Source organism: Nomascus leucogenys, chromosome 22a (assembly GCF_006542625.1).
Source record: "Nomascus leucogenys isolate Asia chromosome 22a, Asia_NLE_v1, whole genome shotgun sequence".
NCBI lineage: Eukaryota > Metazoa > Chordata > Mammalia > Primates > Hylobatidae > Nomascus > Nomascus leucogenys.
Window position 1 is genome coordinate 127,874,362 of NC_044402.1, and position 144,179 is coordinate 128,018,540.

General features: G+C 39.5%; 3 protein-coding genes across 15 annotated transcripts in view; 2 read left to right on the plus strand and 1 right to left on the minus strand.

Annotated features, from left to right (window-relative positions):
- The first annotated feature begins 2,690 nt into the window (after nt 1-2,690).
- COL4A3 (collagen type IV alpha 3 chain) lies at nt 2,691-93,533 on the plus strand. Its single transcript, XM_030802314.1, has 52 exons — nt 2,691-2,729; nt 16,430-16,486; nt 18,590-18,679; nt 23,135-23,179; nt 23,785-23,829; nt 24,787-24,849; nt 25,516-25,569; nt 26,389-26,415; nt 27,275-27,352; nt 29,943-30,005; nt 30,139-30,174; nt 32,078-32,119; nt 32,343-32,420; nt 32,881-32,943; nt 33,422-33,481; nt 34,789-34,833; nt 35,107-35,160; nt 36,342-36,383; nt 38,555-38,639; nt 39,842-39,877; nt 42,532-42,696; nt 45,175-45,267; nt 45,750-45,845; nt 48,666-48,736; nt 49,550-49,732; nt 51,726-51,894; nt 55,154-55,246; nt 56,223-56,327; nt 58,586-58,683; nt 59,236-59,386; nt 59,739-59,852; nt 61,225-61,392; nt 62,631-62,720; nt 63,077-63,211; nt 68,154-68,252; nt 69,001-69,090; nt 69,748-69,887; nt 71,846-71,972; nt 73,144-73,224; nt 73,628-73,726; nt 73,933-73,980; nt 76,337-76,522; nt 77,349-77,479; nt 81,711-81,783; nt 82,544-82,615; nt 82,701-82,826; nt 83,657-83,755; nt 86,420-86,629; nt 87,611-87,788; nt 87,916-88,030; nt 89,530-89,702; nt 90,540-93,533. The coding sequence occupies exons 1-52, from the start codon at nt 2,691-2,693 to the stop codon at nt 90,622-90,624; spliced, it is 4,965 nt and encodes a 1,654-aa protein (XP_030658174.1). The 3' UTR covers nt 90,625-93,533.
- Nucleotides 93,534-104,043: 10,510 nt separating this feature from the next.
- MFF (mitochondrial fission factor) lies at nt 104,044-137,072 on the plus strand. 13 transcript variants are annotated; one of them, XM_030804065.1, is made up of 11 exons: nt 104,044-104,319; nt 107,716-107,827; nt 109,674-109,894; nt 111,149-111,318; nt 119,008-119,096; nt 121,468-121,542; nt 125,984-126,142; nt 129,992-130,024; nt 131,577-131,636; nt 134,875-134,959; nt 136,190-137,072. In XM_030804065.1, the coding sequence occupies exons 3-11, from the start codon at nt 109,714-109,716 to the stop codon at nt 136,319-136,321; spliced, it is 984 nt and encodes a 327-aa protein (XP_030659925.1). In that variant the 5' UTR covers nt 104,044-104,319; nt 107,716-107,827; nt 109,674-109,713; the 3' UTR covers nt 136,322-137,072. The 13 variants fall into 13 exon arrangements, with proteins under 13 accessions (XP_030659925.1, XP_030659929.1, XP_030659928.1 ...); XM_030804069.1 differs by lacking the exon at nt 121,468-121,542; XM_030804068.1 differs by lacking the exon at nt 129,992-130,024 and having other exon boundaries at nt 136,190-137,069.
- Nucleotides 137,073-141,713: 4,641 nt separating this feature from the next.
- The window catches only part of TM4SF20 (transmembrane 4 L six family member 20), an 18,127-nt gene continuing 15,661 nt past the window's right edge, over nt 141,714-144,179 (minus strand). The window contains exon 4 of the mRNA XM_030804077.1: nt 141,714-143,564. Coding sequence (XP_030659937.1) covers nt 143,276-143,564 — 289 coding nt within the window. The 3' untranslated portion in view covers nt 141,714-143,275. The remainder of the gene's footprint in view (nt 143,565-144,179) is intronic.

The window sequence follows — 144,179 nt, forward strand, 5'->3', positions numbered from 1 at the left end:
CTGCAGCCCAGTCGCTGCCTCCCCTCCTTCCTTCAAGTCTTTATTCCAAAAGTCACCTCCTCAGGTGAGCCCTTTCGTGGCCACATTATCTAAACGTTTACAACCCACCCCTGACATTTCATTTCTTTCTTTCCTGTATTCATTTTTCTTGGCAATTATAATTAGTTAACATGTGTGTATTATACATATATTATATATTTATCTTATCTATTGTTTTCTTCCCCCTGTTAGAACATAAGCTACTGTGTCCCCTGTATCTAGAATAGTGCCTGGTGCAACAGTACATAATAAATGGTTTTTGAATGAATGAATAGATGATACCACTTCTAGATTTGAATATAAATTTGAAGTTGGACATTAGGAAAAAAAAGTGACTGAGGGAAAATGGCTTTGAGGGTGAGAAAACCTCCCATCCTGTCACTGAGCACAGCAGATCATTTAACTCAGCATCCTTGTGTTTAAAAGGCTCCTTAAGCCAGGTGCAATGGTGCACCTAAGTAGCTTGTAGTCCCACCTACTTAGGAGGCTGAGGTGGGAGGATTGCTCGAGCCCAGGAGTTTGAGACCAGCCTGGGCAACATAAGGTGACACTGTCTCAAATAATAATAATAATAATAATAATAATAATAATAATAATAATAATAATAATAGTCTCCTTAAGCACCTTTGACACACACTGCCCAATCTTGCTCCTGCAGTCCTTCAGCCCCCTGCACCTGAGCTTGCTATCTTTCAAGCTTCCTTGCACATTTTCCTTTTCTGGTACTGTTTCTGTTCTGCCTGATTCATGTTCATTTTATACATAGTGAAAGTTATACATTTCCTGGCCTGTTCTCAGGTCAACACCCACCTGCACGCTTTGTCCAGAGGGTGTCCTGTTATCATCAAATGGGCCCATGAAGTCACGGGAGGCAGCTAAGAGGACACTTTCCTCTCCCCAACACTGTGAACTAGTCCCCGCTCCTAGCAATGTAGAGATGAGTAAGATGTGGCTTCCCATGAGAAACTTCGTGGGGTGGTGGAGAAGGCATGTAAACAAATAATTACAGTGCAATTAGGTATGTGTTATAAGTCAGTTATGCACAAAACAAATGAGGGAGCAACTAACCACCTTGCGGGTTGAGGGAGGTAGTCTTCCAAGAGAGGTAACCTTTGAACTGCTCTGGAATCAGCAAAACTCAGCCAAGCAAGGTCAGAGGCAGTGAGAAGTGGGCATGTCATGCCAAACAACCATGTGGAAAAGCACAGGAATCTGAAAGAAAGCAGAGGGTCTCAGTGGGCAGGAATCACACCAGCAGCCCCATGGGGGCCAGTGACCTCTCTGCTAGGGATATAGGGGACACAGAATACAGAGAGCCTCCTACACCATGCCCAGGAGTTCAGACTCAGCACTGACGTCCAGGTCTAAATACTTGTAATGAACCAAGTGACATCATTGCGGAATTTATTTAGGATTGATCATTAATCTCAACTATCCTATATTTTTACAAATAACTTCTGTTTTATTTCATAAATATCAAAGAGATTGGTATAAAAGTTCTGGGGATGAATCTTAGTTCCTTTTTAGCACTTGATATGCTAAGGAAGTTCTGAGTGTGGTCTGGGGAACCCCTGAAACTGAGCCCCCCGGGCTGCTTGTTTTAAGTACTGATTCTAGGCCTCAGACCTGCTCACTGAGGATGGGATCTCGAGGGAAAAAGTAAGGTTACTAAAGACTTCAAATAATCATATACACGAAAAGTTGAGAACCACCGTCCTAAGGTTCTGTTGGAATATCATGAAACGATACGGAGATAGTTTTCTTAATCACAATTTGATGTGAACTGATACTATCAAGGAAGTGTGTTACTCATAACAAATGGGGAAAAAATATCCCAAACATTTACATCATATACTTTAGAGGGCAAATTCAGACCAGGCACAGTGGCTCATGCCTATAATCCCAGCACTTCGGGAGGCCAAGGTGGGTGAATCACCTGAGGTCAGGAGTTCGAGACCAGCCTGGCCAACATGGTGAGACCCCCCCCCGACTCTATTAAAAATACGAAAGAAAAATTAGCCGGGCGTGGTTGTAATCCCAGCTACTTGGGAAACTGTGGCAGGAGAATCTCTTGAACCTGGAAGGTGGAGGTTCCAGTGAGCCGAGATCATGCCACTGCACGCCAACCTGGGTGACAGAATGAGACTCTGTCTCAAATAAATAAACAAACAAATAAATAAAGCAAGCACATTCTGGTATCAGATTTTCTCCTTATCCTTTACAGAGAGTTATAGTCATAATTTATCTCACTTATATCCAGCCCCAATCAAAGTATTAATTAGATAGTGTCTATTGTCCTCCACTTGTAGGGAGAAGATGTTTTGCATAGCAGCGAGCAACTAAGCCAGGAATGAATTCAGCCCTAAGGAGTTACTCTTCTCCATAGCAAGCTCCTCCAAGACAAAGCCCTTAGGTGTGGGCTCTGATACTCCAAGCAGGCCAGACTGCCGGGCAGAAAAGTCAACATGCAGCAGAGCCTCTGTGCTTTGAAGTTTGCACACAATCGCCCCAAAAGCAGTCAGCTCATCTGTCCAAGGGAAAATTAGAAGTTCCAGATTCCAAATAAGATCTGGACTGACCTTGGAGTAATGAGTATGAGACAGATGAGCTTTAAGGCGTTTTATGATCTTAATATTCTATTACTTATAACAATGGAGAGTGTAGCTCTCCCACCATCAGCCAGTGGAAGCGTAGGTGACCTCTGGGTTTTCCCTGTGTCTGCAGATAACTGTCAGCTCTAAGCTTTCTTCATCAAATGTCTCAACCATTGTTCTTTAAAATTTTCCTATGTTTATTCTGACTTTGCTTTTTTCTACCAGGAAGTAAAAACTAAGCTAGTAGTTTCCCAAACTGAAAAAACAAACAAAACATTACTTAAAATGAATGCTGCTGGGCATGATGGCTTATGCCTGTAATCCCAGTACTTTGGGAGGCCAAGGCAGGTGGATCACCTGAGGTCAGGAGTTCAAGACCAGCTTGTCCAACATGGTGAAACCCTGTCTCTACTAAAAATGTAAAAAATTAGCCAGGTGTGGTGGCGGGTGCCTATAATCCCAGCTAGTCAGGAGGCTGAAGCAGGAGAATCACTTGAACCCGGGAGACGGAGGTTGCAGTGACCCGAGGTCATGCCATTGCACTCCAGCCTGGGCAACAAAAGTGGAAACTCCATCTCAAAGAAAAAAAAAATGATTATAGTTTGAGAAAACAGTAAATTATAGGACTTTAAATTTCTATTTTTGAGATGAACTGTCTTTGTATTGCTCTGAATGAATTTTCTTTTTCGTTGTTAATTTTTATTTTTAGAAAAAGTAATCTAGTTTTATTTTGTTTTTGTTTTTGTTTTTGACAGGGTTTCACTCTGTCACCCAGGCTGGAGTGCTGTGGCGCAATTACGGCCCACTGTGGCCTCAACCTCCTGGGCTCCAGCGATCCTCCCGCCTCAGCGTCCCAAGTAGCTGGAACTACAGGCTTGTGCCACCACGCCCAGCTAATTTCTTTACAGAGACAGGGTCCCACTATGTTGCCCTGGCTGGTCTCCAACTCCTGGGCTCAAGTAATCCTCCCACCTTGGCCTCCCAAAATGCTAGGATAACAGGTGTGAGCCACCTGGCCTAAACTTTGGTTTTGTAAATAACATTTTCAAAGATTTTTTTTAAGGGTCCTACGAATAGACAAACCAGGCACATGACCTAAGAAGTCCCATCCGCCCTAACGTGCGTCCCCACCTGCCAGCCTGCAGCTCGAATTTTCCATCACTTGTGGCACTGGTGGCAGCTTTCTGTCTTTTTTATTTGTTTGTTTTAAGAGGTAATGTTTTCTGAAAAATGTGTCAGTTCCCAGGCGGATTTTAAAAAATTAACCCATTAGCATCATGTCTCTCGATAAGATTAGCCTACTTTCACCTCTCAGACGGAAGACCCTGCAGCAGCAGGTGACAAAGCAAAGAGTGACCAACAAGAGAGAGTGGAGGTGGTTGTGGCTAATTTAGTGCTTCCCAGGGCAGGGTTGCACTAGGCCAAAGCAAATGAGAAAAATAAGAACAAGGTAGAGATTTTTTTTTTTTTTATCAAGTAAAACGGGAGCTTTTTATCAAGTTCTCATTTTAAGGGAACGTAAGGAAACATCTTTTTTTTTTTTTTTTTGAGACAGACCTCACCCTGTCTCCCAGACTGGAGTGCAGTGGTGTAATCTCTGCTCACTGCAACCTCCACCTCCCAGGTTGAAGCGATTCTCTTACCTTAGCCACCCGAGTAGCTGGGACTATAAGCACACTCCACCACGCCCGGCTAACTTTTGTATTTTTAGTAGAGACGGGGTTTCACCATGTTGGCCAGGATGGTCTTGAACTCCTGACTTCAAGTAATCCACCCCCCTCGGCTTCCCAAAGTACTGGGATTACAGGCGTGAGCCACCATGCCCAGCCAGGAACATCTTTTATTCTGTGGGCATTTTACTTGCTTTATGGTATCTTAATTTTTCTCTGGAATATGAGGAGAGTAGATGAGAGGTCTGCTGTGGTTTGGGGGGTGGGAGATTGTGTTGGTTTGTGTTTGGAGGTGGCCATTGCTCTTATATTGAAAAATATAACTAAGACAGTCCTCTGTTTGTCCTCCTTTTAAGACATATTTATTTTACTGCCCTGTGAAGTTCAAAATATGAAGAACTTTTGGACTAGAGGATCTGCTGGGTTCTTCCAGTCCCCAAATTGTATTATCTGTGTCCCCCACGCTCTGGACAGAAGCACAGTGGGAGAAGGGGAGGCACATGGGGGTGGGGGGACAGAAAGAAGAGAGAGGTCCCAGTCTGCCATTCCAAGGTAGAAGACCATCTCTCACTGGAACTCACAGCTGATCTCTTCTTTAAGTTCCTATCTTAATGTTTGTGGGGTTTTTTTGTTTGTTTTTTGTGTTTTTTTTAGATAGAGTCTTGCTCTGTTGCCCAGGCTGGAGTACAGTGGTGCAATCTCTGCTTACTGCAGTCTTCGCCTACTAGGTTCAAGCAATTCTCCTGCCTCAGCCACCCAGGTAGCTGGGATTACAGGCACTCAACAACATGCCAAACTAATTTTTGTATTTTTAGTAAAGACGGGGTTTCCCCCAGTTGGCCAGGCTGGCCTTGAACTCCTGACCTCAGGTGATCTACCTGCCTCGGCCTCCCAAAGTGCTGAGATTATAGGCATGAGCCACCGCGCCTGGCCTCTATCTTAATTTTTAATGCAATTTTTATATTGCCATGAAAAAATATAATGATAATTTGCACCAGGAATCACCAAGCTTTTCCCATAAAGAGCCAGGTAGTAAATATTTTAGGCTTTGCAAGCCAAGAGGCAAAATGAAGGCTACTATGCAGATACCTATATAACAAGAGAGAAAATAAATATCCGCAAAATTTGTATTGATGAAATGCAAATTTATGGACATTGAGACTTCAAGTTTATATAATTTTCACATTACAAAATGTTATTTCTCTCTAGATTTTGTTTCAACCATGAAAAATATAAAAACCAGTCTTAGCTCATAGGCCAGATGGAAACAGGCAGAGGGCTGGATTTGGCCTGCAAGCTGCTGTCTGCCAACTCCTGCATTATACAGCTAATTTCATGAGCTACTATGTTATGTTTATCACTGGGATTTTACATCCCATCATGAGGGGCACAGTGATAGGGTGAGAGGGGGAGAAACATACCCCTCCTCCCCCAGTGCCTTGTGGCCAGCAGAGCCCGTCAATAATGAAATACAGGCCGGGCACGGTGGCTCACGCCTGTAATCCCAGCACTTTGGGAGGCCGAGGCAGGTGGACCACTTGAGCTCAGGAGTTCGAGACCAGCCTGGCCAACATGATGAAACCCCATCTCTACTGGAGAATCGTTTGAACCTGGGAGGCGGAGGTTGCAGTCAGCCAATATTACATCACTGCACTCCAGCCTGGGCGACACAGCGAGACTCCATCTCAAAAAAAAAAAGAAGAAGAAGAAGAAATGCAACACTGCACCTGAGAATATGACCGACCCTGGGTCAGACTGTCTCACCTGAATTCAGATCCCCATTCCCAGTGTTCCTTACTATCCTTAGCCTCTCAAAATCTTAGTTTTCTCATCTATCAGATGGAGCTTATACTAGTACCTCCCTTACAGAATTGTTGTAAGATATAATGAGATAATACAAGACAGCCAACATTGAAAGTGCTCAAAATATACTGAGATCATCACAGTGCTGATGGAAGTTCATTTCCTCTCCCACCATCCTGATCAAGGGATCCTGTGGAGCCTATTTTTCTTACATGAATAGCGAAGGTTTCTCAGTCTTTCTGCATTCAAAACTTTTTAGGGGGAAAAAGAAAAGAAAAAAAAAAGGAACCTGGAGTTAATGATTATAGGTATACCTAACATTCTCTGCATTGCATTAAGATGGGCAAAATTTTCTTACCATATTATTTATTCTCAAATGTACCAGAGAGCTCTCATTGCACCTTCTTTGTCAGAGTTAGTAATCTGTATGCTTGCTGTCATCCAGAAAATCAAAAACGGGTGGCTGGCTTAAATGTCTAGACTAGTGATGTGTCTCTGGACAGGAGTTGAGGGATAGGAAGTGGCAGCTGCAGTGAGATTTCTGTGATGTCCAAGGGTGGTGACAGCAGCTTTAGGGCGGGGCAGGTGGGGGCACCTCGCAAAGCAGTCCATGGGTGTCATTCTCCTTCACTGGAGGGCATGGTGCCAGGGCACATGGTTGGTTGCTTAAGGCAGACACGGGCAGAGGCGGCCCTGCAGAGGACAGCTCGTGGCGTCTGTCTGGCACGGTTTGGCTATACTTGGTCAGCTCTTCTTTTCACACACAAAAACCTTCCCCTCAGGCTATTGGCTGGGCAGAGGGACTGGCAGGGTCAGTAATCATAATGCAAAATCAACAGACCTGCTCAGTAGGGTGTTAACCAGCTGTGAACGGTGCCAACTCCCCCTGCTATTAAACCAGGCTGAGCTGGGCTGGGCTGCAGGAGAGAGATTGGAGAAAGGCAGGGCAGGCCACGTCTGTTTCACCAGCATGCACAGGAACGAGCATGCTGGCTATTGACAGTAGAGAGAGAAATAGTCAAGATTATTTGGAAATTATGTTCTGGTCTATTAATAAAAATGCATGTGCATATTTCCTGGTTCTTTTAATGAACAATAAAAATGGATGTGTTTAATGAGATCCTTCATGCGTTTTAAGGGTAAAAAGATAATTGTTTACAGTGCTAGGGGAATATAAAGAATTGTGAGACACAGTTCCCACCTGCAGTTTAGGGAAAGTCATAAACCCTCAACTCAGGAGCACCTAATGATCCGTATCAAGTCAATGAGTTAGTAGCAGCCACAGTAACAGCTCTCAGTGCATCCCATGAACCCTTCTAAGGGCTTACCTGTGCTAGCCAATCTGACCCCATTTCACAGATATGGAAACCAAGACACCTGAGAGTGCCTAGACTCACAGAGGTGAGGTGGCAGAGCTGGGATTTAGACCCAGGAAGTCTGTCTCTGGAACTGGTGCCCTTCACCCTGTACCACTTTGCCTCGTAAGAGAATGTGATGTGCAGGTGAGACATGGGTGGCACACGGGCATTGCGAGAATTAGGATCAAGAGAGGAGTGTGAGACCCAATTGATCCGCACTCCTGGAAGGCTTGCTGCCTTTGTGTAATATATTTGATCCGGCACTTTCTTGGATAAGCATCAAATACCACTGGGGTCTCTAACCAATATTTTGTTAAATAAAACATTGTAATGTGTCTGTGCTCTTAGGCAAATGATATTTGGTTAATCAACCAATATAGTCAGTGTACTCTAATAAATACTATTAACAAATACGAGTTAATTCATTGGTTGTTTGTTAGAGATAGATAACAGCAGTCTCTCACCCTTGCTCTTAGATTCAACACCAGTTCTTTGGCACTGGACAAGGGACTTCAAGAGGAAATGTCAGGGAGGAAGGTGGCTAGTGCAGACTGATGGAAGAAAGGATCAAACAATAGTTGTGGATGTCCTTTGGCTTGGGATCTTGTAGCCAAAAAGGAGAGAGGGGAGGCCCCCAGTGACCTTATTGAGTGCAGGGTACCAGGCATGCTAGTGACAGCATCTCGACTCCTTACAAAAACACTGCAAGGTACATCCTAATATCTCCCTTGACAGATGGGGGAACTTGGAAGAATTAAGAAATTTCCCGGCTGGGCGCGGTGGCTCACGCCTGTAATCCCAGCACTGTGGGAGGCCGAGGTGGGTGGATCACGAGGTCAGGAGATCGAGACCATCCTGGCTAACATGGTGACACCCCGTCTCTACTAAAAAAAATACAAAAAGTTAGATGGGCGTGGTGGCGGGCGCCTGTAGTCCCAGCTACTCAGGAGACTGAGGCAGGAGAATTGCGTGAACTCAGGAGGTAGAGCTTGCAGTGAGCCAAGACCGCACCACTGCACTCCAGCCTGGGCGACAGAGTGAGACTCCATCAAAAAAAAGAAAGAAAAAGAAATTTCCCAAAGCTCCAGTTTGTAGCTACAATGCTGGGAGTAGACTCTACATAGATGAGTCCGTATATATCCAGTAGGTCCATACATACGTGGCCTGTGATTTCTGGAATTCCAAACCTTTTTGGATTCTCTACAATTAAAGGTTATTTTGCATTTTAAGTAAGGCCGTAAAACATAAATGCAACTGTGAAAAAGAATGATTTCCACAAGTTTAACTACTTAATATTCAAAAGTGCTAAAACATCATGTAATCTCGGGTCATTTCCTGATGGTGGGAGGGGGTTTAAAAGCCATAATATTATTATTAAGAGCTTTCTGTTCATGACAAATGATTTTGTATTCCATTAAGATATGAGGAAACTATGGGGTAATTTATTGTTGGAAGGAGAAAAATCATAAAAATGTTGCTTAAGAAATATCCATTAGTTATGCTTCCTTAATAGTTAGCCTTTGGCCATCCTGGTTTTTTAAGTGATTTAATGGTTGAATAGTAATGAATGGGTTATTACTATTAAAGTAACCATAGTGTTTCAAAAAAACAGGTCCAACAATGTAGGTGGATTAAAATCAGTAAGAATAAAAATATGGACTCTGTATCTTTTTAATTAAATAATCCATTTGAATTTTTGAATTATTGAAACATTTGCTAATTGAAAATGTATTTAAGAAAACACAGCATTAGTGAGAGACATTAATATCTTGAGTCTTGAGCTACTGTCATCACCATCCAAAAGTATTCAAGTGCCCCTGTGCTGGGGTCTCTGCAATATCACACAGGCAGGGCTTGTTTCTAGAGCAGCAGCTGAACAGCAACCAGAGAGCAGCCCTGACTATAATTTTGAGTTCTTCACACAATCAGGTGCAGCATCTACATGTCAGCAACATTGTCACATACTCTGAAGTCCTAGTCAGCTTAATTATGCAGCTGCACAGGCAAGCCACGCCTTGCCAATTTAACTGAGAATTAAACCTGGAATGATTTTGGAGCAGTTCCACTAACTGGGGCACAGAAACACAGCTCTAGACCTGGCTCTGGAGCCTCATCTGCAAGGCAGACCTCATGCACATAGATTATATGGCAGACACGTATAACTGGAGAGTACAGTCAACCCTCTCACAATGGCTCTTCATTTATCTGACTGCTGGATGGACCAGAATTCTCCATACCTCTGTGCAATAGCAGCTCAGAGCTGGAGGTGTCCCCCTAGTATACCAGCACATGTCGGCTACACCAATCAGTTTTCTTTTATTTTTTATATTATTTAAACTTTTTTTGTGGCCACATAGTAGGTATATCTATTTATGGGGTACATGAGATGTTTTGATACAGGCATGCAATGTGAAATAAGCACATCATGGAGAATGGGGCATCCATCCCCTCAAGCATTTATCCCTTGAGTTACAAAGAATCCAATTTCTTTTCTTTTTTTTTTTTTTCCTGAGACAGGGTCTCACTCTGTTGCCCAGGCTGGAGTGCAATGGCATGATCTTGGCTCACTGCAATCTCTGCCTCCTGGGTTCAAGCAATCCTCCCATCTCAGCCCTCTGAGTAGCTGAGACTACACGTGTGCACCACCATGTCCAGCTAAATTTTGTTTTTGTTTTTGTTTCTTTGTAGAGATGGAGTTTCTCCATGTTGCCCAGGCTGGTCTCGAACTCCTGATCTCAAGCGATCTGCCTGCCTTGGCCTCCAAACATGCTGGGATTACAGGCATGAACCCTCGTGCCTGGCTGCATTCTTTATTTTAAAATACACAATTAAGTTATTATTGACTGTAATCACCCTACTGTGCTACCAAATAGTCTTACTCATTCTATTTTTTTTTTGTACCCATTAATCATTCCACCTCCCATCCAACCCTTCATTACCCCTCTTGGCCTCTGGTAACCATTCTTCTACTCTCTATGTCCATGAGTTCAGTTGATTTGATTTTTAGATCCCACACATAAGTGAGAATATACAATATTTGTCTTCCTGTGCTGGCTTATTTCGTTTAACATAGTGATCTCCAGTTCCATCCATGTTGCAAATGACTTGATCTCCTTCTTTTTTGTGGCTGCATAGTACTCCATTGTGTATATGTACCACATTTCCTTTATCCATTCGTCTGTTGATGGACATGTAGATTGCTTCCAAATCTTAGCTATAGTATACTCTGGTTTCTCTTCAGATTGCATAAATCTTTCACTTTTTACCAAATCTTAGCTATTGTAAACAGTGTTACAACAAACATGGGAGTGCAGATATCTCTTCGATACACTGATTTCCTTTCCTTTGGATAGATACCCAATAGTGGGATTGCTGGATCGTATGGTAGTGCAATTTTTAGTTTTTTGAGGAACCTCCACACTGTTCTCCATGGTGGTTGTACTAATTTACATCCCCACAAACAGTGTACAAAGTTTCCCTTTTCTCTACTTCCTTTCCAGCATTTGTTATTGACTGTCATTTGGATATAAGCCATTTTAACTGAGGTGAGAGGATATCTCAGTGTAGTTTTGATTTGCTTTTCTCTGATGATCAATGATGTTTAGCACCTTTTCATTAGCCTGTTTGCTATCTGTATGTCTTCTATTGAGAAATGTCTATTCAAACCTTTTGCCCATTTTTTGACCATATGGTTTTACGATTAGCTATTTCACTCTAATTCCTGATGGTTGAACTTATTCTTTTAATGAAGTAATTTAATTAAATATTAAATAACTAAGTGATTAAATATGAATTCATAAAAAGACATTTGTTTATGTAAAAATAAGGTTGAAAGATTTGATAAAATGAAATTGAGAGAAAAACTATTATTCAATTACATGTGGCTGAGCTAGCACTTAAAGAGTGAGAGAAAAATATGGATTAATATCCAGAAGGACTCTATGGTCAGATTGCTCCACGAGCATCTTTTTTATTTTTTATTTTATTTATTTACTTTTTATTTTTTTGAGACAGAGTCTAGCTCTGTCACCCAGGCTGGAGTGCAGTGGCACAATCTCAGCTAACTGCAACCTCAGCCTCCTGGGTTCAAGCAGTTCTCATGCCTCAGCCTCTTGAGTAGCTAAGGTTACAGGCATGCACCACCAAACCCTGCTAATTTTTGTATTTTTAGTAGAGACAGGGTTTCACATTGTTGGCCAGGCTGGTCTCAAACTCCTGACCTCCAGTGATCCACCGGCCACTGCCTCCCAAAGTGCTGGGATTACAGGAGTGAGCCACCATGCCCAGCCCCTACAAGCAATTGGCCTGTAAAAAAAAAAAAAAAAAAAAAAAAAAAAATTATAAAACCAGAATGTGTTGATGGTGCACTATGGGTGTGATTTAGCAAGAATGATGCCATTGAACTCTAAACAGCAGACCCATTCCCATAGGAACAACCTGGACCCTATCTCACTAGATTACAGAATTCGTGAGCATTTATATATTTTAAGTTAACCAGTGTTCATGTTTCTATTTGTTTGTTTTTGACTCTTCACTTTAACTTTTTCAATTAACTAATAAGCTGGTACTCAACGATCAAATAGAAATTCTACCTTAATGTGCAAACAAACCAAATACAACAAAAACTAAATATTTTACCACCAAAAGTTCAAGACCCAAACTGAGGGACAATATCAAAAAGAAAAAAATCAAGAACTGTGATTTTGATGACAATAAAGGGGGCAACTCATGGCGGCAGGTGGTGATGGGAAGGCAGACACCAGGCAGGGAGGACTCATGGGAACAGCACGCTCACATCAGAGCCTCACACCTGACTGCTAAGCACCCGGGTGGGTCCTACGGATTCTTGCAACAGTGAGAGCCACTTGTTGGCATCAGGCCTCAGGTGTTGATTGCAGGTGAAAGCACTGACAAGATCTCTGGCATAAAATGATGGATTTGCTAAAAATCAAACAGTTTTTCATTTTCTATGGTCATTGAGGACCTTGTATAAGGCTGAAGATCTAATTTAAAAACTGGTATCCTGAAGTTACTCTATCAACATTGATTTCTTAGTTTTGGGGATAAGGGTTGTAATTGGATCGGGGAGAGGCATACAGAAGTATTTGGGGTACAGTGTCATGTTTCCTGCAGTCTACTTTTGAATGATTTGGGGGGAAAGTGGTGTATGTGTGTGTGGAGAAAGAGAGAGAGAGGAGAGACAGACAGAGAGATGGAGCAGGTGGGACAACTTAACAGTTGGTGAACTTAGATGGGAGGAGATACCAGTGTTCCCAGTACTGTTTGTCAGCTCTTCTGAGGGTTGGGTTTAAACTTTTTCCAAAAGAATTTCTTTTAATCCAAGCAGCTAACAAATAATTAGCCTTGTGTTAATTTTAACATGTGTTAAAATAGCCAAAGCCTCTGGTTCCATTTTTTGCCATTTTGATCATAGTTGTTCATAATTCATACATACAGAAAATATCTGCATCACGGCATCCGTCAAATAGCCATGCAATTCATATGCCTTCAAATTGGATGAAAATAAACCAGCTGTCCATCCATTGATTCATCCAGTCAATCCATAAACACTTGTTTAGGACATCTTATATGCCAAAGATACCAGTGTGAATATGACTGCACAATTCCTTCTCTCCTGCGACAGTCATCAGAAAAAAATAGGCATTGAATACCTAACTGCAGAGGCTCAATGGGAGTGTATAGGCAAAGGGGGCCAGTCTAGTTTGGAGAAGATCAACAAATACTTGCTTAAGCTAAGACCGAAAGATTTCCAGTAGCATATGGTGAATGTGACTGTTACTCCAAGAAATAAAATTAAGCCTGTCTCAAGGCCCCCACACCTTCTCACAGGCTAGAGAATTGCCAATCTGCTCTTCTTCCCTCTAGCCCTAGAGGCTCAGAATCCAGGTGTTGTGTGGCATCTGGGAGGCAGAAGAATCAGAGGTGATCACTGCCCATTTGAAAACAGTGACCAGCTTCCCCCGTGCACACTTGAGCCCACGGTCCATGCCCAGGTTGAGCTTCCTTACCCAGTATCTTGTACCCTTGGGTGTAGGACTCAGGCTTTCCTTTCAGAGGCCCTGCTGCCTCTTCCAGATGCTGTGAGGGAGTAGCATGCTCGGGGGTGGGAGGGGGCACTGAAGACTTGCATTTCTGAGGACTTGCATTTCTGAGGACTTGCATTTCTGACAAGTCTCCAGGAGATGCTGCTGTCTGGGAATCCACACTTTGAGTTTTAGTAGAGAATACTTAAAAGATGTAATTGAAATGAGCATTAAAGTTTAAAAACCCAGAAAGACAAGATTAAAATAATTTAGTCAAGACATGACTTCATGATCCCAAATATCTGGGAGGAAAATTGCAATGAGTTAGTCTTCTAGAAATACCAAATATGCAACTTTGAGGAGACTATAGAATTTCCTTCTCAGTCAGTTACTTTCTCTTTTTTTATTTCAGTAGGTTACTGGGGAACAAGTGGTGTTTGGTTACATGGATAAGTTCTTTAGTGGTGATTTCTGAGATTTTGATGCACCCATCACCCGAGCAGTGTACCCTGTACCCAATGTGTGGTCTTTAATCCCTCACCCCCTTTTACACTTCCCCCTAAGTCCATTGTATCATTCTTATGCCTTTGCGTACTCATAGCTTAGCTCCCACTTCTAAGTGAGAATATGCAACGTTTGATTTTCTATTCCTGAGTTACTTCACTTAGAATAATGGTCTCCAGTTCCATCCAGGTTGCCGCTAATGCCATTATTTCACTCCTTTTTTTTTTTTTTTTTTAACGGAGTTTTGCTCTTGTTACCCAGGCTTGAGTGCAATGGCGCGATCTCAGCTCACTACAATCTCTGCCTCCCAGGTTCAAGCGATTCTCCTGCCTCAGCTTCCCGAGTAGCTGAGATTACAGATGCCCGCCACCACACCTGGCTAATTTTTGTATTTTTAGTAGGGACGGGGTTTTGCCATGTTGGCCAGGCCAGTCTCGAACTCCTGACCTCAGGTGATCCGCCCACCTGGGCCTCCCAAAGTGCTGGGATTGCAGGCGTGAGCCCCCAGGCCCAGCCTATTTCATTCCTTTTTATGGCCGAGTAGTATTCCATGGTATATATACCACATTGTCTTTATCCACTCATTGATTGATGGGCATCTGGGCTGATTCCAGATTTTCGCAATTGCGAATAGTCCTGTTATAAATATGAGTGTGCAAGTGTATTTTTCGTATAATGACTTATTTTCCTGTGGGTAGCTACCCAGTAGTTACTTTCCATTCCTGTAAATTACAATGTATATAAACATGATGAGTGTCAAATGATGAATGTCTCAAAATTACTGTGTGCTCCCTTCCTGGAATGACAGCAAGGACCTACTGCCCCAGGCTAAGAAAAGATATTCAGTTAAAGATACTCTTGTTTGTGTGGGTTTTCTTGTTTTGGTTGTGTAAGTAGAATTCTCCACCTTAGGAATATCTAACATTTCTTTTTTTATTTTCCCTACTAACCATCCAGTATATCTCCTAGATGTGCCTGGCCTCTGCTATCAACATATTTTCTGGAGAAAGCAAATTAATTTTCAGTTAATATTAACCTGAATAAAAAATTATAAAGCAAAGGATTAATGTACAACCATATAATAATATGTAGCATATACGTCAAAACACTTTTTTTTTTTTTGAGACAGAGTCTCGCTCTGTCACCCTGGCTGGAGTGCAGTGGCATGATCTCAGCTCACTGCAACCTCCACCTCCTGGGTTCAAGCCATTCTCCTGCCTCAGCCTCCCGAGTAGCTGGAATTACAGGAGCCCACCACCACACCCAGCTAATTTTTATATTTTTTAGTTGAGATGGGGTTTCACCAGGTTGGCCAGTTTGGTCTCAAACTCCTGACCTCAAGTTACCTGCCTGCCTCGGCCTCCCAAAGTGCTGGGATTACAGGCATGAGCCACTGTGCCCAGCTAAAATACATTTTAAGTCTATTATTTGAAACTATTTCTTTATTTGTTCCTCTGCTGGCAGAGAAAAGTTTTAAAAATTTGATGTCCATTGGAGCTGGAATGTGCATAGGTGTGAGGGCTGGGGGGTAAGTGTGTCACAGTGACTAGTTAGGTAGGATAAGGTATGTCTAACTCACAGCTGAATTTTTTGTTTTGGTTTTGGCTTTATAAGAAAGAACATTCTGTTGTTCAAAACATTGGAGAATAACAAAAAGAAAGAACATTCTGATACTAGCATTAATAAGTTTGTTCTCTTTAAAGATGTGTAATGGGTATTGATCCTTTTCCCAGTCTAAACATTATTTAAGTCAAAGAAAACCTCAATATCACCTATGGAATATATTGCATATTAATCTACACAAATATATATAAGGTTGGTGCAAAAGTTATTGTGGCTTTTGCCATTGAAAGGAATGGCAAAAAAAATCGTCCAAGTAATGGCACTAACCAAACACATTGTGTTCTACATAAGAGGTACATATAGATGTATACATTATACACATATACACATATACATACATGAACATTATGTAGAACCTACGAATTTGCCAGTATTTGACCACTTTCTACTTATGACGGCAGCAATTTCTTATGATTCAATTATATAGTATCTTGAAAAAAAGGATAGCTTTGTCGTTTCCATATATAAATTATTAGGTTGGTAGAAAGGTAATTAAAAGTAATGGCAAAAACTGCCATTACTTTAATACTTAAAATTCCCAAGTACAATACAAATGATGTATTCTTATCTGACATTTCTCCCCTATGCAACATGTTCTCAGTTTTCTGCTTTATTTCTATTGATATACTGATATATTTCTATTGATATATTGATATATTGCTACAAGGTCACCTGGCTCCTAACGGATAGTGTCCAATACTCAAAGAACAGAGAAATGCATTTGCTTTTACCCTGCCCGTTGGGATTTATTCAGCTGTTTCTAAACAAAACCCTTTCTCTTTCCCTCTTCCTAGGGCTGTGTCTGTAAAGACAAAGGCCAGTGCTTCTGTGACGGGGCCAAAGGGGAGAAGGTAAAAACAAAACCTAATACTGCTTGTTGACACTGTAAAGCTCTAGAAGGTAAAACTCACCTTCTTCTTTCATCGGTAGCAGAAAGATCAGCAGTATGTTGTTCCATTTCCCAAATCCAATGTTAAAGTAATTGTATATAAACATTAACCTAAAAAAAAAAAGAAAAAAGTCATCTAGGAAGCTTCAGATACCTTATATATACAATGGCAATTAAATTACAACTCTCTTGGTCTGTAAAGAATAAGTAGCAAATGAGAAAAAGAAAAAGAAAGTTTATGACAAGCCTCCATATGTATACACTATTTACAATGTTGCTAAACACAAGAGAAGAACTGAAAACGATTTGATTCATTCACTTTGACAGAAAATAAACATTGAAATTCACAGATTTTTGTCCTGCAGCATTGGTTCAAGTTCGCCCCCTGGTGGAGAAATCCCGCAGCAGCACACTGGTTGAGGCAAAACTTAGAGGGAAGTAGCTCCATTGCAGAATTCAAGAAAAAAAGGAATGCCGTGAAATCTCATTAATTCGCTCCATTAACTTGCAATTTGTGATAATTAAGATAGAGGCAGAACTAAAGTTTTTTTCTTTGTTTACCAAACCCTTTCCTCAGAGACACTAATTAATTGTTTAACAATATTGAAGGATGACTATTTTAAAATATTTTAAGAACATATTTAAGCTCTTTATCTAATTTCTATATAATGTGTATGCTAATTATAATAATTGTACTTATTTTAAATTGTTTCATAATTCGCATGTAGTTGGATTTAGGTTTTTTCTTGAATCTGTGAATGTATTAAAATTCAGGTTCCCATTGAGAAGCACTTTCTCTGTGATTCTCCTTGCATTCAAGAAGCATTTATTGAGTTTCTACTATTTGCAAGATGCTATTCTAGGGTGTATAAAAGTAACTGAGTAGCGAGAGGGGTCTAGTACATTCTTTTATTTCTCTTCTTATTGAGTGTGTGTGCACACACACAATGTAAAATAGCTGACTTGTTCTTTTTTGTTTTAATTTGCCAATTGTGTAACTAAATTGACCCAATTAACCAAATCAGCTGGTGGCCTTTACTGTTGAAGAGTACAGTCGGCCCTCCTTATCCACAGTTTCTGAATCCTCAGAATCAACCAATGGCATACTGAAAATACTTGGCGGGGGGGGGCAATAATAAAAAATAACAATACAACAATAAAAGATAATACAAATAAAAAATGCAGTATAACAACTATTTGCAAAGCATTTGCATTGTATTAGGTATTATAAGTCACCTAGAGATTTAAAGTATATGGAAGGATGTTCTAGGTTATATGCAAATAGTATGCCATTTTGTATAAGGGACTTAAGAATCCACAGGTTTTCGTGTGGGGGGGAAGGTCCTGGAAGCAATCCCCCAGCGACACTGAGGGACAAACGTAATTCCAAGATACATATCCATGGGAAAATTATTTGTTGGTAGAACCGTGTCAAGCCTTGGGCTTAAAGTACTTTCACTCACTTTTACTAGGTACTTTCCCTTAATATTATCCGACTCCTTCTAAAACATTACTGAGCTCACACCTTTTTGGTTATGCCACCCTTGCTGCCTCTCCTGTGTCTCCTACACAAATAGCAGATTCAATTACTAACTCCTGTGTATTAAAGAAAGGGCTAAGACTCATAACCTGCCTGGTGGCGTTCTTTCAAGCTACATAGTAATTATAAACTCCCCAGACACCTTCTTGCACCTGACCCTCACTGTCTCTCCATCCCACAACAAACACTCCACTAACCTTGATGCTTCTACCTGGGCGTTCCCTTTTATTTTTTATTCCTTCTCCCTTCAGCTCTGCTCTACATAGCCCTACCATCTGGGGGAAAGTCAAGTTTCTACAAGACCAAGAGCCACCACTTTCAAGCCTATAGACAAATACTAACAACTAGTAGCTTTCTGGTTACCTATGTAGTCACTCCTGAGTGCTAATTATGATTTTTTTAATCCAAGGAAAAAATATGCAGTCATCATGAAGTCATAAACAAGAGAACATAATGTTTATTGGTGTGTTTATTGTTGGATAGTTGCTGCTCTGTGTGTTTCTCACCTCGTTTTGGTTTTAACAGGGGGAAAAAGGCTTTCCTGGACCCCCCGGTTCTCCTGGCCAGAAAGGATTCACGGGTCCTGAAGGCTTGCCTGGACCGCAGGGACCCAAGGTATGTCATCTTGCAAGCTTGGAAAATCCCCAACCCACCTAACCCTCTTCCTGCCTACCCCCTGGGCTGCTGCAAACCTGGAGAGAATTCCGCATCTTAGTCAACTACTAGGTGCATGGTGAACTCCTGGGCCCCAGTATTAGCGGGCCACATAGAACCACAACCTGTTCCAAGACTATTGCAAATGATCATCATTAGCTTCAAGTCTGTGGCTCCAATTCATCTCCCTCCCTAACCTACAGTGTCTACATCTGCATCTGTTCCTAGCTCTATTCCTCCTACAATGAAAAATCAGAGCTCTTTTCGCTTCTATTCAAGACCTGTCCAACCACCTGTGCCCCATCCTTGGGATTCCTTGTTCCACAAGGTGCCTCCCCTCTCTCCGGACATTCCAGCTTTTCTTTTGTTACTGGCTTTTCTCTTTCAGTTCTTAAACATGCAAATATTTTCCCATGATAATACAAAACTTCCTCTCCATCTGTTATGTCCTGTGACCAAAGGATTGCCATCCTTTCCCTGACTTTCCTTTCTCTGTCAAACTTCTTAAAAGAATAGTCAAACATGCTGCCTGTAGTTCATCTACTATTCAATCCTTAGCAATAATTTGCCTCCTACCACCTCTCCTCTGAAAACACTCCAGCAAAGATCACCAATGACCTTCAAGTGGCCAATGCCAATACATACTTTTGTGTCTTAATCTGACCTGAACCCCTCTGCTTAGTTTCAAATTATGTGGATCGCTCTCCTCTCCTTGAAACATTTGTCTGTCTTTGTTTCTGTATTTCTCCTGTCTATCCTTCCCTTCCTCCGTGGGTTTCTCTTTTCCTTCTGGTCCCTTAAACATCCAGAGTCTACGACCCTTCACACTCATCACACATTCTTATCCTAAAGTATGTGATACAGCAAAGGGCTTTGTTTAAATAAATACCCTAGAGGATTTACTAAATAACTGAATAACCACTGGATTTGCTGAGTACTCTTTCCTGCTGTGGACATTAGCTAGACTTAAGCCTGGCTTCTCACGCACCCACACATTCATTCCCCTGACTACTGAACTCCAGCAAGCTATAAACCAACTAATGAGCTATGAAAAATAATAATAATTGATCTATACAGGGTCTTTTACAAATTTCATAATATATTAGAATATGTATTAGAGGCCAGACACAGTGGTTCATGCCTGTAGTCCCATTGCTCTGGGAGGCTGAGGCAGGAGGATCACTTGAGCCCACGAGTTTGAGGTCAACCTGGGCAACATAAGGAGACCTAGTTTCTACCAAAAATACAAAAATTAGCCAGTTGTGGTGGCATATGTCTGTGGTCTCAGCTACTCAGGAGGCTGAGGTGGGAGGATTGCTTGAGCCCTGGAGGCAGAGGCTGCAGTGAGCCATGATCATGCTATTGCACTCCAGCCTGGGTAACAGAGCGAGACCCTGTCAAAAAAAAAATACATATATATGTATTAGAATAATGTATGGAATATGTAAATGATAATCAAAGCCAAAGCCAACCTACTGCATATGTAACTCTGTGCCAGGCATTGCGCCATCTATTTCTCCCTGGATCTCATTTGATCCTCACATCAGTCCCACAAGTCATGACTGTGGTGATTTACAACGTAGTTCCCATCATTACCTCCACTACATGGATGAGAAAACGGACACAGAGCCCTTGAGGAATTTGTCCTGGGTCACGCAGCTCACAGGAAGCAAAATCAGAGTTCAAACCTGGTTTGACACTGTGTGTGGGATTTTCCTCAAACCAAACAATTCTCCAACTCCCTGGATGCCAACTGGGTACCCAACAATTCAGTTATGACATTAAATACCTGGGGTTAGTGCAGACCCCGTAGGGTAAGGGTTCAGTCCCACAAGACTGTTCCCACTTCAGGACTAGTCATAAGTAGTGGGTCCTCAGTTTCCCATAATTCCGTCCAACTTGGCTACAAATAAATTAGGCATCCCCATGACCTCCTCCTCCGCTTTGATAATTTGCTAAAGAGCCTCACAGAACTCATGGGAACATTTACCAGGTTGTTATAAGGGATATGAACAAGAGATGAAGAGATACACAGGAGAAGGTCCAGAAGGGTCCCAAGTGCAGGAGCTTCTGTCGCCATGGAGTTAAGGTGCATTACTGTCCCGGAACATGAATGTTCACCCACCCAGAAGCTCTCTGAACACCATGCTTCAGGGATTCTCATGGAGGTGTCATCACGTGGGCAGGATCAATTATAAACTCAATTTCCAGTTCCGCTTTCCTCACTGAAGGGTGCAGCTGGAGCTGAAAGTTTCAAGCTTCTAATCATGGCTTGGTCTTTCTGATGACCAGCCCCCATCTGGCAGCCCATCAAGAGTTGCCTCCTGGCCGGGCACGGTGGCTCACGCTTGTAATCCCAGCACTTTGGGAGGCCGAGGCGGGCAGATCACGAGGCAGGAGATCGAGACCACGGTGAAACCCCGTCTCTACTAAAAATACAAAAAAATTAGCCGGGCGAAGTGGCGGGCGCCTGTAGTCCCAGCTACTCGGGAGGCTGAGGCAGGAGAATGGCGTGAACCTGGGAGGCGGAGCCTGCAGTGAGCCGAGATCGCGCCACTGCACTCCAGCCTGGGCGACAGAGCGAGACTCCGTCTCAAAAAAAAAAAAAAAAAAAGAGTTGCCTCCTTAGAACAAAAGACACTTCTATCACCCAGGATATTCCAAGTGAGGTCAAACACCAAATATTAGAACAAAAGATGGTCTTAATTCCCCTATCACTCAGAATATTAGAAGGGTTTTAGGAGCTCTGTGTCAGGAACCAAAGGCACAGAACAAACATGTCTTTCTCATGTCACATATATGATGCCAGAATCAAACTCTTGAAACCACACCCACAGCTTACATGTAAAATGCAAAATCTTGCTGTTTTCCAGCAATTCTGCCATTTCCCTGTCTACCATATTCATGTGTGTGTTCTTTTTGTCCATTTCTCCTTCTTCTGATCCTAATTTTGAAAAAGTCATTCAGATTCTGGGCAGAAACTGAACACTGACTTCCTCTACGGCATGGACCCAGGTTTTCTTCCATTTCTATTGGTAGAACGAGTTTTCAACCCTGGACTTAGATCAGCCCAATGCCGATTCCTTTTTTTAAAAAAATTGTTATCTGTAGCCCACTCTGTTTCATTCTCTTCAGCATTTCTTTAGAGGTGCTGAAATTCATTAAAATAGTCACAAACACATGGCACTTAGTATGGGTTACATGCATGCAGGCATTCCAGAAAATTAATCCAGGAAACCTGAGTCCCATGTTGTCATAGATTCATATTTTAAAGCATATAAGGCTTACAGATATATATGAATAGCTACGAAAGATAATATAATCAAAGGCAGACAATTAGAGAATATTAAAACCTGACCAAAAAGATGTTTTAGATTTACAAGATTTCTATTTTAATTTTAAATATTTTCTGCAATGAGAAAGTAAAACCTTCTGCTTTCGGCATCACATGAATAGAATTCTGTAGGGAAGGGGAATGGCCTTGAACACAGCCATGCACCCCAGAATTCCACCGTAGATGGGAGAGACTGACTTTGGCCTTGACAGTGCAATCTCAGAAGATTCTGTAACAACCCTTTTCTCAAATAATAACAATAAAATTAAAAATCAAAACATACTGAAACTCTCTGGAATGATGAAAATGGCTTTTGGACAATGAAACTTTCACACCACGTGGCCTAGCTGAAATAGTCACCATTTAAGGTTATTCTCCAAGAAATGGGACGTCGAAACGGAATGCATTACATGCCCAAAGCAAGTTTATCTCTGGTTCAGGCAGTCCTTACTTGGCTATATATTTCCTTGTGCATGTCAGGCACATTTTGTTAATAGTGTTTCTTGTGCTCAGAAATACTGGCTGCCATTCTCATCCACAATTGTAGTTGTGTCATTCATTTTTATCAGACCTCAGCAGCTGTGAGGCTAATTAGGACTTTTTTTTTATTATTATACTTTAGGTTTTAGGGTACATGTGCACAATGTGCAGGTTTGTTACATATGTATCCATGTGCCATAAGCCATAATTAGGACTTTTGCACAGACTTTAATGTGCACAAGAATCACTAAAGAACCATGTTAAAAATGCAGACTCTGGGTCAATAGTCTGGGAGGTGAGGCAGATCTAAGATTCTACATTTCTAATAAGCTTCCAGGTAATGCTAATGCTGCAGGCCCCAAACCCCACTTTGAGTAGCAAGGGTTTGAATGAATTTTTGTCTTTTCTGATAAACAATTATCAAGTTCCAATGAAATAAGCAAGCAATTGAATCTTATTAACAATGAAATAATCAGAAGGGCAAAACAGCTTGGCATGTGACTAAGACTGGGTTTGATGTATGGGTTTCTTAGTGCCAAATAATTTTCAGAGTGTTTACTTTTTTCAGACTGTTTACTTTTTCTTTTTTCACTTGATTCTAGGGCTCTCCAGGACTTCCAGGACTCATGGGTTCCAAAGGTGCAAGGGTTAGTAGTCTAATCAGTCCATCCTGATCATCCAACCAGTCCATCCTGATCGTTAAAAGATCAGCTTTTCACCGTAAGAGTTATACAGATGTCAGAAAGGAGTACACTCTGTATGGTTCCATAGATGAAGTTCAAGAACAGGTAAAACTAATCTGTAATGGTAGATGTCAAAGGAGTGGTTACCACATTAGGGGCAAGTGTTAAACCGACCAAGAAAGGCCATGAAGGAACCTCTGGAGTGATAGAGATGCTCTGTGTCTGATGAGATGATGGTATATAAAACTACACGTAGGTCAACATTCGTTAAGCTATTCAGTTAAGCTGTTCTCAAAAGATTGGAGCACCTCATTGCATGCAAATTGTACCTTAGGAATCTATCCAAAAAAGCTGAAAATAATCTCAATGATATCTTTTTAAGAGTTACATAAATGTGAGATTTACAAAAGTTTGTTAAACGTTTAGTGTTTGTTTTCCCAATCATTTTGAGCTATTCCCAGTTATAGTGGAGGAAAAAGATTATTGCAATGGTAAATAAATTTATGTTTATAGATTGAACATTTTTAAAGTTTTTTTTTGCCACCCCCTCCTTTTTTCTATGTCTTCAGGGAATAACTGGATTGCCAGGATTTTCCGGTTCTCCTGGACTTCCAGTAAGTAATAGGAAAAATCTGTAGCTAGAAAATTTAAAAGTAAGCTCATTTTAATAAAGATGTTAAAACAGTCGTGCAAGAAAATGTGTTCTGATGCATTTGTTACATGAAGAAAATAGCACCATAGGATGGCATATTATATTAGTGTGTGGATTTTTACGACATATGAGTCAAACTGTACTTCCTGAAATACAAGCAGAACAGGATAGGATAGGGTAGGATAATTAGTAAAGTATATGGTAAGTCGGCCCTCCATATCCATTGATTCCACATCCATGGATTCAACCAACCAACTGTAGATCAAAAATATTTTAAAAAAACAATAAAAATTGTACAAACTTAAAAACCATTACAGTATAACAACTATTTACATAGAATTCACATCGTATTAGGTATTATAAGTAATCTAGAGATGACTTTAAGCATACAGGCGGATATGTATAGGTTATGTGCAAATATTATATCATTTTATATAACAGACTTGAGTATCTGTGGATTTTGGTATTCATAGGGGTCCTGGGACTAACCCCCACAGGTGCTGAAGGAAACTATATGTTACAAGCTGATAGAATAGGATAGGATAGGGTAGAATGAAATGATTGTATTTAATAGCACAGAATAATAAAATAGTTTCATTTGTGCACACTTTCCTCTTCTGTTTCCCTTCCTTTCTCCCCAGCTTAAAACAGCATGTTAAGGGACTCTTTTATTTTATGGATAAAAGGCTTTTGCTTTATCTGAAATATCCACATCTCACTTGATGAGTCTTCATTTTAGTCAGCCTGTTCGGTTTTTTATTACTGGAATTATATGTAAAATCACAATGTACATTTACTACTTAACCATTTAAACAATCATTTATATTTCAAGAGCTATTTAAATCAGTCCATCTTTTCTCTTGGGTTCAGTGCTGTTTCTTGGGATGACCCTCCTCATTGAGACTTGTTCTTCTTCCAGGGCACCCCAGGCAATACTGGGCCTTATGGACTTGTCGGTGTACCAGGATGCAATGGTTCTAAGGTAAGTACTTTTCACACAGAAGATGATTAATAAATGCTTTGCAGAATGACTAAATCAAGGTGAAGTTGCAATGAAAGGCAGACAGGCTTCCCTTGAAACATTCCTTTAGGCCAGAACCAACAGTATAATTTGGAGCCAGGAAACTTCCCATTTTCTTTCTTCACATTCCTTGCTTTCTAATTGTCTTTTAAGGAAGTTCTCCCACAGAAAGAAAACTTGGAGCTCAACTGGTTGTTTTCATCTGAGGCTGTGTATATCAATCAGAAACCAAAGCTTTGAGCGCAGAATTAGTTTTGGGGAAGGAATGACTGAGCTTTTCAGTGTTCACTCACCTCCTTTTGTTTTCTAACTGAGCTCTCCTTTTCTCCAGAATGGTGGCCATGAATGAACTAATTACTCAAGTTTGAAGGAAACAGCAATTAAAAAGTTCTTGGCGCAATTAGACTTTGCCATTTATGCACAATTTGAGAAACAGTATTCTAATCCTGTTTTTAATTAAGATAATGGTTTTTTGGTCTTCAGCCTCATGACCCAGTAGCCATAAGGAATTCGGGTTACTTTGTCTAGATTTACCATTGCAAGGTTGGAAGCGAGAAACAGGAAAAATATCTGAATAGGCTCTTCTAGAACAACTAAGAATAATAACAAACTTTGTATGTCTTTTAGGGTGAGCAGGGGTTTCCAGGACTCCCAGGGACACCGGGCTACCCAGGGATCCCGGTAGGTTTGCATGTCTAATCCCCCACCAAAGACATAAAGCATAAATAAAAGTGGTCTACTCCATATGGCCATATACACAAATCTGTCATGACTTTAGGGAAGTCTGGGGTAGCCATAGTAGACATTCAACTAATAGTTAGGGAATGGATGAATACATGCCTTATGAGTGTAGGGTTAGAGGTTGAGACTTTGTTTTGCTTTTGAGACATCCAAGTGGAGATGCATGAGAGGTACTTGGATTCACTCAGAGAAGAGGTCCTAGCTGGTGGTGAATCAAGGAGTCAGAGTGAGGAGAAAAGGGGCTTAGAACTAAGACTTAGCTCCAGCAGTGATGTTGAGATCATGGAGAATGATCCTGTAAAGGAGGAGCGGCCCTGGTGGGAGAAAGAAAACCAGCAGGAGTGCATTATGGAGGCCCAGGAAAGACCTATTGTAGTAGAAGGGAGTGGCAGACAGCTGCTGGATGCTGTTGCAAAGTCCAGTCAGAGGAGTACTGACATGTTGGCATTGGTTTTAGCAACATCAATATCATGTCTGACCTTAGCAAGGGACAATTCCATGGCAGGATGGAGCAGGGGGCAGATTTGGAACTGAAGGATGGGTGGGAAATGAGCAAAATGGGAAGTTCACAGGTGAGACAAAGGAGAGACAGGACAGTATGGTGGGAGGTAAAAGATTAAGGGAAGACTTTGCTTTGTAAGCCTGTGGGAGGTGTATGGTGCGGAGAGGATGCACAATAGCAGAGAGGGCAGAGCAGACCGAGTAGGAGTGTGTGCGTTTGATTTTCCTCTAGTTGTTCATAGGTTGCTTTTTTCCTAGGGTGCTGCTGGTTTGAAAGGACAAAAGGTAAGTCATTGGTGGAATGCTGTCACTGAGAATCTCTAACTGTACATATGAAAAGGACTTCTATGAAATAATGAGACTTAAGTCATTACAAATAAGATTTCGTAATCCAGACCTTAATCATTCAGAAACAATAAGAATTGGGACATGATATTTATTCCTATTAAATAGCTCCTTCTGGCTCTTGTCATAAAGAGTCTTAAGGATACAGGGTTTGTATCATTGTTTAAAGAAATAGGGTCTTGGAGAAGAAAACTGACCTCATGCTCAGGGCCCCAAATTCTAGGGCAGGGATTATCACTATTTTTGGTATCTTGGGAAATGATTTATTACCCCTGCGTCTTTCTTCTTTCCACTGTAAATTTTTGTTTTTTTTTGAGATGGAATCTTGCTCTGTTGCCCAGGCTGGAGTGCAGTGGCGCAATCTCAGCTCACTGCAACCTCCACCTCCTGGGCTCAAGCGTTTCTTCTGTCTCAGTCTCCCAAGTAACTGGGATTACAGGTCCATGCCACCACACCCAGCTAATTCTTGTATTTTTAGTAGACATGGGGTTTCGCCATGTTGGCCAGGCTGGTCTTGAACTCCTGACCTCAGGTGATCTGCTCGTTTTGATCTCCCAAAGTGCTGGGATTACAGGCATGCGCCACTGTACTGGGTCCACTGTAAATTTTTGATTTTAGAAAATATGAAAATGCTTTGAATTCTTCATAATGGAATAATTACAAAATCATAAATCATTTCTCTGAGTATATATCTTGAAAAGCACTTTTATCTTTGAAGAAGTATAGCTTTGAATAAGCACTTGAAGGGGTTTTGAAAATATAACATTGATGATGTTTGATGAACTTCTTCATTTTCAAGGGTGCTCCTGCTAAAGGAGAAGATATAGAACTTGATGCAAAAGGCGACCCCGGGTTGCCAGGGGCTCCAGGACCCCAGGTACAGCACTTCAGAGAAGGTCCCTATTATTCCCAGTTTTTCACTCTGTCTCTCTCTTTTCGCCTCTCTTTCCTCCATCTCTCTTTTCCCCCATAGGTCCCTGTCACTCTCTTAAGAAGATTTTAAATAGAAATTCCTATTTATTCTATTTACATGTCTGGCCTCATTTCATTCTAAAGCTTTCACCCTATTCTGGAAAACTACATGATGCTGATATGCAAAGATGATTTGAGTATGTTTTTCGTCCTCTTCTTCACTCTCAGTCACCAAGCTTGCCTGAATCTAACAGGAATAGTTATGTTCCACTTAATTTGTATTTGTTGAAAATAAGGGTAGGTTTGTATCACACATCGAATATCATTTAAATCTGTAATTTTAAATAACAGCCCTATTTTAAAATTTGCATAATGATAAATAAAAGGTTTTTATTTAAATGCAACTCTCTCCAGTTGAAGTGTTTGCTTTTCTGATTTATATGTATGTAGCCTGAGTATGATCCAAAAGGGATACAAAGAGACACAACTGCCTTTGGGGCTGTGTGTGCTTTACTTTGTGATTCAAAAAGACCCTTTCATAGACCTAAACCACAAGTGCCAACTTTCAGGTTATAATTATACATAACCAAAATTAACTAGTTTTATACACACACACACACACACACACACACACACACACACATATACGTATATATATATATATATTTTTTTTTTGATTTTTGAGAAGGAGTCTGGCTCTGTCGCCCAGGCTGGAGTCCAGTGGTGCAATCTTGGGTCACTGCAACCTCCACCTCCCAGATTCAAGCAATTCTCCTGCCTCAGCCTCCTGAGTAGCTGGGACTACAGGCGCGGGCCACCATGCCCTGCTAATTTTTGTATTTTTAGTAGAGATGGGGTTTCACCATGTTGGCCGGGCTGGTCTAGAGCTCCTGACCTCAGGTGATCCACTAACTTCAGCCTCCCAAAGTGCTGGGATTACGGGCATGAGCCAACATGCCCAGCCAATTAACCAGAATTATTTTAACTTAGTTCAGAATTGTATGTAGAAATTCCTGGGTAGACATGGGATATTTGCATAAGTGAGTTTGAGTTGAGGCTCTTGAAATCCTATGTGGTGAGCCATCCCAACTGAGGATGTGAAGTTAGATTAGAAGCTGCAGAAAACGCAGAATGATGCAATTAGGAGCTATTATAGCTTCTGAGAAGAGATGCAGGATATGGTGGCTCTTGCTTTTTTGCTTAAAAAACATTGAAGAGTCCAGATGCTGAAGGCAGGGGATCCAGGAAGAAGAGATAACAGTAATCCGAGATATTGATACATTCTTTAAATGTGTATTGATTATTGTCTATGTATTAGTCATTGTGATGATGCTGAAGATATAATGATGGTACATTTGATTATACAAGAAATATTTTTTACCTGCCAATTACATGCTAGGGGCTATTTCTAGGCTCTAGGAATACAGTAGGGCACAAATCAGCCAAAATATAGATTTAAGGCTGGGCGCAGTGCTCATACCTGTAATCCCAGCACTTTGGGAGGCCAAGGCAGGAGGATCACTTGAGGTCAGGAGTTTGAGACCAGCCTGGCCAACATGGTGAAACTCCATCTCTACTAAAGACACAAAAATTAGCCAGGTGTGGTGGCGTGTGCCTGTAGTCCCAGCTACTTGGGAGGCTGAGGCAGGAGAATCACTTGAACCCGGGAGGCAGAGGCTGCAGTGAGCAGAGATCATACCACTGCACTCCAGCCTGAGGACAGAATGAGACTCTATCTCAAAAAAATAGGTAGATAGAAGATAAAAGATGATAGATAGATAGATAGATAGATAGACAGATAGATATTTAAAAATTGTACGAACCAGGCATAGTGGCATGTGCCTGTAGTCCCAGCTACTTGGGAAAGCTGAGATGAGAATGTCTCTTGAGCCTAGGAGTTAATAGGCCAGCCTGGGCAACATAGCGAGACCCAGTCTCTTAAAATATATATATACAGCCTTCATAGAGCTTACATTCTCATGGAGGAAACAAAAAAAGTATAAATGAGTAACTATGGCATGTGAGTAATAAATGCTAAAGATAAAAATAATGCATGAAAGCAGGATAGGAAGTGTCTGGGTTGGAAGGTGGGTTTCAACTTTGGATAAGCCGGAAGGCTTTATGGAAAGGACAACAATTGCATAAAGACAAGAAAAGGAAAAGGGAGTGAATCATACAGATACCTGGGAAAAGGGGATTATAGGCAGAGGGAGAGCAGGTGGCAGGCCCTAATGTAGGAGTATGCTTGGCCAAAACAAGAGAGAGAAAGGAAAAGGGAGAAGAAAAGAGGTGGGAAGAAAGAGAAAAGCAAAATTTTGAAACGTCTGAAGTAAAGCAACTACTTTGGTCATTTTAGAAACGTTATCGTCCAGATGGTCCTGCCAGCCTGTTACACATGGCAACACTTTTTGATGTTTGTTATCATTAGCTGCAGCCACTGAAAAGGGAGGTGTTATGCTCTTCTGATTTTATTAAAATATTTTAATGCATTTAATTAATGGACATTGTTATTAAGTGAGAAGTAAATTTAAACTTATTCTTCTCTCAATTTCAAGGGTTTGCCAGGCCCTCCAGGTTTCCCTGGGCCCGTTGGCCCACCTGGTCCTCCGGGATTCTTTGTGAGTATCAAGTCATCCTTGCTACAGACTCTGTCAACTAATAGATTCATTATTTATTATTAAAAAGTTATTAAAAGAATTTTTCTGCTTGGATGCATTTCTTGCCGTCATTTTCATTTGTGGATTTTTCTAGGGCTTTCCAGGAGCCATGGGACCTAGAGGACCTAAGGTAGACTACAGTTCATATGATGTAACAACTAGCATATGCTACTCAATCTCAAAGCCAAACCTGGTCTGCTTCTTCATGTGGGTCACTGTTAGGCACCTCTCTGGAACTCACAAGGATTCCTAGCAGGGAAGAGCAAGGCTAGCTGCTCTCACCTCGCTTCTCCTTGCATTTCAGTAACTTGATCCCTGATACCAAGAGTCTTAATTCAATTTATAAGAAGCTACTTATCAGGAAAAAGGCAAGGATTCTTAATCCACAGGTTTTCCATTTCTGATCATCTCACACTGCACATTATCCTCTGAGTTTTTGTAGTGTGCTGCTTCACAAAGCCAACCTGGTCTCATGCTAGTAAGTAAAAGATGACTATTTGTGTGTTCATTACACAGGGTCTTGCATGCATTTCTGTTAAGACCAGGCCAGGCGCATTGGCTCACACCTGTAACCCCAGCACTTTGGAAGGCCGAGGCAGGTGGATCACTTGAGGTCAGGAGTTCGAGGCCAGCCTGGCCAAACGTGATGAAACCCCATCTCTGCTAAAAATACAAAAATTAGCTGGGCATGGTGGCGCATGCCTGTAATCCCAGCTACTCAGGGGCTGAGGAAGGAAAATCGCTTGAACCCGGGAGTCGGAGTTTGCAGTGAGCCAAGATAGCACCACTGCACTCCAGCCTGGGTGACAGAAAGAGGCTCCATCACAAACAAAAAAAAACAGAAGTGCAATTGTTAGTTTAATTATAAAAATGTTGAGTAAGGTTGAGCCCCAACAGGAAGTTAGTCCTAAACACAGTATCTCTTACTACCAGGTAGCCTTTTATTTTATTTCTTTCCTTTTTTTTTTTTTTTTTTTTTTTTTTTGAGATGGAGTCTCACTCTGTTGCCCAAGCTAGTGTACAGTGGTGCGATCTTGGCTCACTGCAACCTCCACCTCCTGGGTTCAAGCAATTCTCCTGCCTCAGCCTCCCGACTAAGTGGAATTACAGGCATGCATCACCACTCCCAGCTAATGTTTTTGTATTTTTAGTAGAGACAGGGTCTTACCATGTTGGCCAGGCTGGTCTCAAACTCCCGACCTCAGGTGATCCACCTGCCTCAGCCTCCCAAAGTGCTGGAATTACAGGCGTGAGCCACTGCGCCCGGCTCAGGTAGCCTTTTATATGAAGTATTTTCCAAGATACTTTCATATTTATTATCTCATTGATACACACAAATGCGTGCACGCGCACACACACACACACACGCACGCATGCACGCATGCACCCTGAGAGATGGATAGGTTCTGGTTAAGTGAATTGTCCAATAGACAGTACATGGCAGAGCTGAGGTTTAAAGAGTTTTGATCTAGCTTTGGTCTAACAAGGGGAAGATCTGCGTACTCAGTGGTGAAAAAGCAAGCAGATAGTAGTTGAAATGATGGATCAGCCATCATTAGTGAAGAAACTATTCGCATTAGACTCATGTCACTAAATTACTAGTGAAGTCGGGTAGCTGGAATTCTATTCTTAGATTCTCTATTAAGTATTGAATTTCAGAATCGTGAAATGCAGCTACCCATTCTTATTTTTAAAACAAGAAAAGAAGGGCATCAGGAAGTTAAATAGCCGGCCAGTGGGATTAAAACTAGCTAATGCAGAGCCAGAAAAATATGCTCTGAGCTGGGCTCCTTTCCGTCCCCCACACCACTGTGTGTCAGCATTTGCCATGTAAGCTTTCTGCACCTCAAGAGCTCCTCCTTTAAAAGAAACATATCAATGCTCTTCTCTAAGAAATGACTAAAATAATTTATCATTTTAAAATGAAAGTTAAAATATAAATGCTCAGTTACAAATATTGGAACTTTGATGGGTTTAGACTATTTATTCATATTTATTTTTAGAAAATAATTTGGTTTTGTGTTTTCTTACAGGGTCACATGGGTGAAAGAGTGATAGGACGAAAAGGAGAGCGGGTAATTTAAATACTATGTTTTATTAGCAGGCAAGATATTTTATGTCCCAGAGAATATCAGCCTATACCGTTTACTTACTGGCCAAGCTGAAATTGATGGGCCTTCATTTGTTCTATCTTCCTGTATAAGCACTAAAGGGGAAAAGTGGACCTTTCAAATGTAGTAACATTGAAATGTTGATGCTGTTGTTTATTTTCTCACTCCTGAGTGTTTTTGTCTGTAGGGTGTGAAAGGGTTAACAGGACCCCCGGGACCACCAGGAACAGTTATTGTGACCCTAACTGGCCCAGATAACAGAACGGTAACTCTGCAATTTTATGATTAGTGTTGTGCCTTGCCGTGTCTAGGACGCAGTCCTTGTGACCCTGTACGTCTTTTACAAGCTCTTGTTATCTAAGCCCAGCTCAGCCCAGCTCCCTCAGCCAGCCAGAACCTCCAGTATTTATTCCTTCCCGTCCTTTACTCATAAATCCTGGAAATATTATACAGGGAAGATCTGAGGCTCCAGCTTGGGCAACAGAGTGAGACTTCATTTCAAAAAAAAAAATACTTAAAAAAAAGTTTGCAGGTAATTTCAGTGAGTTCGCAAGTATAAAATTTGAAATGTGAGAAATGGAAGGTGTATTGGGTTGCGTTAACATGAGGCACATTCATAGTCTGTAAACCCAGTTTATTGAACAGATAGAGGATTTGTCCCACTGTTGAATCAGTGAAATCTCATTTCATCCATCTGTAACAATGTTGAACTCTTTCTTTGGCAGGACCTCAAGGGGGAAAAGGGAGACAAGGGAGCAATGGGCGAGCCTGGACCTCCTGGACCCTCAGTAGGTTATTTAAAGTTATATTGTCCCCATAACACATAAAGTAGAACCTTAGTATTTAGTTTGATGTGTGTTTTGTCTTGTTGTTTTTTTTTTTTAAGAAAGTAAAGGAATAAAAGAATGGCTACTCCACAGGCAGAGCAGCTATTGCTTTTAAGTCTTAATATTAGCTAAAATACAATAACATTTGACCGCAGAGATCATGAATACACTAGAGTTATTTTACAGCCACTCCTAGCTGAAATCCTTGCACTGTTGTACATGCACCCAATGCCGCCCATCTTATGACTTATCTTCAGCATCAGCTTTTTTAGCATCTGCTTTTTAATTACTATTCATCAATAAGATTTCTCTCTTAGATGGCTCAGCACTTAAACATGTTTTTAAATGGCAGAATAACCAAAAGGGACAAATTAATAAAAATCAGTGTAAGTAAAAATTCAGTAATACATAAAACTTGACATGGCTCTAATTAATACAGGGACTGCCTGGAGAATCATATGGATCTGAAAAGGGTGCTCCTGGAGACCCTGGCCCGCAGGTAAATCTGGAAGTTCGGTGTCATGTGCAGCTTTGATTAGTCAGGACTTGGGACTCTTTAGGTTACAGGAACAAGATACCCAACTCAAACTAGCTCCAGTTAAAAATTTTTGTTCTTTAAGATTTGGGAGGCAGGATTTACTTGCTCAAGTATCTAAGACGTTCAAGGCTAAAACAGGGTTCAAGGACTTCAGAGCCTGAAAACACAAGGGCAGGACTCCCTCTCCATCTCACCTCTGCTTCTCACTGCATATCAGCCTCATTCTCTCCTCTGGCAGATGATCTTCCATGTCAGGGGAGATGGGGAGAAAGAGCTACCCTGCAGCAAACAACTTCAGACTAATGGCATTAGAGGAGAAAGAGAGCTTCTTTCTCCCTGGGTCCATTTATAAAATCCCAGGGAATTCATCTCATTGGCCCAGCTTGGTCACACGTCTCACTCTGGAAAAAAGGCTGTGACCAAGAGAAAAGGGTACTATAATTGGCCAGGCCAGTGGGGCAATGGGCTACTGAGACTGACAGTGCCATCAGAACCACCCAGAGGGAGGGAAGAGCAGCCCCCACAAAGGAAATAGGGCAATCTGTGACCAGAAGTGGGCGGTTGGAAAAACGGAAGCAGCAGGGGCCCCCACTATCCCACCCAGATCCATTTTGGAAAGATTTAAATCCATATATTGTGTTAAATCTCTAAAGGTTATACATGTGGAAAAGTAAAATCTACAAAAATTATATATAAGCAAAAGAATGTATTTTTTTGCCTGAGAAAAAATATTCAATGAACACGATTTTTAAATTTTATCAGGAAGGGCAAATACCATAAAAGTCAATCTAAACTGCCGGTTGAGATACCACACTGTATCTTTTATACATATATTTAAATATAGGCACACCTGGGGTCCAAGGAATTACCAATATTTCAAATAAATAAATAAATGGACTGTGAATACCTTCCTTTTTCTAGGCTTCCTTATTTACTTCTCTGCCCAGTGTGTGTGTGTGTTTTTTTCCCTTCCAAGTTTAGGGTGAACAGCATCAGCTCTAATTTAAGTTTGGCTGTTAATGTCCTTCCATCCTTCTCTGACTTTCTCTAGTTTCCCATTCTGACTGGCTTCTGCTTTCCCTGGAAAGAGAGGGCCATTGTGTATTCTGTGGCTAATAGTTTTTCCTTATAACACCTGGATGAAGATCTTTACTCAGACTTTTCATGCCTGAGGTCAAGAGGAGATGATCATATCACTTAAGATTTCCATATTTGTAAAGCTAGCCATATTTATTAAATTTCATGTTTTTGATTTGTTTTTGCTGTAGGGAAAACCCGGAAAAGATGGTGTTCCTGGCTTCCCTGGAAATGAGGTATAGACTTGATTTGGCCCACAGAGGCAGTAAAAATGTCAGTCCTACTAGCTGAAGAAGGATTTTTTAAAGTGACTAAATAGTTATAAACAAACAAAAAGCTTACAGCTTTTAAAAACTGCATTTGGGAATCATGGTTTTACATCTCCACTGTGAAGAGAGATCATCTGAGCACATTCTTTTGTTTCAGAGGAGTTCAAATTGCACCTGCTCCCCCTAGAAGCAGCTGGCTCCTGTGTCTTCTGACCCATTTCCCTTTGTTCTTTTCTTTAGGGAGTCAAGGGTAACAGGGGTTTCCCTGGATTAATGGGTGAAGATGGCATTAAGGTAATCCTCTCCCTAATATCCTATTTTAATAGGTTGGGTTTTGCCTATGCTTTTAATTTTACCTACAACCCTGGACCTAAGTACAAGGGACTACAATAACAGACTTCATTCAAATACCCTACTAGGTCTGTTAAGAAGAAAAGAGAGATGTGGCGACTTTACTTAAACATTTGAAGGGTGTTCTTGAGGGAAAGATATTAAACTTGTGCTGTGTACTTGAAGCTGTCTGACTTAGGACCAGTGAGAGTCCAGCTTTCCATGAGGAAGAGGTTGGAAAAGAACTACAACTGTAGGAAGTTTGTGGTTATTTGAGATCAAGCGTAGGCTAGAGTTCACAAGTCTTAATCTGAGTCATGATACATTGAAAGGTCGTGATCAATTAGTTGTGAACTGTATTCTGCACTTCTGACAATATGTTACAAACATTTTCAAATCATGTGTAGTCATGTATTGCTTGAAGACAGGGATATGTCCTGAGAAATGCACCATTAGGTGATTTTGTCATTGTGCAAAGATCATAGAGTGTACTCACACAAACCTAGATGGCAGAGATTGTTGCTCCTAGGCTATAAACCTGCACAGCATGTTACTGTACTGAATAGGCAATTGTAACACAAAGGTGGGTATTTGTGTTATCTAAACATAGAAAATGTGTAGTAAAAATATGATACTATAATTTTATGAGACCACTATCATATACACAGTCCATCATTGACCCAAACATTGTTATGTGGCACATGGCTATATATGTAGGTATATGTGCAGAGTCAAGATTTACCCTTTAATAGTATCACTTCCAGTAGAATTCTGAAATGCCTTCTTGAAGGAAAGGGGGTTTGTTACAGCTGGGACACTTGGAAATGCATACATACCTCTAACCTGGGTGCGAACACAGGAATGTGCAATGAACATGAACAAGCATTGCAGATGGTGTTGTGAAAGAAACCTGGAGAACCACCAGGGCAATAACAACTTCTGTACAACCTTGTAGTTGGGATTCCTTACTCCGATACGGGCTCTCCAGGAAAATTATTTAAAGTCAGTGTCCCTTTAACTTTAATTTGGTTTGTACATAACATCTAAATATCAATATATTGTCCATTTTAACTGTACATCTTGCTTTTTATATGTAAATACTTTGGGTGAACATATTCACAATTTGTAATTGTCTTTCACTGTAGGGACAGAAAGGGGACATTGGCTCTCCAGGATTTCGTGGTCCAGTAAGTGTGATTAAAGACAATATCAATGCTATGTTTGATCAAGTTCTTTAAAGTAGCAAGGAAATTTTGAATCAGTGTCTCTCATTAGCTGTGTGAGAGAGAGTGTAACATTTACCTTGTTAACAAACCAGGGAAGAAAGTAGCTGGTCACTATGTGTCCCCTTTGACCAAGGGGTAAATATTTCTATCTGGTCCCTGGAAGGCACTAGTGATGCCCATGCTGGGCTATGGAAGAGAAGAGAAGCTTTGTCTAAGCAGCCCAGGCCCAAGGTGATCCTGCACCTTCAGGGTAGAGGAGGACAGTGAAGCAACAAGGAATGAAGAAGTCAGCTTCTCCTCCCCTCCACCTGGGCCCAGGTTATGACAATTCCTTAGCAGAAGCTAAGCTACGGGTTTAATATATGGTCAGCCAAAAGCAATCATTCCAGCCCAAGCTCTGTGTAGCAGGCAGTGCTCCCCTTCCCAGCGGACAAGTATTTCATGTCAGCTCCTAACTGCAGAGCAGCCACATTTTATATTCTGTGACTCTGCAGCTGAAGAAAAGGAGAAAGGGGACCCAGACTGAGTGCTGGTGTCCATTCATCTCCTACCTCAAAAAACAGTGGTTCTCACATTCAGTGTGCCAAGCAAGGCTGTCATGAATGGTCATGCAGGCTAAACAAAATGGCACATGGTGGCAAAAGGGTCATGAGGGGAAAGGGTGTCCTGTTAAAAATGCAGTTCTCAGACCCCCATGCTCAGTAATGTAACTCAGGAATTGGAGTGGGGCCTGGAAATCTGCATCTTTACACTGAAAGTAAATGATTTGGATGCATAGAGCCCCTGTCTTAGTCTGTTCCGTGCTGCTACAAGAGAATACCTGAGATAGAGTAATTTGTAAGGAACAGAAATTTTTTTCACAGTTCAAGAGGCTGGGAAGTCCAAAATCAAGATGCTGGCCCTTGGTCTGGTGAGGGCTTTCTTGGCTGCATCCTCACATGGCAGAAAGCAGAAGGGCAAGCTGGCCTGACGCTGCTCGAAGCCTCTTTTAATAGGGCCTTAACCCCATTAATTCTTCATGGCCTAATCACCTCCTACAGACCCTACCTCTTACTTCTATCACATTGATAACACCTAAATTTTGGAGGGGGCATATTCAAACTATAGCAGTCCCAAAATACTTTAGTGGAGTTGCCAGGAAGATTAAATAACTATTTTGTGAAATCACTTAGCACTGTGCCCATCACTTGGTAGGTGCATGCATATCATTACAGATTTCATGGTGGACATTATTATATTATTAATATAATACTTTTGTGATTTTATATATATTGCTTAACCGCAAGGCTCTTGTTAAATAAATCAACAAAGTAATTGATCCATCTAGCATATGAAAAAACAAAGAGGTTTTTTTTTTTTAACCTTTGATATTTCCACCTTTTTTCCTTCAAGATAAATATACTGAATGCTAAATGAAATCTACCTTTTCATTACATTTCAGAGGAATTCTTAGCACTCCTCACTGTGTATTTTCTTATATTCAATTCCATATAACTCTGTTTGCAGCTTCTACTAACCTCAGAAGAAGTTCCACTTAGGAAGGAAACGGTTAAGAACACCAGCAGTAGGTCCACTGAGCATGTCAGAAACAATATTCCTCGATTCTTGCAGGTCAAGGGTTCCCTGGAATTTAAAGAAACAATAAATACAGTATTTTTTGATGTGTGGGTTCCATACACTTCCAGAATGGAAATAAATTCAGTCCAACAGGACCAGCATTTTTGAAAAATGAAGTAGAATAGAATAAAAAGTATCAGGGTTGACCACATGTTGTAATAATAAGTCATTATTTTGTGAAACTTTAATTTTTCTATACATATACACACATACATGGGTATGTATGAATGTGTACATATAAATGTGGGTGTGTAACCTGAGTCACATCATAAAATGTATTTCTAATTGAAAGCCCATAAAATATCTGATACTGTGATACCACAAAGGTCTACTTATTTAAATTTTTCCACGTACATTTGCATGACTATCGTATACCTGCTAACATGTAAACCTATGAATTCAGGAAAATAAGGAAGCCATCTTTGGGCCAAAATGAAGAAACTGAAGTAATTATGTTTGGTGAGCTGTCCATAAATAGCTATCCTTTCTCTGTATTCGTTTCTTTCTCCTCTAAGATAGAATATTATGACACATACCAGGAAAAGGGAGATGAAGGCATTCCAGGCCCACCAGGGCCCAAAGGAACTCGTGGCCCACAAGGTAAGAATAAATTTCTTCCCAAAGCATTTGCTGAACATATTTCTGGTTTTCTTTCAAGGTAATAAATAGCATGTGCTTATGGAATTGACATGGGTGAGGAAAGGGAAGGGAGATCTCTTCATTTTCATAGAGGTGTTATTTTTTGATGTCTCCTACTCTTCATATTTTTATTTCATAGGTGGTATACCAGGAAGGTAACTAAATTATCTATATGTAGCAAAGCATAAAGTTCAAATCTGTCATGGAAACACTTGCTGGAGGGCAGGAGGAGGGAGTGCAAGGCATTGGCAATCGCAGTGGGATTACGAAGGGAAAAATGGAGACTGCGAACAAACTCACACAGAGACTTGCAAGGGGGAACTGAAACCCTGGTTTCCTGACTCTTGAAGCAATGATCTGTCCTTGATGCCATGAATTATTGTCACATGTACTTATACTGTATCACTTTGGAGAAATCCAAAAGTTCTAGGCCAATCCCTGTCATCTCTGGCTACATATTGAAAACCCTGGGAACTTCTATAATGGCCTCGTCAAGGTCCCCCGCTGTGATTCTGATTTCATTGTCTGGAGGAGGGCTCTGGACACTGGGAGATTGTAAAAACTCCCTGGACTAGTCCAGCGTGCAGCCAGGATTGGAAGCCACTGATCTAGACAAATTATTGATATGAAGAAGATTTCAAAGGAAAATTTTACTTAAAAGAATAAAATTTCCCAGTGTATTTAAATAAAAGGACAGATGAATACAGATATTGATATAGATTTTCTTAAAAATCTGGTACACTTACTGTAAATCACTCACATGTATATATAAAGGAATTATAACCCCCAGGATATTACGGGTGGAAGCAATCTATGATGGAACACCAAGACAAACTGCTATCCTGGATGTTCCAGCACTGTTTGATTTTCTGGCGTCTACACTTCCAGCAAAGTGCTGAACACAGAGCAGGCTCTTAGTAAATCTTTGCTGAATTATGTGAAAATGATAAGGTGGCATGATTTACTTTTGAGTGTTAGACTTCTAAGATTAGTTTTCTCTTGTCTAAATAAGTGAAAATTTCTAATATTTGTCTAGGTGAGAGTAGGAAAAAATATGAAAACTATATTATTAACTATCATTATATTGTTACCCAAGATTTCAAAAGTGGATGGGATAGCATTTATATCTTTCTAAGCAATTAATTAATGTTATATATTCCCAGGTCCCAGTGGTCCCCCCGGAGTTCCTGGAAGTCCTGGTATGTCCATGTTTCTTGGGGTACAAATAGAAATGCTATTACAAAGGAAAATAAGCTGTTCTCTATTAAGTTTGCATTATTTACATAAGACAAATGTTTCATTAACTGATCTAAAAGTATTTCCAGGCTGGGTTCAATGGCTCACGCCTGTAATCCCAGCACTTTGGGAGACCAAGGCAGGTGGATCATCTGAGGTCAGGAGTTCGAGACCAGCCTGGCAAACATGGCAAAACCCCGTCTCTACTAAAAATACAAAAAAATTAGCTGGGTGTGGTGGCGTACGCCTGTAATTCCAGTCGGTTGGGAGGCTGAGGCAGCAGAATCACTTGAACCTGGGATGCGGAGGTTGCAGTGAGCTGAGATGGCACCACTGCACTCCAGCCTGGGCAACAGTGAGACTCCATCTCAAAATAAAATAAAACAGTGTTTTCAGCTTCTTAAATTGTCATCTTTGCAATTTTAGTGGAAGAAGGAGTGGAGCTGATACAAACTGATACAGAAATGCTCTTTTTCTCTTCTCAGCAGTTTTAACTTTTTGTAAAAGCCTTATTGTTCGGGAATTTTACAGTGACTTTGAAGTATGAGCAGGGGCCTTGAAACTCAGAGGAGGTACAGAAATAGAAAACAATGTCATGGTAATGAGGTTGGTTGAAAATGATAGTTTTCATAACATATCACGAGTTGCATAAGGATACCTACATTATACTTTTTCTGTAAAGTTCTAAACTTTCGTCTGTGACTTATTAGAGTGTTTACCTTTTGAGAGAGGAAAAAGAGTTGGATCAGGGGTGGTCCACAGGGACTCATCAAGTATAACTGTAGTGTGTTCTTTTTAATGAAAACAAAACTAAGAAAAAAGAGCAAAATTTGATAAACTACTGGGCAAGTGCCCTGCCACTGATCATATTTTTCTTATATGATGTTGTGTATTATACTACTTCATAATTTTGAAAATTAATCAGAATAAAGCATACTGCAGAACTATAAGTATACTATAATTCCACTAGTTAAAAAAAGATACAGAAATGGATAAATATTATATGTACCTGAATATGCATGGAAAGATATACCTCAAACTGTTAATAGTAGATATCTCTTACAGTTAGAATGGGGCAAAAAGATATTTTAGAGCTCTGACATTAAGGAAGACCTCCTTCCCCCTGCCAGGCCCCTAAGTAAAAAAAACAGAAAAACAAACAAACAAACAAACAAAAAACAGGCTCCTTTAAGAAGCCAATGAGTGGAAAATTACAAAACTCTAATTCCAGTAGAATTTTAGGATTGTTTTTTCTGTTTCTGTGAGAAATGGCATTGGTATCTTGATAGGGATTGCATTGAATCTGTAGATTGCTTTGGGTAGTATGGTCATTTTAACTAGATTAGTTCTTCTGATCCATGAGCATGGGATGTCTTTCCATTTGCTTGTGTTCTCTTCAATTTCTTTCACCAGTGTTTTATAGTTTTCCTTGCAGGGATCTTTCACCTTGTTGGTTAAATGTATTCCTAGGTATTTTATTGTGTGCGTGTGGCTACTGCAAATGGGATTGCCTTCTTGATTTCTTTTTTGGCTATTTCATTATTGGTGCATAAAAAATGGTACTGATTTTTGTATGTTGATTTCATGTCCTGCAATTTTACTGAATTTGTTTATCGGTTCTAAGAGTTTTTTTGATGGAGTTAGGGGTGAAGAGAGATTGGTTAATGGGTACAAGTATACAATTAGATAGAAGGAATACATTCTAATGTTTGATAGCACAGTAGGGTGACTATAGTTAACAACAATGTATTGTATATTTCAAATTAACTGGAAGAGAGGACATGAAATGTACTCAACACAGAAATGATAAATACTTGGGTCACAGATACTGAAAAATACCTTGACATGATCATTACACTACACATTCGATACATGTAACAAAATCTTACATGTACCCCATAAATTAGTACAAATATAATATGCCAAAATAAAATATGATTAAAAAATACAAAGCTCTGAAATGGATATCAATCAGAAGATTTTGTCTTTGTGTTCAAATAATAGGACATAACCAGACAATATCCCGGCTGGTTTCTCAGCCCTTTGCTGGTAGCATCTCTCTTCTTAATAGTTAAGCTGTTTGTGGGATAGAGATTTGAGACTGTCCCCTCCTCACATCCTCACCACTTTAAGATTAGGGTGGGGTTCGTGCCACCAGGCATGGCTCCTTTCCCAGGAGAGGACTATCGCCCATCACACCCTTTTATGTCTAAGACACTGGCAGGAATAAAGTCCACTTAACAACTTTCTCTCTCGTTTTGGGCACTGGGGGCATCCTCTAGTCTCTAATAAAAAAAATCTACAAAGTAGCATATATGGAAGTATTCCTCACTTCCTTTTAAATAAAGAGACTACAGTACATCCCACACTCTGTTTCAGTTTCTTGTAATAAATTTTCTCATGGGAATGGAATGTTCTGCACTTGCTGTACTGTGGTTATTTAACAAGGCCACAGATGAAAAAAGCAAGGATATTCACTTTTTTATTTTATATGTGTTATGTACCTCTCCATTGTGCAATTTTTGTAAATAAAATTACATCACTCCTGCAATTAAAAAATAAATTTGTATTAATCAGGAAAAAATGTAAAATACAAGAAATGATTATTTTCTCCAAGGATCATCAAGGCCTGGCCTCAGAGGAGCCCCTGGATGGCCAGGCTTGAAAGGAACTAAAGGGGAACGAGGCCACCCAGGAAAGGATGCCCTGGGGACTCCTGGGTCCCCAGGTTGTCCTGGTTCACCAGGCCTTCCAGGATCACCGGGACCTCCAGGACCACCAGGTAAAGATGTGGAAGGGGACCCCTTTTGTGTACAGTGCCAAATGACAGATGTGTGCAAACCAGGGGCAACAAACCCTCCTCACAGCTTAGCCATCAGTCTGTGTGGTTTTTATGAGTTACCTTTCCAATGGTCTTCATTTCACTAACTGTCTGTGAAAGAAACTGATGCAATGACTACGAAACAAATGCAGCAAAGTCTTAGCCTGAGTTTCTCAGAGAGCAGAGCAGGAGGCAGGGACAAAGAGAGTGACATGGGGAAGGATGGGTGGCTATCAAGTTGGCCTTGACCAAATGCAACTGCCTGTTCAGCCCTGGAGATTATCTTCTAAGAAGCCTGTGCCAGGGGAGAAAGAGGCAAGAATTTATCCATTTGCTCCTAGTTCCCATGGGTCAAAGATTTCCCCCACAAGAGAGGAGCAGCCCCCCACCTCCCATCCTCCCACTTCCAGGCTGTGTCTGCATGGTTCCCAGGAAGTCCCATGCCTTAGCATCAGCAGGGAAGCCCCAGGACAGTAGGCCAGAGGTGTGCTGCATGGGTGTAAGGCAATATGCTATGAGGTAAAGGGGTCAGAGATGACAGAGGTGTGGCCCAATGGACTTCAAGTGGTGCTCAGAGGTTCTTACACAGGGAGCCTTTCCTTTGCATCCCTCTAGAGAGCCACTTAGCATTCTGTGTTGGCTCATAGATACAATAGGTCCTCATGAACATATAGATCACACTTTATATTTTAACATACCTTTTCTGGCGCCAGGTGTGGTGGTGTGCCTATAATCCCAGCTTCTTCCAAGTCTCTTTTAAGATGGAGGTTTAGTATCCTCTTTTTTTCTATGTCAAGGCTGACATACAGAGTTCACAGGGCTAATGAAGCTAAAGCTGGGATCTGGGCCCAGGTGCTTGCGGCTCTCTCCCGGAGGTGTCATGCTCCCTCTGTGCCTGCTACACTCTGTCCAGGGGTCTTTGCTTCCTACTTTCCCTTCTCTAAGTAACACCCGTCTGTCCTTCAGATTGCAGCTTCAAGTTCAAGTCCAGCAGAAAGCTTTCAGTGAGTCCACATCTTGTAACCTCCAAGGTTATCCCAACTGTAGAAGTTTTCCCATTGCCTTATCTTTGTCTTTGTCAGTTTTCGTTACAAGAATCAAAGTATTTTGAGGTCAAAGACTGTGTCTTTTTGACTGTTTAAGCCCAGTATGTAGCATGGGGAACACTGTAGGTACTCATATATTTTTTGAATTAAGCATTCATTGAATATGAAAATGTATAAGTATACAAAAATGTATGAATGTAGAAGTATTCATACAAGTCTACACTAAGTATTAAACTTTTATCAGATTGTACCATTTAAAGATGACCTTCCAGGTATTTTAAAGATGCAGAAAACTGATCACAAAATGGTCATTCTTCTGTGTTCCAACGAAATTAAATATTTCCAGTGATACCTTGTTTTTGTGAAATTTGGGACAGCTATGGTACTGTTTTTAAATATTTACTTTCATCGCCATTGCCTTCAACCTGTAATTGAAATGGCAAAGCCAAAAATTAGATTACTGAACACAATTAACCAGTTTAAGAGAATTAGCTGTTCATTGCAACATTACAGTAGCAGATAATGTGGAAGCTGAGAAGAGCTTTCTTTAAAGAGACCTGCTTTAAGGATGACAACTCAATTGATGTGGACAAGCAACAAAGAGAAAACAGTTGATACCCTGAGTCAGAATCCATTTTTCTTTCACTCAGTATATATTAAGCATCTACAGTATATCAGGAAAATACAATATATCCAAAAATATCCAGAATAAGAGTTGATCCTTTGCCTCAAGATGCTGAAGGGATTGTCTGTGTATTAGTCCATTCTCATGCTGCTAATAAAGACATACCTGAGACGGGTAATTTAAAGAGGTTTAATTGACACAGTTCAGCACAGCTGGAGAGGCCTCAGTAAACTTACACTCGTGGCAGAAAGAGAAGCAAACACATCCTTCTTCACAAGATGGCATCAAGGAGAAGCGCTGAGCAAAATGGGGAAAAGCCCCTTATAAAACCATCAGATCTCATAAGCACTCATTGACTATCACAAGAACAGCATGAGGGTAACCGCCCCATGATTAAATTACCTCCCACCAGGTCCCTTTCATGACACACAGGGATTATAGAACTACAATTCGAGATGAGATTTGGGACACAGCCAAACCAACTTGGAATAATTGGAAACAACTAAGTAAGATAAAATAGGTTGATTCTGTGACAATAAAATTATACAATGAGCTTTCAAAGATCAACTACCTTAAAAATACCACATCTATGTAATATGAAGGAAAGAGCTGCTCACCATGCCTTCTCAGTTGCAGATAAACTTCTAAAGACTAGGCTTCCAATACAAAGATGAGAGAGATGCATTTTAAATAATACATATATTACAATACTTGCTAAATTGAAAAAAACACAAATAAAATATTGTCTTTGGTGCCGTATTTTTATAGGTGACATCGTTTTTCGCAAGGGTCCACCTGGAGATCACGGACTGCCAGGCTATCTAGGGTCTCCAGGAATCCCAGGAGTTGACGGGCCCAAAGGTTGGTTCAATCAGTAGTGTTGTATGAGGATAAGCCTTTTTCATTGTCATTATTATCATTGATTTTTCCCCCTGAGATAACAATGATCCCAAATAGCTACCAGTCAGTGATGACTTATTTTCCATTAGCTAAAAGTATTCATTTATTTGTAAATCAATAATTTATTTGGCACCCATGCAATAAATTGTTGGATATCCCTAAAATGTGAGTTTTTGCCTGCATGCAAGGAAAGAAACACTGAAATAGATGTTTTATGTTAGACTCTTGGAATTTCCCCTTTCAGAAGAACTGTATAGCTCAGAACATTAAAGTAAGCAGATCTATAATAGATGAATTTTTAAATTAATATGTATAATGTCCTAGATAATTTTCACTACATAAAATATTTAAATGTAATAAATGATAGTGTGGTTGGAAAATACTTGTTCTTTCTGAGGACCCGGTGTAGCTTTATAAGTAATGCTAGTATACTCTCATTGCAGGAGAACCAGGCCTCCTGTGTACACAGTGCCCTTATATCCCAGGGCCTCCCGGTCTCCCAGGATTGCCAGGGTTACATGGTGTAAAAGGAATCCCAGGTACAAACAATTTGCATGCAAGTGTTTTTGCAAGCACAAAAGGGTCAATACACTGGAAGAAAATAAAGGCATTAGATTGGTGGATGTCACAAAGTGGTTTAGATGAACTTGGAGGGTGAGTTTCAAAAACATATATTCTATTAACATAAAGTCAGCCAAAATCCAAGAAAAGTTGGTATTTTTCCCTGTTCCATTTTAGTTGCTGACCCCTAGCAAAGTATTGTGTTAGGCAGGAATTGTGAACACAGAGTCCTACAAGAGAAGAGCAGTTAACTGAAGGCAGTGAAGCAGCTGCATGAAACACACACCCTCTTTCTCCTCCATAAAGAAATATGCTCTCTCCCTCTTTTTCTCAAAAGACACAACCCTACTCAGTCCATTTTTTCATGTTCCTACTTTTAAAAGATTCACAGGAATATGTAGTATTTCACTTTCTTCCTAAGAATGCAAATGCTATTAAAAAAATTGCAACATCCTCAGTGCTGGGGACAAGAGAGTTGCAGAACTGCACTAAACAAACTGAGGCCACATTTGAACGGGCCAGCGGGCACTCGGCTTCAGCCCATTGTTACTGTGCAACATGTCAGGCCCTGCATTAATAAATCTTCCAAGTTTTCATGAGAAGAAAGGAATTGGAATTTTTATTTAAAATCTCATGGTGTTTTTTTTAAAAATAGCCACTAAGTCAAATTTTGAAAGGAAAAAAAAAAAACACAACATTTTATAGCCAGTGTCCTGAGGCTTAAAGAAAGGATGATTCGCAAGCCTTCTCTTGACAACTCTGTGCCAGGCCAGGACTCTCCGAACCACACGGTTACTCCCGGCTGTCACCACCTCTGCTTTTGACCTCCTCGTCTTCAGTAATGGAACTGCCTATGGGCAAAACTTTGAAGTACAAAACGTCTCTGTTTACTGACTGGGTTCCTCTGCCCCTTGTGCCACTCCCCTGTCTACACAGGGCCTCTCTCTCCCTTGCTACCACCCATAGTCCTGACTCTGCCATCAGCACCTTGGTCTTCAGACAGTGTCATCAAATTATGTATCATTAACCACTAAGAGTTGAAGTTACAGAGTCCTTGGCCTGTGTGTTGGGCACTGTTCTAAGGGTCTTACGTGCCTCCGTTCCTTTATTTCTCACATCAACCCTAGAGGTTGGTGCTATAATTAACCCCATTTGACAGATGAGGAAGCCGAGGCATCAGGTGGCATAGCTAATAATGTGGTAGAGACTGAACTTAAATCCAGAGGTGTGCTCTTACCCTCCACGCCTGCATCCCCTGACTGTGGTGCTGTCGCCTGTCTCCTAGGGGGCTGCTTTGGGGGAGTTAATCCAAAGGTCCACCTGGCAACCTGGATAGAGAATATTATACATTATCACCGTCCAGTAGCCATTTGCATTGGCATAGGGTCTTCTGGGAGGCTGGGTCTCAATCCAAAGATGAAAGACTAATGGTGGCAACCGTGGACACTGTGGTCAGCCACTGGATGACGTGCACTTGGGCAGGGATTCTTTGTCCCCTCAGATCCCACTCACTTCTCCTTTATGAAGGCCTCTGCTACTTTCAGTGGCTGCCCCTGCCCTGACTCCCAGGCTTGTGAGGGAAGGGGCAGGGGGTAGGTAGGAGCTGTTCCTCACGTTACTCCTGTTCAGTATCCAAATATCCAGGGGAAATGCTCTATTAAAACAAAAACCAAAAGGAAGAAAATGAAGGAGGGAAATAAGGAGGAAAAATAATAAAAGATAAAAAATCACTATTTTCCTGTACTCTCCTTGAGTCTCGTCTTTGGCTCAGGGTGAGCAGGTGGGCAGCTCACTGATGCTGACCACTCATTGCATTGTTGCATTTTGCGTAGTTTCTCTACATTTGGCCTATCCAGGTGCAGCTCAAAGAAGATATGTAAGCAGTAAAATGGTTTGGATCACTGTAAAAAGATACACCCCAGCTCAGTATCTTGCAAAAAATAGAATCTGAATAAATATGTGTTGATTAACTGACCAAAGACCCACCCAGAAGGTCATTGAAAGGGATCATCTTGACGGAGATATTTAAATACCTATGGGAAGTATAAAATTGTACAATAAAATGCAATTTGGCAAGAGACATTCAAAACCTTAGAAAAGTTTGTGACCATTTGGCTCTGCCATGATACTTTTAAAGATTTATTATAAAGGAAATAATTGGATAAGTTTGGAGAGCTAAATACCCAGAGACATTTTTTCAAAGCATTGTTTACAACAGCTAAAAGTTGAAAAATGTCTACCTAATGTCTAAATGGCTAAAAACAGCATTTAGCTAAATAAATGATGGCTCACCAACACAACAGGCAGCATGCAGCCATTTAAAACGAAGCTATAAATTCATACTTGTTGACATATGTATACTATAATTCCAAAATAGTGTGTATATGAGTCCTATGCACTTATGGATATAAAAATTTATCATTAATATACATTAAACTTTAGCAAATATTATCTTCTGGTAGTAGATTTATAGGTGATTTTTAGTCTCTTCTTTCTGCATAATTTTCTTATAATGAGCATATTATTACTTTTAAAAGTAATATATACTCAGAAAAAATAAAGATATATTCTTAAAATTATGAAGATAAAATTTTAAGAAGCTAAGATCTGAGTTACTTTTTACATGATCTCTTGTTCTGTTATTTACTCCCATTCTCTTATTGCACTTATGTTTTATGATAGAAGTTGTCTTTCTTTCCCCACAAGAAAACACTCTATTTTCTTCATACATTGTATTACCCTGTCTACTCAGAGTTGGCGTTCAATGAGGAGTTAGTTAATAATTCGTTGATTTGCAGGAAGACAAGGTGCAGCTGGCTTGAAAGGAAGCCCAGGGTCCCCAGGAAATGCAGGTCTTCCAGGATTTCCAGTAAGATTTCATGTTTTTAAATCTTTAGCTTCAATTTGAAAAATTGCACACTCTAGAAATACGGTTGCAACACACTTATCAGTTTGGTGCCTTGCAAACAGTAGGCACTTAATAGATACCTGTTGATTAAATGAATAAATCTGTGACTGATTAAGTGAATGAGTTAATGAATTTATAAACAGTTTGAAATGGTATCAGAAACAGAAAGCAGATTAGTGGTTGCCTAGGGCTGAGGGTGGGAACAGAGGTTCATTGCAAATGGGTTTGAGGGAACTTGGGAGAGAGATGGAGACATTTGAACACAATTGTGGTGATTGTGGCATAATTCTATAAATTTACCAAAAATCATTGAACTCTTACACTTTATAAGAGTATCATTGTACTCTTATAAAGGAGAAATTTTATGGTATATAAATTATACCTCAATAAGTCTGTTAAAAATTAGAATCTTGATTGTCATAGTGAATCAAAAAGTTATAGATAAATATACTTAGATCGAATTATTCAGAGAGGCTTGTTAAAATTTACCAATATTCAAACATAACCTGAATTATGGTGATTGTTCTATGGTATTGAATTATATTATTGTGTGTATTGTTTTGAATTATACTATCTAACTGAATTATTTTTCAGTTTTGGAAGTTAACAACAAAGCAAAACAAACAAAATGCTTGAAATAATAGTTGTGGACCAAAGAGTGTGTTGAAAAAATTCATGTTAAAATTGAAAAGTTCTTGTCCACACTGTTTTTAAGATTGACACAAGAAGAATTCTATCAAACTACAATGCAGATTCATTTCTGTACTACCCTAGGGTTTCCCAGGTGCCCAGGGTGACCCAGGACTTAAAGGAGAAAAAGGTGAAACGCATCAGCCTGAGGGGCAAGTGGGTGCCCCAGGGGACCCGGGGCTCAGAGGCCAACCTGGGAGAAAGGGCTTGGATGGAATTCCTGGAACTCCGGGAGTGAAAGGATTACCAGGACCTAAAGGCGAACTGGTTGGTATTTAGCAAATTTACCCTCCCTATAAATGAAGTACTCTGAAGTTTAAGAGATAAAGTGATTTCTTTTCCAAAAATGATTGGCCGCTCAGCACAGTTCATCGCTCTAACTGCAGAATGAAGCATCTTCAAGTTAGCAGGAATAACCCAAGCAAAGATTTATAGTATTTTGACAAAATAAATAGGTAGCATTCAGTGATTTCAGCCAATCAAAATTCTACATTGATGATGACCCCATCTCATACACAAATTACAGTTCCATATTTGTATCAAATGAGTCTGTGGAAAAGTTCAGAAAATGATGTATAGTGGAAAGTGTAGTAAATATTTTGGGGCAAGGTCCATATTTTTAAATAAAAATAAACGCATAAGAAGACAGCATATTTAGGGGTATGGTAGTCAAATAAAGAGATTAAATGTTTTGTCACTTACTTAATTTTATGGAAATTTAATCCCCTTTCATGAAAGAATTACTCACATATTTAACTGACGTAATATCTACCAAGATTTTTTTTTTTTTTTTTTTTTGAGACGGAGTTTTGCTCTTGTTGCCCAGGCTGGAGTGCAATGGCGCAATCTCGGCTCACTGCAACCTCCATCTCCTGGGTTCAAGTGATTCTCCCACCTCAGCCTCCTGCGTAGCTGGGATTATAGGCATGTGCCACCACACCCAGCTAATTTTGTATTTTCAGTAGAGACAGGGTTTTAACATGTTGGCCAGGCTGGTCTCAAACTCTTAACCTCAGGTGATCCACCTGCCTCGGCCTCCCAAAGTGCTGGGATTACAGGTGTGAGCCACTGCACCCAGCCCTAAGATAATAAATCTTAAAATGTCACAGAGTGAGAGGGTGAGCACCTGTCATCATAATGTATTAACAAGAGATTTGCAAGGGATGCTGCCCAAACTATTCTATGAAATACCAGTTTCTCCCAGGGCTAACCTGTGTTATCCAATAAAACAAATCTTACCTCGAAGAGGTTTGGAGAAACTTGGTAAACAAATTTAAAGATTCATTTACAGACCCTTTAATATCAGAATATGAACTGTGAGTCTTCCACATGAAGATAAGCTATCTGGTCTTTCCTAAATGCTTCTGACTACAAAACCCTTTTTGGCTGGCAGCATCTATGGTGCCAGCAGTTCTCAGACCCTGCCTTGGCCAAGTCCCAGGCTGTTCACTTTGTGGTAGTTATGCTTATAAAGTGACAGTGCCAGAATTCTGATGGTCTAGTATTAAGAGAATTTGTGTGATGTCCCTACTTGCATCTCACTAATTTTTCTTTATAAGTTCTGGTGAAGATGCTCCATAAAGTAAATGAGAGAAAAATCAAGGTGATGATTTGTTGAGTCTTACACCCTGTCATTAAAAAAGGAGACAGACCACTTAGCCATCTGATGATATTGAACAAAGAAAAATTGAGTCAAATTTATTTCAGAGGGCCATGTTGGGAAGGAAGAGGGCTTAAATTAGTTTGTCAAATTCAATTTCTTTTAAATCTACGAATCATTTTCAAGGTTATAGCATATGAAGATTTAAAAACTAGACAGTTTATGAGAGAAAATGGAAGTGGGAAATCCCCTTTGTCATGAAAATACCTGGTGAAGCCACAAATAAAGGTTTGCTGTGCTCATTTTATTTCAGAAATGTAACATTATCATGAATAGCACCGCTAAAGTCATTTGAACTATTGGTCAATTTGAACATAGTTTTAGTGGCTATTACCATATGGGAGACTCGTCATTGTAAGATATCTCAAGTGGGACTCAAGACAGTTCCAAGTTCAAAAAATGTTGCTAAACTCCAAAGGACACAAAATGGCAGAAACTTGCAGTGCTCTTATTTTAGTAATAATTCTCATCAAACGCCAAATGCTTTTAATTTAAGATCTTAATGACAACCCAACTGGTATTCATATTTAGAGGATGATTAACCTGTTGTAAGAAGATACTGGAATGAAGCACGATTCAAACACGTTCCTGTTGTCACAGGCTCTGAGTGGTGAGAAGGGGGACCAAGGTCCTCCAGGGGATCCTGGCTCCCCTGGGTCCCCAGGACCTGCAGGACCAGCTGGACCGCCTGGCTACGGACCCCAAGGAGAACCTGGTCCTCAGGGCACGCAAGGAGTTCCTGGAGCCCCTGGACCACCCGGAGAAGCCGGTTGGTTAGTTTTCTTTCCAGTCCTGTTTTCCAATGGAGTGGGTTGATGGCTTCTAGAGCTAACAAAGTTTCTCCAAGACTAAGGAAAATATAGAAACTTGCTTCTAATGAATAGAATATGTCAACTCACAGATACCAGGAAAGAATATGTAGGGTATGTTAGAGAAAACTCATTTTTTCTCCATTACTAGGCAATTCAACTGAAATTTCCTAGCATATTCTATATCTATTACATATATATATGAAATTAATAGATCCTAAGCATTATTGCAAATTTGTTTTTTGTGTTTTTTTAGAGACAGGGTCTCACTCTGTTGCCCAGGCTGGAGTGCAGTGACATAATTATAGTTTACTGCATCCTCAAACTTCTGGGCTTAATAGATCCTCCCGCCTGGTCTCCTGAGTAGCTGTGGCTATAGGCATGTGTCACCATGACCAGCTAATTTATATTTTATTTTTATTTTTTGTAGAGACAGGATCTTGCTGCATTGTCCAGGCTGGTCTCCAACTCCCAACCCCAAACAATCCTTGCTTCAGCCTCCCAAAGTGCTAGCATTACAGGCATGAGCCACTGTGCCCAGCCACAAATTTGTTGATTTTGATCCATAACTCAATAGGCAGGTTACAAATAAAACTTTAAAATATCTAAGACAAATAAAGGAAACTGATCTGATAATAGTTTAAAAGTCCAGGTAACTTTTGGGATATACATATACTGGCCGTAGTTCTGGATTCAGGAGTGTGGCTGAAGGTCAGAATAGCATGGTACTGACAGTTTTGAGCAAATAATGCCACCATGGTCATGTTTTACTTCTAAAATCACTTTAGGCTGGGCACAGTGACTCACACGTGTAATCTCAGCACTTTGGGAGGCCAAGGCGGGCAGATGACTTGAGGTCAGGAGTTCAAGACCAGCCTGGTCAACATGGCGAACCCCCATCTCTACTAAAACTACAAAAATTAGCTGAGCATGGTGGCACATACCCACAGTCCCAGCTACTTGGAAGGCTGAGGTAGGAGAATCGCTTGAACCTGGAAGGTGGAGATTGCGGTGAGCCGAGATCATGCTACTACACTCCAGCCTGGGCAACAGACTGAGACACTGTCTCAAAAATAAATAAATAAAAATAAATAAACAAACAAACAAAATCACTTTAAAGGGTGAGACCCCATAAACCTCTAAATCATTTTATAGTGTCTTCCCTCATCGGTAAAACTTTTTGAGTGCACAACCTTACATTATATGTTATAAATGTATACATCATTTCTGTCCACACATGTATGTAAATCTTATTTTATGACTTTCTCTATATATTAAACAAATATTTATGTTTATCTGCACCTTAATTTGGAGGCTGCTGGGTTTTTTTGTTTTTTGTTTTGTTTTGTTTTGTTTTTTTCTGGGATGGAGTCTTGCTCTGTCGCCCAGGCTGGAGTGCAATGGCGTGATCTTGGCTCATTGCAACCTCCGCCTCCCAAGTTCAAGTGTATTCTCCTGTCTCATCCTCCCAAGTAGCTGGGATTACAGGCACCTGCCACCATGCCAAGCTAATTTTTGTATTTTTAGTAGAGATGGGGTTTCACCATGTTGGCCAGGTTGGTCTTGAACTCCTGACCTCAGGTGATCCACCTGCCTCGGCCTCCCAAAGTGCTAGGATTACAGGCATGGGCAACCACGCCTGGCCAAAGGAGGCTGCTGTTCTAACCCAGGTACTAGCAAACAGTGGTGGACTACAGTCCAAGTCCAGCCCACTGCCTCATTTTGTATGATCCTCAAGCTAAGAATGGTTTTCACATTTTCAAATGATTGAAAAAAATGTTCAATGATACTTTGTGATGCATGAAAATCATATGAAATTCAAATTAGAGTATCCATAAATAAAGTTTCCTGGAACACAGCTGCACTCCTGTATGTACTGTCTCTGGCTGCTTTTATGCTACAATGGCAGAATTGAGTAGTTGAGTAGACTTGAATCACGAAGCCTAAATTTCTTACTATCTGGCCCTTTACAGCAAAAATTTATTTAGCTCTGTTCTAATCCATCACCAAATGCTGTTGTTGTTGTTGTTTGAGATGGAGTCTTGCTCTGCCACCGAGGCTGGAGTGCAGGGGCGTGATCTCGGCACACTGCAACCTATACCTCCGGGATTCAAGGGATTCTCGTGCCTCAGCCTCCTGAGTAGCTGGGATTACAGGCACACACCACCACGCCTGATTAATTTTTGTATTTTTTAGTAGAGACAGGGTTTTACTATGTTGGCCAGGCTGGTCTTGAACTCCTGACCTCAAGTGATCCACCCACCTTGGTCTCCCAAAGTGCTGGGATTACAGGTGTGAACCACCACACCCAGCCTCTTCTGTTATTTCTAAGTGTGAATCTTTACTAAAGGACTCCATTGTCATAAAATATATTATTATCAAAATTGTCCCATCACATACTGTAAACCTATTTTTTTCTATAAAGAAATGACTATATGGACAACACTTACCACTAAACATGTTTTTAATGTTTGCCACTGTGGTCAGAATATTATCTCGTGTCCTTATCTGCTAGGTAGGCATTCTTTCCCCTGCGACAGATGAGGAACTTATCAGAGAGGTTAAGAAAAGTGTCCAAGTTCACAAACCCATGTCAGCCTTGCCCATATCAAAACTTACTGTTTTGTTCAATAGCCTTCCTGTGGAAACTAGCCACCCAATAAATAAGTATCCTATCAGTATTCACCAAAGTTTAAACTTAATTCCATATTATCAATTTTTTGGAATAGGCTCTTTTCAATAGACCAGCATGTTGGGCTATTAATTTCCCTTTTAGAAAAAAAAAAAAAGTGCAGCTCGCTACCAGCGCTCATTTAATTTTACATAAACACATTCTTTGAGGCTGAAGCAAATCTGATTTTCAATGTGAAATAAAATACAATAACTGTTCTTGGAGTTATTTCTAAACAGAACTTGTCTCGAATCCTAATGTAAGGGGGTAAAGTTAGGACTATCATCTGTGAGTTATCTCAGAGTAAACAGGAAACGGGTTGAAACAAAGTTTAGACAATTGTCTAAACTTATAAATATTTGTTGATTCAATAAGAAAGCTTCTATGGGCTGGTCATCCTTAAGCTAGTTTTGAAGCCTGTGAAAACAAAGGTTATTTTTTATTTTCCTTGGGATATGTTTATAAACCCTTTATAATCATATTTTCCCCTATCATCTAAGAAAAGCTTCATTATATACCCCAATCTTATGACCACAAATTTCCTTAAGGCCCTAGGGGAGAACTCAGTGTTTCAACACCAGTTCCAGGCCCACCAGGACCTCCAGGGCCCCCTGGCCATCCTGGCCTCCAAGGTCCACCTGGTAAGTACCCTCTGCCAAATCTGGTGCATGGCATCAGACACACACAATACCCTGACTCTCTTGTAAAAATACTGTCCTCATTATAATAAAAAAATGTATTCATTGGCTCCAAAAGAGAGCACAGGGCAGTGTCTTATCTGATAAGCAAGCAGGCTGGGGACTTGCTGTAGTTCTCTGAGGTTATCCAAGTTATTCTCACTGGTGCTTCTAATATAAAGGTTCCAGAGGAGAACCGATGTAACTACTTAAGAGGAATTTTAGAGCAGAAAAACCTTTATGGAGTTTTGGTGGGGGGCAAGTGATGTTTGCCCACTGGCAATTCATTAGGATATTTTCCATAGCATCTTCATTTGAAAACTGAATGTCTTTGCCAACGTGATCTAAAACTGAGTTTTGCATGCATGGAGGGAGACTTGCATAGTTCAAGACATCTAGAATATTTCCTGTTAGGAATTAAATTATATTGACAAAATTCTTTGCAGTTCCTAAAGATCAGTCCATTGGATAGGGACAAGGAGGGGGAGCATATGATTGGGGTTGTGTTAAAAATTTTTTTGTGGCCTGGCGCAGTGGCTTGTGCCTGTAATCCCAGCACTTTGGGAGGCCGAGGCGGGCAGATCACGAGGTCAGGAGATCGAGACCATCCTGGCTAACACGGTGAAACCCCGTCTCTACTAAAAATACAAAAAAAATTAGCCGGGCCTGGTGGCGGGCGCCTGTAGTCCCAGCTACTCGGGAGGCTGAGGCAGGAGAATGGCATGAACCCGGGAGATGGAACTTGCAGTGAGCCGAGATCACGCCACTGCACTCCAGCCTGGGCGACAGAGCGAGACTCCGTCTCAAAAAAAAAAAAAAAAAAAAAAAATCTTAGTGTGCAGAAGGGATAGGACGACACAGAGAACTTAGACATTTTCTTTTAAAACAAGATGAAAGAAAGTTGCTGATGTGACGATGCATATGTGTGTTTGTTTTTAAGGTATCCCTGGATCCATGGGGAAATGTGGAGATCCTGGTCTTCCAGGGCCTGATGGTGAACCAGGAATTCCAGGAATTGGATTTCCTGGGCCTCCTGGACCTAAGGGTAAATTTAAAATTTTTTCGAACTTAAAGTTCATTGCGGATATTTAGAAGATGTACACATGTATAAATAAAATGAGTAAAATGCAATATAAAGATATAAATAGGATATAAGATATAAACTGAGTAAAATAGGAAATATCCATAATACTCTTTAAAATGTTTTCTGGCCAGACGCAGTCGCTCAAACCTGTAATCCCACCAGTTTGGGAGGCTGAGATGGGCAGATCACTTGAGGTCAGGAGTTTGAGACCAGCCTGGCCAACATGGTGAAACCCCATCTCTTTAAAAAATACAAACATTAGCCGGGTGTGGTGCCGTGTGTCTGTAATCCCAGCTACGCAGGAGGCTGAGGCGCAAGACTCTGTCTCAAAAAAAAAAAAAAAGTTTTCAAAGAGCCATAAATGGAAAAATATCTTATAATAATGTTAGGTGGAAAAGCAGAATTTACATTGATATACGCAATTTCATTTCAGTTGCATTTTTTAAAACACATAGAAAACAACTAGAAGGAAATTCACCAAAATGGTAATAGTGAATCTTGATTGTTGGATTTTAAAAACATTTTTGATACTTCTCAATAAATGCCTGCATCTTTTACATGTATACATTTCTTTTTTTATATATAAGAAAGGAACTATTAAATCACAAATAGCTGATTTCTCCCATACACTCCAAAATAAATTATGGAAGTTATTTTCCTTTAGGAAAAAAAATGCTGTTTCCCCTCCAAGAGGAAACACTCCAAAAAAATCTAGATGCTGAGAGCTCACACAATGACATAGCCTGCCCACTGACAAGTACATGAAAGTCCTGTCCAGGATGGCATATGAGTAACCTGAGTCCCTGGATTCTCACATAGAACTGCAAGTTTTATGACAATTTCATGTTTGTTACAATATTATTTAAAATGTTTGTCAAAAATAGCATCCATGTTTTGGTGTTTCAGCTCTTGGATTAGTATGTTATCAGTGTTTATTATACATTGATTTTGCCCAAATATGAGAATATTGATTTCAATTTATGAGTATTTGAAATGGAAAACATAATCTCATTTCTCATGGAGTCTCAAGAATGGCTTTGAGTCCAATTTCTTGGTTTTCTTCCTAATGATCTGTGAAGTAAGGGAGCCTGGCTCACATTTGTACTTCATTCTTCTTGGACCCTGCATTAATAAATTACATCCCTACTTTGTAACTCTAGGTATTGACTCTCTGGAAGAAGACTGTTGACTATGGGAACCAGAACTAGCCCAAGAGCTCCTTGAAAGTGGAGATTTACAATTTCACAGTTGAACCTAATGAATTCCATGAACTAACTTCTAATTAAATATTGGCCAAATTAGGGTATGAAGAAACTCTCTGAATGCAGCCTTGCTTCACCATGGCTTCCTCTTCTGAACCAGGGAACACAGAAAATGTGTTGACCTCTTTCTCAATTCACCTACTATAAATGCGTAAGAAGTTAATCCCTTGTATGCAATGGATGCTATAGGGCATTAGGACTTAATTCTCTTAAGCAACCCCTGTTGAGAAAGGCTACCTGGGGTGCTGAAAAAGTTCTATATCTTTTTTTTTTTTTTGAGACGAAGTTTCACTTTTGTTGCCCAGGCTGGAGTGCAATTGGCACTATCTCAGCTCACCGCAAACTCTGCCTCCTGGGTTCAAGCGATTCTCCTGCCTCAGCCTCCCGAATAGCTGGGATTACAGGCATGTGCCACCATGCCTGGCTAGTTTTTTTTGTTTGTTTGTTTTGTATTTTTAGTAGAGATGGGGTTTCTCCATGTTGGTCAGGCTGGTCTCGAACTCCTGATCTCAAGTGATCCGCCCACCTTGGCCTCCCAAAGTGCTGCTGGGATTGCAGGTGTGAGCCATTGTGCCTGGCCAAAAGCTCTGTATCTTAATCTAGGTCATGCTTACATGAATATATCCCTATATAAAAATCCACTTACCTGTACCCTGTATATAAAAAATACGTCAAAAACAAAGTCAAATGGTCAACCAGCATCAGTGGTTTGAAGAATTGCTGAATCAAAATCATAGCTCTACTAAAACAACAAAATAGAGAAAGTTATTTTTTCAAATGGGAACCAATGTAATTTGATTTGGAACTTTTAAAAAATTGCTAATTTATCAGTTGGTTTTATTATCATTTAAATTTTCATAAAAGCATCTCTAGCTGGTTGAGAGATAAGAGAGTTACTGCTCAGAATATTTCAATAAGATTAATCCTACAACAATGTTTATTGTTTTTTCTCTGTAGGAGACCAAGGTTTTCCAGGTACAAAAGGATCACTGGGTTGTCCTGGAAAAATGGGAGAGCCTGGGTTACCTGGAAAGCCAGGCCTCCCAGGAGCCAAGGTATGCAAAAATTCAAACTGTCACAGAAGAGAGGGCGGGTGACCAATAACTGGCCAATTTGTATGCACCTACCTGGCAGAGCACTCTAGATGTAGAAATTATCAATATATTTGTAGATGATGAAGATTAAATTTTTTTAATGTTTCTCTGGATCATCTTCTATTTTAGAAAGGAAAACATAAGGTGTCAGAATGCAGATTTCATCTTGATATCATCTTTAATGGTTTCATAAACACTCAGAGTATTTAAAATGGGACAAACTCTAGAAAGAAATGTGGTTAGCTACGAGAAAAACTATCAAAAGTAAAAACATTTAGATTTTTCTCTTTACAGACAATCCCACAGTCTTCTGAAAAAGTGGAGGCTACATATCCTGAAGTATTATTCAACATAATCTTATAGAAAAGTTAGCAACTAGAGCTCAAAAAGGAAAGTTGATGGCATGTTGGTGGCTGTGCAACAGGGACTTACAGCCTCCATAACAGAGACCAGTCAATTATCAGTGAAGATTTGGAAGCACTATATAGTAATAACATAATTTCTGTGCTATAGGGAGAACCAGCAGTAGCCATGCCTGGAGGACCAGGAACACCAGGTTTTCCAGGAGAAAGAGGCAATTCTGGGGAACATGGAGAAATTGGACTCCCTGGACTTCCAGGTCTCCCTGGAACTCCAGGAAATGAAGGGCTTGATGGACCACGAGGTACAATAGCAAGTGTCATTACTTTTCTCCACTGTGAGCTCTGCTAAATGCAGCAAACTGAACGTGAAGGTGTTCTAGGGATGAAGAATTCTCAAATAAAACTTCTAGTTCAAGAAATAGAATCTGTGGAGCCTAATTATTTTCCCATCCAATGTTCCTGCCCTACCTTTCTTCCTTCTTTCCTTCTTCCTTCCTTCTTTTTTAATGAGTGCCCTCTAGAAAAGGCATATTAATGGTAGTAAATATAGATCTGATTTAGGTGGAAAAAAAGTTAACAGAAGAATGATTGGTACAGCAATACCAAGACCTTAAGTTCTAGCACCTGGGTATATACTTGTGCTTTCTTTTGCAGGAGATCCAGGGCAGCCTGGACCACCTGGAGAACAAGGACCCCCAGGAAGGTGCATAGAGGGTCCCAGGGGAGCCCAAGGACTTCCAGGCTTAAATGGATTGAAAGGGCAACAAGGTAGGAGGAGGGCCTCAAAACTGGCCACCAGAAGGGCAGGAGACATGAGACTCCTGCTCTGTGCTTTGCTGCTTAACATGGGAACTGTCCAGCAACAAGTCCTGACCACTGTTCAATGAGAAATACTTCAGAAGTGTAAACCTTGCTGTCATGGGTTTGTTGCACACAGTAGTGTGTACCACCTATAAAGGAAGAAACCTCAAGTTAATATAGTGAGTTGCTTTGTGTCTTTTATGCAAGAAAAATATGAATGCTGAAGACAGAGAGATTGGTGTGTGTTTACATATATTTATATACATATTAAATTCTCAGAAAACATTTTACCTTTAATACTTTCATAAATATATTAAAGTGGTAAATTTATCCTTACTATTAAAATAGGGTAAATGTATGCAATGATACCAGTTTAAAAACTTATAAACTAAAATATGTAGTTGATTGTTTTACATACAATATAAAAGAAAAAACATGAAAATAAATCTAAATGATGCAGGCTAGATGTTCCAGATGATGGAAAACTTACTTTATGTTTTTGGATCCTCTCTATGAGATCTGATGAACTGTTCCTGGAAAAATTTATTTAGAAATCAGTTAATGTCTGTGGTGTATCATACTGCTTATATGTTCACAAATAAATTTTTGACCAAGACCTTAACTGTTACAGTGGCATTATGATTGTTTCCAGAGGCATCCAGTGGCTTGCTTCTATGTGAACAGCTCTGTATGTCTTCTGCAGGCTACACAGAGTGAGCAACACTCATAAGGTGCAGACCCAGAATGTGTCTGCAGGACTAGAAAATAGATATAAAGACTACACTTGTATTACTGCATGAGTCATTGGAGCAGAGAATGTTAGAGCCAGAAGGGAGCTCAGAAATTTTACGGGGGGGGGACATTAAATACATACATACATACATACATACACACACACACGCATGCATGTGTAAGTGTGCAGTTACCCCAAATCACAAAGCTAAATATTTACAGCCATAAAATATTTCTAAAGTGGCCGGGCGCAGTGGCTCATGCCTGTAATCCCAGCACTTTGGGAGTCCGAGGCAGGCGGAACACTTGAGGTCAGGAGTTCAAGACCAGCCTGGCCAACATGGCAAAACCCCATCTCTACTAAAACTACAAAAATTAGCCAGGCATTATGGTGCATGCCTGTAGTCCCAGCTACTTGGGAGGCTGAGGTAGAAGAATCATTAGAACCAGGGAGGCGGAGGTTGCAGTGAGCTGAGATCGCACCACTATAATCCAGCCTGGAAGACAGAGGGAGACTCCATCTTAAAAATGTATATATATTTCTGAAGTTAGTAGGGGAAAGCATTTGTGGGTTCATTCATTCATTCATTCATTTATTCATACACAGGCAGAAGAGGTAAAACGGGGCCAAAGGGAGACCCAGGAATTCCAGGCTTGGATAGATCGGGATTTCCTGGAGAAACTGGATCACCAGGAATGCCAGGTCATCAAGGCGAGATGGGACCACCGGGTCAAAAAGGATATCCAGGAAATCCAGGAATTTTAGGGCCACCAGGTATCCTTTTTTGTGTTTCTATTTTTCTTTTTCTTTCCTCTTCCTCTTAAGGTGGCTCTGTCGACTGTACATAGGCATACACTTTTGACTCTGTGGTTTTACTTAATATAAGGTTTTCCTTCTAAATTATTTGTAAGAAACCAGGGGCCATGGTGCAGGGAAACGGTGGTGGCGGGATGAACAATTACCCAGAATGTGGCTATTTTTGCTGTGTAATCCTTTTTACATACGACTACTATAATATGTTTGCTAGTATTTTGTTGAGAATTTTTGCATTTATATTGAGAAGGGATATTGGTCTGTAGTGTTCTTGTGATGTCTTTGGTTTTGGTGTCAAGAGTAATGCTGGTCTGATGGAACAAGCTGAGAAGTGTTTCCTCCTCTTGTATTTTCTGGGACAGTTTGTGAAGAATTGATGCTGTTTAAACATTTGGTAGAATTCACCAGTGAAGTTATGTGGGTCTGAGCATTTCTTTTTGGGAAGTCTCTAAATGACTAATTCAATCTCTTCATTTCTTGTAGGTATATTCAGGTTTTCTATTTCTTCTGGAGTCAGTTTTGGTATTCTGTTTCTCTAGAAACTTGTCCATTTTGTATAAGTTATCTGATTTGTTGTTGTTGTTCATCATATTTCTGTATAATTGTTTTAATTTCATGGCTATGTTTATTGTTTATATGTTTAGGGAGAATATTCTGTTCCCTCATGGCATAAGGACCTCACTGATCTTCCCTCCGGAAAAGAGCCTAAAACAACTTAATTGACACATTATCCTTTCATTCATCTTATTGGGCTACTATCACATGCCAGCATTCTTCTAGGCCCTAGAGACATATCAGTCAGTGGACAAGTCTCCCCTTCTCATAGTAGAGGAGCACTAATAGAAATATTTAAAATCTAAGTTCAATTTGAGACAAGTGTTATGAAGAAAATAAAGTGAAGGGATAGAATAGAAAGTGACTGGTCAGGGGCTGGGAGGATGGAATGCTCCAAAACTTCCACATATTCTATCCTCATCCATGAATATGATTTGCTACCAATCACTTCCACATAGATGAGTTTAAAAGACCATTTACCGACCCATCTCCTAGACTAATACAGAAATTGTACTATGTACAGAGGCCATTTTTTTTCAACTCCCAATCTCTGCTTCTAAGTATAATTTATTTTAGTATATGGAATATTTTGCTTTTCTCACTCTGTACAACACGTGCTGCTTTGTGTTAATTTGTTTCCATAGGTGAAGATGGAGTGGTTGGGATGATGGGCTTTCCTGGAGCCATTGGCCCTCTGGGGCCCCCTGGGAACCCAGGCACGCCAGGGCAGAGGGGTAAGTGATGGAGTGCCTTTCTAAACAGCAGGAAGCATAAACAATGTTCATTTATTTCGCAGCAAAAAAGTTATGTTTCACTGGAGGGAAAAATAATTCTGAGAGAGCAACAGTTCTTGATTTTGCTGTTTTCTGTGTTCCTTTTTTCCATTTGAACGGAATCCTGTTTTCTCCCTGCAGGCTTACACCACTACCCTTATGAGACTGCCTGCCTGGGGAAACTATTTATCAAGTTCTGAGCACTGTTAGCCTTTTTTGTTTGATTTGTTCTGTTTTATCGTAAGCATTGCCAACTTTTTAATCCCTATGAACTACTTGAAGAATTAAGGACCTGATGTTATTACTCCGTCTTTTAGGGAACCCTGGAATTCCAGGAGTAAAGGGCCGGAGAGGAACCCCAGGAGCCAAGGGGGAAAAAGGGGATAAAGGAAATCCCGGGCCTTCTCAGATATTCCGCGTAATAGGGGACAAAGGAGAACCAGGTCTCAAAGGTAAAGAATTGCTTGTTTGGAATCAGGACATCAGAGCTGATTCTTGGGCTAATAAATTATCCAGGCAAATCCCTTTAGTTGACAAATAAAGACAGTGAGGGCCAGTGTTTAGTTACCTGCCTGTCACACAGCCAGTTGGTGGCTGAGCAGGCACTAGAACTGAGTCACCTTCCACAATATGTTGCCTCCTCGATGCGTAACATTTTTATTTCTAAGTTAATTCTGCATTTTCATTTGCTATATTTAAATCGTCATCAGTCAGTTTTTAAATTATAAGCCTCAAAACTCCCTCTTTGCCAAGTATAGGGAAAATTAAACCCTTAAAAAATTCCACATTAAAAAACTTTTCTGGCTGATGTTGAAATCTCCATCTCAAATTCGACTTTATTCTGTAGACTACCAGGATAATATTTTCTGATTCCGTCTAAAAACTTCTTCTCCTGTTCAAAATCCTTTGGAGAATAATTACTAAAAAGAAATGCTTCAACGAAAATATAACCCTTTAGAAAGGCTGTTGTTAGATGTGGCTATTAGGCTAAAATTCAAACCCATTCACATTATTTCAAGTTATTTGGGCCCTTTTTATGGCAGTTTTCGTGATATGATCAATACAACCAATATAAAACCAAATTTTCAGAAGCCCTCCCTTGCGGTCTTCTTGACCAAATGTAATCCCAAGCAACTTTAGAAAAACAGAGAACTGCTGGGTAAAATATTACATTTGCAGATCAGACTCTCATAGCAGGAAAGGAATAAAAGAAAAATGTATCACAGCAAGAAAGGAAAAAAGAAAAATGTGTTTGCAGTTGTAAAACCGTGTTAAGTTTTGAGATATTTGAAATGACTTTTGAGAAATGAGACTGTATTCAACAAATATTTACATGCGTGGCACATAAGGATGTAACAAACCTTCACATGTACTGCCAAACCTAAAAAAAAAAAATTACTCTGCACAGGGTGCTGTAGACCACAATATAAAGGCTGACTAACTGGCAAGTTAGGAAGTAAAGGCTTTCTGTGTAGTCCTCATCTAACCTGGTGTTGAAGAGACACTTTCGTTCTGGTACAAAAAGAATATTGCATTTCATTTTTAGCAATGAAAAAGAAAGTAATGTGACTTTTATAAAACTCTGCTAGGACTAGTCTAAGCCAAGATATGAAAAAAAAAAAAAATACTGGCACCAATCTCCAGTCCTCATAAACTGTGTACATAGACACCACTTCACTAGACTATTTTAGATTATTTAAGTAGCGTTAGGAACATTTTGGAAAAAATATGAATAGCATATCTCTGCCTACATAAGCAGAAATTTGGCTCTCACGGTATAAATGCGCAGTGAGTACTAATTTGCAATTGAAGAATTCCTTTTGTAAAGTACAGAAGGACACATGCTATGGGGCTATTTCTATGTTTCCAACAAAACTCTTTTACTCACCCTAAGTAGAGTATGCATCGAGGCTGTTCTGTATTGTTTTCTTTAGGCTTTTCAAATGCATAACCAAGGGACACAGATTGAAGAAGAACAACAATAAAAGAACCTGTATCGAGGCCTCCCTAATTTCAATATGATCCTTTTTTTTTCTAAATCTGAATTTCTGACTTAAAGCTATTCACTTCAAATGTGGAAGAGATATTGAATATACAGAGAAGCACAATAACGAGTCACTATCCTCTCCACAAGGACTCTGCGTGGCAGACTTAGGCATATGTAGAAAAAGACAATAAAGAACGCAAGGTGCAAATTAGTATGCTATATTATTTAACAACGACCTAAGTAGCATTTACCATGTGCAGGTACTGTTCCAAGTTTTACAACTATTGACTCATTTAATCCTCACAATAACCCTAGGAGTAGGCTGGGCACGGTGGCTCACGGCTGTAATCCCAGTATTTTGGGAGGCCAAGGCAGGTGGATCACCTGAAGTCAGGAGTTCAAGACCAGCCCGGCCAACATGGCAAAACCCCGTCTCTACTAAAAATACAAAAATTAGCTGGGGGCAGAGGGAGCCTGTAATTCCAGCTAGTCAGGAGGCTGAGGCAGGAGAATCACTTGAACCTAGGACGCAGAGGTTGCAATGAGCTGAGATAGTGCCACTGTACTCCAGCCTGGGCAACAGAGTGAGGCTCTGTCTCAAAAAATAAATAAATACATAACCCTAGGAGTAGGTACTACTATTGCAATCATCCCATTTTACATGTGGGGAAATAGGGAGGTCAAGTTACTTGCCCAATGTCACTCTGATAGGAAATGGCAGAGATGGGCCTCACACTTGGCCTCCTCACTGTGTGCCAGAGCACTGTAGGAGTTGAGGGAAGTAGAAAATACAGCAACTAAGATAGTCAGTGAAACCTCCATGAAAGAGGATTTAAATATTGAATAAGATTCAGATGAACAAATAAAATTCTTGGCTTAAAATCTTTCCAAGGCTCCCTGTGCTTTGAGAAGTGAAACTTCTTAGACTGACATACAAGTTTATTCACCACTTGCACTTGGCCTGTCTCCCCAGCCACAAGACATTTATGTACTCAATAATTACCTTTTACTTAATAATACCTATGGACTAGGCATTTTGCTATGTCTTGATTATACAGAGGTGAACAAAGCAGACTTTAGTTTCCTAGTCATGATGAAAGTTGCAGTTTAGTGGGGGAAAGAGACATAATGGGTCCATAAACATTTTCCATTTAGGCTAGGTAGTAAGTATCTTATGCTTTGTGGCTCACATATGGGCCCTGTTGTATATTCTTCTTTGCTTTTGTTTTTAACAACCTTTTAAAAATGTAAAAACTGCCGGGCGTGGTGGCTCACGCCTGTAATCCCAACACTTTGGGAGGCGAGGCGGGTGGATCATGAGGTCAAGAGATCGAGACCATCCTGGCCAACATAGTGAAACCCAGACTCTACTAAAAATACAAAAATTAGCTGGGCATGGTGGCACACACCTGTAATCCCAGCTACTTGGGAGGCTGAGGTAGGAGAATCACTTGAACCCAGAAGGCGGAGGTTGCAGTGAGCCGAGATTGTGCCACTGCACTCCAGCGTGGCGACAAGGCGAGACTCCATCTCAAAAAAAAAAAAAAAAAAGTAAAACCCATCTTTAACTTTAAAGCCATGCAAAACCAAGCCAGATTCAGCCTGAAAGCTGTATTTTGCCAACCCCTAAAAAACTGAAGTCAACAAACAGACTAAACAGTATATATCTTTTTAGATTGCAATCAATGACATAAAAGGAAAAAACAAAGGTTGTAAAACAAAACAATCTAACTCCCTGATACGCATCACTCCTTTCTACATGCTATTTTACTGTCTGGGAATCCTGTCTCATTCCAGACCTTCTTCACCCAATTAGTTTTCATTTGGTCTTCAAGACTGAACTAAAAAATACCACCTCTTCCAGGAATTCTTCCCTGTAGCATATTGTGCCCAACTCTAGTATAGAGTTTATCTGCCTGGATGATAATTATTTGTTTACTTGGCTGTCTCCCCAGTTAAACACTAAAAACTTGGGGAAAGAGAACACGATGATTCATCTCTCTGGTGCTCAGCACAAGACCTATTTATTAATTAGATGCTCCATCCATATGTGAATGAATAAGTCCATATGCAGGAAAAGAGCCAAAGGAAGTGAATCTGCTTGAGAAAAAGCACAAAGGCAGGCTGTGGACAGATTGCAGAATGCTTCATGCTGCCGAAAGAGTTTGCAATTTACTCTGTAGGTAATAGAGATTCAGTGACTATTTATTTATTTATTTTGAGACGGAGTCTCGCTCTGTCACCCCGGCTGGAGTGTAAATGGTGTGATCTCGGCTCACTGCAACCTCCGCCTCCTAGGTTCAAGCGATTCTCTTGAACCTCCTAGGTTCAAGCGATTCTCTTGAACCTCCTAGGTTCAAGCGATTCTCTTGAACCTCCTAGGTTCAAGCGATTCTCTTGAACCTCCTAGGTTCAAGCGATTCTCTTGAACCTCCTAGGTTCAAGCGATTCTCTTGAACCTCCTAGGTTCAAGTGAATCTCAGCCTTCCAAGTAGCTGGGATTACAGGTGTGTGCCACCAAGCCAGCTGCTTTTTATATTTTTAGTAGAGATGGGGTTTCACCATGTTGGCCAGGCTGGTCTTGAACTCCTGACCTCAAATGATGCGCCCACCTCAGCCTCCCAAAGTGCTGGGATTACAGGCGTGAGCCACTGCACCTGGCCCAATGACTATTTATGAACAGGAGAAGAGTATGATCAAAGTCACGTTTCAGGGAAAGTAGAATGGCTTCCTGGGACGTTTATGAGCTTTCCAGCTGTGCAGAACTGGATTCAAATCCAAGTGTTATTAACTGACACTGTGATTCTGGCCTTTGACTTACCTAATACTTTATAAATTATAATTTTAATACATGGATTGAGAATAGAATCATCTAGATGAGAATACTGTAGTGGATAACACTTTGTCTTTACTATTAAGAAATGAAGAGGTATTTAGGCTGCTAATTCTTAAAATGTTGTTTTAAAGAGTACATATTAAGATCATTGCTAGTGTTCATTGAGGAATAACTTATGCCAGGCACTGTGCTAATAATGCTTGACACATATTATTGCATTTAATCCTCTTCTTTAAAAGATAGAAGCCCAAATCCGCCCATGCTCTTAACATATATGCTATGCTGTACTACAATAATATGCCATTGGTTTAAACCAGGATGTGGATGGGTCTGACAAAATTTTAACATGCATTTTTGATACCTGGTTTTTTGTCTTGGGGTTTTTTTTTTGAGATGGAGTCTCGCTCTGTTGCCCAGGCTGGAGTGCAGTGGCGCCATCTCAGCTCACTTCAACCTCTGTCTCCCAGGTTCAAGTGATTTTCCTGCCTCAGCCTCCCACGTAGCTGGGATTACAGGCGCCCGCCACCACACCTGGCTAATTTTCTTGTTAATACCTGGTTTCTAACTTTAGGATTCGCGGGAAATCCAGGTGAGAAAGGAAACAGAGGTGTTCCAGGGATGCCAGGTTTAAAAGGCCTCAAAGGACTACCTGGACCAGCAGGACCACCAGGTACCGTTGATTCTCAAATAGAAAAATATCACATTTTACACTTTCCTACATCTAAAGTAATAAAAGTTGTTTCTAGGCTTACTGGGTTTAAGTATCAATTCTGTTCTGATCGTGTTCCAGCAGAAATTTGCTACTAAATTAACTAACAAGAAGGTGTTGATAGTTGGTGTGGCGTTAACTAACATATATTAACCTACAAATAGTTCCATTTTGTCCTCGAAATTTCATTCTGAAATTGCTGATATGTTATAAATTATAATTGATCACTATATCACATATCAGAGATGAAAACTAGAGAATGCCTTAGAAGTTTTCAGGTTTGCATCTTTCTTTTTTAAAACAAGTAACTGAGTTTACAAAATAATTTTTAAATAATTAAAGTATCCCACCATTCCTACAACCACCTCAGTAACAAAATACATTACATGGCAATAACACTTCAGGATGCAGTTGGAAATATATTACCATATGGTTGCAGGAGCCCACTTTTTCCTGCTGGTGTTGGTCCAAGGATGATTTTAGTGTTTGAAACCCAGGTCTGCTAACAAGAATCTAACTTTCTTTAGTTTTACATGTTCTGGGTCCCTAGTTCCCTCTTATTTGAAGGAAAAAGGACAGCAAGACAAGTGCCTAAACCAGCTAGTCTGGCTGTTCTGGATTCATTTATGCATGCAAGCAACAAGTATTTATTAAACCCATACTATGTCCAGGAATTGTGCAGGGCAATAACTATTTACTTGTTCTCAAGGCCCCAGAGGAGATTTTGGCAGAATTGGGAATCCTGGAGAACCAGGACTACGTGGTATACCAGGAAGCATGGGGAACATGGGCATGCCAGGTAATGCATAAGGTCCTGTTATGAGCCTACAAGCTCATGATGGGTGAGGACTCCAGATTTTCTGTGTTGTGTACTGTTTTGGTTTTCCACTTGGTAGAAGGCTTATATTAAAAAACTAGATTTGCGGGGCCAGGCACTGTGGCTCATGCCCGTAATCCCAGCACTTTGGGAGGCCAAGGCAAGCGGATCACCTGAGGTCAGGAGTTTGAGAGCAGCCTGGCCAACATGGCGAAAGCCCATCTCTACTAAAAATACAAAAAAAAAAAATAGCTGGGCATGGTGGCACATGCCTGTATTCCCAGCTACTCGGGAGGCTGAGGCAGAAGAATCGCTTGAACCCAAGAGGCGGAGGTTGCAGTGAGCTGAGGTCATGCCACTGCACTCCAGCATGGGCAACAGAGTGAGACTCCATCTCAAAAAAAAAACCAACAAAAAACTAGATTTCCTATTAGACAAACACACACTGTGCAACTAGAATATGGGTGAGAACAAAATAAATATTGATGTTATATAATAATCAACCATTGTAACTACCTGATGCATTTGCAATTCTGAAAAAGCCATTCTTGGGAGAAAGCTTATACCACAGTGAAAAGTAGAAAACTTCAAGATCCTCATGTTTATCTATTTTACTCGATGTTTTCCCCCTAATTTCAGGTTCTAAAGGAAAAAGGGGAACTTTGGGATTCCCAGGTCGAGCAGGAAGACCAGGCCTCCCAGGTATTCACGGTCTCCAGGGAGATAAGGGAGAGCCAGGTTATTCAGAAGGCACAAGGCCAGGACGACCGGGACCAACGGTATATAGGCCACTGAAATATTTACATTTTGGTGGTGGAGTGAGTGCCTTGAAAAATATCAACAAGTACCCAGATTCAGTGTGGGCAGAGAAAATTGCAACTATTACTATACTTTCAGACAGTTATTTGGATTTTTAAAATCCTATCTCCACAACTGAGGATGCTTGTCTGTCACAGAGCTGTCAACTTCTGAAAGCCTCTTTCATTCACCAAGGAATTTCTCACACTGTCCCTGCAATTTAGGTGTGCTGCCAGAAGGAGGCAGTGATTACAGGCCCATACAATCAGATGGGACAGTGGGTTTTTTCTTGTGATACAAAGTGGCCCATTTCTGCTGTACTCATCTCAGACTTAGAAAAATAAATTTCCAAACCTTCTAATAAAAAACACTTGTCTTACAAAGACTAACAAAAGATACAAAATAAAATAACTTTACAGCATTATTAGAAAGCGAACAAAATCCTAAGATACATACATTTATCTTTCTTGCTTTAGAACTTTTTCTGTGTAATGGAATGGAAATATTTAATCTTGTTTCAATGTTTTCAGCGTTTGTGCTCTGTCAAACTGAGGTTGGATGTTAAAGCCCTTACTATTGTATTATACAAAGCAGCAGCCAGATGTTTCAATAGGGCTCGGCTGCTTTCTTAGGTTTATTCTCTTCCCAATTTTTTGAGTACAGCTTTCACACTAAAAGCCAGAGATAGACCACTAGAGAATGATTAATACAAGTTCCTATAAGCAGAGGTTACTAACATGGGATTCCATGGACCACTGGGAAAATCTATGGGATCCCAAGGAGCCCAGCAACCTTTTGAAACGAAATGCAAAATGTTTGAAAATGTTTTTGTAGGGGAGAGTCTATTTTTCTGATTTAGACTTTTAGATTTTCAACAGTATATGACTCCAACATATAAAAATTATTACTTAGGGAACCTTCTCCCTCTTTTGGGAGACAATAAAATACCACCTTTCCTAAATATTTTCACTGGCTATATTCTCCAGTAGTAATTGCTAAAACAAGAAAAAAATTTAGACACTACACAGACCCAAGAAAGCAAGTGCTTATTACTTGGAGCACAGACAAATGTCTTTGTTCTTTATATTTAGATTAAGTCCTCAGAAAACCTGAGATTGCTTCCACTGAGATATTTGCTCATCGAGAAATCCTATTTGACTTCACACTCAATTAATTGATAGTTTCATCTAGATTTAAAGTTTTCACAGGTAACCACCAGAATAAATTTTTAGAACTGTGCATTGAACACAAAATGAGCTGGTTTTATCATGTCAGCAAAATGAGAGTAACAGAGTAGTATATTTTAATTGGCTACCATAGAAATTTTGTAAATCTTCATCAAACCTATATGTTCTGGTTTGTCATAAAACTGAAGTGAAGATTTAATGAACATTAAATCACTGGAAGGTTTTTAAAACATGTGATTGACATACTTGCATGCATAGTATGTGTAGGATACATCTTTATTTAGTCTGTTTCTTTCTTACTCCCAGCTACTCATCACAATTTGTAATTATATATTTGTGTGATTATTTAATATCTATCTCCTTACTGGTCTCTGAAGCTCCATGAAGGCAGGGACTGTGTATGTCATAAATCTATATAGGTTACCATTATATCCTGGTAAAAGCCGGCTTCCTGGGTATGCTACCAGTGCAGTCCTGTGCTAAGGGCCTCCACACTTGGTCTGATGCTATGCTGTTGCTGTCTTCAAATTCACTTTAAAAAGTTTTAAGGGAAGCTACATTTTCATTTTGCACTGGGCTCCATAAACCATGTGGCCATCTTATTCCCAGCACCTATCACAGTGCTGGCAGATAGCAGATACTAAATACGAATTGACAAATGGATGAAAAAATTAGTGAATAAAGTTTATGCTGAATTCTAACCACATATCCTGCTTATATGAGAATTTTAAAGGTATTTGACTACATTTAAGGGGGATCCAGGACTACCGGGTGATATGGGAAAGAAAGGAGAAATGGGGCAACCTGGCCCACCTGGACATTTGGGGCCTGCTGGACCTGAGGGAGCCCCTGGAAGTCCTGGAAGTCCTGGCCTCCCAGGTAAGGCTTGGGTTTACAATTCTAAAAGCTGGAAGCATTACTCAGAGTATAGCCCTCCTGAAATCACTGTGGTAAACAGAAAGCTATTTATATTTTATGCTGCAGTTGCTTTTATTCAACTTTAAACTTCAAATTCTAACACACTAAGAGAATTCATTAAGAGAGCCTAATTTTACTAATCAGCCCGTTTGGACTGAAATATAAAAATATGTTCCTATAAAAAACACTTTTGAAGAACTGCCTCAACAAATTCAGCCCAAGGATACAAAATGTTAGCCATTGTACAATCATAATGTTTGTATTAGTTTGTCCAGGCTTCCATAGTGAATTCCACAGACTAGGTGGCTTAAACTATACTTGATGTTAGCCAAAAGGCTGAGAAGCAATCAGGTGGCTTAAACTACAGACGTTTATTTTCTCACAGTTCCAGCAGCTCCGAGTCTGTGATCAAGCTGTCAGCAGCGTTGGTTTCTTCTGGGGCCCCTGTTCTTGGCTTGTGGATGGCTATCTTCTTCCAGTGTTTTCCAAGCGTCTTAATCTTCTTTTCTTATAAAGGCACCACTCATATTGGATTAGGGCCCACCCTACTGACCTCATTTTAATTTAATTACCTCTTTACCAGCCCTATCCCCAAATACAGAGTCATGTTCTGAAGTACTGAAGGTTAGGACTTCAACATATGAATTTGGGGACAACACAATTCAAACTACAACACTGTGTTGTGACTCTTTTTCGGACCCATTTCTGGATTGAATTTTGGCTTTCTTGCTTATTAGCTTACAATTCAGGTTTAGGTTTTTGTTTTATTAAAAACAACTGTGAAACTATTGGGTTGCAGATTCAGGTCTTACTTAAATACAATAAACTACCTGTTCAAATATAGAAAGTTTCAATAAATTTGCATTTAACTCACAATTAAAATAAAATCACATATTGAGTGGTGCTTGTGGTTGGTGTACACACATCTTTGAAAGTGATTAGACACATCTCTTCAGTGGTTCTCCAGGAAAATAGCAGCCTGGACAAAACCATGGGGTGACCTTGCAACAAGAGAGCTTCCTTAAGGCCAGCGTGAGCATGGTTGACTATAAAAACAGACCGTTTCAGTCACCGTTGTAATCATTTATCTTTTGGTGATCTTTTTTCTTCCTTCCCCTCTCTTCATTTCCAGGAAAGCCAGGTCCTCATGGTGATTTGGGTTTTAAAGGAATCAAAGGTTTCCTGGGCCCTCCAGGAATCAAAGGCCCTCCAGGTTTCATTTTTGTACTTTCTCTTTTTCCTTTTCATGTGGGAGGCACATTTTCTCCTGAGGTTTGGATTTCTGTAAACCTACTACTCTACAGAAGGTAGCTCCTAGTTACTCAGTATCCAGACAAAAATGCAAAAAAAAAAAAAATGGGGTTAGATATTTCTATCTATTTAATTCAAATACTTGGCAACCTATTCCAAACTGATAATCCTCATGATAATAGTAATCTGTATGTGGTTTTCCCTGGGAACATAGCTTCACATAGCTACAGTTCTGAAAAATAGCCTGTTTAACACAATTCCTCACATCTCCCTGGTATTCCCATTAGGCCACTGGCAAGAAATAAATCTTCTTTTTGTATACCATAGTTTGGGGTTTGGGGTTTTTTTTATTTTTATTTTTTCAGGTCTTCCAGGATTCCCAGGATCTCCTGGACCAATGGGTATAAGAGGTGACCAAGGACGTGATGGAATTCCTGGTCCAGCTGGAGAAAAGGGAGAAACGGGTACAACTTGCTCATTATCTTTGATCCATTAGTTTTATTTTGGATAGAATCATTAGTAACAGTGTAATCCTTTGCTGCTCTAAAGATTTTTCTCTGATAGAACTGATTATCTTTAACATGTTTTCAGTGTGTACTAAACTTTTGTCATAGACATATAATGTAATGAAATTGACCAACTATTAACATGCCAAGATTATCTCTTTCAGGTTTATTGAGGGCCCCTCCAGGCCCAAGAGGGAACCCTGGTGCTCAAGGTAAGCAGTTCTTCTTCCCTGTCCTAATGTACACATTTTCAAGGAGAGAAAGCAGTTGAATATGCTTGAAATAGAAAGTAAGCTTAACCTAGTGAATTAAAGATGTTCCAATAGTAATATAGGATATTTATCATCTTGGTCTTCAATTTAAAATGTTTAATTATTATCACCACAACAAATGGAATGAATTAGAAACTGTAATTCAATTTTGGAACTTCCTACTAAGAAAGTCTTGAAAAGTAAAAAGGATTCTTCTGTATACATCTTGCTGTTGTTAGCATGGTTTAAAGATACCACCTCCTAAAAGGCGAAGGTGGAACTGATGGGTTCTCAGTGAGCATCTGTCCCTGATGTTCTGAGACACAGGAGTAATCCGAATCCTTTCCCACCTGTATCTTCATAGGTCTGATTCCAACTCCCAGATCCAGCTTGTGGTCCATGCTATTGTTTATTAAAGGCGACCCAGAGAGTCTCTCAACATCTCAGACATGGCAGTTTACTGAACATGTCATTCAGAGTATTTACAAGTTTTTTGTTTGGCAGGCCGCAAGTCTGGATTTCTCACATCAGTGCTTTACAAGATAAACAGTTTCTTTTAACTCTTTTCCATTTTCTAGTCAAACCTTCCAGGAGAAACATCAGATTGTTTGCACATTTCATTGACCCGTCTCAGCCATGGGTCCTATGAATGGGAGCATTTCATTAGCAAAGAGGCCTAGCACACTGAAGGGCCCTAGTTATTGATGCTCATGCGAACCAGCAAAGAGCAGCTGGATGCCAATGAGAAACTCAGTTGGGCAGGAACCACCTCTTCACAAAACAGTTAAAGTGTAAAAGTAGACAAGAGCAGTTCTCTCCCATTTGTTTCTTACTGGTTTGATTGTTCTTTTGGTTGAGCTCGGTCTTCCCACATCTCTCAGACCTCACCTTTCTCAATGAGCACAAAGGTTCTTCCTGTTCCACAGTGTAGCTTTAGAATTGTGGTCAAAAGGAGAGTTGCTCTTCATGTTCCCAGGCTAACTCACAGTTTAACCATTTGGAATGAGAACACTAGCTTTTAACTGGAAATAAAATTTGGTATAAAACGGTCATACCTTAGGTTTAAAAGCCTTAAAACTAATAAATGGCCTAATTATGTAAGTGAATGATTATGCACCTCAATCCCTCTAGGATAACTAAATATGGAGAAGAGTTCATTGAGACTTGGAAGGTATGAATCCTTTTAATTAGTTTATTCTCCCAAATCCTAAAAAGAAATCATATTGCAGAGCATGTAATCATTTTAATGAACATGAAATATACAATCCAAGCCATGTTGGTGTTTCAGGTCATTGCCATGCAAACGGTATTACAAAGCTTGGAGTGAACTGAAGTCATCTAAGCACTTTCTTTTAAAAGTATAAATTACAGGCATTAAAAAGCTAAAGGATGTGAATAGACATAGGGCTAGATCGTCAATATTCATCAATTTTATTTTCATTGTAAGTCTTTACTATATAATAACTCCCCAAGCCCTCCCCTGAGCTATTAGCCTCCCTCTCCTTCTCCCTCTCCTTCTGCACATCTATCTTTTGTTTTCATGCCATCTACTGCTTCTAGAATAACACAGAGATGGGAGAGAAGAGGGAGACATTATTTTCAATTCATACAATATTTTTCATTCATGAATGTCAAAGCACAATTTCTTGAAGCTTTTCTAAGATGAAAAATATTAGTATTAACTTGTGACCTTTTTAGGGGGTCTTTGGTAAATCCAAACCTCCTGCCACTAGTATTCCTATCATGGGGGATGTGTGGGGAAGTTAACTAAAGGACAGAATAAAGACTGCAATTGTGTTGCTCCTTTGTCTAGGTTTAGCTGGATAATACTTCAAATGCACACATCACTGCTACGCAGTTTAGCTTCTTATGCTCTAATGGATTATCAGTGACTCAACAACGTCAACATGATTAAGTTCATCAGCTGATAATAACTGTGGCTTACATTTATATAACACTTTAGAGCTTATACCATGCTTTTATATCTGTATGTTATCTCACTTGCTCTGAAAGAATTAGCTAGAACAGGTACTACCTTCATTTTTAAAATAAGAAAATCAAAATTTATAATAGTAAGTAAATCTGAAGTGACTTTGCCAAGATCGGACAGCTAGTTGGAGACAGACTGAGTCTCAACTCAGTTTTTGTAGCTGTATATTGCATTTACCAGCAATATATTATAAAATATATATTTTAGAAATATATATTCTGAATCTGAACACTTTTAAGCAAAGTACCTACATTATTAAAGATAGCCAAGAGCTCTAACCCAACCATATGGGCATTAAAGAAACTCATTAAGCCTTCTTCTTTGCAGGAGCTAAAGGAGACAGGGGAGCCCCAGGTTTTCCTGGCCTCCCAGGCAGAAAAGGGGCCAAGGGAGATGCTGGGCCTCAAGGGCCCACAGGCATAGAAGGATTCCCAGGGCCACCAGGTCTGCCCGGTGCAATTATCCCTGGCCAGAAAGGAAATCATGGTCCACGAGGCTCAAGAGGAAGCCCAGGTAGAGGGTTTACTTTTAAATAGTATAAAAGAACAAAAATCATGTTTGACTTCAAAAGTTTTCAACCTCCTCCCCATGTTACCTTGTTGCTGCTTCTTTCCCTGTGGTCATCTCCATTCCCCCCCACCCATGGTTCCCACACCCGGCAGTTGTCAAGGCAGGGTAGCCTGTTTGAGGGAGGCATAGTCAATAAATTAATGAGCCTGGCTGGACACAGTGGCTCACGCCTGTAATCCCAGCACTTTGGTAGGCCAAGGCGGGTGGATCACTTGAGGTCAGGAGTTCAAGACTAGCCTGGCCAACATGGTGAAACCCTGTCTCTACTAAAAATACAAAAATTAGCCAGTCTTGCTTGGTGGTGTGTGCCTGTAATCCCAGCTACTCAGGAGGCTGAGATGGGAGAACTGCTTAAACCTGGGAGGCAGAGGCTGCAGTCAGCTGAGATTGTGCCGCTGCACTCCAGCCTGGGCAACAGAACAAAACTGTATCCAAAAAAAAAAAAATAATTAGCCTAAAAGACAGTGATGCATTCATTCAACTCTATTTGTTGAATCCCTAGAGCTGGGCTAGGCTCTAGTGAAGCAGGCACAGACCTTGCTGTAACAGACCCTCATTGGGGAGAAGCAGATCCTGCTGGTGGGTGCCAGGTGCTTCGCTGGCATCATCTTATCCTGTCTTTACCACAATCCCATCACACGCTCCAGGGGAAAGAATGTTTGTGGTAATGCTAAGTGAAGGGTTTATACTTCATTAGAAACAATCGCTGATAGATAGAACCTTCCAAGCTCCCTGGCTGGCAATACTGACAGACTTTTCATGAATTCAGGTGAGCCTGGTGCCCCTGGACCTCCAGGGAGTCATGTAATAGGCATAAAAGGAGACAAAGGGTCTATGGGCCACCCTGGCCCACAAGGTCCACCTGGAACTGTAGGAGACATGGGACCACCAGGTCATCTGGTGAGTATGGATAATTATTTTGACTCATTATTAATTCAATATCAACTTATTATAATTATTCTTATATTGTATATTATATCATATATTGTCGATGTTGTTAACTGTATTAGTCCATTCTCATGCTGTTAATAAAGACATACCCGAGACTGGGTAATTTATAAAGAAAAGAGGTTTAATTGACTCACAATTCTGCATGGCTGGGGAGACCTCAAGAAACTTATAATCATGGCAGAAGGCACCTCTTCACACTGCAACAGGAAAGAGAATGAGTGCCAAGCAAAGGGGGAAGCCCCTTATAAAACCATCAGATCGGCCAGGCGCGGTGGCTCACGCCTGTAATCCCAGCACTTTGGGAGGTGGAGGCAGGCGGATCACGAGGTCAGGAGACGGAGACCATCCTGGCTAACACTGTGAAACCCCGTCTCTACTAAAAATACAAAAAATTAGCCCGGCACGGTGGCGGGCGCCTGTAGTCCCAGCTACTCAGGAGGCTGAGGCAGGAGAATGGCATGAACCCAGGAGGCAGAGCTTGCAGTGAGCCGAGATAGCGCCACTGCAATCCGGCCTGGGCGACAGAGCGAGACTCCGTCAAAAAAGAAAAAAAGAAAAAAAAAAAAACATCAGATCTCATGAGAACTCACTCACTACCATGAGAATGGCACAGGGGAAACCACCCCTATGATTCAATTACCTCCCACTGGGTCTTTCCCAGGACATGTGGGGATTATAGGAACTACAATTCAAGATGAGATTTTGGTGGGGACACAGCCAAACCATATCATTAACATTGACTTATCGTTAATACAAGAATACTGTTATACTCTTATAAATTAATTGCCAGATCAGATGGGCCTGGAGGCAGCAAAAATTTACAATTTTTGATGCATCTGTGCAGTGCGCCTAAGAGAACACAGTCCAGAAGTTTCTGAAAATCAAAAAATCTTCAGAGTTGGAATGATTTGGCCTCTAAGAGGCCTGCAAAACTTTGGTCTGTATGGGACTCACCTCTACAGCATTCCAGATCCTTGCTTATTTAGACCTTGAACAAGTCCAAGATTCCATAATCTTCAAAAAGCAGCTGGGAGTTCAGAATCACTCTAAATGACATTGTCACTTTTTCCTCTACTTACATGCTTCTGAAGTTTTCTGCATTCCCCTGTAAATGCCTATTTATTTTCTGCCCCCCAAATGCCTGCCAATGTTTCTAAATAACTGCCATTTCTTTCCAATCATTTTATTCCTGGATAAATACTTGGTTCTTTCAAATTCAGTTTAACCATTTAACAGCCTTGCCTCTATACTGAATGCACCCTAGTTTGTCAGTATCACCCTAAAAAATATAGCCTCTGGAATGAACGCCCTCCAGAAGAAGTCAATACCCCAGTGAGTGGCTAAAGGACAGAAGGGTCTGCTGTCTGGAACATCACCATTTTAGGAATCAGACCTAAAATTCCACTTGGGCCATTGGGCTGACCTGCCTGTATCCGCATTGTGCTTGTAATCAACTAAAGCCCATGGGCCTTTTCCTCACGCGTGCTACTAAGTTTTCTCCATTATTTCTTGCCTAGCTTGTTGCTGTTGATGTTTATTTGAGACTTAAGTGTAGAACTTTTACATTTATCAATCTTAGACATCATCTTATTCATTTAGGCCTGTGCACCCAGCCCGCAATCTCTCAATTCATATTCTCTCTCTCAACACCACAGCCGTCGTCCCTAGCTTTCTCTTAGCAGCGTATTAGACAAGCTGACTCCTCTGTTTACATCAAATCCTTGGAGACAGATGTTGGATAGAGGAATGTGACTCAGGGATCATAACTGAATGTCTACTCCGTACCAATGGATAGAAAAACAAAAAGCTACAGTCCTTTGCCCTAGAGGAGCCCACAATAAAGTGAGGGTGATAGACACAGAGACGGCCATTTACACACTGTGTGGTAGGAAGAATGCAGGGGGCTGTGGGGACACAGAGGAAGGGTATTTAATCCAGACTGTAGAGGGAAGGTGCTCAGGAAAGGTCCCTCCCCGAGGACATTGATGCCTGGCCTGAGTCTTGAAAGATGCATAGGAGTTATCCAAGAAAATAAGAAAAGCAGAGGTATGGGTCGGGTGCAGGAAAGGAGCTTTCTGAGCAAAATGACAATGGGTGTGTGTGAGTGACACACACACAACTCTATTACTGCAGCTGAGGTGGGAATGAGGACACTTTGGGAGGAGTCTGGAGGGCTAAGCAGGAGTCAGGTAATGGAGTTCTGGTTTTCTAGACTAAGAAGAGGGAGGACATCATTTGCTGATCCAAGAAACACTTCCAAAGCAGCTCTTTGTGCCCATAGTTTGCTCTCTACCAGCTGGAATTAATCCCTTAATGAACTGCCTTTTGATGTGGCTATTCACCAAGCTTTAAATCTATCCTTGTTGTTCTATGCAGCAGCCATTTTGTCCACAAAAATATGGTAGAGAGAGCTACCATGGCACATGGCACAGCTCTCTCTACCATGTAAATTGTCAATGTATTTACATTGACAATTCATACGTAAATACAGAACATCTACGGTATAACTCATTTTGTCCTCTACTAACCTCATCAGTGATGCATAATGAGGTACTTTGCCACAGCTCATTGTTAGGAATCGCTCTTAAGCTCTCTTGGTATTTGATTTCCAGAATCTACCTTTAAAAGTTTTTTTTTTTTTTTGAAAAATGACTTATTTGCCCATCTTCAGTCTGTAGGTATCTCTCATGTTCCCCATGATTCTTTGAAAGTTGCCAATTTGATCCATGGTTACATCTAAAGACCTTCCAAGGACACTGGGATGTATAAAGCTTGGTTTGGAAACATGATCTTACTTAACTCCTCTGGTGATTTCATGGTCATTCATAGGCTTCTACACTTACAGTTGAAAGATAATTCTTGATGGATGTCTCGACTGGCTTGGGGCCTTTAACAGCTCCCTCCTGCTGCCAGGGATAACCCTGGCAACATGCCCTTTTTCATAGTTACCTTCGCCTCAAGAGAACAGGCAGATATCAGAAGCCAGCAAGTCCTTGACCAGATGGTTCTGTTTTCTCTCTCTCCTTTTTTAACAACACTTTATCCAGGCAATCAGATGGTTCCTTCTTTGGTCTTCTTGCTCCAAAGATAGCTGGTTCAAGGCCAGTTTTATTCTTGGCACTTTTCACAACCTTCAAAGCCCATTATTCTCAGGTAATAGCATTATCTCAATTCATATGGACAGTATGAAAGTAGATTTAGCATACATTTTGACAAATAGCTCTTTTCAGAAGTCCTGCTCCCTCCTCCCTCCTTCTATGGCTTTGCGTGAGCATTTCCTGGCTATAAGACCAGTTCATGTGAGCCTCACAAGAAGAGAGCACCTCCTTCCTACTTAGACTGTTGCATCCTTGTCAAATATGCCTGTCAAATACTCTCTCTTGACAACTCCTGTACACTCCCATCCCTGGACATTACTTCTCCTACCATCATGATCAAGAGTAATTTATGGCTCTGCTAGCTTAGTTAGAATGATGCTTGGGTGCTGTAACTCAACAATGGTTTTGTTGTCTTTGCAACAATTATAAATACAGATTATAATTTTCATTCTGGGCCAGGCACGGTAGCTCACTACTATAATCCCAGCAGTTTGGGAGGCCGAGATGGGCAGATCATTTGAGGTCAGGAGGTCGAGACCAGCTGGGCCAACATGGGAAAACCCTGTCTCTACTCAAAATACAAAAATTAGCCAGGTGTGGTGGTGCATGCCTATTATCTCAGTTACTTGGGAGGCTGAGGCATGAGAATTACTTGAATGTGGGAGGCAGAGGTTGCAGCAAGCCAAGATCATGCCACTACACTCCAGTCTGGATGACAAAATGAGATTCTGCTCCCCCCCGCCAAAAAAAAATCATTCTGGCAGTACTGGGCTACTCCATTTAGGACACAGAATATCCAGTTGAATCCAATACTAAAACAACATACACCAACATTAGAAGGTATGTTTGCTCTTGGGCTTAAGGGAAGCTTTTATTTTACTTTTAAAATGATAGTCTAAGGAAAGGTTCTAAGTGGCCAGAGGAGTTATAGCCTTGATTGAAAGATAAAAATGATGTCTGCTAACTTCAGCTTATTCTCACCCAACATAATATTATACCCTATTTGCATTTTTAAAAAACTGCTGTAAATTTAGTGATTTTAAAAATTTGTTTTGGTTCTGCTCCCTTTATTTGAAATATAGGGAGCACCAGGTACTCCAGGTCTTCCAGGACTCAGAGGTGATCCTGGATTCCAGGGGTTTCCAGGCGTGAAAGGTACTGTTTTTGTGCATTGCTCTTTATATGCAAATACCATAACCTCAATTCATATTTTAGGGCATACAAGTGTTTGCTGAAGTACAGACAGCTGGGGTTAGTACAAATAGGACCTCAATATGAGTGAAGTAGGAAGGCTCCACTACACTATTTCAAGATTCTTTAAAATGAAGTATTTCTCCAAATCAATGGCTCTCGGTAACCTTCTTTTATTTGTGTAAAAGACTATGATTGGAAGAGAAGTCTTACCACTTTGTTAGTTCACATCAAAGCAAATATTCTCTATGTGCTGAAGAGAACTCCTAACGTAACTAACTCTAGGCTATTAGTAAAGCTAGAGTAATAAGCTGAGAAAGTAGGTAACTATGACAACCAAGCAATATAATTCACCACATGGTAAAACAGGTTTTAATGCGACTTTGTATCTTACCGTAAATATCAAATTGGTTTCTGAACTCAAAAAGTGGACTCTTAGGCACCCTTTCCCTTCAATGTTAAAATACAAGTTCTTAATGCCTACTTCTGGAATATATTTCTTTACAGACTCATTAAGCATGACCTACTGGGTCCCAGTGACATGCCAAAACGTATGTGAACAAAATGAAATTGTAGCCCTTGTGACAGAACCCATGGGACAGAGCCTCCAGGCACACTTCTAGTATTTGTCCTTAGAGTCAGTCATCAACCCAAAGAACTAGGAAACCCATTGATCTAAGTGGAATCACACTGTACGTTTGTTTGTTTGTTTGTTTGTTTTTAGGAGAAAAGGGTAATCCTGGATTTCTAGGATCCACTGGACCTCCAGGACCAATTGGGCCAAAAGGACCACCTGGTAAATAAATGTCCTTACTATTGCTCTCAATGAAGAAAGGTAACGTATCCGTGAAGCCATCTTCTTCTTATGTTTATGTCTACAGGTGTACGTGGAGACCCTGGCACACTTCAGATTATCTCCCTTCCAGGAAGCCCAGGGCCACCTGGCACACCTGGAGAACCAGGGATGCAGGGAGAACCTGGGCCACCAGGGCCACCTGGAAACCTAGGTGTGGGACTGGCAGCATTGACTTGGATCACTAGGAAGTGGTTGAACCAAAATACCTGTAAACTGCTTTGGAAACAGCTGACACAACTTCACAGAAAATGTTGAACATGATAGTGGTTTTCACAATCAGTCTTAGGATTGAGCTCATTTTACCCTTGACCAGCAAATAAAAGACCTTGGAATCTATTGAAAGCTGTTGTACACAGTATAACTTGAACAAATACACTTTAGGGCAGCATTTTTTTTTAATTAAGGTAAAGGTATGTCTATCTCCTCTGACAACTGTCAGTCTTGGGGCTCTGTTTCTAAATGATTGTCTGAATATACCTGAGTTCTGTGAATTTATACTTTTCTAACACTTTGTACTGCAAAGTATTAGGAAAAAATGATTTAGAAATCTTTTCAAAATACTGGTGTTTGGAAATTGAACTGACCCCTCTACGTAAGCAGAGCATATTGTAATAGGCTTCTGAATGGAATGATTATGCCTTAAGTTTGTCTGAATCACCTGGGAGATAAAGATATTACTTATTAGTTTGATCAATTCAGGGACATAGTGAATTCTGGAAGAACATCAATCAAAATTGCAGCACAATTTTAAACTGCTGCATTTAGTATCCTCTTAGTTCATTTCCGAGAGTCTTGTTTTCTGGGAAGAGGGGCTAACAAGTTAGGTGACTAATCATCCTAGCTTGCTCAGGACTGAGGATCTTCCCAGGATGCAGGACTTTCATTCCTGAAACTGAGAAGGTCCTGGGTTAACGGGATGGTTGGCCACCTTACCTTTCATCCTATATGATAAAATGCAATACAATGTTGGTTTTTGCCTAGGACCCTGTGGGCCAAGAGGTAAGCCAGGCAAGGATGGAAAACCAGGAACTCCTGGACCAGCTGGAGAAAAAGGCAACAAAGGTTCTAAAGGAGAGCCAGGTAAACCCCCAGCTTGTTTCCTCACTGAAGAAGTGCTATTTCGACATACAGAGAAGTCTTGTTCGAGTGGGTGACTATATGAGTTATCTAGGCCTTTGAGTTTATGTTGTTCAGATCAGACCAAAGGCCAAGGATCAAATGTTCATTTGGAAGATGAGAATCAAGAATTATTGGAACACACTATTTTTCCGACCTCTTAGCTGGTCAGATGGGCTCCAAACTGATGCACAGTTTAGCCCAAGGACAAATAGAACTAATAAATCGTATGGGTGTTCTTCTTTCAAAAAGGCCAATACCTGTTTTTAATAACTTATAGGAGTTGTTAGTTAATAATTATTATTTATAGGAGTGGTACATAAGTATGTAGCTAGAAAAATATTACCTTGGTATGAGTAGAAGAGCAACTTAGTATCCTTTTTTAAGAAAGCCATCTTTTAAAAATGCCATTCTTCATGGTGGTGGGTGCCTGTAATCCCAGCTACTTGGGAGGCTGAGGCAGGAGGATCGCTTGAACCTGGGAGGCAGAGGTTGCAGGGAGCCAAGATCACACCACCACACTCCAACCTGGGTGACAGAGGGAGACTGTCTCAAAAAAAAAAAAAAAAAAAAAAGCCATTCTTGAATAGAATTCAACAATTCATGCGTGTCCTAAAAAGGGGCCTCTTAAATATAGTGTTTTATTCTGAAAATATGCTCTATGTGTCAGTTTGATACCTGGATCAACATCTACCTTCTGCAGACGTTTGAAAGCACTCTTCTGGACACTACCTCGATGTCCAAATCTTCTATTTTTAGGATTGCTGACTTTGTTAAAGCAAGAAAGAATTCTAAATGTGCTTTCTGAATTTACTCACATATATTATGCTCAGATCTACTATATTAAAATGGTAAAGACTGTAGACTTAAATTTTTAAAAATTCAAATATGATGTTAATATTATAATACTAATTGCATAATTACGTATGATTTAATATTGTCATGGGTGCACAGTAGAGTGCTATTACTCATTCAGCTTTCCTTAAAGTGTGGTTTTTGAAGTGATAAACCATTCTTATTAATAATTCTATTAATTTAAAAATTTTAATAACCAAGGCTTTAATACCCTAAGAATGGGGCAACAGCAAGAGCAAGGGCACTGCAATATAAATTTTGTTGAGAATTAATTAGCAATTAGACAGTTCAATGCTATGGAGGCCTCACAAGAATGACAAAGAGATCTAAGAGTCAAACTGCACTGGCATAAACTGACGGCCCCGGCCCCTTTCTTGGAGATACAGAAATGCCTTGGATATCACACATTTGCATAAAAGCTCACTTCCAGTTCCTGCCCTGCTCAGCTAATCACTTTCCAATTCCTGTGCAGAGATCAGGAGACATCTTTTGTTTGGGGCCAACTATAGCCCCCTCTGAATGAGGGCAGGGGTTAGGAAACGAGAAAAACATGTCTCCCCAATATATTAAAACCATGGCAACTTGGATTTTTCAAGTAAGACATCAGACTGGAGAATTTGGATGTGGCCTATTTTTAATTTCAAAAAACCACTCAAGGTCCCTGGAGGAGACAAGAGTGGGCAGAATTCAGAGAAAATTGAAAAAATAGATAATATTGGTGCTTTTACAAATTTCTGTGGAAAGTCCTGACTTCTGAGTCAGGACTAAACTGTGACCCTGCCTGACTCCCAGGGGCATGGATGTTTGCGGGCAACAAAACTAATTCCTGTGATGATATAGGCCCAAAGTCTAACCGTCTCTGTTTTCTCTGTGATTCCTTAGGACCCTAGAGAGCCATGGCCCAAGTCTGGTTGGAGAGGGAGTCAGGGTACAGTGGCAGCAGAAATGGATGGGGGTGAGGAAGTGGTAGCCAATGCCAATACCATAAATAACAGCTGTTCAATGAAAGAAAGGAGAAGGAAGTTCAAGAGGAATGGAAGAGAGGATAGCTCACTGGTCCTCATCTAGAACATGACAAGTGTGGATTAGCCTTGTCCAACTCCATACTCCAAAGTATAGAAAGTTTTTCTCCACAGAGAGAAAAATGTACAGAAACAATTTACTTTGTTTTTAACTCATATAAATAAAAGAAACTAACCCTTATTACAGTAAAAAAAAAAAAAAAAAAGCCTTCTCTTCTTACTTGCCTTACAAATTGATCAAAACTTTCTTGAAGTTTGAACCTTTAAAAAGAGCTTTCAATGTTTTCTGCAATTGTTTATTGTAGACAATGTTGCAGTAATTTGTGGATTTATCAAAACCATAAGTAATTTTTTATTATCTACTTGAATAGACTAAGTTGTAGATATCTGATTTTTCCCCCATCACATTGTAGGAAGATTCATTCATTTATTCATAAAAAACATACATAAGACCTACCAGATGCAGGCAGGCGACCGTGCCAGGCCTCACAGACGAATTCAGAGATAAAGACCTGATCTCAAAAAACGCATCAGATACACACAAACATTGATAAGAAGAGGCACTGTGTGATAAACTGCTTAACATTTAATAATACTGTTTAAACAGGCCATTTTTATAAACCACTCTTCTCTAGGATTTCTTTTAATATATGGGGCTCAACATATATATACATATATTTAAATTAGTACTTTGAAAAAATGAGTTTAAGATTTTGTGTGTGTTGCAACATTTAGAATGTGTTTTTTGAAGGACCACCTGGATCAGATGGATTGCCAGGTTTGAAAGGAAAACGTGGAGACAGTGGATCACCTGCAACCTGGACAACAAGAGGCTTTGTCTTCACCCGACACAGTCAAACCACAGCAATTCCTTCATGTCCAGAGGGGACAGTGCCACTCTACAGTGGCTTTTCTTTTCTTTTTGTACAAGGAAATCAACAAGCCCACGGACAAGACCTTGGTAATGTCCCAGTCCCAGTTGCCAGTTGTGTTGTTCCACATGCAGATTGTAAATCTTTATAGCCCAGGATGCTTCCCTCTGAAGTTAAGTGTAAACAACCTTGAGTGTCTCCTGACACATTTTAAAGAGAGCAAATAAAACAACACTGGCCTGTCTAATTTTCATTCTGGAATGTAAAATGCTGGAAGGAGCCTAGCTCAGGAATGCCAGCCTAGCTCCTCCCATTCAGTGCAAACAATTTGCCCCTAAAACCCCCTAAACCACCTGTCTGCATTTATCTTTTTGGCGCTTTTTCTTTTTTCTTTTATTTTTCAGACAGGGTCTCACTTCCATCACCCAGGCTGGAGTGCAGTGGTGCAATCACAGCTCACTGCAGCCTCAACATCCCAGGCTCAAGCCATCCTCCCACCTCAGACTCCCGAATGGCTGGGACTACAGGCACATGCCACTATACCCAGCTAATTTTTTTGATTTTCAGTAGAGATGAGGTCTGGCTATGTTGTCAAGGTTTGTCTCAAACTCTTGAGCTCAAGCAATCCTCCCTCCTCAGCCTCCCAAAGTGCTGGGATTACAGGCGTGAGCCACCATGCCCAGCCCACCTGTTTGCTTTTTAATCTCACAAATAACAGCTTTTCTAAACCTTTATCCGGTTATTAGCTATTATGTACATATGAATAAGTGGGAATACTTTGAAGCAAAAACACTATCCCAACTGACCTATGCTAGCCCCCATGTTCTAAATCGATTAGAAAGAGCCACAGTAAGTATTAAAGGTGGGAGAAAGAAGATTTGTTTGCCTATTGGATCTTTGATTTCTATCAGTATGAAAACTTTTCAATACTACACTTTGCAGATAACTCTTTTGTGTTATCTTTGTCCAGCTTTTGCTGCAGGTTACATTTAAATTAGCTTCTCTCTAGTAACGATGCTGAAAATAACTTTAACTTACTGAAAGTGATACTCAGTCTGATGTTTCATTAGGAACTCTTGGCAGCTGCCTGCAGCGATTTACCACGATGCCATTCTTATTCTGCAATGTCAATGATGTATGTAATTTCGCATCTCGAAATGATTATTCATACTGGCTGTCAACACCAGCTCTGATGCCAATGAACATGGCTCCCATTACTGGCAGGGCCATTGAGCCTTATATAAGCAGGTAAAAATCCAATCCCCTAGTTTTACAATGGGACCAAGTGAATCACTTCCCTTGTAATGGAATGTAAGGCAGCACATCACAGTGCAGAAAGTGGCAATGCCACCATAGTCTTTGTTTCATGTTACAGATGCACTGTTTGTGAGGGTCCTGCGATCGCCATAGCCGTTCACAGCCAAACCACTGACATTCCTCCATGTCCTCATGGCTGGATTTCTCTCTGGAAAGGATTTTCATTCATCATGGTGAGGAGAAAAGGAACAGGAGGTTTATAGTAAAGACTACCTGTAGAATGTTACATTGTGCTGAGTACAATGTGGTTCCCAGGGTCAATGCTGCCTGCTGTCCGTGTGTGCAACATGCCATAGACATTTCCTTGAAAATCTACAAATAGACTTTTTTTTTTTACTTTTGGTAAATAATGGAGTATTAAAAAAGACTTCTCAGGAGGAGATTACCTATAAATTCTATTATGAAATTTAGGTGAATAGTAGCTGCCTTTTATTGATAATGGAATGTCTCTTTTTATTATTATTTTTATCCTTTGAGACAGAGTCTCACTCTGTCACCCAGGCTGGAGTGCAGTGGAGTGATTTTGGCTCACTGCAACCTCCGCCTCCTGGGTTCAAGTGATTCTCCTGCCTCGGCCTGCTGAGTAGCTGAGATTACTGATCTGTGCCACCATGCCCAGCTAATTACTGAGCTGATCTGTGTTCACCATTACTGAGCTGATCTGTGCCACCATGCCCAGCTAATTTTTGTATTTTCGGTTTCTTGTTTGTTTTTTTTTTTAGTAGAGACAGGGTTTCACCATATTGCCCAGGCTGGTCTCAAACTCCTGACCTCCAGTGATCTGCCCAACTCAGCCTCCCAAAGTGCTGGGATTACAGGCATGAGTCACTGCACCCAGCCTGGAATGCCTATTTTTTATAAGATAACTGCTTTATATACATTCTCTGTAATTTTTATGAAAACGCTGATAGGTAATTTCTATCATTTACAGTTTTACAAATAAGAATGAAGTACTTTCCCCAAGGTCTTACAACTATTTAGTGGAAAAGCTAGGATCTGAACCCAGGTCTATCTGCTCCAAAATCTGTGCCCCTTTTGACATTCATATGGAGATAAAAGCAAAGAAAAACAGTCTTTTAAAGAAAAAGCTTTCAGATGTAAATGCTGGTGAAGAAGTTTATGGATTGGCCATGTGTGACTGTGATGACTGTCATAGCTGCACACAGGTGGTTCTTTCTTTTTTCTTTTTCTTTTTCTCTTGAGATAGAATCTCCCTCTGTCGCCCAGGCTGGAGTGCAGTGGTGCATTCTTGGCTCACTGCAATCTCCACCTCCTGGCTCACTGCAATCTCTGCCTCCAGGGTTCAAGCAATTCTCTTGCCTCAGCCTCCTGAGTAGCTTGGACTACAGGCACATGCCACCATGCCGGCTAATTTTTGTATTTTTAGTACAGACATGATTTCACTATGTTGGCCAGGCTGGCCTCAAAACTCCTGACCTCAAGTGATCTGCCCACCTAGGCCTCCCAAAGAGCGAGCTGGGATTACAGGTGTGAGTCACTGCGCCTGGCCACATAGGTGGTTATTTCTAATCTGTAGCATCGCTCATGATTATTCCTCCCCCTTCTTTACTCACAGTTGCCCATTCATTAAAAAAAAAAAAAAAAGGTAGAGAATTGAACATTTGAACCCCAAAGGACAGAGTGTTTATTCAGATTTTTTGAATTGTGGTAGTTCACAAGTGCAGGTTCTGAGGGCACCGGGCAAGCACTGGCCTCCCCTGGCTCCTGCCTGGAAGAATTCCGAGCCAGCCCATTTCTAGAATGTCATGGAAGAGGAACGTGCAACTACTATTCAAATTCCTACAGTTTCTGGCTGGCTTCATTAAACCCAGAAAGAATGTTCAGGTAACTATTCACCATCAAGCTTAATCTGATGACTCAGCTGCAGAACTATTCAAAGGTTGCCTGTGTTCTTGGGTCAACGAGTAGCCATGATTTTGTACTACTGTGCCAATAAAGACAAAATATGGGTTTTGTCATCACTAAACACATTTAACATTTGTATATGAATTTATAGTAAACTACTTGATACAATCACAAAATGATCTCTCATCTGAATTTACTGCATTGAAAGACATGTGAATAATGTGGATAATTTAAAGGGTGGGAGTAGTTTTTATTACCAAAAAGATGATCTGTAAGTTTTTATCAAGGCCTATGTTTCTTTAATGCTGCTGAAATATGACTAAAATTATAAAATGCCACCATATGTACCTTTTCAGAAATACACGTCTTCCATAAAGAGAAATAGTCCATTAATATAATAAATTTCTCTTTTTTTTTTTTGAGATGGAGTCTCACTCTGTTGCCCAGGCTGGAGTGCAGTGGCACAACCTGGGCTCACTAGAACCTCCACTTCCCAGGTTTAAGTGATTCTCCTGCCTCAGCCTCCTGAGTAGCTGGGATTACAGGCGTATGCCAAGACACCCATCTCATTTTTGTATTTTTAGTAGAGCTTGGGTTTCACCATGTTGGCCAGGCTGGTCTGAAACTCCCGACCTCAAGTTATCCTCCCACCTCAGCCTCCCAAAGTGCTGGGATTACAGGCGTGTGAGCTACCATGCCCGACCCCGTAATAAATTTCAAAATAGCAACAATATTCATTAATAAAACTCAAACTCAGCAAAAATTCCCTTTTATGCATAAATAAATGAGTTTTTTTTTGGTTTGTTTTTATTTCAGAAAGCCTATTCCATCAACTGTGAAAGCTGGGGAATTAGAAAAAATAATAAGTCGCTGTCAGGTGTGCATGAAGAAAAGACACTGAAGCTAAAAATGACAGCAGAACTGCTATTTTTCATCCTAAAGAACAAAGTAATGACAGAACATGCTTTTATTTAGGTATTTTTCTTTAACCAAACAATATTGGTCCATGATGACTTAGTACAAAGTTTCAATTTGTTTCCCCACAAAACAAAGCAGTTCTTTCAAGTCAGTTCTGTGATCTGGTTCTCTAATCTGTGCTGTTTCAAAGTTCTCTGTGGCAAAGCAGCAACTATTCACAAAATATCACCAAAAACCTATCCACTTACATCCAAGGCACCGTCACTACGGTGATTGTATGAAGTTTGAATGCTACAAGTTATGAAATATTTGGCCCGCTGGATTCCTACATTTGTCTTCTTCCTGTCTTTAAGATTCAGGGAGGCTAAATCAGTGTTTGATTGCCCCACCACCGCTTCCTGAAACTTCAGACCCTGGGTAGGGGAAGAGAAGGGGGCATGTGGTATCCTGGAGCATCGTGTATAGAACTGGACTTTCAGACCTGCTGAGGACCGTAAGGTCTGACGGAACACAGAACTGGACTGAGGTTCATGGATTTTCCAGGACTGTTTCAAACATGCCCACTGCTAAGGGCAAAAGGGGGATTCCCTAATGGAACCATAATACCCTTGGAAATACTGTATGGTTTTGTTTTGTTGGTTTTTAAAGATTTTTTTGTTTGTTTATTGAATTCATTTCACTGTAGCTCTAAAGTCTGCTTTTATTCAAAGCATATAAAATTTTCCCCCTTAGTGAATTAGTTTTAAAATGATATTGTTATATACATACTATGAAATATGTCTAACTTTAACTTCTCTTTTACCAGCATACCCACACAAATAACAAGAATACTACTTATGAAATGTGCACTTTATCCTCATTCCATAAATGTTGGTGCATACCTTATGTAAGGGAGGAGTTCAATAATCCATGAAAGAACTTAAGGCATTTGTTGGTTTATCAGACTCGGAATCTATTTTTTCATTGTTCTGAATGTGTCATCACTCTAGGTTTTACAGATTTATTCCTTTGTTACTTCTCTAATTCTTCCTTTGTAAAAAAAAAAAAAAAAAAAAAAAGCAACACTTTTTATGTTACATATTCTTACAAACCATATTGAAAGAGTCCATTGTTTAAAAATCTTAATGTATCAAACTGTATAATTTGGCCACTGTATGTCTTAAAACCTGCTTTTCAATGTGTTGATACATTCCCAAGGTTACTTAATTCAACTTAACAATCATGTTATTCAGCACGAAGCATGTCCCAGGCACTGTACTAACCTACAGAGATGCTGAGAGAAAAAAGAGACTTGTTTCTGATCTAATAGCCCAGAAAAAGTAACTCATTGCTCTGTTAAGAATCTCACATATACAAGTAGCTTCCCTCCCCTCTAGTTTTTTCTGCCTTTTCACTGCTGTTATATTTCATCATGATAATTCAGCAGGCCCAAGTAAAGGTTAAAAATAAGGTCTATGCCTAGGGAAACCCAGGGCTTCTAGTTTCTCTTAGAAAAGCTAAGAGAGGATGAGGTCTGAATAACAGCAGAAAAACCAACATCTACAAAACATTAAACTAGTGTTATACTTGATGATAACACTATTTGATGAGTCTTAGAGTCCAGACACAAAGAGACAAAGCTTTCAAGATGCTTCTTGATCTACCCAGGTGGAGTTGGTGGTGCTGATATTTAAATTCAGGCTACTGCTTCAATCTCAATTGCTTTGTAAGTTAAAAACGTGACCCAGAGGACAGCACAGACTATGGCCATGGCTCACATGGTTTACATCCTTCACTGCTCATGTGTTTGCTGTCAAGCCATTTTTACATCTCAACTAAGATGTGCAGCATTTCACTTATTTAGATTCACTTAACAAATAAATTTTTCTGCTTTAAAAATGTCTTACTGTCCCAAGTGTACTATAGTGGCATATAGAGCTAGCTAATCTCTACAAACCCTCTGTAGGCCAGTAGTTCTCAAAGTGTGGTCCCTGGAAGAGCAGTATCAGCATCATCTGGGAACTTGTCACAGAGGCAGATTCTAGGGACCACTCCAGACCTACAGAATCAGAAACTCTTGGAGGAGGGCCTGAAATATCTATGTTTTACCAAGCCCACCACATGATTCTGATGTACTCTAAATACTGAGAAAACCTGTTCTAGACAAATACCCAAGCAACAACTCTACATGTAGTTACCCAGTATGGCTGGCTACAACTGCTCCATCCGTGCCTCTTTTTAAAGTTCAAACTCACAGGTGACTCTAAGGTTATCTACTTTTACTCATAAGTAAAAGCCCTAGACTGGTGCTAATGTCAAACCACTGGCCTCCACTCAGGCCTCCATCTTCTCATGCCCTCTTACCAGTATTTAACTTCTGAGGAAGACAAGTGATGCTAAAACCTGAAATTCCAGTGAAGCCATATGAACAGTCACACTTCTAAGACTTTACTTAGCACTAAATTATAGCTCATGTGCATTATTTTCCAGATAGCTTATGAGTAGCTTATACAATTATGAAGATTGAATATTACAGATAAAATATAAACTGTTTCTTTAAAATTGGGGCTTCAACTTTGGAATTTCACAGTGTGCTAAAATAACAGATTTCTCAGAAGTCTTTCAGCAAGATAAACATTATTAAGTAACTTATTTATGAAAGTATTAAAATGCTTACATTTGAATTTGATGGCTAACTTACAAAGATTTTCTATGTATCAAATGTAACTTACTGCTACTAAACTTAATTTAATATTTACTCTATAACCAAATGAAATATATTTAAAATATATTGAATATTTTATAGTTATATCCTGACAAGATGACAATATTTTAATGTACTAATATTTCTGTAATTATATCTAAAATATTGTTTTATTGTATTGCCTAAGAATAAACATTTTCTAAATTGGAGCTGGTCCTTTTTTTCCAAAATGGAAATAAATTTTTTTTGGATTGTAAGAATAACAGATGTTCACTGTAAAAAGAATAGACAATACAGAAGTTATAAAGAAGAATATAAAAATGGCCATGATCTAATCCTTACTCCCATCCATGATAAGTGATAAATCTATTTTTAAACAAAAATGAGATAAAAGTATGCTATTTTGTCACCAGGATTTTTTTTTTTTTTTTTTTTGAGATGGAGTCTCACTTTGTCGCGCAGGCTGGAGAGTGCAGTGGCATGATCTCAGCTCACTGCAACCTCCGCTTCCCGGGTTCACGCCATTCTCCTGCCTCAGCCTCCTGAGTAGCTGGGACTACAGGCGCCTGCCACTATGCCTGGCTTTTTATATTTTTAGTAGAGACGGAGTTTCACCGTGTTAGGCAGGATGGTCTCGATTTCCTGACCTCGTGATCCACCCGCCTCAGCTTCCCAAAATGCTGGGATTACAGGCATGAGCCACCACGCCCGGCCTTTTTTGTCACCAGGTTTTTTAAAACTTAATACATAGTGGGCACATTTTCACACCAACAGACAAGAATTAATCATCACTTGCACCACAGTTCATTGTATGGGTTTATAACCTAAGATAATAAATCCCCAATTGACAGACATTTAATTGAGATACACACATATTGTACCTATGTCACCACAAGTTTGTCCAATTATTTCTTCAAGATAAATCTCTAGAAGGAACACTATAAAGGTCTCACACAATCTCAGGCTTTTGATATATATACAAAAATGCTCTCCAGAAAGGTTGCTAGAATTTTCAGCTGCATCAACCATGTAATGAAAACACTCATTTCCCTATTAATTTACCAATACAGAATATTGCTGTTCTGTTACATCTTTGCCTATCTCATTGCAGTGAGGCAGAATATTTGTCACTTTTAATTTTTTTTAATTAAAGAAGTATTTTGATGATTGCCTGTTTTCCTTTGAAGGGCCTAATCATATCTTTGCTTATTTTTCTATTGAGGTATTTAAGGAGGCTTTACAAATCAGTAAGAAAAGCATATAGATTACAGAAATTATGGGTCATATATTTTGATACATGTTTCCCATTTATAATACAAATACTCCTTACTCAAGGAAAACAATTCATAAAATTTCAGATGTGGAGAGTTGGTAAAGAAAAAGGTTTTTAATATGCAAAATATAGGCTGGGCATGGTGGCTCATGGCTGTAATCCCAGCACTTTGGGAGGCCTAGGTGGGTGGGTCACTTGAGGTCATGAGTTCGAGACCAGCCTGGCCAACATGGTGAAACCCCTTCTCTACTAAAAATACAAAAATTAGCTGGGCATGGTGGCGGGCACTGTAATCCCAGCTACTTGGGAGGCTGAGGCAGAGGAATCACTTGAACCCAGGAGGCAAAGGTTACCGTGAGCCAAGGTCGCGCCACTGCACTCCAGCCTGGGCAACAGAGTGAGACTCTGTCTTAAAATAAATATACATGCAAAATATGAAATATCATAGAGAAGGAACTTTCAGGGTGCATTAAATGGCAATAATGATATAATCAAGGGAAGAAATGAAATGAATAGTGATCCGAGGTAATAATTCTAAGAAGACCAAGAAAATCGTTGCTCACATGAATACTTTAGAAACACTGTCACCTATTGTCATAGGTGGGCCAAAAAAATCTAATTTGAAAAGACTTTCAGTAAAAAAGTACGAATCCTTTTCAATGAACTTACTTTTACTTCAAGTAAGTCAAAGAATGAATGCTGTGTTTGAGCACATTCTCTATTTATAAGCTCGTTTGGAAAGAAAAATTTTGATTAAGTCCTAATGGATTCTTAGTAATCTATTGGCAGGAGACTGACAAAAAAGTGATTGCCTCCTTCAATCTGTGCCATTGGCATCTAACTCATCTCACCCTAATCCCAGCTCTACCTATTAGAAATTAACAGATAAGCAAACACAGAGGGAAATGTAGTTGGTTTTTAACAACCAGGCTAAACTTAAATATTTAGATAAATATGATCCTTCCTAGGATTTTGCAGATTCCATGCTTTTTCTAAAAATACTGACTGCTCAAAACTTTTTAGAATGATTGCTTTGGAATTATAATATCTTCAATTCCAATTTTTGAGCCAAACAAGGAGCTAGGTCTCATTATTTTATATCCAAGACTTACAAGATGCTTGGCTTGTTGTAGACCTACAATATGTTTGGCTCCACGGCATATACTTAGATGAGTGAGACACAGACCTTGGTCTCAAGCATAGAGTTTACAATCTGGTAGGGGAAAATAAGACAAATACATGGACAACTTTAATACTAGACAGAACATGATTAAGTGCTCTAAGGGACAACAAATACTGGTTCAAAAGTTGGAGGCCTCAGGAAAGAATTCATAAAAAGAGGGGACATTTTCAGTGGTCCTTTAAGGGCAGTTAGGATTTCAAGAAGCAGCAGATGGTCAGAAGCAGGGTGGCATTCCATGTGGCAGAAATAGCATGGATGAAGCTAAGTAATTAGAAAAACATGAGGCAATTTCAGGGAACAATTAATGGCCAAGAATATATGATATATATTTATATACACACACAGTGGTAAATAAAGTGGCATGGCAGGAGGTTAAGACCATGTTGGGCAGGGTTTAGAATACCAGGTTGAACTGGTTACTTCATTGATTTCTACTAGAGATTCAGTGAAGATTTTGAGCAAAAGAGTGGAATTACCATATAAACAATAACCTGGAAGATCCAATATTTAATATATGGTATTTGATAGGCTATTTCATAGTTTCAAATGTTTTTTAAAAATTACTGGATTGCTGTTATGAACTTTTGAATTGGAAGATAACTATAAATCATCAATTTCCTTTGAAACTGGGGCTTCAATTTGAGATGCCACAATTTGTAAACATAGGTTCTACATAGACCCAATGTCTAAGAAGAATTGGAGAAATAAAAATATTGGGGATGAGGAGGCCAGTTAAAAGGATAACAGCCCAGATGATGGGTGATCATCTAGGAGTAGGAAAAGAATGGATAAAGCAGAAAGCTGGCAATGAAGTGGGAGAATCTAAAGGATGAAGGATACTAGGGAAAATAAACCATTTTACCAAAAAGACATATGTTCATCACAGCACTATTCACAATAGCAAAGACAGGGAATCAACCAAGGCACCCATCAATGGTGGATTAAAGAAACTGTGGTATATACACACCATGGAATACTACACAGCCATAAAAAAGGAAGACATGATGTCCTTTGCAGCAACATTGATGCAGGTGGACCATTATCCTAAGTGAATTAACACAGATGCAGAAAACCAAACACCACATGTTCTCACTTAGAAGTGGGAGCTAAGCATTGGGTACACATGGTCATAAAGATGGCAACAACAGACACTAGGAACTACTAGACATGGGCGAGAGGGATGGGGGCAAGTACTGAGAAACTACCTAGTGGGTACTATGCTCACTATCTAAGTGACAAGAACATTCATACCCTAAACCTCAGCATCACACAATATACCCATGTAACAAACCTGCACATTTACCCCTTGAATCTAAAATAAAAGTTGAATTAAAAAAAAAAAAAAAGGATGGTGTGGCCAGGTGTGGTGGCTCATGCCTGTGATCCCAGCACTTCGGGAGGCCGATGTGAGTGGATCACCTGAAGTCAGTAGTGCAAGACCAGCCTGAGGTCAGGAGTGCAAGACCATCTCTTTAGTAGAGATGGTGAAATCCCATCTCTACTAAAAATACACACACACACACACACACACACACACTTAGCTGGGAATGGTGGTGGGTGCCTGTAGTCCCAGCTACTCAGGAGGCTGAGGCAGGAGAATTACTTGAACCCAGGAGGCAGAGGTTGCAATGAGCTGAGATCACTCTGTTGCACTCCAGCCTGGGTGACAAAAGTAAAACTCTGTCTCAAAAAAAAAAAAAAAAAAAAGGTATGTGTGGAGAGAAAGATAGATAGATCTATGAGAAGGGATACTAGCTCATGCAATTGTGGAGGCTGAAACATCCCACAATATGCTATCCACAAGCTGGAGAACCAGGAAAACTGGTAGCATGGCTGAGTTCAAGTTTGAAGGCCTGAGAAGGTGGGCACCACTCGTGCAAGTCCTGGAGTTCAAAGACTGGAGAATCTGGATATCTCATGTTCAAGGGCAAGTGAAGTGTCCCAGCTCCAGAACAGAGAGAACAAATTTGTCTTGCCTCTGCCTTTTTGTTCTATACGGGCCCTCAGCTGATTGGATGGTTCCTGCCCACATTGGTAAGGGCAGATCTTCCTTACTCAACCCCCTGATTTAAACGTCAGTCTCTTCCAGCAACACCCTCACAGGCATACCCAGAAATAAAGCTTTATCAACTATCTGGGTACCCTTTAATACAGTCAAGTTGACACCTAAAATTAACCATCACATGGGACTCAGGTGACAGTGAAAGATAACTTCGGTACTTTGAACCCTGATGACTGGGGAAATAACTTGGCCATTAACTGAAAAAAAAAGGAATTCAGAAGATGGTATCTGGAGTGAGAAGAGTGGAAAAAAAATCTGAGTTGGAAACCCTGCTGGGATCAAAGCTCCAATGGGACACTTAAGTAGAACTGGCTAGAACCAGTGCAACAGGGTAAGACTAGATGGATGAGATAACTTAGATTTACATATCACCCTTTCCAACAAAAGATTTGAGGCAACCATGGTTGCAAAAATAGTCGACGATGGATTAAATCATAAGACGGGAATGTTCACATTAATGGTGAAAAAAAGAAATATATATTACAATGAATATATATTCATTGTATATATACTAAATATAAATACATATTACACAAAATGAGGGAGTAGAGTTCCCACATAAGGAAGAGAAAACGCCTTTTCTCTGAGAATTGTCTACTAGACAGTGTTAGGTACTTTGAGGCACACTGTCTCATTTAATTTAACAAAAACCAAATGATGCAGGAAGATAAAGGACAATGAGGTTTATGGAAGAAGACATCGGGTTTGGTAACTGGATCACAATCTTTATTTGAAAGTTATTTCAAAATGTTTTTCTTTGAGGGGAGTACAGGATTAAAAGCCAAATTGTAAGTAATTAAGAAGTGGAAAGGTTAGTGAAGCAGGCGGAACACCATTTCTACAGGTTTTAAAGGTTACGATTATAGGTTGGTGCAAAAGTAATCGTGGTTTTTCCCATTGACAGTAATGGCAAACTGCAATTACCTTCACACTGTCGATGAAAAAAGTCAAACTCCATAAAATATTTTTAGAGATTTATTCTGAGCCAAATATGAGTGACCATGGCCCATGACACAGCCTTCGGGAGGTCCTGAAAACATGTGCCCAAGGTGGTCAGGGTGCAGCTTGGCTTTACATATTTTAGGGAGGCATGAGACATCAATCAAATACATTTAAGAAATACATCGGTTTGGTTCAGAAAGGCAGGACAACTCAAAGTAGAGGCTTCCAGGTTATAGGTAAATTTAAACATTTTCTGGTTGACAATTGGCTGAGTTTATCTGAAGACCTCGGATCCATAGAAAGGAAATGTTCAGGTTAAGATAAAGGACTGTGGAGACCCAGTTTTATTGTGCAGAGGAAGCTCTCAGCAGACTTTAGAGAGAGAGTAGGTTGTAAAATTTTGTTTCTTATCGGAACTAAAAGGGTGCCTGGCTCTTAGCTGATTATCTCCTAGATCTGGAAAGGAAGTGAGAGGTGACAACATGTTAGCAGCCCTCGCTTGCTCTCAGCACCTCCTCGGCCTCAGCGTCCGCTCAGGCGACGCTCGAGGAGCCCTTCAACCAGCCGCTGCACTGTGGGAGCCCCTCTCTGGGCTGGTCAAGGCCAGAGCTGGCTCCTTCGGCTTGCAGGGAGGTGTTGGGGGAGAGGTGTGGGTGGGAACTGGGGCTGCGTGAAGTGCTCGCAGGCCAGCACGAGTTCCAGGTGGGCGTGGGCTTGGCAGGCCCTGCACTTGAAGTGGCCGGCCAGCGCCGCCGGCCCCAGGCAGTGAGGGGCTTACCACTCAGGCCAGCAGCTGCAGAGGGTGCGCTGGGTCCCCCAGCACTACCGGCCCACCCGCGCCGTACTTGAATTCTCACCAGGCCTCAGCCACCTCCCCACGGGGCAGGGCTCGGGACCTGCAGCTCGCCATGCCCGATCTGCCTCCAACATGGGCTCCTGCACAGCCTGAGCCTCCCCGATGGGCGCCACCCCCTGCTCCACAGTGCCTGGTCCCATCGACCACCCAAGGGCTGAGGTGTGCAGGTGCACAGCACGGGACTGGCGGGCAGCTCTGCCTGCAGCCCCGGCACAGGATCCACTAGGTGAAGCCAGCTGGACTCTAGAGTTAGGGGGTCTTGGACAACTTTTATGTCTAGCTGGAGGATTGTATATGCACCAATCAGCACTCTGTGTCTAGCTCGGGGTTTGTGATGCAGCAATCAGCACTCTGTATCTAGCTAATCTGGTGGGGACTTGGAGAACTTTTACGTCTAGCTAGACAATTGTATATGCACCAATCAGCACTCTGTGTCTAGCTCAAGGTTTGTAAACACATCAATCAGTGCTCTGTGTCTAGCTAATCTAGTGGGGACTTGGAGAACTTTTGTGTCTAGCTAAAGGATTATAAATGCACCAATCAGCACTCTGTGTCTAGCTCAGGGATTGTAAATGCACCAATCAGCACTTTGTGTGTAGCTAAAGGTTTGTAAACGCACCAATCAGTGCTCTGTGTCTAGCTAATCTAGTGGGGACTTGGAGAACTTTTACATCTAGCTAGAGGATTGTAAATGCATCAATCAGCACTCTGTGTCTAGCTAAAGGTTTGTAAACACACCAATCAGTGCTCTGTGTCTAGCTAATCTAGTGGGGACTTGGAGAACTTTTACGTCTAGCTAGAGGATTGTAAATGCATCAATCAGCACTCTGTGTCTAGCTAAAGGTTTGTAAATGCACCAATCAGTGCTCTGTGTCCAGTAATCTGGTGGGGACTTGGAGAACTTTTATGTCTAGCTGGAGGATTGTAAATGCACCAGTCAGCACTCTGTGTCTAGCGCAGGGATTGTAAATGCACCAATCAGCACCCTGTCAAAACGAACCAATCAGCTCTCTGTAAAACAGACCAATCAGCTCTCTGTAAAATGGACCAATCAGCTCTCTGTAAAATGGACCAATCAGCAGGATGTGGGTGGGGCCAGATAAAGGAATAAAAGCAGGCTGCCTGAGCCAGCAGCAGCAACCTGCTCACGTCCCCTTCCACACTGTGGAAGCTTTGTTCTTTTGCTCTTTGCAATAAATCTTGCTGCTGCTCACTCTTTGGGTCCATACCACCTTTATGAGCTATAACACTCACTGTGAAGGTCTGCAGCTTCACTCCTGAAGCCACCAAGATCACAAACCCATGGGGAGGGACAAATAACTCTGGACAGGAGGAATGAACAACTCCAGACGTGCTGCCTTTAAGAGCTGTAACACTCACCACGAAGGTCTGTAGCTTCACTCCTGAAGCCAGCGAAACCACAAGCCCACCAGAAGGAAGAAACTCCTGACACATCTGAAGGAACAAACTCCGGACACACCATCTTTAAGAACTGTAACACACATCACAAGTGTTCGTGGCTTCATTCTTGAAGTCAGCGAGACCAAGAACCCACCAATTCCAGACACAGAAGGAAGGAAAACAAAGGGGAAAGCAGATTCTCTACAGAATGTGGATTTTTCCCACAAGAGACTTTGCAGGACAATTTCAAGGTATGGCAAGGAAATATATTTTGGGGCAAAATGTTTTGATTTTCTTCCTTGTTATGCCAGAGTCAGATTGGAAAGTCACGATATACAGGGTTAAATAAAACCCATCTAATGTGCATTTATGATTTGGAGGACATGACTCCCCAAACCCCTTAGATAGGAATTTGGGCAAGATAAAAAAATTGGAACTTACTCCTCAGAACCAACCTAATACATGATCTCCCAACTTGATCTCTATCTTCTCGCAAAAGATTGTCTTGGAATGACTTATTCCTAAAATCTATTCATACAGGCTTATTTGTCTCTGTAGGGTAGTTGTAAGAATTAAAGAAGAGAGAAACACAAAAAGTGGCTCAATAGTCAAAGATAGGTTTATTTTGGAGAATAAACCTGAGAGGGGCTTCTGGCCGATTTCGGTCAGGAGCATTCTCTCTTCAGACTAAGAGTATTTAAGGGTTTAGGGTGAGAGAGCTTATCACAGGCTTGGCATATTTCTGCTTGGAAGAGAAGTTTATTACGGAGTTGGAATGTCTCTGGTCAGAGGGGAGGGATTATCTTGGGGCTGACATCGCTCTGGTCAGAAGGAAGGTTATCCTGGGGCTGGCATCACTCGGTCAGAGGGAAGGTTATCTTGGGGCTGGCATGTGTCTGATGGGAGAGGGGTTTATCTTAGGGTTGGAATGTTTCTGGCCGGAGGTGTCATTTGTGGTTTATGGTCATGCTGACATTAGCCATTAGGCTGATGCCCTTTGGGTTGGATTTAGGTGGTTTTTGGGTTGGATTAGGTGGATTTAAATGGACACTTTAAAATGGCAGTGCTTCTGCTCTGTCAGTAGGATATGCCAACCCAAAATGTGGCACTTTGGCATAAAGATTATTTTTTAATCAAAGGCACTTAAAAAAAAAAAAAGCAAATGCAAAAAGTGCACTGTGGCTTTCCTTTTTCCTTCCTGAAAGCACGAGATAAAACTTCCGTGTGAAAGGTGCCCTCCCTGTATAAGGAGGAAGGGAGATGTTCTCAACATCTAAGACAGGGAGTCAAAGCTGAGCTGTATCTGCACAAACTTACCTATTGTTGTTTTCACTTTGTTACAACAACCTTTATCTTCTTAGTCACTTCTGCATTAACCCAAATCTGTTTTCTCACATTTTCACGCTACTCTTTTTAGCCTTCCCTAGAAAAATGGACACTCAAAAAGCACTTAAGGTCCAACTGTTAATTTGGGTCTCCATTTTCCTAGGGAAGGCTCCAATGTAAATGTAAAAATTAATAAAATTTGTATGCTTTCCTCCTGTTATGTTTTATGTCTCTGTCAGTGGAGACTAAGCTCTGATTTTTTTTTTTTTAATCTTGCTCAAATTGCTATCTAAGGGGTCTAGGGATTCATGAATCCATAAATTCTCATCAGATGGGTTTTATTTAACTCTATATATTGTGACTTACTTTCCAATCTGACACTGGCATAACAAGACAAGAAACAAAATCAAAATATTTTACCCCAAAACATTTTTTTTAGTTTTTCACATACCTTGAAATGGCTCTGCAAAGTTGTCCTTTGTTGGGGGAAAATCTGCATCTACATAGAATTTCTATTCACATAGCTAGATCATTTTCTTCCAGGTCCTCCCAATCCTAAAGAGATTACGTAAGAGTCTAGCACCTTTTAAAGATCTGAATAGGAAACACTTGTCATCCATTGTCTCTAAGGGCAGCCACTATAAGACTTCAAAAGAACCTTGGTCTCCACAATCTTTTATTTTAACCTCAACATTTCCTTTCTATGGGTCCCAGGTCTTCAAATGTCAACCAGAAAACGTTTAAATTTACCTACAGCCTGGAAGCCCCTGCTTTGAGTTGTCCCACCTTTCTGAACCAAACCAATGTATTTCTTAAATTTTTTTGATTGATGTCTCATGCCTCCCTAAAATATATAAAACCAAGCTGTGCCCCAACCACCTTGGACACATGTTCTCGGGACCTCCTGAGGGCTCTGTCATGGGCCATGGTCACTCGTATTTGGCTCAGAATAAATCTCTAAAAATATTTTACAGAGTTTGACTCTTTTCCTCAACATCAGTTTAATTCTTAGGCCCAGCCAAGACCCCAAGAGGGAAGAGGAAATATTTCACTTTCCCTACACCAGTGTTAAGAAGCCCAAGAATGCAATTCAGAGGGCTTCCCAAATCATTTTGAAGAATGGTAACATCTCTAGAATATCAGATCATAGGGGAGTACATAAGTCATGTGTACATCTTTAGGTGTCTGTGAAAACCAAGGCATATAAAATATTCCATTATTTGGCTTCAATACATTCCCATACTGACAAGCAGGGTACCATTTTTCCCCACTCTAAGCAAGGACTTCCTAGGGGGAGAGTCTGTGGTTGGGTGTTCAGAAGCAGAGTGCTCTCCCAAAGCTAAACGATGCTACTACTGCGAAACTTAACTTCCCCTCTCCCGGAATTCTCATGGAAGACAAGGTCTGATCATCTAAGGGCTTAAGAAGTATCAAATTGGAACGCATGGAATCACTGGCGGAGCTGATTCACATATGAGGATTCCTAAGCCTCACAGCATAGAAATTTTGATGCACATGGTCCTGAAAAAGTTATTTTAATTGGCTACCGAAGGTTTACCTTGCAAACACCAACTTCTTAAAGGCTACAAAATCTAATAAAGCCGAAGTGTGAATTAAACTTAACCGCAAGAAGCGTCACATGCGGTCGGTCACCTCGTTTCGCCCACAACAAAGATGTCCGCGCATCGCTTACCGTGGACCCGTTCCAGCGCGTGGGCCGCACGACCGCCCTTTTCCGCGTCACATGACCACGAACACACTTCCGCTACGGCTCCCTGAAAGGGCCAGCCCTGGCCTTTCGCGCTTCTGCCCTAGCCCTCTGCGGCCGCTCCGCCGGTGCTGTCCCTGGACGCCTCCGTGCTCTCGGCCAACCGTCTCTGAGAGCGCCCACTCGAGCGCCCCGGGAGCCGGAGGGCGGCGGTCCTCGCCGGGACCCTCCTGTGGGCCCAGGGGTGAGTGCTGACGTCTTCTCGACCCGCGACCCGCCGCCTGAGCTGGCTGCCAGGCCTATGGCCGCCGCCGAGACCCTCCGGCCAACAGGGACCCGCGGTGGCCCCGGCCCCCCGGTAGTGTCTGCCTGACCGGAGTCCCGTCCCCGGGCCTCTTGCCTTCAACCCTGGTCTTTCCTCCTCCCCTGGACCTTGAGTCCCCGAGGAGAGCGAGGGAGAGAAGCGCCTTCTGCAGGTGTTTTTGGGCGAACCTCTTCACCCTGTGTGGTTCGGCGTCTCCTTTTGTGGATTGACCCGGACTTTCCCGACTAGAAAATAGGGGTTTGGAAAGCAGCGGGAGTCCCGTGAGCGTGAACGCCGGGCTTTGCAGGTCTTCACTCATCCTTCCCTGCTAAGGCCCTGACACCTTACAGGATGACCTTAAACCTGCCTTGTTTAAAAGGAGGTTTTTGTGTTGTTTTGTGGCAAGTACATTTTGGAAAAGAAGGGCCTTGTTGGAAGCCCAGGTTGTGGCATCGCGGGTGGCTGCGGGCCACCCTGTCCGTCTGTGAGCATCCTTGCTCGCAGATGTGGCTGCTGGCAGTTGCTCTCGGGTTTCCTTCCAGGAGCTGGGAAGCCGGAGGAAAGCTGCGGTTCCTGTTGCGCCGAGCTTCTGACCTTCCTCTGCAGGACGTGTGCTATTATTATTACTATTGTAAAAGAACACCCCTGTCTAACTCCCACAAAGTTAGAAGCAAAGGGCATTCTCGAGGGAAGAGCACCCTTTCAAAAGTGACATGTTTTCACTGGAGAACATTAAAGGGGGAAAAAAAGAAGGTTTCTGGCCCTTCTGCCCAAATATAGAACTATTTGTATTCAGGCCTCTCATCCACCGAGAGACTTAGAATGATCACGAATGTTTTCTCTCCCTGCGCGAAAAACATTTTTTCTGCCTCAATTCCGTTAGCTAATGAGATCCCAAAAGAAAAACCCTTAGGAAAATTAGGACGATTTAGTTATACTTAGTAGTCTTCTCCCATGCAAATTAAATTGCTTGGGGGACCTGCTATCTTTTGGTTTCAAAGGCTTGTATATTGGTTTTGCTATTCTTTCCAAAAGGAAATTGTGTTCTCTCCCTTCCTGTCTGATAGAGCTGCCTCCTTTCAGAATTGCCAAGTTTAGTCTTCGCTCTCCTCTTTTCTGGTGTTGAAACTTTTCTGTGGGTTCATAACCTTATTTTAAAGTTAATATATAGTTTTCAAAGTTTGCAGTGACCTTTTAAATACAGTTTCTTTGAAAGAGAACTGAAACAGGGTGTGCAGAGTGGCCCATCTATGTGAACTCGGTCCACACAGTAGGTGATAAAGAACTGGAGGGTTTTTTTTGGTTTTTGTTTGTGTGTATGTTTGGTTTTGAAAAGTACATAAACATTTGCAACCACAGTCAGTTTGACTCAAGCTGTTTCGGTGACTTCCGAGGCTTTCTGGGTTCCAGTGTTCTAGTACAGAAAATGAGAAAGTTGGGCTGGAATCATTGTGTCCCAAAATTGGTACACTTTTCGCTAGTGGCATATGACTTGACTCTAGGCGGTATGTGGATGAGGATTTTTTTTGTAATAGGATGTTTTTGCCATCTGTGTTTATATATGTACAGCCATGGTTTAAGGTAGTGATACAAAATTTTCTTTTACAATACTTTTTTTATTTTAAAAAGTCGAGTTAAGAAAAGTTAACTGTAGCAAAAAGTTAATGTACTCTGTGAATATGGGGAAAAAAACCCATGAAGTTGGCAAGTTAGTTACTGGTGTTTGGGAACCACTGGGCTTAGAAAGTAGAAATTTGAAATCATCTGTGATTCTAAGAGAGATTTTGCCTCGTTTGTTATGTTATGTAACCGAATCACTTACTGGTTGCCTACTGGATTTTAAGTTACAAAACTTCTGGAATTAACATATCAACACCAAATGAGAAGTTTATTTATTGCCAAAAGATATTATCAGAAATGCCACAGTCTAACGAGGGAGAAAAAAAAATCAGATTTTGATTGGTTTTAAGCAGAAAACCCAATAATTGGGATAGTACAGTGTTAAATCTTGGTAGAAAAGTTCCTGTTACTTTTTAAATTTAAGTAGTTCAGCTACAGGAGAATTTGGCTTTTTCCAGAAGTTGGCATTTCAGCATCCACCTTTATTTTCTAAGTCAATAGTTTTTTACAAACTCAGAGATTCTCGTAAGAAAAGATGTTGCTATAGAATGAAATATACTAGTGAGACTTCTGAGATGTACTACTAGAAAGTTCATAAGAAGACTGAAATGCAATGAATGGAATGCAGAGAAAGCACATTTCAAGGAGATACCGAGGTTCTAGCCACTTGCTTCTCGTTTATTATTATAAAACTTCAATTTATAATGGCCACAGGCTATAATCTTTTTGAGGTAGCTCTTTTCAGTGTTAGTTCTGAACATGAGCTTTTGCTATGCTTGAGATACACACAAATATTAGAAGAGCATCTCATCTAGAATGATGCACAAAAATTGATTATAAAGGTTGCCTGTGGGAACCTGGGTGGCTAAGGATAGGATTGGAAGTGGGACACTTCCTTTTCTCTGTATAGCTTGCGTACTTTGTACCGAGTACATGCATTACTGGTTCAAAATTTTAACATTGTTAAGTGAATGAAAATTTAAACAGGCCGGGCACGGTGGCTCACACCTGTAATCCCAGCACTTTGGGAGATGAAGGCCAGAGGATTTCTTGAGCCTAGGAGTTTGAGATCAGCCTGAACAACATAGTAAGACCCTGTCTCTACAAAAAATACAAAAATTAGCTGGGTGTGGTGGCATATGCCTGTAGTACCAGCTATTCAGGAAGCTGAAGTAGGAGGATCACTTGAGCCCCTGAGATCAAGGCTGCAGTGAGCAGTGATTGCTCCATTGCAATGTAGCCTGGGTGACAAAAAAAAAAAATTAACCAGTTCATTTGTTCCTCTTTAACATATATGTGTACCTATATGCATATATATACATAAGTATATATATATACATATGTACCTATATGCATATATATAAGTATATATGTGTACCTATATGCATATATATACGTAAGTATATATAATACATAAGTATTAGATTCATTTAAAGTTACGTATTTTTCATCTGCCACATTTTTCTAAATACAAATCAGAAACAATGACAGAGCTAGTCTTTTATATTGCCTTAACTAATGAATAGTTGTAGGACCCCATCTGTGGAACTAGGATTGGTGGTAAGCTTAATTTTTTTCTTTCTTTCTTCTCTTACTGGTCTCTTGATGTCAGGTTGTGCATCTTTGTGACTGTTACTATTTGGAGAATTTCCAGTAATGAATCCCTAGTAGTGGTATCATCTAGTTTCTCAATTAGCCCCTGTTTTTCTTCCCCAGGGACAAAAGTGGCTCTCAATCCAGCACATGCACATTGAAGCAAGTTAAAGGATTTAATATGAAGCACAGAAGCAGATAGTGCCAAATAGCAAGCAGTAGTTGGTACACATTTGTGAGTAAAAATTGTCCCTTTTGGCTTACTTTCTTAGTCTTTAAATCGTCTGCATGCCAAATCCTTAAAGATCTATGTCCCCAGAGATTTTTTGATAAAGAATAAAAGATGTGAGTTAGCAGTCATAGTCAAACCAGTTGCTGGGGCTGAGCATCCTGAGCAACCTCTAAGAGCTCTCCTAGGCATCTCAGTGAGGCGGGGGCTTAGGGTGGGGCTATATCTCCAGCATGGAGTTTAGGAAATACCTTAGCCATGGTAGAGTCATGTATACTGTCTTTAACTTTTTATGCCCTTAATTTATATATAATGTTTTTGTTGAAAATTTGGTGTAATTTCCATTTGAAGTTTACACTAAATTTTGAAGTTTATTTTTATTTAAAGAAACCATTACACGTCAAATATGTAGGCTGCCTCAGTTACATTTACTTTTTACCCTTTGTATTCGCTTCATGATTTATTCATTTGGGCTTAGTCTTAAAAAAGGATTTTTCCCCTTTGGAGTGTAATGATTAGAGGAGTTTTATGGCAGTGTTGTTTTCTTCGAATCTGACTTCACATTTGTATATACGTTTGATACAGCTTCTCTGTATCCTGTTTGCAAAATCATAAGACAGTGACTGTGCTTAAAACTGTCTTCATGATTTTTGAGGTATAGAAAAACTCTTCTTAGGATAGATTTGACAATTGGTTTCTCAAATCAAGCCCTAAGCCATGTTCAAATCCAAAAGTCATTTTACATAGATATTTACTTTTATTCATAGTTTTCTTATGAAATGAATTGTTGAAATACTGATTTTTATTCTTTCTTTTTTACAGCTGGAAAAGCAGTGTCCGTGTTGTTATGTACACCTCCAAAAAAGTTCAGATGTGTAGGGGAATTGTTGTGTAAAGTAAACTGAACTGCAGGGTAGCAGTATTTTAATAGCTATTATAGATGTGTATTTACTGTATTTAAATGAGTAAAGGAACAAGCAGTGACACACCACTAGGAAGGTCAGTGAAATTTTATTCAGTTGAGCTGGTATTATAGGTTTGAGAGACAATGGCTTTAAAGCTTACTGCCATAGGCTAACCATGCTCTTTTACATTTTTATCAGCTTTTGTATTGGCGGCAACATTCTTTCTACTGCATTAAAAAAATACACATGTAAATATGGTATTAAATACAAATTAATAGTGTAAAATTTTCAGTCCCTCCAAAAATGAATACAAACATGAGGATTTATTATTACAAATTCTAAATTTGGTATTCATTGCATCTCAGTCATTAGGAGAAGTTTTCATTTGTATGATGTGATTTTCAGGGAGTTGCATCTTCTTTTTTTAGTAAATTCAGAGTTAATGTTATGCGTCTGTCATTTAAAGGTTTTGAATAACAGATGCATTTGTCATTTAAAGGTTTTATTTTTTCATGCATGACAGTAATTTTTAATTTTATAATTTTAAAGTCCAAGCAGCTTTCCCTCAAATTGATGAGGAAATTTAAGTTTAAATTTTATTGCAGGCATTTTTTTTTTTAAGTTACAAGCAGCATGCATATTTATTTACGCAGAGAGTGAGTGTGTGTGTATGTGTATGTACACATTTGTGTTGTAATTCTATAATAATTTTAAAAATTTGCTCCTAAGCAATATCCTCAAGGTACAATTTCAGCTGATAAGTAAGAAGGCATTTTGTTGAGGAAGACATTTTCTTTCATCTTTTATTTTTGCTTTGTATGTGTTCAGTACTTGCAAATGAGAAGTTTCCTTTCGCTCTTTCTATAAGGTATTGTCTTCTAACTTCACTACGGAGAGGAGACTGACATTTTAACAGTCAGCCTTGTCTTTAAATTTTTCTCCCACAGGGTGAGTGGGGCAGCATTTCCTTCTCCCACTGCTGCTGAGATGGCAGAAATTAGTCGAATTCAGTACGAAATGGAATATACTGAAGGCATTAGTCAGCGAATGAGGGTCCCAGAAAAGTTAAAAGTAGCACCGCCAAATGCTGACCTGGAACAAGGATTCCAAGAAGGAGTTCCAAATGCTAGCGTGATAATGCAAGTTCCGGAGAGGATTGTTGTAGCAGGTATTTCACCTTTCCTCAGAAGGTTGCTGTTAAATCTTTGTTTTATATGTTTCTATGAAAACTTTTGAGTTTTTCTAAATGTTATTTAGAAAAGGAGTTGGAAAATGCAACTTTATACTTTTGAAATTTCTATTCATTATTATAGTCTGAATTTCAAACAGTATTTTTTAGTGATTCGACTAATTATTGAGGTTTTACACACATAAAATATATACATTTTTAACTGTGTGCTTGATGAGTTTTGACAAAAGTGAACACCCACATAACCACCACCACAGTCCAAATAGATACCATTTTTGTTACTCTACAAGGTTCCTTTGTGCCTCTTTCTCACTCAGTCCCTACCCCTTAACTCTAGGCAACCATGATCTCCTTTCTATAGCCAGAGACTAGATTTGTCTTTCCCAGAGTTTCATGTAAATGGAATCATAGAGTATATACTCTTATCTGTCTTCTTTTGTTCAGTGTAATGTTTTTGAGATTCTTCTGTTGTTGCATGTATCAGTTGTTCATTCAATTTTATTACTGAGTAATATTTCAGTTTGGATACACCATAATTTGTTTTTCCTTCATCTTCATTCATTGATTGCTTTTTGTTTGAAGCTGTTAGGATTAAAGCCACTGTGAATATTCAGGTTCAAGTCTTTGTGAGGACATATGTTTTCATATCTTTAGGAGTGAAATTGCTGGATTATATACTACGAGTTATTTTCAACTTTTAAAAACTGCTAAACTGTTTTCCAAATTCTTGTACTATGTTGCATTCCATCAGTGATGAATGAGTTACAGTTGCTCCACATCCTTGCCAACATTTTGTATTGTCAGTCTTTTTTATTTTGGCTGTCTGAGTGGGCATGTAATGCCATCTTGCGATGTTAATTCTATTTCCCTGATTATTAATAATTTTGAACATCTGCTCATGTGCTTTTTGGCCATTTATATATATTCGTTGTGTAGTATCTATTCAAATGTTTTGTCGGTTTAAAAAATTGGGTGTTGTAAGAGTTTTATATATTGTAGATATCAGTTTTTTGGTCATATATTGTGCATTGCATAATTTCTTATTTCTGTATGACAGTGATAAATATTAGTGAAATGTCAATACGCTGGAAGCATATTTTGAAAGAAACTAATGCTTATTGGGAGGTGTAAATCAAAAGCAGAAGAAGGTAAATACATTTTAACAAAAATCACTGTCTTTTTAAAAAACCTCCCGCTTTTCTCTTCTTTGTCTCTTTTCTTGAAAACTCCTAGGAAATAATGAAGATGTTTCATTTTCAAGACCAGCGGATCTTGACCTTATTCAGTCAACTCCCTTTAAACCCCTGGCACTGAAAACACCACCTCGTGTACTTACGCTGAGTGAAAGACCACTAGATTTTCTGGATTTAGAAAGACCTCCTACAACCCCTCAAAATGAAGAAGTAAGTAGAACTTTAATATCACTGGAATTTGAAATAATGTAGACAACGGTAAAAGAAGAGTGAAGAGGCTTTATCATATCTTTAGCAATATGTCATGAAAGCTTTCCATATGGAACATTACTAATAATTCTAATTTACAAATGTGCCAAATAAGTTATTATGCTATTTTTAAAATTTGAATGTTATGTTTTAGGAAAATGTAAATTTTGTGGAACGTATTATTAAGTTCCTGTGGTTTGAAGAAAGAGCCTTTATGGGTGTTACTTGTTAAATAATAAGAAAATGTTGGGAAGTTTAGCATTAAAAAGTAAATGTATCACTTTGTTATAAAATCAGTCAGCAAACAGGGCAAAGAAAGCCGTTTTTCGCTTGACACTACCCATTCTCGCTACTTGATTAAAAGTTTCTACTGAGTTAGCTACTGTAGTGCATCACGTTAATATGCCAGTTGACCTAAATGTAGCAGTGTAGACTAACAAGGTGTTAGTAACAGAGTTCGAATCCTGCCTTTGCCATTGACTTACAGCTAACCTTTGAAGCTTCTTTGCCGTGATGATTTCTGGAGTTGCATCTTTTTCATATAGCTTCTGAACTTCTAACATGTTGTCATGAAGCTAGTATAAGACAATGTGCAAACATATATTTTTATTAATAATGGTACTGCTTGTGTCTGGTTTCATTCTGCATGTAATCCTTTCCAAAGAGGGTGAAGCACCCATACTGTCTAGGGCAATGCAATTTTCTAGGATTAGGTTCTTAGATTGTAAGTTTCTGCTGACATAATTGAGGTAATATGCTCACAGTTTGGATATTCTGGGTATTTGTTTGGTGAAAAGCACTAAATCTGAGCCTTTACATGACAAAAAGGCACTAAGATACTTGCAGAATTGTATTATTTAACAAACATTTTTTAACTTTTATCTCTGAGGTACTATATGCAGTATAAGAATTAATGAGACATAGTTCCTGCATTCAAAAAGTTTGCTGTCTGTCTGGTTTCAGCAGGACAATGATATGAGTGAGGGAAAGACATCAACACATGTAGAAGATATAAAATTCTTTAATAGCAGAAAATAATGAAAGTTACCAAGATGGTTACATAAAGCAAAAGTATCCAGTGTGCTCCCAGTTTGAGGCCCAGCTTTCTCCCCAAAGTTCCTTGGGAATTATACTTGTGAAAATAATTGTCTTACAGTGACAATTTTGCCAGGAAAGAAATGCTCCTTATTGTATTCTTTGGGTTTTTCTTTTGGTCTTTCTGCTTCTCCTGATTGAAAGCAACCCAAGCAATTCCCTGAGTGATTATTTTAAGAGTGAGTGAAGAAAGTTTGCCAGGATTTCCCTCAGTAGACCCAGGCTTTAAGACTCTACAGGGTTCATGCCTGCATTAATTGTGATATTTAGTCAAATGTGATAGATGTCCAGAGTGTATAACACTGGGATAAAAAAGTTTGTGTGAGAATTAGACCTAATTTTGAAGACCTACTTTGCCATTTACTAACCACATAACTTTGGGCAAGTTATTTAACAGTCCTTGGGCTTATCTCTGAAATAAAGATAAGAATAATGCCAAGTGCATAAGATTATTATGAGAATTAAATGTAATAATGCATGTTCTAATTCGTGTTAAAAGCTCAATATGTATAAATGTTATTGTTAGGAAAGAGTTAAAATCCTGTGGCAGGAGCCAGATCCTGAAATGAAAGAGGAGTTTCTGAGATTAATACCAGCTGCCTATTGAAAGCAAAGATGATGGTTTGGACTTCAAGTTTATACAAGCTTATAGAAGGGTCCAGTAGCCTTCAACAAGCACTCAACTGCAGTGAGCAAGGGAGGAAGGAGTAAGGGAGCCAGGATTCTAGTAGCTTCTAGAAATCGACTGAAATGGAGAAGCAGTAAGGCCCTGAGTGCTGATAACATTGATGATTCATTCAGGTGTTACTCAGAATCTATAAAGTGAGATCCACAGAACATTTGCTCTGTAGTAATCATTCTGCAGTGGATGCCAGGGTTTCTCTACCTCAGCACCGTTGGCATTTTGGACTGGAAAATTCCTTGTTGTGGTGAGAACCATCTTTTTGCACTGTAGAATGTTTGCAACATTCGTGATCTCTGTCTACAAGATGCCATTACCATCTTCCAAGTCATGATAGCCAAAAATGTCTGTAATAGCGAAAAGGTGGAAGCAACTAAAATGTCCATCAGCTGATGAATGGATAAGCAAAACATGATCTAGCCATATAGTAACTCTTATTCAGCCGTAAAAAAATGAGGTACTGGCTGGGTGCAGTGGCTCATGCCTGCAATCCCAGCACTTTGGGAGGCTGAGGCGGGCAGATCACTTGAGGTCAGGAGTTTGAGACCAGCCTGGCCAAGATGGTGAGACCCTGTCTCTACTAAAAATACAAAAATTAGCCAGGCATGGTGGTGTGGACGCCTGTAATCCCAGCTACTCCAGAGGCGGAGGCAGGAGAATCACTTGAACCCGGGAGGCGGAGGTAGCAGTGAACCAAGATTGCACCACTGCACTCCAGTCTGGGCAACAGAGCCAGACTCTGTCTCTCAAAAAAAAAAAAAAAAAAAAGGTACTAATACATGCCACAACATAGATGAACCTTGAAAACATGTAAAGTTTAAGAAGCCAGACAGCAAAGGCCATATATTGCATTTTTCTACTTACGTGAAATATCCAGAGTGGCCAAATGAATGAAGACAGGATACAGAGCAGTGGTTGCCAGGGGGTTAGGGGAGAGGGGAATTGAGAGTGACTGCTTAATCAGTATGGGGTTTCCTTTTGGGCTGATGAAAATATTCTGGAACTAGATAGTATGATTACACAACATTGTGAGTGTACTAAATGCCACTGAATTGTACAGTTCAAAATGGTTAAAATTGTATATGTTATGTGTGTTTTAAAATAAAAAAGAAAATACCTCCAGACATTGCCAAATGTTCTCTACAGGGCAAGATCACCCCCTACTGAAAACCACTGACCTATCTCAAGAAAGGAGACCACCAGGAGAAGGCTTATGAGGAAGCCTATAAAATTGTTTTCTGAAAGCCTGATTGATGCAAAGGATAAATTTGTAGAAAGCAATTGTACCCGAGTTCTTAAACTGGCTTAAAGAATCCAGGTGAGCCCTTGAGGAGGGCTTAAAACATAACATAAATAATCCCTTAGCTCAAAGAGGGTTTAAAAATCTGAGGCTTGGGTGGAAAGGAAGAAGTTGACAAACACTTTCAATATGCCTAATCTCCACCAATATTTGGAAATCAACTCTAAGATAAAACCATTGCTTGGTGATTCTGTCTGCCGGAAACTAACAAAGCAACTGTTCAATAAACCATGTGATCTGGGCATGAAATACAAAATGCCCAAGTCATGACAGTTTTCAGTGTTCCTACAGTAGACTTGGCAGTGTGAATGAGGAGAAAGAAGCTGTAACACTGACATTACCACCTCTTCTCAAAAAGGAATCCAAACTGGAGCCACTGAGGAAAGATCTTCCAGAGAACAAGAAGGAAGAACTGTAAAGAAAGAGTTGGAAAATGCTGCCTGTAAGATGATTTGACACAGCCTTGAACAATGTGACTAAGTCAAAGATGTGGACTCTGCCATTATATCCTATCAATCAAGCCATGATGTGCTTTGAAAAAATCAGCTACAATAAACCCTAAGAGCTTTGTGAGAAGTCCATTGAAGTTGGAAGAAAAAACAGACTGGTCTAAAGATAGAGAGTAAAAGCTTTTGCCCAAGTTGGCATCTCTTACTTCAGAGAAGTATGAGAATACTATTCATTTCTATAATAAATCTTTGGAAGAGCACTGAACCCCAGATATACACAAGAATTGTCAATAGTTAGGCATTAATCTGGAAGGAGCAAAATCAGTTGGCATATATAAATCTGACCTGATTTTGGAAGAGAAGAGTAAAGGCATTGAGTGGTTTCAGAAATGGAACTATCTCCAAGCCATGCCAGCTTTATACAGAAGCCATCAAATGGCATCCTCCACAGGATGCCAAATTCTACAGCAGTTATGTCCAAAGTGTACAGCCAGAGCTGGAGGAGTGGAAGAAATATCTAGCTAGATCCACCCTTAACACAGATTATACTTAGAAAGCAGCAGCCTTAGAATCTGAAGGATAACACAAAAGCCATGAATGTCTAACAGAAGGCCCTAGACCTGTAATTCTACCGTAAAGAAGTAGCAGATGGTTATTGGTGCCCAGTTCAATTGATATGACAATACTAAGGATGTGAAGCAAAAAACCATAGCTATATGACATATCCTAAAACAAATGCAGAAGGGCTCCCAGGGACTGAGTGAGTATTTAAAAGGGTCCTGTGGAAGCTTAGAAAATCAAGAACTTCATGAATATGGGTCTGATCACAGTTCAGTGATGGGTTCTTGACTTCTTTTTCCTTCCTCATCACTTCTGGAAAGAGGAGCTGGGACTGCAATGAGCAGAATGGAGCAAAAGTCTGGAGAGAAGAGGAAAAGCTGAATTGTATATATGTATATACATTCATGCATGGAAAATTCAGAGATGTACACTTGCATTCTTTGTATAGCTACAGTTTTATGGCCCTCTTAGCACAAGCATGGTCTCGTCACTCCTGACAAATTGGGCTATGTGTCCTTCCCAAAACCTGCAGTCACTGGCTTAACTGTTCTCTCCATGATTCGTGATTTTAAATTTTGGACAGTGAACATGTTGGAGAGGGAAGATATTTATCCCAACTGTTCAGTCTACATTGATAATTTGTACCTTTCCCCCTTCTGCATAGAAGTCCCACAGAAAATGGGGATGAGTACAGAGGAAAAAACACTAAGGCTCTGAGTAGATTCCTGAAGAAGAAGTGGGCTTTGAGCAGACTGAGAGAATCAGCCATCAAAAAACCTAGAGGACATTTACTTGCCCAGGAATTTATGAACAATCAAATTTAACTTGGGGCGTAAGCATATTAAAGAAGAATTGTATGCATGCATGCAAAGTGTCTACTGCTACGTGTTATATAACTATGTAGCACTAGACCCTGTGACCCAACTTCCAGGAAGCTGCTTGAACCTCGGAAACTATTTCTCAGCCTCAGGGATGGATAAAAGTAAGTGCATAATCACTGAAGGATGATTCTGGAAGACATTTTAAAATTTTGCATTGAGGCCAGGCACAGTGGCTTACATTTGTAATCCCAGCACTTTGGGAGGCCGAAGTGGTTGGATCTCTTGAGGTCAAGAGATCACCAAGCCTGGCCAACATGGTGAAACCCCATCTCTACCAAAAAATACAAAAATTAGCTGGTCATGGTGGTGTGTACTTGTAATCTCAGCTACTCAGGAGGCTAAGGCATGAAAATCTCTTTAACCCGGGAGGCAGAGATTGTGGTAAGCCAAGATTGTGCCACTGCACTCCATCCTGGGCAACACAATGAGACCCTATCTGGAAAAAAAAAAATCTCAGATTGAAACAAAACAAACATCCAGGCCGGGGGTGGCTCACACCTGTAATCCCAGTACTTTGGGAGGCCGAGGTGGGTGGATCACTTGAGGTTAGGAGTTCAAGACCAGCCTGGCCAACATGGTGAAACCCCGTCTCTACTAAAAATATAAAAATTATCTGGGCGAGATGGCATGCACCTGTAATCCCAGCTACTCGGGAGGCTGAGGCATGAGGATTGCTTGAACCCAGGAGGTGGAGGTTGCAGTGAGCTGAAATAGCACCATTGCACTCCAGCCTGGGGAACAGAGTGACACTCTGTCTCAAAAAAAAAAAAAGAAAAAGAAGAAAAACATCCACCTGGGATTACAGGTGTGAGCCACCGTGCGTGACCAAAAACCTCAATAAATATTGATTGATATTTTGAAAATCTTAATTTTCAAGTCCTTTAATTCACACACTATTTGTTTTTTACTATAAAGTTTAATTTTTTAAAAACCATAATGTCGGCTGGTCACAGTGGCTCACGCCTGTAATCCCAGCACTTTGGGAGGCTGAGGCAGGCAGATCATGAGATCAGGAGTTCGAGACCAGCCTGGCCAACATGGTGAAACCCTGTCTCTACTGAAAATACAAAAATGAGCAAGGCATGGTGGCACACACCTGTAATCCCAGCTACTCAGGAGGCCGAGGCAGGAGAACTGCTTAAACCCAGGAGGCAGAGTTTGCAGTGAGTTAAGCCAAGATTGTGCCACTGCACTGCAGCCTGGGCGACAGAACGAGACCCTGTCTCAAAACAAACAAACAAAAAAAACCATAATGTCGTCATGGCTATTTTAGTGGAGGGTTTTTTGTTTGTTTTGTTTTTTTAAGTATTTTTGTTGGGCGCAGTGGCTCACACCTGTAATCCCAACACTTTGGGAGGCCAAGGTGGGCAGAACACTTGAGCTCAGGAGTTTGAGACCAGCATGGGCAACATGGCAAAACCCCCATCTCTACAAAATACAAAAATTAGCCAGGTGCGGTGGTGTGTGCCTGTAGTCCCAGCTACTTCAGAGGCTGAAATGGAAGGATCACTTGAGCCCAGGAGGCTGAGGCTGCAATGAGCCATGAGCATGCCACTGCACTCCAGCGTGGGTGACAGAGCAAGATCCTATCTCAAAAAAAAAAAAAGTATTTTTAAATAAGCAGAAAAGTTAATGATTATCACTGTTCTAGTTATCCATTTCTATGTAACAAATCATCTTAAACTTAGTGGCTTAAAACAAACAAGCCTATGTTTTGCTCACGCATTCTGTGGGTTAGGTATTTGCAGTTGCCTTGAAGGGAAAAGCTTGTTTCTGTTCTTCAATGTCTGGGGCCTAAGCTAGAAGTCTCCAAAGGCTAAGGATAACTCAACAGCTGGAGCTGCAGTTATCTGAAGGTTTGCTCACTCACATGTCACTTGGTACTAGCGGTTGTCTGGGACCTCCATTAGGGTTGTCAGCAGGTGCACTTACACATGGCCTCACTGTGTGGCTACTTGGCCTTCCTTGTGACATGGTGCCATTCTTCCAAATGTGAACAACCTGGGGAAAGAAAGGCAGAAGCTGTACTGTTATGACTTAGCCTCAGAAGTCACTTTGCATCATTTCTATAGGAGTCACCAGCCCTCTGAATTTCAAGGGAAAGAAACAGATCCTGTCTCTTAATGAAAGAAGGTCAAAGATACATTTCGTAAGAAGAGCATGTGGGATTAGAGATTGCAGGCACTCTGGAATGCCAAAACCATTAAGCTAGATACATTTTTAGTCTAGTTTTCAAATATTCAACCAAATCTTAATTTGTTACAACCCTAGAAGCCGGGAACATTTATTTATAATACAGATACTCTCCATTTCCTATATGTGCCTGTAAACACTTTTATAAATTGTTCTTATAAATAAGTATATAGCATAAGATTAAACAAATAATAATAATTGTACCAAGTAAAACTGATACCTAAAAAGAAACTAAAGTAGCGTTCTTAAAGTAAATAGACATTCCTGTTTATCTGCATTATAGTAAGTAGGGTGTGTGTGTGTGTGTCTTGTCTTGTTTTTAAACCAAGTCTGTCAGTAATACACTGCCTGGCAGCAATTCTTGGTTGCCTTTTCTTAGTTCGTTGTAAATTTTTTAAGTAGCCTTGTATCGAGGTTCTTTTGATGCTAAGCAGCTACTAGCCTACTAAGAATATTTCTATTTCCTTCCCTCTCTTTGTGCCTTAACAGATCCGAGCAGTTGGCAGACTAAAAAGAGAGCGGTCTATGAGTGAAAATGCTGTTCGCCAAAATGGACAGCTGGTCAGAAATGATTCTCTGTGAGTAGAAGCACTAGCATTTTATCTCGTTTGTAAGTTTTCTCAGGATATTTTCTGTACCCGTGTTTTTCTAAATAATTACTTCGTGTAGTTTTTAAAATTTGTTTTACATCAATTTTATATTTTTGTAATACTATTTGTAATCTTAAAATCTGGCCATTTTGTTGGTCCTGAGAATTTTTAAGTAGCCTTATCCTTTCCTGTGTAGTATGATTTGCTAATTAAGTTATCATAAGATGGTGAACTGGTCCATTCCAGCTTTGCTTCTAATGAGCTGCGTTAAACAGTGTAGCAAGACGTGTAGAATTTTTTTCTTTCCAAAAGTATTTTTTAGCTTTCTCCCTTACGATTCATTGAATTTTTTGGTCCTTTTCATTTTCAAAAAATACAAGTATGTTGTTTAAAAGACTATTTGTTTAAACCTTTCTTTTTCATTTGGTTGTATTATCAAATTCTGATCTTAAAGCTACCACAAGATTATTAATGTTAGTGCTTTTTTACTTTTTTATTAAAATTAATGGATTTTTACAAACAAAGTGTTCCTTGAAAACTGGCAGAATTTTAATCAGAAAGTCATTGTCAGTCGTGGCTTTTTAAATAGATTATATAAATTAATATTTCTTCCTCGTTAATGTTTTGGCCAATTTTCGTGAACTCATGAACCACGTGTGATGGCAAGCATCATGGAAGTTTCTGTGGAAACTGAAAGAACCAGGAGATGATCATCTCTTCTGAGAGCGAGCAAATCTAGATAGAAGCAAAACATTTAATTTTATTTACAAAATAACTAGAGGACAATACAGTGATTTATATTATAGCATATTAATCTCTAGTTTGGACCTCTCTAAAGAGTATAGGGGTACAGAAGGGGTTTTGATGGGGTTAGGGTCGTTGATACTCAAGGTAGAGAGAGGATTTTTTTTTTTTCAAATCCTTGCTTTGAAAGAACAAGGAAGTTCTAATTTCTATATAAATTATTTGCTTGCCTTATTGAAATTCCATTCTCTTGTGTTAGGTGAAAGGAGAACTAAAACTGCTCTGATTTCTTATAGAATATTGAAATATCTCCTAAGGTAGTTAAAATTATTCTGAAAGACTGTGTAGGAAGAGAGTAGGTTAAAATGAATATATATCTCCTTCAGGGAATGCTTACTGCAAGATTCAACCATTAGTAATATAAAATTTTTTGATTGTGTTTTCCCTAAAGGCATCTGGTTAGCAGTGATGTCAGCAGCCCCATTAAATCCATGTTTTCTAGACTATTTCCAAATGTATTACACAAATGGTAAAGAGGCTATATCATTTATGGCTAAGGTGGCTTCTTGATCTGCTTTAGAGTGATTAAACATACACTCAAGAGCTTTAATTATTTTCTTTTTGTGACATTATCCTAAGGCAACAAAGATTTCTAGTAAGCTTTTCCACTTTATAAAGATGTGCCTTACTATTTAGGTTCTTGGCTACTTTGACATTTTATATTAATAAAAACAAGATTATTGTAATATAGCACCACTCTTATTTTTTCTCCTGAAGTATGTATTATTGATAGCTGCATTGAACTGAAGAGAAAGGAAACCCCTTTATTATGTATGAAAACCAGTCCAGTGAAGTATAATTTAGAGTAGATGATATAGATATTTTTGCATTTACCCAATAACATAAGTTCCTCATAACAGAAAAGATTTACAGTGTTAACTAATACTTGATTTTCTTTTTTTTTCTTTAAGTTGCTTTAATGACATTTTCTAAATTTTTAGTAAAACTGAAAATCTCATTTTTGGTAATAAGAGTAATGAATCTTTATACATTTTCACAGTGAAACACTTAACATTGCTTAACCGTATTTTTCGTTATGGTTGTAAAGTATATTACCATGTTATATATGTACTTTGTTAATAATGTAACTTTGCCCTTCCTTTTCCTACTGTTGTTAATTTTATAATTTACAATTCATCTTTAAGAATCTACATCTTACTAACTTTAGAATTTTGTATAATGAACATATTATTCAGTGTTGTTAACGTAGTGAGGAAAAAACAATTGAAATAATACCTCTATTAAAATAATTATTAAACTCTTACTATCTTTACCTACTTTAATGTTTTCTTTGTAACATGAAATTGTTGTGCATCATAGTGCATGAAACTTTGCCTGTCTCCACTTTATTTTATTCCATGGCTTTAAGAATAAAAGTGCAAACGGGTATGAGAGCAGGAGCACTGGCCTTTGTTTTCTTAATTACTTTGAAGAGGCAATAAGATTATCGTTTGCTATTAGCACAAAAGTGAATTCTAAACAGTAAAATCAGATCTAGCTTTTTCTTTGCGTTATAAAAGCTGAATATGTAAAAGAAGCATAATTATTATTTAAGGTGGCACAGATCAGATTCTGCCCCAAGAAATAAAATTTCAAGGTTCCAGGCACCGATTTCTGCACCGGAGTACACGTAAGATTTTATCTGCTCTGCTTTTGACAAGTAGTTGTTTTGATTTTGAAGGATTATGTTGATACTAATCTATTCACCAGGTAATTGACATATGCTATCCTAATTATCTTCCTGTTTGGCTTTTTAGTACCTCTGTTTCAGGATTTCTCAAACTGTCATGCTTTATTAAAGAAAAAAATAAGTAGACCAACTAAGGAAGTTATATATGATTTTGCATGTGTTGGTGAAAGGAACATGGAATATAATATGCACATAAGGACCAAGCATCCTTTTTTGTTTATTTTGCTTTGGTTGGCATAATAGTTCTCGACAGATTCAACTTCACCTGGTTCAGTGATCCCAATTTTTTTTTTTTTTCATTTCAGCACACTGTCTTTTCTTCTTCTATCTTGTTTCTGAAGGAGAATGGAGAATAAGTGTGGTTTGTCATTTATTTTATAATCCTATAGATTAAAACGATGCTCGGAAGCATTTTTTTGCTATTATTAAACCCACTCTTTCCATGTGACAAAATAAGGTATGGGAATGACTCACTCATGGAGCAGAACATTTTGGTATATAATACAAGTATTCAATAGCTAATACAGTTCTTAAGCAGCAGAAGAAACTCCACCGATAGCCAACAGTTTTCCTCTTATTCTGGTTCTATTATTGTGCTTCGAGGAACTATTCAGTTGCCATAGATAGTGGCAATATATTAAAATTTCTTCTCTATTTAAAATTCCAAGAGAAATTAATATATTTATGTTTTAGTGAAAATTTTTTCTCTTTATTATTTTACCGTATTTTTTGGAAGAGTCTGATGCCTCACCGAAGAGGTTAAATTCACAGTTTGAGAAACATTATTCCTATGAAAACTCAAAGAGGTACTTGACTTTGAACTTACTTTTAATAATGACATAGTTATGCCAAGTAATTTTTTATTTAAATTTTAGTTCTGACAATTGGCTGGTGTGTTTTTTTGGTTGTTGTTTTGTTTTGTTTTGTTTTTGAGACGGAGTCTCACTATGACTTCCAGGCTGGAGTGCAATGGCGTGATCTCGGTTCACTGCAACCTCCGCCTCCCGGGTTCAAGCGATTCTCCTGCCCCAGTCTCCCAAGTAGCTGAGACTGCAGGCACATGCCACCATGCCCGGCTAATTTTTGTATTTTTAGTAGAGACAGGATTTCATCATATTGGCCAGGCTGGTCTTGAACTCCTGACTTCAAGTGATCTGCCCACCTCGGCCTCCCAAAGTGCTGGGATTATAGGCATGAGCCACTGCGCCCAGCCCTGGTGTTGTTTACGTAATTCTTATGTGATAAGATTTCATGTAAGCATGAGGTAGAGCTATTACTAATGAAGCATGGTAAACATCGGTGCTTTCTTCAAAATTTTCTAATCTTTTCTTTTAAAAAGGTAATGTTGAGACTTTGCTATTTTATAGTATCACTGGAATCAGTTTATCGAAGTGCATTTTTATTAAATTACTAATATATATATAATGCCATTTACTTAATCTTCTCAGTGCCTTTGCAGTATGTTTACTTTTTTATTTTCCACAATAGTTCACTTGTCAAAACAACAGAAACAGAAAGTCACTAAACCTTGGTTGAGTCCACGAGTGGATGGAGATGAAAGCACTGTTTCCCTCCACAGTTGATACCTGTGGAGTGCATTTTAACTCCTGTCAAACTGATTGCTAAAATGGAGCTTATTCTTTCTTGTTTTTACATTTATTTGTAAAAAAGACCAACAAGACTGCTTAAAGTTTTAGAAAGGAAAGACAGTTGCTAAATTATTTACTGCCTCTAATTACTAATGTAGTTTTGGCGATCTTATGGTGATTCATTTCATCTGTAGATGGAATTAAATGTTACCAAACAAGGGCATTTAATCTGTACAACACTGGCAAAGTAGTCATCAATTAAAAAAAAATACTCCCGATTTTGTTTTTGCTGTTTATGGAGGATTGCCATACACATGAATGAAAAGCTAAATTTTTTTACTAATCTTTGAAATGTTAATTTCTTTTGAGAAACAACTAGAACCTCAAGTTATGTTTTTGATGCTGGTTTTTGAGGAAATAAATATCTTTACTAGTATTGATAAAAACTTAATTTCATCTTTTATCTTTCTACATAAGTATTTTTCATATTAAATTATAACTGAGGATCATGTAAGGTTTTTTCTCATTGTATTCCAATTTCATGTGATCGTAAAATCTTAGAATTGAGAGAAATCCTATAGATTGTTTTAGAATCCAACCTTCTGCATTCCATCTTAGGAACTCTTTGCAGTTAGTCTGAAGTAAGTTTATGTTTGACTATAAGATGACCTCTTCATTTCCTATATATGGACAGAAAATACTTGTACTTTTACAGTTTAAATTAACAATTCATTATTGTTTGTTTCCGGCAAAAGGATTTCTCTTAGAGGAAGTAACCCTTCTTTTATTTTAATTTTTAATGGGCCAAAATCCATTAAGTTTTTTTCATGGATTTGAGTTTAGTTCATTCATACTGTTGCCCCAAGATTATAATTCTAAATATTGATTATTGTAGCCTTTAATATGTTAGTATATAGCTGGTTTATTTATCAATACAGAATGATACACGAAGTGTTCAATTTAAACCCCCAGATGCAAAGACAAAGTACAGATTAGTCCTTTAAAACTTGCTTGAGTGAATTTAGGCAGTTATGCTGGCTGCTCTATCAAGAAGAGTGTAAGATGGATTGTTTGTTTATGTTGATGCAGAACTGGCCATTGTTTAATTCTCACAAGCAGTAAGAGCTTCAAGTTTTCCCAGTGCTGCCTAAAGAGAATTCTGAGTGTAAGACTAATATATAGTTTTGTTTCACAGATAGGATGGTTTTTTTATTTGTTTGTTTGTTTCTTTATTTGTTTTTACCCTTCTGAAATGCCCAGTATGGGTTTTGCCAATTACCATGGAACAGTAGATAATGTTGGCTTATATGTATTCCCAGAGATTGCAAGTCTCTAGACGGACATTTGAGGTCACTAGTCATGAAACTGCATCTGAAAATTTGAGTTTATCTTGACACCATTAGGCCTAAATCCTATGGTGAATCAGGCTTGATAGATTAGTTGCTTTATATGTTAAGGTTTGGCTTAGATCTTCTAAGTAGTCTTTGAAAAACGTGGTTTTCATATTATGGTACTTCTCTCTTTGGATCACCAAGCCATTCAAAGTTATTCATAAAACTGTGAAGGAGATTTTGTTTTTTAATTTTCTGGGACTCTGGGAATAATATCAGATGACTGTAACTATCCTGTCAAAAATTATCCCACTTATTTTGTAGTTTCCAAACAAATACATGCTGTTACAAAAGATTACACAGTCAAAATAAGAGATTTTCTTTTTTCAATTGTTTACCATCTGCTTTGTTTTTATTCTTTCAGATGTAATACACATTGGATGACGTTTAGCCTGATGTTAGTTTTGCCTTGACGTTGAGAATGTTGAGCCCTCATTCCACTGTCATAGTCCTCTTATTGTAACAACCCATCTGCCAAGTCTGTATGTCAGTTAAATAAATACCTCACAATAGATAATCATGCTGTAACATTAAACAGCTCCCTGAAAATACTGACACAGATCTTAAGAGTTTAGGTTAGAACCATAAGAATTGGTTCATTCAGCTTTCAGAAAGCACTGGCAGGGGAGTCAAATGAAATTTTGAATCTTAGCCCACACATGAAGAACGATTAAGATTATTGTCACTAAGAAGCCCAGAAATGGTTGTCAGCCATTGATAATTTAAGAAGTATCCTTGCCTTCTTTTGCTGTATTCACAGATTTGGGAATATTTTTATGCTTTAGTCATTTAACTAGAGAACATATGCTTACTATAATTAAACAATCAGGATGCTTTGTTACCATTTTCTAAGACTAATTCGTCCTTAAATCAGTGTCATTTACTCATCGTAAACTTCAACTTGCTTCATTGGCTTTATGAAGTATTTGAAATGGTGTTTTTATGGAATCACTTTTGATTCATGTGTTTAAACTTTGACATCTGTATGTGAGAATTCCCTGTCCTACTCTTCTAATCATCCATAAGTTGACAGCAGTGTTGTTTCTTAGAAGTTTGGTTTATTGAATTGGAATATAAACATGAAGTAAAGAATGCTGCTTCTCTAATGGGAGGGGTTGAACACATTCATTGCTGTAGTTCTCTTCCCTCTCTACAGTTCTTTCATATTCAGTTTATTTATTTTGATGTTTAGGGTTACAAAGTTGTAAGTGCTGCCTTGTAGCTAGTTTTTGAAAACAATTCAAAATGTTTATTCTTTGACTGTTTTCTTGTGGGGAGAGTGAAGGGTGGGAAACGGGGGCAAGAACACTAAGGAAATAAAGATAAAGACTGCTCGGCTGAAGTTTTATAAAAATCTGACTTGCGTGTTTTTCTCTTCATTTGCTGTGCTTGTGTAAACAGTGTGACACCATCGCCACAACAGACTCGGGTCTGTCCTCCCCATATGTTACCTGAAGATGGAGCTAATCTTTCCTCTGCTCGTGGCATTTTGTCGCTTATCCAGTCTTCTACTCGTAGGGCATACCAGCAGATCTTGGATGTGCTGGATGAAAATCGCAGGTGATTGGCCATCCGTGACTCTTGACAGCTTTGTTGCATATTTTTTGGCCTCTTGTTCAGTGGACTGTGGTGTCTTTCTTTTCTGTTTTTACCTTCTAGCCTCTTTCTAAGATGCAATGGTTTGAAACAGCTTGCTTTACTTTCTTTTAATTTGAAATTATTGTCCAAAATTCACATTTCACAAGATTACATTAGCTTTCCTTCTGTCAGGGAGAGTATACATAGAAAGTGTAGTGATTTTTTTCAAAGGCTTTTGTAGCCTATTCTAAGTATTTGATTCCACTCGGGGATATGCCAAGGGGCCCCGTCCCATTGGATTGAGTGTTAGACTGAAGCTTACTAGTCCTCGTTAGTTAGTCTTTTGATGTAATCATTTATGCTACTAATATGATTGGATTAATAAAGCAAATCTGAGGAGGTGATGTCAGCGCAGCTGCCGGGACACTTTTTTCCTTTCCTCTCAGCTACGGATTTCTAGGCTTGTTTTGAAAATTCCAGGTGTTATCACCTTTTTGATAATACTGGTATTTTTCAATGTTGATAATTTATCTCACTTTTGAACATCTCCAAGTAAAATCATCAGTAGTATACTTAGACTTATTCATACAAATAGTTTTTTTGCAATTATCTCAAGTACTTTTTGTCCTCGCTTTATTACTACATAATGTTTTAAAGGAAATTCAGGGAGCTTTTTTGGCATAGTGTGGGAAAGATAGAGTCAGTTTCATTTCAACTCTGAACATTTATCTAGTGGCTTCTGGTAGTCAGGGTTTGAATTTTCATGATTATTTAATTGTTACTTTTTGCATGTTGAAGATTTCACAATAAATTAAGCTGGCCCTTCTAATAAATCCTGTTTCTTACCTTAGGAACAAATATGACTTCTGGCTTGCACTGAACAAACTTTTTCTTGTTGAGTGCTTGTAGTCCTCACACAGGCCCTGGGTATGTCACCATACTTCACAAGCACCTGTCCGTGCTACTTACCATTGTTGAATCCAGGGCCTTTCTGAGCCTTCCCAGAGTTGACCTAGTGCTATGCATTTGGGCCCAAGGACTGAAAGCTGCACTAAGAAGAGCTTAAAAAGAAAGCTCATGGCATGAGGGTATGGGGAGGAAAATTATATATACATGTATATGTATAGATGTGTTTTGTTCGTTTGTTTTTCCCCAAGGGTTTAGACTCCCTTTTTATGCTTTTTGAAGCCTCAAAGACGTTCTTAGACTATTGGGAAGCTGTAAGAAGCAGCAAGGTTCAGAACAAAAAGCATGGATTCAGGGAGTCAGTCAGAATTAACCCGGATCCACCCCACTGCATAGCTGCGTGATGGCCTTGAACAAATTGCTTAGCTTCTTTTGGCCTCACTTTTCTCTTCTGTTGAAAAATAGAGAGGAAGGGTAATAATATCTAGCTTTGTGAATTCTTGTGAGGATCTTCTCCCCTCCCCCACCTTTAATTATAATATAGGGATAATGGCCTCCAATTCTTTATTTAGTATGGTAGGAGATCTTTCAAACGATATTGCATATAAAGTAGCTGGCACTTAAGAACTAATACTTACAAGGGCCTGTTTTCTCTTCCCTCCTTAAAACAGATTTATTGTCCATCAGCCAGCTTGTTTAACTTTTTAATTACAGTAAGTCCTTAGTGGAGACCAGATTATTAGGTGCGAGTATATCATATCAAATGCTATTACATTTAAAATATCTGAATGAGAGATATTTCCAAATATTGTATACGCCGTGGCTCACGCTTGTAATCCCAGCACTTTGAGAGGCCGAGGCGGGCGGATCATGAGGTCAGGAGATCGAGACCACGGTGAAACCCCGTCTCTACTAAAAATACAAAAAAAAAAATTAGCCGGGCGTGGTGGCGGGTGCCTGTAGTCCCAGCTACTCGGAGAGGCTGAGGCAGGAGAATGGCGTGAACCCCGGGAGGCGGAGCTTGCAGTGAGCCGAGATTGCGCCACTGCACTCCAGCCTGGGTGACAGAGCGAGACTCCGTCTCAAAAAAAAAAAAAAAAAAAAGTAATAATAGCTAGATAGCAAAGTCACAGTACATTAAAATTATATGTCCCAAAAAGTAAAAAAAGAAAAAGAAATTATTTGTTCCACCTCCTCCCCACCAGCATGTACACAGTTCATTGCAATAATGTGGAACTTATAAAAATATGGATTTTTTCCTCCATAATGGAAAAAAATTGTGCCTCAGAGTCAAATGTATAAAATCAAAAATCATAGTAGTATAAATTTTGTATTTTTTTAATAATGAAAAATATTTTTGGACTTTAAGTGAAATTTTATTTCACTTTTTTACATTGTGATGAATTGATAACTCTAAAAATCCCTTTTCTGGGAAGGAATTCCCTTTTCTCATTCATTTCAGTAAGTTTTTAAGAGTTCTTGAAGGAGTTATATTAATAATGCTTTGCTCCTAGATCTGTAGCATTAGTTATTACCTTGGAATCTGGAGGGTTAGATTCTCATCAGTCTTATTGATGCTTTCAGTATTGAAAGGATTTTTTAAAGTTGTATTCACTTAGGATCTCAGTGTTGAGCAAGATTTTATCAGAATTTTAAGTGCCAAATCAGTTTTTATTTCCTCTGTGAGAAGTATCTGGCATGACTTTTCAGATATAAGAAATAGGAATGTGAAATTTGGATAATGTTCTACTTGCATGATTATAAAATAATACTGCTTATGAAATTTTAAGTGCTTCTATGTTCCTTGCTCTGTAGATCATTTTTTCTTTTCTATTTTATTACTCTTGGCTATTATGCTAATGCAATACCTTATCTTTGGTCATATGCCATCACATTAGGTGTAGTTAATTTAAACTAGAACTATTTGGCAGAAAAAGAAAAAAGCTTTCTGCTTGCTTTATCACTATGAAATAATGCAGATTCACAATTCCTTGACGTAAGAACTGTGTTCAGTTTACATTTTAAAGGACGCTGTCAAAAGGTTTGTGTACCATATATTTTTTTTCTTACAAGAATGTAGATGATCTAAACCAAGCTCAACGTGAAAACCAAGTTAAATCCTAGGTGTACATGTTAGAAAAGTTTATTTACACAGGTGAGTGTTACGCATTTGGAAAACTGATATACTGAAAATTTACCAAAGCACCAGGTGTGTCATTTGCTCAGGTGCAGAAGAAATTAAAATATTATTATGATTTGGTCCTTAACTGGTTAGAAAATGCCCGTCTCTCCCTATATCTGTTAGAGCTATGTACCTCATTTTACAATGTAAAATATTAGCATCTTAAAAAAGAAACTTAGTTCCTGTGTAAGAACATTATTTAAATATTGATAGATGAGTCATGCTTAGCTCTTATTTTTAGGAGGGGCTTGATTATTTTTATACAGTTTTTCCTTAACAGATTGTACCAGCTTTGAGTGAATAGAATAAGAAACCAATGTATGAATAATTTATATTTTTGGCAAGTATCCCTATAAATATACAACTTGGAAGACCTAGAAATCCAGAGTTGCAGTGGACACAGTGTTTGTTATTTATAATTTTTCTCTTTAAAAAAAATGTATAATTCCTGATCCCCAATTAAACTGTTTATTTTCTGTAGCAGATTACATTTTTATAGCAAAGAAACACATATTCTGTTACGTCAGAGCATATTTACTCAAAAAATGTCAGTACGCAAGTTAGTGATGGAGCTTGGTGGTAGCCTTGGATTTCTTTCCCTTTTGCCACTCTACAAAACATACTGTTGAGAAGATTTTATGTATTAAATCATACTTATTGTAGAAAATGGTACTTGAATGAAGTTTCTAACTTTGCCACATACCTGTCTAATTTACTTTTATATTATATGTGTCAATTGCCAGTGTGAGAAGACAAAATGAAATACGTTGTGAAAGGTAACTGTATTATTTTCTGGCTCTGCGTTATAAAAGGGAAATCTCTGTAGCAGAATATGTCGAATATGACAGACCCATTTGAACATACTGTGTGCATTTTAAAAAGCTTTAGGAAGCACACAGTGATAGCTTCATCTAGTTAACCATTTTCATATTAGTGTAATTTAAGATTGTAGTTAAATAACAGGTTTCCTAATGCCACAGAGTAAATATGTTAGTAGGATGAGATGAGTTAAAGACCTGACCTGTCTTAAGCATATGTGGTTTCTCCATGTTTTTTAGCCAGTAAAATAAAAGTCAAACGTGTTTCCCCAAAAAGTCTCTGAATCCCTTATCATCTAGGCTCCAGAAATTTCTTTAAGCACTGGTAGTACCTTTAAGACATGTAGAAGTTAAACATTAGAATTTTCTTACGTGAATTGAATTATCAGAAAATAATGATTTGTATTGTAGTCAAAATTCCACAGCTGTGCCAACTTACAGAAAAAATTAGTGCATTTGGTGTTAAACATTTACCATTATATAATTATTGTCTTGATACTTAATTCAGGCAAAACCAGATCAGTTACTTAGAGAATGAGATATCCAAAATAAGATTTAATAATTCTTCAAATCTTTATATGGATCCAACACTCCAGTCTCCTTTCTCTGCTTAGTAAATATTGCTGATTGTTTCAGGGGGAATTGACCAGTGAACACATAGAAGCTTTTGTTTTCTGATTTTAAAAGATAAAACTTATTGGAAAGGTTACTGCTTATCAAAGTAGAAAGCTAACTGTCCTCTAGCGCCAAAGTATGTACTGAGAATGAGTGGAAATCCCCACCAAGTTTCCCATTGCACCTAAGTCTTCATTTCCAGCAGCCCTGTATGTCACTCCTGGTTGTCTCAAGATCAGACTCAAATTGTGGATTGCACTTCCTGTAATGTACTCTAGCACGTCTCCTGATCTTCTCAGCTTCAGAGTGGAGGCTTGCATTTTCACTCTGGAGAGCTGAGAGTTTGAATGAGACACAGCTGCAATAAGACATCAGGCACTACTCAAAATTAATGAGGTGGGAGGGAAGGAAGTGTGGGAAATGGAGTTTCTTGAAATTTATGAATACAGTCTTTGAGATTCAGAGCTGTTGATACCAGATGAGCAACTGTGGTCATACTGGTGCAGCTAACCAGGTCCTGATATGCTTTTAAAGGTGCTAGTGATTTTTTTTTTCCAACTAGAGGAAAGGAATTAGACTTTTTAAGCAGAGTTGTCCTCTGTCTTAAATTTCATAAAGCACCAAGAAAATTATTTTATATGTTGGTGCTGTTTTGTCATGTAAATATAGATTCCCTTTGTTCCTTTGATCAATAGTAATGTTGAGTTTATGAAAATGATAAAATGGAGGACACATGAGACAAGGATTTTTTAAAGTAGTTGAGAGATATTATATTGTATTGAAATATACAATATAATCCTATTTGACATTTATTTGTCTTGTTTTTGCTTTTATTTTATTACTTCTCTGTTTCCTGATTCTGTCTTGTGCCTTCTCCCGCAAAAACCTGCCTTAGACCTGTGTTGCGTGGTGGGTCTGCTGCCGCCACTTCTAATCCTCATCATGACAACGTCAGGTAAATTTTGAGACTTCGTAATTACCAGGGTAAATGGTTGGCGGAATTTGTGTGTTGCAGGGCATGATGCATGTCGTAGCTATGCCTGTGTTTGTAGCTGGACTTCATTCTACAGCTTTCCTTGATGAGTACCTCTTGCTTCTCTCTAAGAACAATGAATAATCAGTCATGACATTTGGCCAATTAATATGAGGGAAAATGTTTAGTAATTATGGTATGATGTGAACAGCTATTTTATTTAAGTGTAGTGTTAATAGTTTATAGGTGGTTTATAATAATTTACATGCTAAAACAGAAAAAAGTCTTAAATCTTATTTTATGTGCATCATTTTAATGGTTGCCTGAATTGTGCCGAGCATTTCTTTTTAAGTTGTTAATTATCTGGAATGTCACTTTTAGTGTGTGAACAAACCTGTCTTTGTTTGTAAGGCATCATCTTAAATTGGGAGAAATCAGCATTAACAACTTCACAGTTTGGGAAGGCACATATTTAGAAAGGAAATTTAGTTTTAAGCATTTTTATCGTCTGTTGATTTAAGGCCTTCTCTCTTATTTTTGCCCTTTTTACACTTTCAGACACACATAGGTTGAGTGTTCCTTTCTTCCTGACACACACAGGAGCTGGCAGAATGGCACATACAAATACATGCAGTTCTTAAGTGCCAAAATCCCCATTTAGTTTTCCCGTAGTCTGGAAAAACAAAATCAAAAGTTCGTTGGTATTCACAGATGCTATTACTGTATAATTTTTTCAGTCAGTTTTATTTAAGCAGAAATGTATTATCTGTAGCAGTAGATTTAAAACTGGCAGCATCATTTCTGTGCTTAGAAGAAGTTGGTACATTCATTGAAGCAAGAGAAAAGGGAAACATTAGCTGCTCATTAAAACTGAATTCATGTTGGAGGAATTGAAAAGCGCGCCTGTGGTAATCCCTTACCACTCTGCTGACTTGTTTCTTTTTACAATCTTAGTTCAGTTCATTGTCGTTTTCCCTTATATTTTTCTCTAAGTTTGTGATCTTTTATCTTTCTGTCAGAGTATTTTCAGCCAGTGATCTAACTTAGCATTAGAGTTTTTTAGTTCTAATAAATACAGGTTTTTGTTTAAAACACAATGTAAAGTAACATAGTTTTGTTTTAAATTGAATTATATAGGTAAAATCTTTTGTCATATCCTTATATTTCTTTGCAAATCGAGATTTCCTTTTCAGATATCTAAACCTTAGTTAATTCAGGATATAAATTGTGAGTAGTCGCTTTCATTTGTACTTCATTCTCTATGTTCGGTTCAGATCCCTTTAACAATTGCTTCTGTTTGATTTTTTTCCTAATTATTCCTCTGTTATGTGGCCTCAGAGAAAGAGAAGAGTTTTATTTTGAGGATGAAGTGAAGGAAAAGGGAATCTTCAACATTTATTTTTTCCACTAATCATTTGTAAACCCATAGTTCCAGCATCTACTAACTTAGAAGTTTACTTCTCTAACTGGTATAATTACCCTAAGTGCTCCAGGTTGTTTACTGTGTTCTCATGAAATAAGGGGACAGTTAATGAGAAAGCAAGATAATTTAGCCATAGAAGGAATATTTGGAGATGGTTGTAGATTATCTAGAGTCAGTATACACCATCTATTGTTTAAGGTTTTTTGCATACTTCATTAAAGTATTTTTATTACTTTTAACAATATTTCAAAGAAAAGGATTTTCTGAGTAGACTTGTCTTTAACATGTCTGGATGAAAAGTATAATTCTGCCTCATATCCCTTTGTGTGGGTATGTGCTTTTTGTAGTGGGGACTTGCTGGGATAGATATTAGAATAGATGATCCATTTGCCAATTCTCTGGACTACACAGGAGTAACTTTTAATTTAGTTTATTTATATTCTGCTCATTTAGAAAATTTACTATGCCATAGTAGTAGCGGTGGTCAGACATGGAAATGGTGGGGAGACAAAAATATACATGTGAAATAAAACTCAGTATTTTAATAAAGTAAAAGAAAAAAAGAAAATTTACTATGCCATTTTACTAAAATAACAATTTAGGATATAAAATACATGTGAGGTGAATTGTGTGGTTATATTAGTTGTATCTCAATGAAGCTATTAATTAAACTAAATTTTAAAATGTGGAAATCCAGGCAAAGAAGAGGAATGGCATTTGTCTTTGTTTTTCAGAAGTTTAGTGTCATTCACCTAAAAATTAGTGCCCCTTTAGAAGTAACTACATTGGAACAAAAAGTACTTTTTTAATATGCTTTCTCTGGATTTTGTCTTAGTGGTTTTTCAGTATTATTTTATACACAGCATTTTATTCATTATTGGGCCAATTCTGGAGCTAAATGTAGTGGCAAGATGTATTCAGAATATTTTATAATTGTTTCTGCGGGAGAACACAGTAGAGCATAAGTAATTGGAAATAAGAAGTAAAGAATAGGCCAGGCATGGCTGCTCAGGCCTGTAATCCCAGCAAATTAGGAGGCTGAGGTGGGTGGATCACCTGAGGTCAGGACTTTGAGACCAGCCTGGCCAAAATGGTGAAACCCCGTCTCTACTAAAAGTACAAAAATTAGCCGGGCATGGTGGCAGGTGCCTGTAATCCCAGCTACTTGGGAGGCTGAGGTAGGAGAATCACTTGAACCCCAGAGGTGGAGGTTGCAATGAGCTGAGATTGTGCCATTACACTCCATCCTGGGCAACAAAAGTGAAACTCTGTATCAAAAAAAAAAAAAGACAAGAAGTAAAGAATAAAAATGGCAAGACAAGAGGCAATGAGAAGAGGTGATGAGTCTTTTTTTTTTTAGTTAAGAGTTAGTCTACTTTGTGTTCCCTGCTAGTGAGTCTATGCCTATGGGCTTACATATGGACATAAGTTTGTATAAGAATTATATTTTGTTCTATCCTAAGTGGCAGCTCTCAAACCTTTTCAGCCAGGGACCCTTTCTAGCATCGCCAATCCTTTTCTGGCTTGAGAATTTTCTGTTTGTTTCTTTAGTCAGGATTTTTTTCTCATTCTCCAATTTTTAGTGCCCTTTTTCAATATTGTAGACAGTTGTCATTTTAAGCTTTTTTCTTTCCTTTATTAGTACAAATTCAGGTGGTAAAATATTTTAGTAATTCATATTATTAAGTACCAGTTTTCTGAATACTACTTTGAGCATTACACAAAGCATGACGTGGCGTGCCAGTTACTTCGAGTTCTACTTTACTATTCATTTGTATTTGTATCTCTTATCTGCAGGTATGGCATTTCAAATATAGATACAACCGTTGAAGGAACGTCAGATGACCTGACTGTTGTAGATGCAGCTTCACTAAGACGACAGGTATTTAGTGTACCAAATAAGATATATTTATCAGTTATATTCATACAATATTTTAAAGTGATAGTTCTCAACATTTTATTATTTTCTCTTCTGTGGGATCCATGAATTGAACTATATCTATCAAACTAGTAAGCCATAATTGATTTTCTCATTTTGATGAAAGATATATTAAACTACCCTTTACATGTTTTGATCACGGTAAAACAGTATTACCAAGATAGATTAATGTAATTCTGGCTGATAACAAAGAATCTGTAGCAAACCAGTACAGCCATCGGTTGCTTGTTTGGCTTTTGAAATGTGGAACAATCACTTTGGAACCTTTGTTACTGTGTTTAATAACTCCATTTTGGAAACCGCTCCTTGCAGCTTGCACAGCATCCCTGCATATGTATTTCTTGTATTCTGTAATAAATCCTTTCTTAGAACTGCAGTTGCACATTTGTATTTTTTAATATGTACTCCCACAGCCTCGAGTATCACACATACACACTTGTGAAGAAGGCATAGTTGGTTTTCTCATTGTGTCTATGCCAAATAGATATAGCGGGAAATTGGATTAAATAAGACATTTTTAGGTGGAGATCAGTAGGAGAACACAAGCTTAAGCAGGTGGTTGTTCAGCCCTGGGCTTTTCACAGTAAGGGCTAACAGCAAGGGTGGCACTGTCAGCCAGCAGCATTTCCAGCAGCTGGGGAATTAGCCTTCAGGCCTGAAGGGTTTGGGTGCCATATCCCAAAGCCCCCTACAGTAGGTTATTTTATTGGATTGTCTCAGTAACTCAGAGGTGGACAGAGAAGGCAGTTATGCCAGGTTCAAGATGAACAACTGAGGTCGAGTGACAAGAAGTTCATAGGAGAGGCGTAGAAAGGGGAAGGAGTCCCGTATTCTTTCTGCTGTGGTAAGCCTGCCAAAATGCATACTGAGTCTTTTCTGCCAGAATAACAGTAGGTAACCGCTTCCTCACCTCACTATGTAATCAAGTTAGGAAGGAAATACACCCTTCCTAACTCAGAAATCTGAAGAAGGGAAAGGGAAAGGATGTTTAAGTGAATTTAAGCTGTCATGAATGACATGTTTTTCTATGTGTAGTTGTGTTTATTTTGCTGCAAATGAAACTTTCCATGTTTGTAATAATTTGTTGACCTAATTATTATACTACTTAATAAGAATCTGATTGCTCTATTCATTAAAGCCTCCATATTCTGTGTTTGTTTGTTTTTCACTTAGATAATCAAACTAAATAGACGTCTACAACTTCTGGAAGAGGAGAACAAAGAACGTGCTAAAAGAGAAATAGTCATGTATTCAATTACTGTAGCTTTCTGGCTGCTTAATAGCTGGCTCTGGTTTCGCCGCTAGAGGTAACATCAGCCCTCAAAAATATTGTCTCAACAGCTGGAAATATAAAAGATTTGCAAACTTCTTTGTTTCTGTCTCTGCATTGTATGCCATTTTATAGTCCACACCCTGAAAATGTATTTCTTCCAGAAAGTCTGGAGGAAGGACCTATATTTGTAGAAGTAAAGGTATATTCTGTCACTCAGCTGTATTCACGTTTGAGCAGTTCTGCAGTAACACCTGCTTAAAACCCTTTGCATGTTTTGTAAATAGGCTCCAGTTTTGTTTTTTAAAAGGAATTTATTTTTTGTCTCATCAGTCCACCCAACTGATTCTGAATGGGAGAGAGTCTGTAGAGAATTGATTTAGAAAAGTGTCTGTGAAAGAAAAACAAGTATGTTGTCCTGTTTCTCAAACAGTGTTAAGCAGTTTTGTTAATAGACATTTTTGCATTGACACTTCGACATTAACGCTTCCAAAGTCATGGTCTGGTGCCAGATTTAAGAAACTTGAACCACCTAATATTTCATAACCTTCTTCATTAGGTACTTGTACAGATTAATTTCTAACATTTCAGCAGTTTAATATGTGTGCAATGTGTGCAATATGTGCACAATTTCAGCAGTTTAATATGTGTGCAATCTTTCATTTTAGTTTTGCACTTGGTTTTCTATAAAGTACGTTTTTACTCAGTTCATGTGTGAACAATTTAAAAAACTACAGAATAAGGTACAAATGTAGTGTATTTAATAAACTGTCAAGCAAAGCAGTATTTGTCTAGTGAAGGATTTTATTTCATCATTTGTGCGATCAGCTACATTTTGTATCATATTACCTTATATGAGTCTTCCCGTCTCAGGAGCAAGTAATATAATTAATGACATGATAGGTAGCAAGAACCTGCTGTGCTTCCTTTCAGACCTTCATCCTGGTAGTGGTGGCTGTTGGTTGCATTGTAGGTGGTTTTCTAATTTATAATATCTCTAAAGTGGTTCAGGTTTAAATACCTTGAGTTGTGTATACTTCTTTTTTTTTTGAGACGGAGTCTTACTCTGTTGCTGATGCTGGAGTCCCGTGGCATGATCTCGGCTCGCTGCAACCTCCACCTCCCAGGTTCAAGTGATCCTTCTGCCTCAGCCTCCAGAGTAGCTGGGATTACAGGCGCTGGCCACCACACCCAATTAATTTTTGTATTTTTAGTAGATACAGGGTATCGCCACGTTGGCCAGGCTGGTCTTGAACTCCTGACCTCAGGTGATCCACCTGCCTCAGACTTGCAAAGTGCTAGGATTACAGCCACCACGCCCAGCCAGAGTTGTATATACTTTTTTCATGGCAGTATTTATTTGCTAATTATATATGCCAGTGAATTTAAATCTCAAGGCTGGGTGTGGTGGCTCACACCCGTAATCCTAACACTTTGGGAGGCCTAGGCAGGTGGATCACTTGAAGTCAGGAGTTCGAGACCAGCCTGGCCAATACAGTGAAACCCCGTCTCTACCAAAAATACAAAAATTAGCCAGGTGTGGTGGCAGGCATGGTGGCAATAGCTGTAATCCCAGCTACTCGGGAGGCTGAGGCAGGAGAATCACTTGAACCCAGAAGGCAGAGGTTGCAGTAAGCTGAGATCATGCCACTGCACTCCAGCCTGAGTGACAGAGCGAAACTCCGTCTCAAAAAAAAAGTAAATCTCAAAAGAATTAAACCAAGGGAAGCCAAGTGCTAGACAGTTTTAGCTTTCAAAACTTATATTTCCCCATTTTTGGTTCAGAAATGGGTAGAATTCAGTTAGGTGCCACATTCTCCACACATCTTTGGTATCTTTCTTCCAAGGCAGGGAGTTTGGGGAAAGGCAGTTGAAGAAATTCGTTGGATAGAGTTAGATTTAACATTTCTGTTATTGCTTCTTAATCCTCTAAAATAATATCAAGACAAAGATTCTTCTCTGTACTTAGAAGTTTTCTGACTTTTGGTAATGATGCAACTATATTAATTCTAGATTTATGTATACCAGAAGGTAATTTCTGTGGTTATCCTCCAAATTGAAATCACAAAAATGATGAAAAATGATGGATAAGGTTAGTATCTTTTGATGAACAGGCATGAAAAGGATTCCACAAAGGTCAAAAAATGAAATAAAAGCAGAATAGAGAGAAGTGCAGAAGCCCTTTTTTTCCGTCATGATTCTTACCAAAGAATGGACACTTGGAGCTTTCTCCCTTAATGATTGTGCAAGGGGTAGAAGATCGAATTCCCTACCTCAGGCAGGCACCAACTGTAACAGGAGACTCGTGAATGAAGCTAGGACCCCAGCAGACGGTGAATGAAAACTGTTTACCATGCAAAAGGGGACAACCAAGAAACCTGCCTTACCTGACCTTGTCACATATCTAGAAGTAGAAAAGCTTGAATCTCTCTAACTCCAAAGTTAGGATCTCTATTAAACACCTGTGTACTTCCCCTAAAAATTGTTAATTACTGTTGAAACATATTTTGGAGTTGAGAGGAACAAATTCATTCCTGGTTAGTATAACCAGATATTTGAGCTGAGCCTTTCAACAAGCAGAGAAAGAAGAAGAAAATATTCCAGGTGCAGATGATAGAGGGAGAAATGGATACAGTCAGGAGCCAAAGTCGTATCATACAACTAAGTATAGCAAATATATTATTGTTGCACTACTGAAAGTGCCCCCCTCTCCCCGCTTCTAGTAATTGTGGTTGAAGTATGTGCAGGTTGTTTACACTTTGAGGGATAACATCATGGAAGTAGTATATTTTCAAGAGAGCTTTCCTTTTTCCTTCCTTTTCTGCATGAATGTGTGTTTCCAGCTCCTTAACTATACTGATTGCCCAGCCCTTATCCAAAATTCTTTGGACCAGAAGGGTTTTGAATTTCAGAGTTTTTCAGATTTTCAAGTATTTACATATACATAATGAGATATCTTGAGGATGGGACCCATGCCTAAACATGAAATTCATTTATCTTTCATACATACCCTATACACACAATCTAAAGATAATTTTATACAATATTTCAAATTTTGTGTATGAAACAAAGTTTGTGTATGCTGAACCATCAGAAAGCAAAAAGCAAAGATGTCACAGTGATATCTCAGCCACGACGTGGACAGTCGGGTTTTTTGCCATCGCTATCATTCCTGACTCTGAGTGTATATGCTGCCAATAAACAGTCATTTTTTCTTAACACGTTTTCACACATAAATAGTTAACATTAAAAAATGACACACTATTAATACAGTGAAAAAACTGCATTCAAGTAACTAAGCAGCACAGTGGCCATCACCAGGTACCTGCACCAGCTGTTAGACAACAGCTGCAACCAACAACAGCCACGGCGGGTTTCTTGTCCCCTCCGGCAGTGCTGTTGGAGTAAAGATTACTGGACACTATTTTTTTCGGTGAGAAGAAACGTGAGAAGCAGTTGAGAGGCTAGGAAGTGGATCCTGTAGAGACGAGGCATTCTCCTCAGTGGCTTTTTAAAATATTTCTTCCAGAGTCATCTACCTCATGAACAATGTTTTTGTCTGAGAAACCTCTCTTTGATTTTATAAACTGACGTGATTTCTTGTTCTGTTTTGAATACACACTGCTCTAGTCCTTCAAGAAGCCCATCACGTATCTTTTCTTTTTTTTCTTTCTTTTTTTTTTTTTTTGAGACAGAGTCTTGTTCTGTCGCCCAGGCTGTAGTACAGTGGCGCAATCTCGGCTCACTGCAAGCTCTGCCTCCTGGGTTCACACCATTCCCCCCCTCAGCCTCCCGAGTAGCTGGGACTGCAGGCGCCCACCACTGAGCCCGGCTAATTTTTTGTATTTTTGGTAGAGACAGGTTTTCACCATGTTAGCCAGGACGGTCTCGATCTCCTAACCTCGTGATCCGCCCGCCTCGGCCTCCCAAAGTGCTGGGATTACAGGCGTGAGCCACCGCGCCCGGCCCCATCACATATTTTCACCGTGTCATCTGTAGGCACTTTTTCTGCAATGTTAATGTCGTCACTATGATGATCACCTTTGATTCAGAACCGTTCAGCTATTTCACCATGGGCTGATGAACAACTGGAGACCCATCATCGATGTTAAAAACTTCAACATCCACTTCTTCCAGCTTACTGACAGATTCTGAAGGTATATTTTTTACACATATAAGGAGGTCAGACATTTTTTTTTCTCACTTGACATAGGGATTCCTTCCAAGTCACCACCTTGTTTATCATCATCACTGAACATAGTTGCAGGCCAGAGGTTGTGCTGGACATTCACAGCTGTGTCTTTAGTCACTGTGTTCTAGTTGTTGGCAACAGCATATGGCATCCTTCATGCTAAACTTGTTTTGGAAACCTTCTGCGCCATACCCTGTTCACTGCTGCTAACATGCTATTCCAATAAAGTGTTTATATTTACTCATTGATGTAAGGATACCCTGGTCACTGGCCGAATTAATGAAGTCACATTTCTGGGAAAGTACATGGCATAAATATTTTGGGGGGGTGGTGAGAAAATTTATAAGCACCATTGCTGACCCTTGTTCACTAGAGTACAGTGAGCTGTCTTGTTTTTGTTTTAATTACATGACCATTAGCAGTTTGACAATTCATTGAATAAGTATCGAGTCTTCGCTAAAAGCTGGGTACTGAAGATAGGATTCATTAATTCATTCAACTAAATACAATGTTTCTGCTTTGTACCAGGCACTGTACTAAGTACTGTTTACACCAGGAGGGAATAAATATGTTCCTGTACCCCTGGAGCTTATAGTCTAACGGGGGACAGTGAAATTTAAGAAGCAAGCACAAATGAAAATGCAATCATCATTGTGGTAAGTGCTGTAAATGAAAGCATGGTAAAAGAGTAAAGGGAAACCTAGTTTTCATTAGATGGTTAGGAATAGCCTCTCAGAAAAAGTGGTATTTGTGCTGAAGTCAAGGATAAAGAGTGCTGCCAGAGATAAGGCAGGTGGGGGTAGGAATGGGGCTGGGGGTGGGGAAATGAGAGACCTTGCTAAGGACTTGAAGAGGAGAGGGCTGATGAAGCTGATTCCTGTGCTCCTAAATCCTACAGTGATGGACGTACAAACACATGTATGTTACATTATGACAGGAATGATACTAGAGGTTTGGGTAAGTGCTCACTTGGTTTATTGGATCATGAGCACTGGGAAGGCTTCCTCGAGTAGGAGATATTTAAGCTAAGCCTTAAGGACAAATAAGTATTTGTATGGGTGTAGGGAGAATGTTTTTATATAGTAAATGTTCAGAAAAAAAGGCTTATAAGCTCTCGATGTTACTAAATTTATTTAGGTAGCTATAATATAGGTACTGCAAATTATTTCTAGAAACTTAAGCCCAATAAACATAAACAATTGAAATATAGAAATAACATTCAGAAAATTTTAGATTTTTAGCTTTGTTGTTTTACATTTTAATGTGATAAATACACTTGTTACCCTGTTTTTTAAAGATTGGCACATATAGAAAATAGCTTTTGAAAGACTTAGGTTTTTCTAGGTATTGTTTTTTAATTAATGAAAAATGTAAACATAGGAAAATAGGAGGGTGTAATGAATTGCCATGTACCTATCACCTAAATATAACAGTAAACATCTTCCCATTGCTTTTAGTTGAAGTATTTTTACAACATATAAATATGCATTTCTTTTTTTAAAAAATGAGGACATTTCTGTATACAGGTTGAGCATCACTAATCCAAAAATTCAAATTCCAGAATGCTCCGAGATCCAAAACTTTTTGAGCCACTAACATAACACCACAAATGGAAAATTCCACACCTAACCTCATGTGATGAGTTGCAGTCAAAATGCAGTCAAAATTGTGTTTCATGCACAAAGTTATTTAAAATATTGTGTGAAATCACCTTCAAGGCCAGGTGTTTAAAGTGTGTATGAGACATAAATGAATTTTGTGGTTAGACTTGCATCCCATCCCCAAGATGTCTCATTATTATAGGCAGAATTCCAAAATCCAGAAAAATGTGAAAGCCAAAACACTTCTGATCTTAATCATTTTGGATAAGGGGTACTCAGCCTTTATACTATAAAACCATTATCAGACCTACCAAAATTAACAATAATCCAATTCTTCTACATACTCCTCCCAATTATCTCTGACAAAGTTTACATGTGTTTAGCTGAAACATGCCTCTATTCTCTTAATCTAGAACAGTTCCCTCAAAAATATTTTTCTTTTATGACATTTTCCTGTTGAAAATGGGGCCATTCTGTGCCCACTGACCCACTTTTTGGATTTGTCCTAGTGTTCCCTGCAAGCTGAGAATTAGATCTAAAGACTTGATTGCATTCAGGTTATATTTTTATTCTTTAAAGAAATACAATAAAAAGGTCCTGTACTTTGGGTGTGATGGCTCATGCCTGTAATCGCAGCACTTTAGGAGGCTGAGGCAGGCAGATCACTTGAGTCCAGGAGTTCGAGACCAGTCTGGGCAATATGGAAAAACCCCATCTCTACTAAAAATACAAAAATTAGCTTGGCATAGTGGCACGCGCCTGTAGTCCCAGCTACTAGGGAGGCTGAGGTGGGAGAATCACCTGAGCCCAGGAGGTTGAGGCTGCAGTAAGCTGAGATAGCACCACTGTACTACTATACTCCAGCCTTTTTTGAGACCCTGTCTCAAATAAAAAAAAAAAAATTGGTCCTGCACTTTTATTTTCAGGATGACTTCCGTTCCTTCTCATCCTTCCCTTCTCCTTTCTCTACACACAATGAAGAGGTAAAAAGTTTGAATAGTACATACAATACAAAACTAATTGAAAATTTTCTCCACCTTTCCCAAATCAACCACCGATATGAGAGTGTTATGCATTTGCAACATGCTTTCTACGTGAAGGGTTGATTTTTTAAATCATCTCAAAGATGACTTTGAAAACAAGTGTGCTTCTCAAATTATTCAGACTACTGATACTTAAATTTTATTCCCATTAAACTACACAATTTGACTTCTTCGCTTAGAGACTCCACACAGACAGCCAAGGAAACCAATGACTATCTGACTGAGCCCAAACAGGAGCTCCAGAATTCCAACAAGCAATAGACCTAAAAATACTGAGAAGTGGATAAGCCTATGTTTGTTTTCTTCAGAATCGAAGTGGAAACTAGATGCTGTCCAGCCACTCGCCGTGGTGGTGTTACTGGTGGGTTTATTGAAACCAGTAGGAGGTGCACAAGAGTCATTGAAAAACCATTGCAAGTTGAAGGATTCTGGATGAATGTCACTGAAAAACAAAAGATAAAAATCAGATATTCAGAAATATCCCTGACCAAAGGAATGTAGCATTGTGCACATAAAAGAACTAATGAAACAGAATGTACTTTTGAAATATTGTGCCCAGAAATGACAGAGATCAGGGTTTCTGAGCATGTGTCCATATACTCTACTAGTTACAAAACTTTTATTACTTATATAGCCCATCATTTAACAAGCATCTCTGTGGTACATCTTCTCTTAGGTTGAACGATATGAAATGCTGTTTTGGGATGTCAGAAATAGTTGAATGTCAACAGTTTTTCGTGGTTCAACCTATTTATTTTATTTATTCAGATACTCTTCTACTTGCTAGATATAAAAACTAAGGAGCTTCCCCTACCCCCCATTAAATGAGCTCAGTTCTTAGTGCAGAACTGCAGCACGGCGTCCGCTCTTCAACCAGATGTACGGTTTTTACTGATTAAATATGTCTGATTAAAGTGAGATGTGCCTGTTCTTAACAGGGCTATGGAAAATGAGAGACTTTTAGCCCTAACACATCTATCTCAAGGTGATTTTTTGTTTGTTTACTGTAGAGTAAAATGGAATGTTCTTAGGGAGTTTGCATTGCTGGATATCAGCA

Bases quoted from the DNA above. Each gene is read 5' to 3' on its own strand.
- COL4A3 (XM_030802314.1), top strand. From the start codon at position 2,691: ATGGAGAGTGTAGCTCTCCCACCATCAGCCAGTGGAAGC. The intron at 27,353-29,942 runs GTACAGCACTTC...CTCAATTTCAAG, and splicing joins CAGGGGCTCCAGGACCCCAG to GGTTTGCCAGGCCCTCCAGG. The intron at 45,846-48,665 runs GTACAAACAATT...GTTGATTTGCAG, and splicing joins TGGTGTAAAAGGAATCCCAG to GAAGACAAGGTGCAGCTGGC.
- MFF (XM_030804065.1), top strand. From the start codon at position 109,714: ATGGCAGAAATTAGTCGAATTCAGTACGAAATGGAATATACTGAAGGC. The intron at 130,025-131,576 runs GTAACTGTATTA...AACCTGCCTTAG, and splicing joins AATGAAATACGTTGTGAAAG to ACCTGTGTTGCGTGGTGGGT. The intron at 131,637-134,874 runs GTAAATTTTGAG...TCTTATCTGCAG, and splicing joins CCTCATCATGACAACGTCAG to GTATGGCATTTCAAATATAG.